General features: G+C 33.6%; 6 protein-coding genes and 4 pseudogenes across 9 annotated transcripts; 7 read left to right on the forward strand and 3 right to left on the reverse strand.

Moving 5' to 3' along the window:
* The first annotated feature begins 7,827 nt into the window (after positions 1 to 7,827).
* LOC120191798 lies at positions 7,828 to 9,575 on the forward strand (annotated as a pseudogene).
* Positions 9,576 to 11,971: 2,396 nt separating this feature from the next.
* LOC120191935 lies at positions 11,972 to 14,327 on the forward strand. 2 transcript variants are annotated; one of them, XM_039194797.1, is made up of 5 exons: positions 11,972 to 12,118; positions 12,321 to 12,611; positions 12,678 to 12,751; positions 12,962 to 13,106; positions 13,669 to 14,327. In XM_039194797.1, the coding sequence occupies exons 2-5, from the start codon at positions 12,501 to 12,503 to the stop codon at positions 14,188 to 14,190; spliced, it is 852 nt and encodes a 283-aa protein (XP_039050728.1). In that variant the 5' UTR covers positions 11,972 to 12,118; positions 12,321 to 12,500; the 3' UTR covers positions 14,191 to 14,327. The 2 variants fall into 2 exon arrangements, with proteins under 2 accessions (XP_039050728.1, XP_039050727.1); XM_039194796.1 differs by having other exon boundaries at positions 12,324 to 12,611.
* A 487-nt stretch (positions 14,328 to 14,814) lies between these two features.
* LOC120191889 lies at positions 14,815 to 15,489 on the reverse strand (annotated as a pseudogene).
* Positions 15,490 to 34,791: 19,302 nt separating this feature from the next.
* On the forward strand, positions 34,792 to 65,829 carry LOC120191694 (protein SCAR2-like). Of its 2 annotated transcripts, XM_039194608.1 has the most exons (11): positions 34,792 to 34,797; positions 51,425 to 51,435; positions 58,845 to 59,065; positions 59,618 to 59,781; positions 60,313 to 60,436; positions 60,524 to 60,653; positions 61,294 to 61,355; positions 61,470 to 65,055; positions 65,145 to 65,231; positions 65,366 to 65,470; positions 65,567 to 65,829. In XM_039194608.1, exons 3-11 carry the CDS (start codon positions 58,911 to 58,913, stop codon positions 65,618 to 65,620), a joined length of 4,467 nt encoding a protein of 1,488 aa, XP_039050539.1. In that variant the 5' UTR covers positions 34,792 to 34,797; positions 51,425 to 51,435; positions 58,845 to 58,910; the 3' UTR covers positions 65,621 to 65,829. The 2 variants fall into 2 exon arrangements, with proteins under 2 accessions (XP_039050539.1, XP_039050540.1); XM_039194609.1 differs by lacking the exons at positions 34,792 to 34,797; positions 51,425 to 51,435 and having other exon boundaries at positions 58,829 to 59,065.
* Positions 38,854 to 39,813, forward strand: LOC120191890 (plasma membrane ATPase 1-like). Its single transcript, XM_039194764.1, has 5 exons — positions 38,854 to 38,943; positions 39,111 to 39,245; positions 39,334 to 39,346; positions 39,414 to 39,514; positions 39,604 to 39,813. The coding sequence occupies exons 1-5, from the start codon at positions 38,854 to 38,856 to the stop codon at positions 39,811 to 39,813; spliced, it is 549 nt and encodes a 182-aa protein (XP_039050695.1).
* A 24,479-nt stretch (positions 65,830 to 90,308) lies between the features above and the next one.
* On the reverse strand, positions 90,309 to 95,574 carry LOC120191891 (annotated as a pseudogene).
* A 1,566-nt stretch (positions 95,575 to 97,140) lies between these two features.
* LOC120191892 (probable protein phosphatase 2C 65) lies at positions 97,141 to 99,447 on the forward strand. Its single transcript, XM_039194766.1, has 5 exons — positions 97,141 to 97,353; positions 98,074 to 98,400; positions 98,505 to 98,622; positions 98,722 to 98,945; positions 99,229 to 99,447. Exons 1-5 carry the CDS (start codon positions 97,141 to 97,143, stop codon positions 99,397 to 99,399), a joined length of 1,053 nt encoding a protein of 350 aa, XP_039050697.1. The 3' UTR covers positions 99,400 to 99,447.
* A 4,712-nt stretch (positions 99,448 to 104,159) lies between these two features.
* On the reverse strand, positions 104,160 to 105,936 carry LOC120192080 (patellin-6-like). The gene is made up of 4 exons (XM_039194935.1): positions 105,183 to 105,936; positions 104,975 to 105,099; positions 104,761 to 104,902; positions 104,160 to 104,666 (listed from the first exon to the last, which is right to left on the reverse strand). The coding sequence occupies exons 1-4, from the start codon at positions 105,897 to 105,899 to the stop codon at positions 104,406 to 104,408; spliced, it is 1,245 nt and encodes a 414-aa protein (XP_039050866.1). The 5' UTR covers positions 105,900 to 105,936; the 3' UTR covers positions 104,160 to 104,405.
* Positions 105,937 to 118,866: 12,930 nt separating this feature from the next.
* On the forward strand, positions 118,867 to 123,958 carry LOC120191644 (kelch-like protein 1). Of its 2 annotated transcripts, XM_039194550.1 has the most exons (12): positions 118,867 to 119,100; positions 119,976 to 120,151; positions 120,357 to 120,538; positions 120,647 to 121,196; positions 121,233 to 121,297; positions 121,431 to 121,508; positions 121,876 to 122,200; positions 122,283 to 122,482; positions 122,947 to 123,023; positions 123,184 to 123,285; positions 123,518 to 123,704; positions 123,789 to 123,958. In XM_039194550.1, coding segments are annotated over exons 1-12 (2,040 nt in total). In that variant the 5' UTR covers positions 118,867 to 119,098; the 3' UTR covers positions 123,885 to 123,958. The 2 variants fall into 2 exon arrangements, with proteins under 2 accessions (XP_039050481.1, XP_039050480.1); XM_039194549.1 differs by having other exon boundaries at positions 120,647 to 121,297; positions 123,789 to 123,956.
* Positions 123,959 to 139,203: 15,245 nt separating this feature from the next.
* On the forward strand, positions 139,204 to 139,869 carry LOC120191790 (annotated as a pseudogene).
* Positions 139,870 to 144,179: the final 4,310 nt, after the last annotated feature.

Consider the following 144,179-nt stretch of genomic DNA (forward strand, 5'->3'; position numbering starts at 1 on the left):
GCATCTTGTATTTATAGTACAAACATAAAGGTAAAATACAATGATACAAATTTTAGAAATAAAAAATAAATAAAAAGGGTAAAAGAATACTCAAATAAGGAGAAGATAAATAAAGGGTAAAATATATATTTGGTCACTTTCGTTTGAGTTTTATAAACTTATGATCACTAGATTCAAAAAACATAAGTTTTGATCACTTATATTATCATTTTATTAAGATTTGGTCACTGAGACGTTAGTTGCCGTGAGTTTGATGACATGATACTTTTGTAAAAAGGTTTAATTTTTATTTTAATCATTGAACTTTAGATAAATGGATAGTCATGGGTCTTTTTTTGTAAATCTAAAATAGTTTAGAGATAAAATATCAATTTACCCCTTTTTTCCATATGTTTTCTTTCCAAATCCTATCTTTCCTGTCGCTTCCCCCGTTGTTCAAATATTTGAGGTTTAGTTTCCGGATTTAGAAAAGAAAAAGAGGGGTCTAGGCCTTTAGATAATCCGACCACCATTGTGGTGGTCGGAAAAGAGTGAAAAAAACGCCGATCTATGGCGGGTGCATGGTGCTTTTGGGTTTGAGAAGTCTTGATCGAGACATAAATGAAATTAAGGGAGATGGGGAGTGTTTCATCTCCGATTGATAGTGGTTTGGACAACTTTGTTCGCTGATGGTGCCATCTGGAGTAGTGACCACTAATGAATGGTGGCCTACAACATGGATTTAGGTTTGCGAGGGTAACGGCTGTAGAGAAGATGGAGTTGTGGAGAGGTGTAAAAAGGGATAAATTGATATTTTACCCTTGAACTATTTTAGGTTTACAAGAGGCCCATTGTTAATAATTTATCTAAAGTTCAAGGGTTAAAATAAAAAATTAAACCTTTTTGCTAATATGCCACTTCATTCAAATCATAGCATCTAACAATTCGATGACCAAATATTAATAAAACGATAGCATAAGTGACCAAAACTTATGTTTTCTAAATTCAGTGACCATAGATTTATAAAACTCAAACAAAAGTGACCAAATCTGTAGTTTACCCATAAATAAATTATTACTATATTTTAAATTTTTGAAATAAGTTATCTCCTTATAACAACTTATATTTGAAATCAATTATCATCTTATTTTTGTTAAAAATAAAATATTTAAATTTTTTATATTTAAATTTTGTCCAAAACTATTTAAAATAATATAAAATAGTAATATTAAAAAACTTTATATTACGAAATAAAAAAATCGAATATCAAGATTTATTATTACCCAACAACATAATTATATTTCTATTTAATTTTTTGATATTTAATTTTTTAATTTATCAAATAACACCTAATACCAAAAATGGTTTAAACCATCGGATCCATTAGTTAACAAGTTAATGATCCAACACTTAATATGAAAGTGAAGTAGATATAATAAACACAAACATAATGCATGCGTCCGGTTCCATAAACACAAACATGGAATCCTTGAAAACAGCTAACCTGTCTGCCTTCTTGCATTAATTGCGATTGCATGCTCTCTTTTTTTATTAATTTATTTCTGGGTAGTCTGTTGAGCACATACTCATAAATTTCAGTTCTTGCATAGTTGATGTAATAAATGAACATGACAAATCCAAATGATATATTCATTTAAATCACTAAAGAAATCAATATTTACACAGTTGATCTTTCAAGAAATATGTTATAGCTCTGGAGATAGTTTACGGAGACTTCCATCCTTTATTAGATTGGACTCGTTGAAACTACTAGCATTACATCAACTAAGGTCTCCAAACATGTCCTTCCACCCGTCAGAGCTTCCAACGAGTACATCTTTCAGACACAAACTTCCTAATCAATTACAATATGTTCATATGACTTATCATAACATAATTCAGGGTATGACAATCATAGTTATCTAATTTGACAATCATATCCGTCTAGTCTATTAATCTATAAATAATCATGATAATTCTACGACTGACACACACGCTAAAGATCACTATAAATACCTCAACCAAGACTAGAAAAGGGTCTAGAACCTTCATAACCTTTATATCATCTTCTTCATTCTCTATGGTCTATTCTCTTCAATACAAAAACACCAACCAATGATAGTTCCCTCATTGATCATGACTCTCCACCAAAATCATAAGCGTTGAACTGTTAATGGATGACGAGATAAAATTATTGTTATCAATAATTTGTGCAATGAACATGAACAAGCTTCTCGATTGATGGGATTAGTCAAAATCTCACCCAAAATTCAAAACAACCATTCTTGCCCCCAAAACCTTACCCTAGGCATTACATGTTCCCGGCCAACAACCACAGATTCGACCTACATACACTCTACTTGCCTGAATTTCTCCTTTACGAGAGTCGAATGGCTGACGCAACGCCACTGATCACAAAGCCTTCTGAGCTTGGAAATCAAGAAGCGACGGAAACTGCCACCACTAACACCAAGGACACCTTAGACGAAGGCAACATCAATGGATCAACAAAGTGTGTAAAGGAGCATCCTTAGAGCAACAAGGAATCACACCTTGGACGGCGAATGGGTGTCAATATGCTAGTTCCTATATGTTTTTCAAAATAAAATTTTCTTGGTTTTTTGTTTTGGACGGCCTGGAAGGTGTGATTAATCGAAAAACTCTACTCATATATATATATATATATATATATGTATGAGTTGATTAGGGTTAAATTAAGTCCACCGTTTTAATTATACTTACTTTAAAACTCTTTTAAATTAAATGTAATTATTAATTATCTGAAAAGCCTTTTAAATATATAAAAATATAAAATAGATGCCTTATCTGGTAAAGAATTTAAATTCATCCAATCTCTAATAAAGTATTATTTAATTATATTATTTATTTAATATTATTTTTGAATCAAATAAAGAAATAATAATAAATAAAATATTCTATAAAAAATACAAATTTAATTTCTTTAAATTCAATTAAATAAATAATCATTTACAATATAATTTAAAATAATCTCATTATCTTAAATTATTATTGATAATAATAACCACAACTATTTTTATTCATTCTTAGTGTGCGACTCTATAGGTTCAATTAATGTTGGCAGTAGATAAAATCACATTTGATCCTACAAGTCATAAATGACCTCTAGCAAGACATTATGACTACCCAAGTTAAATGAAAAGCTCATGATATGGGAAAACATAAACTCAACTCATGTTATAATCTTTTTATCTCACAATATCTTGATAGAAAATAAGGCATGGAAAATGTCAACCTTATATCATTTTATCTTTAGTTTTTCGATGCTAGATTAAACTTACGAAACAAATGACATTGATCTCTATCAACTCATTTGAGTATGATCATGCATTTCTCAGTCTCAATCATTGAGGGGTCTTGAGATATCTCTCTTATGATAAGAATGATAAATTTCATCTTAATCACTCATATTTCACTACATGAATTTTTTCATGTTCAAGCATAACCTTTATAATCGTCTTATTAAAGACAAATTTTGATTATATCAAAACATAATAATCATCATGAGAACTATAGTAATTTAAGGTATAAGGATTTAGTGACATAACTATTTGAAAATAATATTTAACTTTTAGTCCATGTATTAATCTCAAAGTGAATCGATCCAATATTTATTTTCAATAAATACATATGAATTTGATTTGACTCTCATTCGCATATTCATCTCATAGACATCTAACAAATTTCATACTAATATTATTTTATTATTGTTCCCACAATAATAATTGATTAGGAATATTTAGAATAATTATTATTCAAAGATATTAATATATAAAGAGGCATGAAAATAATGATAATAAAATCCAATAATCAAAATAACATGTCCATACAATAGGCCTATAGCACTAATGCTAACACTTACGAACACAAAACAACACGAGGGTTCGAGATGCCTCTGCTACATCGTTGAGATGCAATTGCCCCGTTTTGGAAAAGATGCCTCTACACCCACCGCATTGTGTTACCGTAGATTGAGAAGCCTCCTCTACCTGGCTAAATAACATTAAGATGCCCTATGCTCTTCTCAGACATATGAGATCACTTTCTAAAATCGATCGAAAGAGATGAGAGCCTCTACTATAGCGTCCAGATGTCTTTGCTCTGTTTCGGTAAAGTTGTCTCAATTTTATTTGTAGTATAAGGAACATGTAGAGATGCCTCTACACTTACGGTAATGTGTTACTACAAATTGAGAAACCTCTTCTACCTGGCTGAATTGAGACGCCTCACGCTCTCCTCAAACTAAAAGCATCACGTCCTCAAATCGATTGAAAGAGTTGAAAGCCTCCACTCTTACGGAGTGTTGAGATACCCTACCTAGAACCGATAAGATGCCTCCAAAAGTCATACTGAAGAAGGGATACTCTCAATCTTACTAATATATCTCGAAGCCACCTTTAAAGAGTGTCGAGATAACTCTACTATGATGTCGACATGCAAAAATCCTGGCAAGATGAAAGTTGGCCTTTTTTTTATGATAAAGTTTTCTTCACCCAACTACTGGATATTTCCTAGGGTGTTAAGTTGCCCCTTCTTTAGTTAAGGGATTAGAAAAATCTACGCACGTGATGCTGTCATCGACATTGATAAACCGAAAAATGAAAACAAAAAGCCTTTGCTATTTTTGTAACGTTGAGATATCAAACTGAGTATCAAAGCAATGAGCCATGACAGAGAATGACCCTCTCCCATTATGGGACTGATACCTCCTAATAAAGCATTGAGAATCCTGAACACATACCTCTACATAAACCATTGAGAATTTGATGTGAAGACAATACTTTCTCATAAACGTTGAGAAAAAGAGTTCGAACTAACACCTCTACATGAGTGAGGAGAAAATTCTATGTAAAGAAGCCTTTTTCCTATAAGCCATAACTTCGCCCAAAATGTTCAGAACTTTGCGAGGAGAAATCTTTGATTTAACACATATCTCCACCCCAAGTGTCGAGAGTCTTCACCTTGAGGCTTCTTATTCTCAAACAAAGGCACTATAAATCCAAGTCTTAAAATCAATAAGACACGAAGAAGCCCCTGCATAATTTATATGATTCTCTTTCAGACCATAAACGACTATCATTATCTTAAGGATATAAATTGTTGCTTTGTACATCTTGAACACCAAGAACAACTCTTAAACAAGCGCAAGGGATCTCTGTTAATATTTGCTACATAGTACACTCCAAAATTCACTCTCATTATGCAAAGATATCTTCTCTTAGCCATAGTATTAAGGTTTCCCGCTAAATAACACAACATAGAGAAACCTTTGCTCGCGATTATACCAGAAAGAATGCTTTTTCTCATCAACCGAATCCCTTAAAGAATGATAAGTCATCCCCATCAAAAGGACTCCGTCACTCCTCCACAACATAGGTAACGTCTTCGCCTAAACATTAAGAATTTGACATAGGGAGACCTCCGCCCACAACTACACCAGAGAATCTAAACCTTCCTTATCGCCTCTCTGCTATTAAGCATTAAGAGCACCTACCTTAAAAAAGTTCCCAAGGTATTATTACTTGGAGTTACCTCCAAAGGATGAAATATCTCCGCCAAATGTCCACCACGTAGAAAATTGTCTCCACTTAGCTAGAGCGGTAAGGTCCCCTCGCTAAGTAACATAGCAAAAAGATATCTCTTCTTATAATCAAACTCGACCGTCCAAATACCTACTATATCCCCCCTTAAATGACGATATTCTCCACTCCATAGGAAAAATTACCCAAATAACTTAGTCAATACCTCTGCACCTAGCGTTGAAAGCCTCTGTGCAAGGAAAGTTTTGCCTCCAAACATGACAAAAATATCTTCACTCCACTATAAGCGTTCAGATCTAACGCTAAGTACTATAGTGTTTAAGTAATCTTCGATTATATTTTTACCAGAATACCACAACACCCCCGTGTGACATATTCTGAAGTACCGAATAATACCTTTGCAACCATTGTCAAGCGTCTAAAAGACACCAACCTCTCTACTAAACCAATGTAAACATTAAAAATTTTCCGGTGGGTAAACCTAAAAGCGCAAAGATTGCTTATCCCAGATTTAGAAGTATTATACGAACAAAAAAAGACACATAAATCCTCTACAATGCAAGCATCAACGCTTGATAGACTGAATGCCCTAAGTAGCACACCCCTAATAACTCTACCCTAACAGAGTCCCAAGACACAAATATATGTTCCTTAATCCTCCGAGTGAACCAATGCCTCCAGAAATATCTGCTCCTACCTCTTTTCACTAGCGTTAGGACACCTCCTACTTCACCAAAATTATCTGCTACCATAACATAAAGAAACGAATGTAGTCTTTGTCGACTTTCCTAAGGTCACCATTCTCTGCTCAAGCATGAGTGTTAAAAATGCCTTCATCGAACACGTAGAGGACCCACCAGTTAATGGTCGTCTGTGCGCTCTAGCTGTGCCCATCCGCCTAAACCAGAAAATTTATGGCATTCCCTTAGATCAAGGGGCACAACATGTTATACTTCCAGAGATGGCCTCCAGAAAATTTCAAGCCTCCGTCAGACTGGACTCGCTGAAACTGTCAGCACTACGTCAACCAAGGTCTCGAAACATGCCCATCCTCCAGCTAACGCCTCCAACGAGCCTAGATCTTCTGGACATAAGATTTCTAGTCAACTATAATATATAGACAAGCCCTCTGACATGTCCACATGATTTACCAGAACATAATCCAAGGTTTGAAAACCATATTTGTCTAGCCTAATAGTCTACAAATAGCTATGACTCTACAACTGACACATACACTAGGTTACTATAAATATCGCAACCATGATTGAAAGAGGGATTGGAACATTCACAACCTTTATACCGTCTTCTTCATCCTCCATGACAAATTCTTATTAATACAAAAACACCACTCAACAGTTGTTCCCTCTTCGGCCACGATTCTCCATTCAAACTAGAAGGGTGAATCGTTAAAGGTAAATGAGATAAAATTGTTGTCATCAACAAGATATAGGTAGAATTCATATGCAAATTTATCCATTATCAGTACAATGAAACAAGGAATTCTTGTTGTTGTTCAATTTTTAAGCTTAAAGCTCAACGCAAAGCGTTGAACACAAGTCACAACATGACAGAACAGCCGAAAACATGAAATACGGTGTGTGGGCGAGAGTGCCCGCCAAGCCAATGCTAATTCAATGCGTATGGTGACACCTCCATTGCAAACTCGCACATGCTTTTTGCCAGCTACTCACGTTAACTCTATGTAAACACTATTCCTTATTTTCTTATATATATATATATAACCCACCCTGGAAATCTGGAAATCTACCATCTTAAGCAACATCACCTTAAAGCATATGCTAATGCAGTTAAAATGATACATATCCGAGATCATGCTTTTTATACTTGGATGATAATGAATTATCAGTACATCATAAAGAATCTCCTTTCTGTTATTTATTGGTTTGGAAAAATCTAACGCTTGTAGAACTTGCCAAGTGTGTCAATCATTTTCCTGCTATTAAACTAATTGTGTAAGCATGGATCAAGAGATTACTTACACATTATCACCTTCCTTTTCCAAAAAGAATTTCCAACTTTTTTCTGCCAAAATATATATTCATATATAATATAATAATCAAGAAATGGCGGCTGCATGCACGTATGATTATATCACAAGACCATACCCCAAGTAATCGGGAAAAAAGATCAAAAATTTCGGCGTCGTTAAGTTTCTTGTCCTACAATTAATGATAACTTGCCATTGCATGCATCTATAAGTACCCCTTTCAGCACCTGTATCTTCTCATCCCTCAACTCTCTCCTCTCTTATAGCTAATTGAAAACGAAATGGAACAGACAACCAGTTGTGTTCATTTTCTTGCATTTGTTCTCCTTGTCTTCGCTTCATCAGCTTATCCATTTACTTACAATGTTCTTAGCTATGGAGCCAAACCCGATGGCAATTTCGAGTCAACCCGAGCTTTTGTTGCTGCTTGGACTTTGGCCTGTGGCTCCATCAAATCCGCTACCATTTACATCCCGACCGGAAGGTTTCTGTTGCGCAACGTTGTTTTCCGTGGACAGTGCAAGAATAATGCTATTGTATTTCGTATGGACGGCACGCTTGTTGCTCCGTCGGATTATAAGGTTCTTGGAAGTACCGAAAACTGGCTTCTCTTTGAGCATGTAAACGGTGTTTCGATTTATGGCGGAGTACTTGATGGTCAAGGCACTGGCTTGTGGACTTGCAAGAGGGTCAGGCAAGGGCTGTCCCAGCGGAGCAACGGTGAGTTTTGCGTATGGTTATTAGTATTAGTTAATGAATCAAGGTTATATAATACACTTTGCAAATTATTATCTGGCTTTGCAGTCTTTAGGGTTCAGCAATTAAAAGAACATTGTAATAAGAGGATTAACATCGCTGAACAGCCAATTGTACCATATTGTCATCCAGTGGCGGATCCAGAAATTTATAAATGAGGGTCTAAAATTTAAAATTTTTTCACTTAAAAACAATAGGGGTGCAAATTTTTTTATTTTTTCTATTTTTCTTTAACATATTATACTAAATTTTACTTTTTTTCCTAAATAATGGGATGCACTTGGCTTAGTGCATCCGCCCCTGTTGTCATCGATGGTTGCAACAACGTAAAAGGGGACAGTGTAAGTGTGTCTGCCTCCGGCAATAGCCCGAACACCGATGGCATTCATGTGCAATCCTCGAGCAGCGTCACCATTCTCAACTCCAGAATCGGAACAGGCGACGATTGTGTCTCCGTTGGCCCTGGCACCAACAATCTCTGCATTGAGAACATGGCATGTGGACCTGGCCACGGGATCAGGTAATTAACGATCGATAATCACTTGCATATAGAGATATATACATGATGGATGAGTCTACAATGAATGTGATGCACTAATATACACCACTAATGACATTCATTCTAGAATTTTCCTATATATATATGATATATATCTTTAAATTTTGAATTAATATGGTTTTACATTGGAGCAGCATCGGGAGTCTTGGGAAGGAAGCAGAAGAACCCGGTGTGCAGAATGTGACGGTTAAAACCATCACATTAACCGGTACTCAAAACGGGGTGAGAATAAAGTCATGGGGGAGACCGAGCTCCGGTTTTGCCAGGAACATACTTTTTTCAGCACGCGATCATGACCGACGTTGAAAATCCCATCGTCATTGATCAACACTACTGCCCCGACGAGAAAAACTGCCCCGGTCTGGTACGTGCATTAGTTAACCAATCGGAATAACTATGGTAATCGATCTAAACAGGTTTGGAAGAATAATGAATTAAACGATTTGATACAGGTTTCGGGTGTTAAAATTAGCGATGTTACGTACCAAGACATCCACGGAACATCAGCAACGGAAGTAGCAGTGAAGTTTGATTGTAGCCCAAGCTATCCTTGCACTGATATAAGGCTGGAGGACGTGAAACTGACTTATAGAAACAAACCGGCGGAAGCATCTTGTAGTAATGCTGATGGAACTGTTTCTGGTTTTATTCAACCCTCATGCTGCTTGTAGAATATGCGGATTAGTTATATTCGAAATTATCTATAAAAACCAAACCATAAATTATATGTAACAATATATTCTTCGTGACAAGGTTCTTTACGAAACAGTTCTTCATCCTTAAAAACTTAGCGGAACTGACACTTTTTTACGAGTAAATTATATCTTTTGTCACTAACCTATCTTCTCACTCATATTTTGGTTATTGAAGTTTAATTTTTTTTACTTTAATTACTTAACTTTCAAATTACTCCTAATGTAATAATTAAAAATAATATGTTGATCAATATGAATAATTTAATCCTAAAATATATTTTTAAAATTAAATATTTTTTTTATTAATCCCTGGTGCTCAAACTTAGAACTTTTAAGGATAATAATCATCTATTTAACAACTGAAGTAGATTGGTTCATGAAAAAAATTAAATATACTTAAAAGTGAGACAAAACTGATGTCTTATACTTCAAAAGCAACTTTAATAAAATGTTTGAGCATTGGAATAAAGATAAGCCAAACGAAAATCAGGTATTAAACATATATCACCCAAAGCTCTTCGATTAAAACCGTGCAATTACCAAGATTTCTCGAAAAGCCAAAGAGCCACTCTCCTTGAGCATTACGAAACACATCCCTTGCAGCTGTCGCACGATCACTATCACGGACAGCTCCATTAACATGAACCTTTATCCAACCCTTTGGTAGTCTACCCCAAATACGTCTAATAAATCCATTATTAAACATGTCTTAATTGTATTTAAAATGCATCAACTTTGATTTGTTGATATTATAAATTGAAAAAGATTGAAATAATATATTTTTGCCATTGTTCTTATTAAAGTTTATTTTTTTCTTCTGTAGTAACTGAAATTCTGAGAATTCAACGAGCACTTTACTAATAAATACTTGAGTGTTCATGAGTTTGAGATTTCTAGTGAATGAATCATTAGATTAAAGGTGAGAAATTTTGGTTGAATAATTTCCTTAAAAGAGGGGAAAAGACTTTTTTTAAAGAAAAAGAAATAAATTAAAAATGAAATAATGAATAAATAAAAATAATAATGATGACAAAAATGACGATAATCGATGATGACTGATAGTGATTGATAACGACGATGGTGGGTGACGACCGATAATAGGAGATTTTGGTTAAATTCAGGGTGAAATTAAAATTTTAACTAAAGTTTAATGTTTAAAAAATATATCCTAAGTTTAGGATCAAAAAATTATTATGTCTAAAGTTTAAAGGTCAAATTAAAAATTAACCCTTTTTTACTAATGTGCTACATCATCAAACTAACAAACATTAACGATTCAATAATTAAAATGTAATAATCGATAATGAAATTGACGAAAATTTAATAAATCGGCAACATAAGATACTAAAACTTAACTACTTTGAATTAATTAAACAAAAGCATACAAATATAAAGGGAGAGTGATTAATTTAGTAGTTTATCATAAAAAATACTCAAAAATTAGTAATTATTTTCGTTGTTTAACCTAAAGTGATTTTTAAAGCGATTTTTAAAAAATTACTCTTTTTACGGTCTAAATTATACCTCAAAATACGATTTGATGTTTAAAGAATTTTTTTCTAAAAAAAATGTGTCTAATTTTTTCTTTGTTACACTTGAGTGTCTACCGTTACAATTTTTTATTTTTTAATACTCTTTTACGGTCTAAATTATACCTCAAAATACGATTTGATGTTTAAAGAATTTTTTTCTAAAAAAAATGTGTCTAATTTTTTCTTTGTTACACTTGAGTGTCTACCGTTACAATTTTTTATTTTTTAATAATAAAAATATTATTTTTAAAAAAAATAAAAAAATCAAATTATTCATTGTCGTCTCTCTCCCTCTTTTCCCTTATCTCTTATGACGAAGGGTCACCACAAGTTAGACTTTGTTCGAAGCAGGACAAGAAACTTAACCATGACGGCCATGTAACGTACGAACAACTATAGCTATTGAAATCGTCTGAAAACAACAATAAAAAAATCTAGAACTTTGATGACTCTTTGCGATGTTTTTTACGACGATCGATGTAGTTTCACGGTGGATGAGAGACTAGGTTTTAATTGCGATGGTGAGACGATTCTGATAGTGTCAACAGTGAAGATTATAGACCAATTATGACCAATCGACATCGAAAAATATAAAATTTATGGCTCTTTATTTAAAAAAAATATAACAATAAGTTTTTCTTTTAATAAAATAATTTTTTAAAATTATATATGTATAATATGTGTGAAATAACAATCAAATTTAACAGTCATTATAATTTAAATTTCTAAAAATATAACGTTAGAAACGTTAAATATATATTTTTAACGAAAAACTCTTTAAACAACCGTATTTTGAGGTATATTTTAGTACTAAAAAGTGTATTAAGTTATTTATTTATTTATTTTGAAATTCGTGACCCACTCTCAATACTCTTCACAGATCCCCGGAACCGAAAAAGCCTGTCGCCGGCCTCGCCGTTAACTTCCTCCTATTTTATCCCTCGCCTCCCGTCCCTGACCCAGTCCTTCTCTTTCCTTCAAGTTTCCGACAGTCCAGAAAGTAAAATAAGGTAATTTTTCAAACTCGAAACTTAACTTGAACTTTGATTTCTACTTGAGTCATCGGATTTTCAGCTATCTGCTCTCTGCAACTGCATCTTTCTGTTTTAATTTTTTTTCTTTTATTTTTCTCCTTCCTACTACTTGTTACTCTGTCCCCGATTACTTCGTTGAAAATGATAATTTTTTTTTAAAAAAAAACTATCGGTTTAGCAGATATAACGCCCCGTCATCGCCGCTCTCTTCATTACACTGCTATTCGCGGCCGCAATTGAGGTCCTTTGCGGCGGAGGAATGCACCTTTATCCAGAAATAGCTGCGGCAATATTTCTATCCACCGCTGTTTGAAACGCTAGTAGGCAGAGGAGTTGCTGCCCGAAGCAAACCACCGAAATGGGGAATAGAAAGGAAAAGAGAAGATATTCTGAGAGGCAATATACATCGGACCAACTCGTCCCCATCGCCTCCCCCACTGCTCTTGCTAATTTATCGCTGAACTCTAAGGTTTTCTCAATTCTTTCTTTAGTTGCACTATTTTTTAATTCTAAATAAAGAATGAATATCGGGTAGGTGTTGCTGTATGATTGGTGGTTGTGCACGGCGAAGACCGGAGGGTTAGCTGTCGGAGGGTTTGAATGCAGAGGGTACCCTCACTAACTCGCCCTTCAATTTTTTGTTCTTTTCATTTCTATAAATATGCATATACAAATATCAATAGGAAAGACAAGGAGGGATTTACTTTTTGTCTCAAGCATACCAGTCTTAGACACAGCACATTTGTAAATTTTTATGAGCAGTTGTTTTTGTGTAGTGGTTTTAATAGTAGTAGTAATGAGGTAATGGATGGAAAACAGGAGACAAGGACAAAGAGTGTTGCACACCGCAGCCATCGCCAAAAGACGTGAGGCCACCACTCTTGAAACTGCCGATGGTATCACGGTTTCTATTAGCGGCTTCATCAATACCTCTCGTACGCTTGAAAATGGCTTTTCATCAAAGGTTGAATTTCTCATTGCAATGCTATTCATGCTTATCCTGTTAACGTTTGCCGATAATATCATCTTATCATATCCCTATGCTTGAAACTGCCGATGGCATCACAATTGCTATCAGCGGCTTCATAAATACCTCTTGTATGCGTGAAATGGCTTTTCATCTAAGGTTGAGTTTCTCATTGCACCGCTATTCATGCTTATCCTGTTACTATTTGCCAACAATTTCATCTTATCGTATCCCTATGCTTGAAACTGCCAATGGCATCACAGTTGCTATCAGCGGCTTCATCAATACCTCTTGTACACTTGAAAATGGCTTTTCATCTAAGGTTGAGTTTCTCTTTGCACTGCTATTCATGCTTATCCTGTTAATATTTGCCAACAGTTCCATCTTGTCGTATCTCTAATAGTTGTACTATACTATGTTATCTTCTTTTAACTCTGCCTTTGCTTAAACTTAAAATGCATCTTAGGGACAGCTAAACCAATTTATTAATTTTGTTTCTCCCTTTTGGCAAGAATTGGAGCTCAAATTTCTCGATCTTAATTCATTGCATCCATTTCAGGTTTGCAGTCATTTCCTTTTTGGGTTTCCATATGATTGGGAGGAATATGCTTCACATTTGGAAGGTTGTTCTTCTAATGAAGAATCTGTTTGTCGTGGCAGCAGTGCAATTTCTTCCCTGCCACCTTCTTTAGACAGGCTCCCTGTCCCTGCTGCTAAGATACGTGATCTTCTGATGTTTTCTGCTGGAGATTCTCAAAAGTTGGTTCTTGATCACATGCTGCAGAAGTTGACCTCCCATGATTCTCAAAATGCAATTATTGCTGACGATTCAAACACAGGAAATAAACATCCAGAAGTACGTCCTTATTCTGCTGCTGATGGTGAAAATTCGAATTGCCAAAATAAGGTTAAGGTTATGGAGAATGATAATAATATGTCGCATTCAAGGAGTAAAACCACAGTGGAATCCAAGAAGGATCAGTCAAGGTTAGGTGTAGGTGTTAAAACCAGAAGCATGACATGGTTGAAGCAGAAGAGAGCTTGCCTTCGTTCATCGGCATCCTCAAAAAATGCATTGTAGGGAAAATCGACTGCAAAATAAAATGGATTAGCAATGTATCTATAATGTAAAGAAGTAAGCCACTGATACCACACAAAACCAGGTATCTGATGTTAACTTACTGCATGAAATCATTGTGTTGTACTGGAATTTTAAAAGTAACGAAATAATCGATTTATAACAAACTAGTCACTCGGCCATTAATAGTTATTTTCAATAACATAAAGTTAATGTGACACGTTAGACTAACTTACTTAACACCGTTTGATCATGCAAAACAAGAGTTGACCGACCAACTCATTTAATAAAAAAATCCTAGAAAAAAAAAGAGAGAAAATGCTATAGCTAATAACTATTAACTGTCTAAAATGAAAAAGGCCAATACCAGAAGACAGAAGGTAACAATGGCATTGAGCCATTGAATAACTAATAACTTACTGGAGTATAGATCTGGCACCCTGATTTCTCATGTTTATCTCTAACATGCTTAATGCAACTATTCTACGTTTCATGTCAATTATCAGGCCCCTTTTTGTACTTCCTTTTCCATCCGACCTGACATTCAATTAACATTAACAAGCCCTGTCGTCCTAAGTGAGATAGAATTCGAATTAGAATAAAATAAGAGTTTAGGGTTTGGGGTACAAAATTTCATGCCACAACCAAAGCTACATGCACAAGGCTTGAGTTCTCCATGCACGGCGTAGGCGGAGATTTGATTTCTGTAAAAGAATATTTCAACACATCGGTTAAAAAAAATGCTTATGATCAGAAAAACAATTTTAGCAAAGAACTCTTGCTTAGTCCATAACAATCACATTCAACTTGTTATGTATTTAAAGGTTCACAACATCTTACAGTTGAAAATGTGTGAAGACAACCCTCAAAATCACACTTAATTCTCTCTGATGCAACCCCTCCTGATTCATGTGTTCGGAGGTGCCTCTTGATGATCTTCTTCAGCTGCTTTTCTCCACAAATCTGCAGTTAATGTATGCATGCCATGATTGCACATAAGCCCTAAGGCATTGCTCAATTAGTGAAATACTTCATTCAACCTGGTTCGGAATAGAAGTCTTCCATTGAGTCCAGCTTAACTGATACAATTAACATATTATCTTATGAATCCCACTCAGTGTTAGACACATCAAATCGGATGCTTTGATATGATTTTGAAAACTGGAAAAGGAAAGCAACTTGCCATGAGAATCCTCATGCTTTTTTCAGTTTTGATACAAATTTGAACACCTTTCCACATCCTACTTCTTTGACGGACATATTGCTTCTGACTTCCAGCATCAGAGGAAGATGACTCTTCATGAAATTCTTTTAAATGCCTTGTCCTGAGAAATTGGCCCCCAAAGCTAATTTCCATCCAAAAACTTTTAGAGGTCGTAGTCTACAAGTAGTGCTTTCAAGATTACTAGAAGTGATTCTAAGGTCTCTTCAAGGGATTCAGGAGATGACTAGCATGAAGTTAAAAATTCCTTATTTCTATCTAAGGAAATGGACATTGATAAATTCCATAATTCAAAAGAGAAAATGCCTGCACGCAAAACATGGAATGAGGGGAAAAATCTGACTCCTTTTGTTGATCGCTAAAATATCAACAATTGTATAAGGTGGACGGAGGGTTTTTCCTGTTGGAATGAGTGTGGCCTTTTTAGAAGAAGTGAGTCCTTCCCTTTAATCTTCGTTGCATGACTTTTTATAGTGCTCTGGACAAGTGCCGACTGTGAGAGTTGTTACGTTTATCCAATTTAAAATCAGTTATAACTGTCAAAAAGAAGAAATGAACTCTAAATGAGCTCTTATATCTCATTATGTGCAAGAGGAAGAAAGGTCGAAGCAAGATAAATCTGAAAGTGGTCACTTGGCCTACGCCCCTAAAGATAAAAGAAAGAAAAGGAAACATCATAATGAAGTTGTTAAGGGTCCAACTAAAAAAACAATAACGAAATAAAAAAAGTTATTTTTTTTATAATAAGTTTGGATACATAAAGAAAGATTTATTAAATATCAAGCTTGACATACAAAGAAAAGTATGATTCTTACTTTGGTTTGTTTTAAGGTTAATTTAATTTCAATATCTAGAAACATATGATGGATAGACTCTGATGCTACTATTTACATAAGTGTTTCTATGCAGGTACTTGAGCTACTGAAAATCAATTGATGGTGAAAGACTCACCTTTATGGGCGATGAACAATCGGTAGAGGTAGAAGGAATAGGAAACTTTAAATTGCTATTAGGAAACTTTAAATTGTTATTAGGAATTAGTTTTTATTTGGATTTAATATATATATTTTTGTTGTACATATTTTATGTGGAATTTGGTTTCTATTTATTTAATTGGACAAATCTAGACATCATTGTTCATTTGAAAACACTCAGTTTACTAAATTCAAATGTTATTGGAAAAGATTATTTAAATGCATATGACAACTTTTATTTACTAGATACAATTGAATCATATAATGAAACCTTGCATGTGGAATCACGTGGTGCTAAACGTAAATTAAATAAAATAATTCGACATCGTTTAAGCTCTTAGATCACATCTAAAAAAGTAGAGTTGATCACTTAGTGTCTAATGGTATTTTGGAGTCCCTTGATTTTACATACTTTAATGTATGTGTTGACTGTATCAAAGAAAACATACCAAAACTAAGAGATTAGGTGTCAAAATAACTACAAATATCTTAAAATTAATTCATATTGATATTTGTGGGTCATTCCTTATGGCATCTTGGAATGGTCAAGATATTTCATAACATTCATAAGTAGTTACTCACGTTATGACTACCTATATCTCATTAGACATACTTAAACCTTATAAAGATGAAATTAAGGATCAAAACAACAAAAGAAATTAAAAAATCATATTTGATTATGGTGGTGAATACTACGATAGATATAATGGCTCAGGTGAACAAAGTCCATGACCATTTTCTGAATTCCTAGAGGAATATACTATTATCCCATAGTACGGCGTTATAAGATCACCTAGTATGAATGGTGTACTTAAGAGACGTAATAAGACTCTTAAGGATATGATAAGGAGTATGATTACTCATTCTATTTTACCCGAGTCTCTCTAGAGAGAAGCATTAGAGACAACGATTTACATTCTTAATAGAGTATCCACTAAAATAGTTGCAAGAACACCTTATGACTTTTGGATAAGTCAAAAGTCTAGTTTAAAATACTTTCACGTTTAGGGATGCCTAGTTAAGGCAATCCCTTATAGGTTACATAAAAATAAATTAGACTCCAAAACAGTGAGCATCTATTTTATTGGCTATTTGGAGCAATCTAGGTGTTATAAATTTTATGATCCCACAATTAGAAAAGAGACAAAAATGCAACATTTTTGAAGATGTTAAGTTTGGAGAGAAATTTAACACCCCTGACCCCTACCCGATCCGGGTACAAATCCGAGGTGTCACATTTGACTTTTCAAAACATATGCAATTCACAATTAGGAACAAAATTAAAATTTGTATCAACATAAAAAAAACTATAAACTTCTTTAATAAGATAATCATTTCACATACATTTTTACATAAAATCTTAATAATTTACATAAATATCATAATGTAGGAGTTTACAAAATAGGTCAGAGCATTTGCAAATTAAACGCTTAATACGTGCCAACAGTTACAATATTACAAAACACATACAGTTAATTTGTTCTGATATGATCTTCAAGGTGTACACTATCCACGCTAACTTCACTCTTCTGCTTTCTTCAAACCTACGCGTGAGAGAAATCACACGCTAAGTCGATGACTTAGTGAGGCAATACTAACAGTGCTAACTTAGTAAATAAAATCTTATTTGTTTTATTCAAAATGTTTTACGAAAAACTCTCCTTATTTTTCATATCAAAAGTATACTTATGAGTAGTTTCAATTTGTATGTCTTTGTTCCAAATGCCCAAGATATACTACTGAGAACGCTATGTATTTGAGTACATTGAGGTTGTGCACTAGTGATGTCACCACAGCTCGTAATTTGCACCGAAGTGCCACATAATTGTCCTGAATGACCACTTAGGTTTTGCACCGAAGTGCCACATAAATTGCACTAAAGTACCACATAATTATCTCGAAGGACCACATAAAACCCTCGACTCTTGGCAAGCCAACTATACCTCTAATCCTCATACATAAACTTTGGGCTATGATTCACATAATTATGTTCAATCATTATTCGAAGTGCTTCTTATTCACATATTTTCTCTTTGATAGAGTCTGTTCACAATTCACATTTCCATAATCATATAATCATAAAACATAGCTTGCATAATATAACTTGAATAAAAAATTGAAATATAACATAAAAGAAATTATAACATTTTCGATCGCAAACACTAAGGTTGGCTTATCTCAAGCCTTCCTCAATTCTGTTGCAAAACCAAGAAGTTGCACTCACCTTTGCCTCACGTAAGTTCAAATCCAAATCCTTAACACTTTTCGAATCAATACTTAATATGTTGAGCTATCGGAAGTTGATTAGGATCAATCACTACACAAAACAATTGAAAATTAATATCGTTCTTCGACTCATTATTATCCAATCAGAATAACTTATGATGCAAGAAACCTTACATTTCCGTTTCATGCTTAGAAGTATTGGTACTACCCCAACAGTAGCGATACTTTCCTTCAAGGGTATCAATATATCTTCATGGTACCGATACCGATATGGCATTTTGTAATTGCATCTTAAAAATGGTATCGATACCATCCTTCTGGTATCGATACCATCCTTCTGGTATTGATACTACCCTTACAGTATCGATACCTCTTCAACCGGTATTGATACTACCCTTAATAATTTCACCGATTTTTCCCTTGAAGTAACGGTATTTTTCTAACGATACCGATACTTGAAGCCCAAAATTGCCATTTTTGCTTCGAAAATCACCCAAAAATCATCTCAAATCTATTATAACATCCTTCCTTAAGCCTTTAAACTAAACTTCTTTCATTCAAACCAACTTGTCATCAATTACTACTCTTAAACATATCAAATTCTCACTAAAATACTTACATTTAAGAATCATGCCATGTTTTCAACAAAGCTCTTAATCATTTCTAATACTCCTAACCCTTTAATTAACTTATTGACAAGTCAAAAATCTCACCAAAACTCTAAAAACCAAACCATATCAAAATTCGTATTAAAACCCATTTTACAAATCCATGTATAATTCACTCCTCTTGATGTTTTAATCCTATTCAAGCTTTCCTTAAACTTATTTAACACCCAAGCTTCCAAAACCAACCAAAAAATTAAAGAAATCATCAGATTTTCAAAAGTTTACCTTTTCTAATGAAGTCTACGGTAAGAAGAAGAAGAGGAAAAAATAGTTCCAAACATTTCTCTTTTTTTACCACATACTTGTCCAATAAGAAAGCAAATAAAATATCCTTCCCTACAAATTACCATTTTTCCCTTGGTAACCATCCATATTTACTATAATACCCAACACAAAAATTCCTCCATAAATCTTTGAATTTATCAAATTATTCTAATTGAACCACTGAGTTTAAAAGTTCTTACATTTTGGTCACTGACCCGATGATTGGGATATTACAAATCTCCCCCTTAAGAAAATTCGTACTCTAATTTTCATTGTACAAAAAGGTGGGGATATTGCTTTCTCATATCCTCTTCACGCTCCTACGTAGCTTCTTCTACTTTATGGTTCCTCCAAAGAACCTTAACTAGTAGAATCGTCTTATTCCGCAATTACTTATTTTCAAAAACTAGAATCTGAATCGATTCTTCCTCATATGTCAAGTTAGATTGAACTTCTATTTCATATGGAGTTATGATGTTTGTAGGATCTGGTCGATAACGCCTAAGCATAGACACATGGAATACATTATGGATTTTTTCATTTCTGGTGGCAACGCTAACTGATATGCCATTGGTCTAACTTTCTTCAAAACTTCATAAGGTCCAATGAACCTATGACTCAGTTTTCCTTTATGCCCAAATCGAAGCACTTTATTTCAAGGTGATACTTTCAAAAACACCTTATCACCTACTTGAAATTCAATTTCTTTTCTTTTCAAATCAGCGTATGACTTTTGTCTGTCTGAGACCACTCTCAAATTGTGCTAAATCACCTGGATCTTTTCTTCCACTTCTTTAATCAAATCTAGACCATGAACTTCACAATCCCTTAATTCATACCAATTGAGTGGTGCTCTGCACTTCTTTCCATACAATGCTTCATACGGTGACATCTTGATACTGGATTGGTAACTGTTATTATAAGCAAATTCAACAAGCGATAAATACCTTTCCCATGATCCAGCAAAATCAATGGCACAAGCTCTCAACATATCTTCCAGAACCTCAATTGTTCTCTCTGATTGACCATCAGTCTGAGGATGAAAAGCAGTGCTAAAATTCAATCGGGTACTCAAAGCTCCTTGCAAAGACTTCCAAAATCTCGAAGTGAATCTGGGATCTCTATTAGAAACTATTGAGATTGGAACACCATGCAGTCGCACTATCTCCTTGATATATAATTCAACATATTTCTCCATAGAAAAATATTTTCGCATAGGGATAAAGTGTGCAGTCTTTGTAAGGTGATCCATAATTACCCAAATCGAATCATTTTTACCCGATGATAAAGGCAAACCCGTTACAAAATCCATCGTAATATTTTCCCATTTCCACTGAGGAATTGAGATGGGTTGCAATAATTCTGAAAGCACTTGATGTTCAACTTTCACTTGTTGACAATTAAAACAATTTGCTACGAATTCCGTAATGTCTCTCTTCATGCCTGGCCACCAAAAACACTTTTTCAAATCTTGATACATCTTGTTTCCTCCTGGGTGCATCGTTAAAGGACTACAATGAGCTTCATACAATATATCTCTTATCAACTCATAACTTTTGGGAACAAAAACTAGATTTTTGAAATATAAACACCCATTTAACTTAACCTCGAAGTCATGGAGTCCACATTTCTCTACTTGCTCGAACCAAGTTAAACATTTATCATCTTTCTTTTGCAACTTCTTAATCATCTCTAAATATAATGGCTTCAACATTAACTCAGCCATTAATGCACCATTTTCTTTTAGCACAATTCGAGCGTCCAAACTATGCAAAGCGGTAAAAGTCTACCGACTAAGAGCGTCCGCTACCACGTTGGCTTTCCCGAGATAGTAATCAATGATTGCATCATAATCTTTTAGCAACTTCATCCACCTTCTTTGCCTCAAATTTAACTCCTTTTACGTCAACAAATACTTCAAACTCTTATGATCAGTGAAGATATAGCAATGTTCACCATATAAATAATGTCGCCAAATTTTTAACGCAAAGACCACAGCTGCTAACTCCAAGTCATACGTCGGATAATTCTTTTCATGAGGCTTAAGTTGTCTTGAAGCATAAGCAACTAACTTCCCCTCTTGCATTAAAACACAACCCAACCCATTATGGGAAGCATCACTAAAAATAGTGAAATCTTTGTTTGATTCCGGTTGCACCAATATAGGAGATTCTGTCAAAACTTTATTCAATGCTTCAAAGATTTTATGGCAATCAGGAGTTCATTCAAAATGCACATCCTTTCTTAAAAATTTGGTTAAGGGTAGAGAGATCATCGAAAAGTTTTTAACAAACCTTCGATAATATCCTGCAAGACCCAAGAAACTTCGAACTTCCGACACATACTTCGAAACCTCTCATTCTAACACAACTTTATCTTTCTGATGATCTACCCGAATTCTCTCAGTAGAAACCACATATCCTAGAAATGCCACTTCAGACAACCAAAACTCAGATTCTTGTCTCACAACGTTTGGAGAACCACACGAGGATGGACATCATGCTCCTCCCTTGACTTTGAATACACTAAGATATCATCAATAAAGACGACCACAAATTGATCAAGGTAAGGTTGAAAAAAATTATTCATCAAGTCCATGAAAGTTGCAGGCGTGTTAGTTAGCCCGAATGACGTTACTCCAAATTCGTAATGACCATATCGAGTCCTAAATATCGTTTTTGGAACATTTTTTTCTTGAATCTTTAGCTGATGATACCTTGAACGTAAATCGATATTTGAAAGCACTGCCTCTCCTTTGAGTTGATCAAATAAATCATCAATCCTTGGAAGAGGATACTTGTTCTTTATGGTTACCTTGTTAAGCTGACAATAATCGATACAAAAACGCATCAAACCATCTTTCTTCTTTACGAATAACACTAGAGTACCCCAAGGTGACACACTATGTCTAATAAACCCTTTATCTAGAAGTTCCTACAACTGAGCCTTTAATTCTTCCAATTCCTTCGAGGCCATCCTATAAGGAGCCATCAAAATCGGTGTTGATTCATACGTCACTTCAATCTAAAACTCAACCTCCCTATCTAGAAGTACCTATGCAACTCATCCATATATACTTCTAGAAATTCTCTGATTGTCGAAATATCTTCAAGCTTCTTTTCTTTGACTCTTGTATCGATTACATTAGCAATGTATGCTTGGCATCCTTGCAGTATTAACTTCTGAGCCGATATCAATGATATCATTTTAGTTAAAGGATTGATTCTTTCGCTGACCACACTAACTTCCAATCCCTCAAGACTTGATAACTGAACTTGCTTAAGTCGGCAATCCACGTTGGCATGGTAATGATAAAGCCAATCCACACCAAGGATAACCTTGAATTCATCAAAAGGTAATTCCATTAGATTAGCAGGGAATTCAATTCCTTGAATCCATATGGGACACCCTCGACAGATTTGTCTCACCCGAGCACTATGTCCTAACGGATTCGTCACAATTACTTCACTATGAACAAGGTTCTAACGGAATGTTCAAATCTTTAACAAGTTTACTACTGACATATGAATAATTCGATCCCAGATCAATCAAAACTAAAACATATTTACCAGCTATCTGAAAAGTACCTGCAATGATTTCAGGATCATCGCAATCTTCACTGGTCTTCAGGTTGTACACCTGAGCGGTAAAGCGTACTTCAGGTTGAGTAATTGACACAGATTGATTTTTTCCTCTACCTCTACCTCTACCTATCATCGGTGCAGTCGTGGATCTCTATGTTTGGGCAAGCTCTCCCGTCATCATTGGGCAGTCTCAATAAGATGTCCTGCCTCTCCACACTTAAAGCAAGCTCCAGAGACCCTTCTGCAAACTCCACTATGGTTCTTCCCACAATGCTGACATTGTTTCAGCTTGTCCACTCCGGATTCTACCAAAAAATTGTCTTGCTCTTCCCGAATTTGATCTTCTACTTGATGATGCTACGGATTCTGCTCTAGTCTGAGGTCGAGAACTCAAACCTCTACTCTTCTTTGATTGAGAAGAACCAGACGATGCACCAGATCTCTTATTCCATTGCGTCCTTTGTTCCGTAAATCTTTCATTTTAAGCTCACTCCAAAGCTTGAGCTCGGTTCACTACCTCTTGGAAGGAAGAGATGTTAAGTGTCAATAATAACTCTTTCAATTGGGGTTATAAACCCTCCACAAACCAATCATATGTGTCATTCTCTGTAAAAACTAACTCGGTAACAAATCGACTCAACTTATTGAATTCACACTCAAACTCATATACCGTACGAATCCCTTGCTTTAAATTCAGAAATTCTTGTTTCATCTGCCTGATAAACTGATCTCCTATGTATTTGTTCTTAAACTCCTCTAGAAAGAAGGGCCAAGTCACCTGATCTCTTGAAGCTCTCATCGTCACATTCGACCACCAAATTCTGGCTTGACCTCTTAATAACGAAATTGTACTATCCAATTTCTCCATTTCGGAATAATGAAGATTCTCTAGCATAACCTTCAAGTCATTGAGCCACATATCTGCGGCAATCGAACCTTTTTCAGCTTCTCCCCTAAATTCAAATGCTCCTAAACTTCTCAATTCTTTAGGGATATTCATCTTAGGGGCTGAGGAGGCAAACGGTTGGAAACGCGTCAGAATCGCGTCCAATTTCTGAAAGAAAGTCCCTTGATCTTGCACAGGCACTCCCTGTTGTGTCCAATTGCTCAGGGCAGGTAAGTTACTACTCTCTTCCATCCTATTTCCCGCATCACTTCAGGAGCCTTCAAAATTTGACAACTATTAAGATCAATTTACTAAAGGTATTAGCAAGGATAACATATTAATCACCTTATCAAATCAAAAAGACTTTATTAAAAGTTGGCATGTATACTTTTTAAAACCAAAAATGACTTTATTTTAAACTTAAAACCACTTAAACCATAGCTCTGATACCATTAAATATAATACCCCTGACTTGTACCCGACCCGAGTATGAATCCAATGTGTCACATTTGACTTTTCAAAACATATGCAATTCACAATTATGAACAACATTAAAATTTGTATCAACATAAAAAAAACTATTAACTTCTTTAATAAGATAATCATTTCACATACATTTTTACATAAAATCTTAATAATTTACATAAATATCAAAATATAGGAGTTTACAAATTAGATCAGAGCATTTGCAAATTAAACGCTTAATACATGCCAACAGTTACAATATTAGAAAATACATACATTTAATTTGTTCTGATCTGATCTTCAAGGTGTACGAAATCCACGTTAACTTCACTCTTCTGCTTTCTTTAAACCTACAAGTGAGAGAAATCACACGCTAAGTCGATAACTTAGTGAGGTAATACTAATAGTGCTAACTTAGTAAACAAAATCCTATTTGTTTTATCCAAAATGTTTTACGAAAAACTCTCCTTATTTTTCATATCAAAAGTATACTTATGAATAGTTTCAATTTGTATGTCTTTGTTCCAAATGCCCAAGGTATACTACTGAGAACGCTAGGTATATGAGTACATTGAGGTTGTGCACTAATATTGTCACCACAACTCGTAATTTGCACTAAAGTTCCACATAATTGTCCCGAATGAACACATAGGTTTTGCACTGAAGTGCCACATAGATTACAGCGAAGTGCCACATAATTGTCCCGAATGACCATATAAAACCCTCGACTCTAGGTATGCCAACTATACCTCTAATTCTTATACATATACTTTGGACTATTATTCACATAATTATGTTCAATCATTATTCGAAGTGTTTCTTATTCACATATTTTCTCTTTCAAAGAGTCTGTTCACATTCACTTGTTCACGATTCACATTTCCATAATTATATAATCATAAAACATAGCTTGTTTAATATAACTTGAATAAAACATTGAAATATAACATAAAAGAAATTATAATGTTTTCGATCGAAAACACTGAGGTTGGCTTATCGCAAGCCTTCCTCAATTCTGTTGCAAAACCAAGAAGTTGCACTCACCTTTGCCTCACGTAAGTTCTAATCCAAATCCTTAAAACTTTTCGGATCGATACTTAATATGTCAAGCTATCAGAAGTTGATTACGATCAATCACTACACAAAACATTTGAAAATCAATATTGTTCTTCAACTCATTAATATCCAATTAGAATAACTTATGATGCAAGAAACCCTACATTCTGTTTCATGCTTAGAAGTATTAGTACTACCCCAACAGTATTGATACTTCCCTTCAAAGGTATCGATACCTCTTCATGGTACCGATACCGATATGGCATTCTGTAATTGTATCTTAAAAATGGTATCGATAACATCCTTCTGGTATCGATACTACCCTTATAGTATCGATACCTCTTCAACCGATATCGATACTACCCTTAATAATTTCATTGATTTTTCCCTTGAAGAATCGTTATTATTCTAACGGTACCGATACTCAAAGCCCAGAATTACCATTTTTGCTTCAAAATACCCAAAAATCCTCTCAAATATATTATAACATCCTTTCTTAAGCCTTTAAACTAAATTTCTTGCATTCAAACCAACTTGTCATCAATTACTACTCTTAAACATATCAAATTCTCACTAAAACACTTACATTTAAGAATCATGCCATGTTTTCAACCTAGCTCTTAATCATTTCTAATACTCATAACCCTTTAATTAACTCATTGACAAGTCAAAAATCTCACCAAAACTCTAAAAACCAAACCATGTCAAAATTCATATTAAAACCCATTTTACAAATCCATGTATAATTCACTCTTCTTGATGTTTTAATCCTATTCAAGCTTTCCTTAAACTTATTTAACACGAAAGCTTCCAAAACCAACCCAAAATTTAAAGAAATCATCGATTTACAAAAGCTTACCTTTGCTAATGAAGTCCACGACAAGAAGAAGAAGAAGAGAAAGAAATAGTTCCAAACACTTCTCTCTTTTTACCACATACTTATCCAATAAGAAAGCAAATAAAATATCCTTTCCTACAAATTACCATTTTGCCCTTGTCAACCATCCATATTTGCTATAATACCCAGCATAAAAATTCCTCCATAAATCTTTGAATTTATCAAATTATTCTAATTCAACCACTGAGTTTAAAAGTTCTTACATTTTGGTCATTGACCTGAATGATTGAGATGTTACAAGAAAAATAAAGTTAAAGACATTGTTTTTATGGAAGAATTTAATTTAAATTCAGTTCCTACTATCACTTTGATAGTGCTTTTATATATATGTGTGTGTGTGTATGTATGTATGTATATATAATCAATAAATGAAACTAGAACATCAAAATAATGTTAAACAACTCTCTGTTTGAGATAATGTGATTGATCTAGAAGAAAAAACTCAATAACCTCAAGAATAAATGTCATTAAGGAGATCTACGAGAAAAAATAGAAATGTTATTCCGGATTACTACATTTATTTCTTTAAGAAAATGAGGATGACAATGGAATGATGGAAAATTATCCAATCAAATTTCATTAGGCCATGAAGAGTACTAAATCTTGAAAGTCGATAAATGTCATACAAGAAGAGTATTAATCTAAGTAAGATAATAAAGTTTGGGAAACCGTACCATTACCTAAAGGTGAAAAACCAATCAATTGCATATAGATATTTAAAATCAAGAGGGATACAAATGATAATGTAAAGAGGTATAAAGTGTGTCATGTAACTAAAATGATATACTCAAAAGGAATGTATTGACTTACATAGACTTTCTCTCATATTTCATCAAAAGATTCTTTTAGGATAATCATGACATTTGTTGCTCATTTAGATCTTGAGTTACACTAAATGGATGTTACGACTACATTTCTAAATGACAACATATATGAACTAACTAATTCCAAAGAATATATATTGCAGATTAACTAAATACATATATGGACTCAAGCCACCTTCTCGTCAATGGTACCATAAATTCTACCAAGTAATTATCTAGTTGTTTTGAGATCAATATTGTTGATGATTGCGTGTACCACAAGTTTAGTGGGAATAAGTACATATTTGTGGTTTTATATGTTGATGATAATTTATTAGACAGAAATGTAGGTTTATTGCATGAAACTAATAGACTTTTATTTAATCATTTTGAAATGAAATATCTTAGAGATGTCTATTTTGACTTTAGGATTAAGATACATCGAGATAGATCTTGGGATATTCTTGGATTGTCACAAAAGAACTACATTGATAAAAATATTATAAAGGATTGACGTGCAAAATAATAAATCAATTGATACTCTTTGTTTTTAAAGGAGATAAATTTAGTCTTGCTCAATGTCTTAAAGTCAACCTTAAAATTCAAGAAATATAAAAGATTTCTCACACGTCAACTGTTGGGAGTCTGAATTTAAGTTTTTGGTTTAGAATTTTCAATAATATAAATATTTAGTATTTTATAAATTATCAAATCTAAATTTACGTTAAAAGAGTATTAGACATCATATATATATCAATTGTGTAGCTATTTTTTTCACTAACAGTATATTAAATAGTAATCCTTGTTGTATTTAAAAATTAAAAATAAATAACAATTTTTCGACACACAAATATAAAACCACCAATTTTCGTTAATACATAATTAAAAAATAAACATAAATTTAAAATTTTTATCTAAATGAATTGGGTAAGATATACAAAATTGACTTGCAATTGAAGATCACCTATAGTACTTAGAATTAAAATAAACAAATAAATAATTTTTTATTTCTTTTCCCAATTGATTCGTAGTGATTTTATATCAATATGGGTTAGCCGGTGAAGTATCTGATATCATTTAAAAAGTAAAATAAAGTAATAAATAAGAATTATCTACATTGATCACTATAGTAATTATTTAAAATAAAATTTTATATTTAGTAACTTAAGTAAATAGACTAGGCATTGAAATTGAACCGCTATAATAATTTATATAGAAATAAAATAGATTAAGATTCACACAAAAACATCAGGAGAAAATAATTAAAATACGAATCATCGTGAAAAATAACAAAAATAAGGTATTATTATACATCATTCATTAATTTTTAAGAATCTATATAAATTTATGATAACAATATAAAAAATCATACTTCTTTTCAATTACAATAGGGTGTTCATTTTTCGGTTTTAATCGAATTAATCAATTGAATCAAATTAGTTCGGTTAAAACGATTGGCCGTCGAATTAGCTTAATCAGGGAACAATTACTTTTTTCAATATTTATTTAGCGGTTAATTTAGTTTGAAATTAGTTAATTAATTGAATTAACCGAAAAATATTAAATATTATATATATTAAATACACATTTTAAACTCAAACTCATTAAAAATTAAGAATCAACTATTTATTAACCACACTAGACTCATTAATTATCAAGTCTTAATTAAATTTTAACTTAAATAACATCTATTAAACTCAAATTAATCTAACTAAAAAATTCGTTTGATTTGATCACGGAACGAATTAATCGAACTTTATTCCGTTCGGTTAATATTTTCAAAAAAAAATTAGTTACAATCGATGATCAATTATTTGTTTGAATACCCAAAATTGAATCACTGTGTCAACTTGTATAAAATGAGTTACTAATGGAGTAATGAAACAAGCATAGTACAAAAATATATATTCTTAAATTAAAGCATTATAATCTTTGTACTAATGTGATAACTGATAACCAATATACATAATATTAAAATAACATTAAACAATTCTTGCTTAAATAACATGGAAGAAATTATAGAGAACATAAAAAGCTAAATGTGAAAAAAAATACAATTTTCTCTTTAAAAAAATCAAAATATTATAGTTGACATTTTTATCATTATATTTAAAACTTAAAATTAATAAAAAAAAGGTTTTAAAAAAATTAAATATAAAGTAGAGGAGTAAAAATAAATATGAAATATCCATCCGTACATAGTTGAAATTTTCATTAGAAAGAAACTCACAGTATAGATTTCCATGCAGATGCACATAACAAGTTTATTAAGAAACAAAGGAAGCAGCAGTACTTTGTGAGTGGCTAGTCGAAATGAGGTAGCGATAATTGTAACTGAAAATACGATCGCAACCGTAATTTAAACCCATAGTAGGAACTGCCATGCTTATGAGGTAGCGATTAACTCACCAGAAATGGGGTGGATGTTGTTGTGAAGCAAAGAAGGTGCAGTGATCATGATGGGGAAGAGGGGCACATGAAGAACTAACTCAGTATTGGAGCTTAACAAAAGCCACAGATGGCAGTGGAGTTAGTAATGCACGTGCCCTGCTTCTCCATCTTGCTCGACACACACCTTTGTCTTCTCATGTTGCAGAAGAGAGAGAGAGAGAGGCTAAATTACTTTCATGGAGAATTTGAGTAATTTGAGTATGCAAATTCCATGCCCCCACTTTTATAATCATCCCAAACAAAGTGGAGATGAATATTGAAAAAGGGTGCTTAGTTGTGCGGGGACCCCTTGCACTTTGTATTAGGAATGTAAAAATCTGACCCGATTGGAAAACCGAATAATATTGATTTAAGTCTGAATTGTTTGTGACCTGAAGTGATGATGATTCAAAATAGATTTGAGTATGAACTGATATTGACCTTAATCCAGTTGAGCTTGAATATTTTGGATTTAAATCATATATACATCTGACCTAAGAATAATTTGAATCTAAATTAAACCTGATAATATGCACTTTACATTTTTGCACTTCAACAATAAAAATATAAAATAGAAAGAAAAAAGGCAAATTTGTCACAGCTAGATTTTTCAGATAGCAATTAAGATATTCTATTTTTTGTTCATGGATTGCACCTCTCCTTACCTCAGACATCAACAGTTAAGCTATATAATTGGGCAATGCCAGCTAAGGACTATGAAGATAATGCCAACTAAATGCCATGTAAGAATATTATTTATACAAATTTGTGGGTTTAATTTGCAAACTTTGGAGAAGATAATGTGTAAAACGTAATAATGGAGAGGGAAGGAAATGAAGGTGAAGCAGTAATCAACGCATGTGCTGTGCAATTAACTCACAAATGTAACTAATAATTGCTGGTTAGGTTAGGTTTAAGTTGGGTCATAATTAAAAGTTTTGAAGCAACGTTGGTGTTGTTGATGTTATTGTATTTGTGGGGGCATATCCTCCTTATTCATATTTATTTTCTAGGTAAAATATACAAATGGTTCCTTAATTATAAGATATTGTTTTGTTGAGTTTTTCGACTATTAAAAGTTATAAAATAGTCCCCTAACTATAGAGAGTTGTTTTGTTGAGTCCCTCGACTATTTAAAGTTACAAAATGGTCACTCAACTATTCATTATGTTTCAAACTCGTCCATTTTTTTAAAATAAACGACAGTCTGAGCTGGACGTTAATTTACTAATTGAGATATAATAAAAATTTGATACCATAATCTCAAACGAACAATCATATCTCAGGCAACATGTTAACGTTTAACTCAGACGACCGTTAACTTTTCTAACGGAAAAGGATGAGTATGGAACATAATGAATAATCGAGTGATCATTTTGTAACTTTTAATATTTGAGGGACTTAACAAAGCAACTCCCTATTATCGGGGATCATTTTTTAACTTTAACAGCCGGTAGACTCAACAAAATAATATCCTATAGTTGAAAAATTATTTGTATAATTATCAATTATTTTAAAAAACAATAATAATATTTAAAAAAACTTATTCAATTAATTTTTTAATAAATATATAATAGAATTAAAAATTGGCTTATATGTAGCCCATAGAGAGTTGAGCTGAGGAGTGCGAGGACTAACGTTTTGAAAATTCATGATTGCAGCAGTCCCACCTTAATTTAATTTTTGTGGTGGAGCACTAGAAAATTATTACGGGGGACAATCTTAATATACTTATTAACATGGTTTTCAGAATCGGATCGGTTAGTGAACCGGACGACATCATAATTATTTAAAAAATTAAATAAAATATCAAAAAAATATTTAATAAAAAATAATTTTTATATCACAAGTCATATTCAAAGCAAGTCATAACATATATAAGTTAAAAACCATAAAATCAAGTGAAACAAAATGATTCAAAATAACTACAACATAATATTTAAGGTAAAAGATATTAAATAATAAATATAATTATATAACTATAATTAAAAAATAAATTTGGGGTTAAAAAAATCATAACAAAATGATATTGTTTGGTTTAATTTTTTTTTTATAAAAACAATCTCACATGGCTAAGAAACATAGAAGAGCATCACAAAAGTCTAAAGAGTAAAAATATGAGAACAAAACAATCTCACATTGCTAAGAAACATAGAAGCGCATCACAACTAACTTCTATAAATAATAGAGGTAATTCGGCATTCAAAATCATGGAGCCTTTTGGTGAGCATTGAGTGAACTATTCTTTCACTTCAATTAAGCTCGAATTTTAGGCTTCAATCGAGCTTCTAATTTTTTTTTGAGTTCAAGCCTTTTTGAGTTCAAGTTTCAATATTATATTTCGAGTTTAAGTTGAACTTGATAATTTTTAGCTTGTGAGTTTGAGTTGAGTTGAGCTTACTTTTAAAGTTTTCAAGTTCGAGTCGAGCTCAACAATACTCGAGTTCGACTTGGCTCGTTTAACAAACGACGTTGTTTGGTTTAATTTTTTTATAAAAAAAACAAAAATCCCGGTTTTTCCCATTTTTTTCCGATTTTCAGCCGGTCCGGTTCGAACGGTTTAGCGGTTCTGGCCAGTTCACTAATAGCGGTTCAATCGGTTTAGATTGAACCGGACTAAACAACGATTTTCGGTTGAACCGACCGATCCGGTCCGGTTTTCAAAACAGAGCTTATTAAAGAAATAAGTTATTGGTTTTATTATTATTATTTAAAAAAATCAGTAAAAAATTATCGAAAATATTATTATTTTTATCGATTTTATTATTATTAGGTGTTTTACCAGTTTTGTTATTTTTCTTACAGATTTTATTATTATTGGACACTTTACCAGAAATGTTAAAAAATATTAATATATTAGATAGAAATAATAATATTTTAGTTAATTATTTACCTATTTTATTAAAAAATAATAACAAAACTGATAACGTCTTTTATTAACCATATATTAAGATTACCACGGTAGAAGTTGTGACTAACACTTTCTTTTTCTTTTTCCTGCTAATAGGTGTCATGTCATGTGTAAGTCCCTGATTTACATAATTGATCGGTTATTCAACATTACTTCAATTGAAAATTAATTCACTTAACCAATAAATTTCTTTAAAATTGGTAATTAGTTTGATATCAATTAAGTAGGTCTCGAGTTTTATATCTTTTATATATATATATATATATATATATATATATATATATATATATATATAAATTATTGTTGAAAGACACACCTATCAAAATTAGATATATCACAAAGGTAACCCAGATTAATCAAGACAAATTCCTAGAAAATTAAGATGACAAAAAAAATTAATTCACTTGATGAATATGATGTAATTTAATATATTTTGACTTAATTAAATGTTAACTCGATTAAAATTTTATAAATATAAATATAAAATTAAATAATTATAAAACCATTAATATTTTAAAATTTTAAAATTTTAAATTTAAATTAAAATAACTCTTTTTCTATTAAAAAATGTTTTAACTCCCCATTTTTTAAATTTTCACCCATTTCTGTGTGCCATACTGAGTATATTATATTATGATCACAGTGTCCAGTAACAATAATAATGAATTCAGAATCAACTGTAATTAACGACAGAATTAAGTATTGGCCTAATGTCAAAATTAGCCTCCAATATTTATCAAAATTATCATTTTGGTCCTTATTATTTTTTATGAAACATTTTAGTCCTAACGTTTCATTTTAGGATAAAGATGTCTCTAACGTTTGACTAAATAGTTTCATTTTCTGGAGCATTTTAGTTTCTAACGTTTCATTTTAGACTAAAAAATTCATATTTTAAAATGTTAATCGTTTGTTAGTTGATGATTTTATTCATAAAGTAATATTTCCGCTCTAAAATGAGACGTCATGTCTATAATGTTTTAAATATATATATATAAATATTAAAATAACCATTTTAATTAACGTTGGTTGAAAATTTTAGTGTTATGCCTTAATTACATGGAACTGAAGAAGATAGCTTTAAACAATAACGGGTTTTCCATGCCCATAAATTTAATTTAAGAGATTGACCTGGAAATGGAATTTCCCTGATAGAGATATGAATAGGAAGCACAAGTATAAATTAAGTAACCATCTCTCTATCAGTGACCGTGTATAGAGAGAGATAAAGATAGATCTATTTATATAATGTATTTTTTTCATAATTTTAAATGTTTTTTTCGTTCGATAAATGAAAATAGATGTATAAAAGTAATATTAGCAAATAAAAAAATTATGAAAAAATGAATTATTCTTGAATTTAAAATTTCAATCTCAATCATTAAATTCAATTAATCTACCAGTAACTAGTTGATTTAGTGGGATGAGACATTAGACTCTTTAAACAAAGTCAAAGATTCGAATCCTGACGTTTGTGAATAGAGTAAACCGAATTAAGAGAATAATACCAAAATAGATCCCTATAAAATTCGATCTGAATTAGTAGATCAGTCGATAAAAAATCAGTGAGTAATAAAAAAACTCAATTGATCTAACAATATATGTATACTTGACATCACTTTACAAAAGAAATATATAATTATTATACCAAGAAGTACAGGAAAAGGGAGTATCATACTAGATTTATTAATTAAATTATATATATATATATATATATATATAATATATATATATATATATATATATATATATATCATATGGTGGAGTTAGTGAGTGTCGTTCCTCGAATCAAGATGAGGATTGATTATTTTTTATTTTAGGGTAAATTGATTAGTAGTCACTTCATTTTTAGAGTATGTTTACTTTGATCACTAAAATAAAAAAGAAATAACATTTCTTTGATGTCACTGTCAATAAGAAAGACTTCTATTTCGCTAAAATCAAACAACGAGTGACGTGGCACATTAAAGAAACCTTGAAAAATTGTTATAGCTCTTTCTTTTATCGTCATTTCTATCATCGTTCAACAGTTTCTTTGGTCAAAAAATTACCAAATTATTTAGTTTTTTCCTTTTCTTTTATTGGATTCAAACTTACGGAAAATCTTCCAACCACCTCAAATTTCAATTGAAACTAAAAACCAAAACTTTTTTATATGTCATTATCAATGGTCGAATCAACTTGGAACAAAATTATATTATTCTTCTTGTTAAACACTACCTTCTTAGTATTGAGATCAACCATTCGATGACTAAAGTGAGTGCCCTAAAAATTTAATGACTAGTAGTGTAGTTTACTTTTTATTTAAGAAAAGTTGAGACAAACATGAAAGTGGGTAAAAGATTAAAGCTAATACGGAAATGGATAATGGACATATGGCGTGCAAGCACAAAATGTAGCAGTGGAGTGAAGTGGAGGCAAATCATAATGGTGATTAGCTAGCGTAATTATTCATCAATGTGGAATTAAAATAGGGGGAAATAACTTAATTAGACCTACGCCCAAAATTAACACCTACTTTTACAGCTACACAAAGGTAGCAATAGTGGCGAAGACGCCCTTAATTCATGATAGACAAGTGTCCACTTTAATTTTTTTTTTTAGTTTGTTACTCATTTTATTAATGATATTTATTCTAAAATTTTATTTATTCTTACTTTATACGAAAATTTTGTGTTATTAAATATTAATACATGTATACACATCTTAAAAAATATTTATGGATCCACCACTTATCGAAATAACTTAATTTTTGCAGGCTTGCACTTGCAGCAACATAATTAAATTCAATGTGAAATAATATACTAGATATTTTAATTAAAGTTAAAACTTCGAATCTTAATATTATGAATAAAAAAATTAGATAAGAAGAGTCATTCCAATAATAAATTTATGCGGTATTCGATCAGATTAATCAACCAGTAATCAAATATTAATGATTATTAAAAAAAATTCTTTGCAACTCTCATATAGAGAATGGATGGAGTTATTGCCGCTCCCCAAATTTTTTATCTAATAACATTCTAGGTCCTTATCAATTTAAACTTAAGTATAATTAGACTTTTATCCCTTCTAATTTTTTAGATTAAATATGTAATAAGTCCCTATTAGTTTGAACTTAGATACCTTATGTATCCTAATATTTTATTCTAACTTCGTCTCTCACTTTTATATATATGTTTAAACTTTTTTTTCTTACTTTGTTTATATATTAACATTACAAAAGATATATTAGGTGAATAAAATCTAAGGAACGACAATTTAATTTAAGATTAAAGAACGGTATGAAATGTGCGCAACCAAAAATGTTATAAAAAACATAATATTTTTGATTGGGCGCAACCTAAAATGTTAACTTTTTCTTAATATTTTCAGTTGAACCGAAAATGTTATATTTTCATAACATTTTAGGTTACGCTCAACCGAAAATATTATGATTTTTATAATATTTTTAGTCGCACTCATTTCTTGCCATTCTTTAATCTTAAATTAAGCTGTCGTACAAGAAAACTATCCGTTGAGGTGTACGTAATGTGAGAGTTGTTCAAGTACGTAGCAAGTGTTGGGAACTTGGACGCCACTAGCCTCTTGTCTGGACTCACTGAAGTCATTTTCTAAAGCCGATCGTCATTAGTTAATTAATTAATTAAGTAGTGCAAATACGTAGGGTTTTGAATATAATAATGGTAATTAGTTAAAATGGAGAATCGATTATAGATTATCTGCTGTTCCTATCTGTCGTTTATGTGCATGCGCGCTTATAATTTAATTTATTCATGGAACTCTTACTAATCACCATTAATGCAAATTATTAGTATTCATTTACTTTTACGTGAATTTAGTATTAATCCTGTTATATAAGGCGTTCAGTTGTCATCCTCTCATCACCATATCGCAATGTGTAGGTCAGGTCTTGATTGTATTTTGTACATGGACCCAGTTAAATTCAATTTTTTAATAAACATAAGGGTAAAGTATACAAATGGTCCCTCAATTATAAGACATTGTTTTGTTAAGTCTCTCAACTATTAAAAATTATAAAATGATCTCCCGACTATTCAAATATTCTAAACTCGTCCTTTTCCATTAAAATTTTAACGTCTGTATGAGCTGGAAGTTAATCTGCTGACTGGAATATGATAAAATCATATTTTAATGATATCTATTGGCATTGTCATTGCTTTCAAGCAATATCTTGATGACATAATGTAAACGGAGAATCGATCCACATAACAACTCAAACGGTTATGAGATCAGATTTTATCATATCACAATCAACATGTTTACGTATAGATCGGACGACTGTCAATTTTTTAACCAAAAAGGACGAGTTTAGAATATATGAATAATTGGGTGACCATTTTGTAACTTTTAATAGTCGGGGGACTCAACAAAAATAATGTCTTATAATCAGGGGATTATTTTGTAACTTTTAATAGTTGAGGGACTCGACAAAGTAGTATCCTATAGTCAAGGAACCATTACGTATTTTACCCTTAAACTTAATATAAGAATGACTTAAAAAATAATTTATACTAAAAATAGAGAGTTAAAATCTAATTTATTCAATTTTAAAATTAAAAAAGTCTATAAAATAATTGCACCTAAAAATAGAGAGTTAGGATCTAATCAACCTAGTCTTAAATTTTTTAAAAAAACCTAAAAAATAATTGAATTCAAAATTTTAAGAGATCAAAACTTAATTTATTTAACGTAAAATTAAAAATAATTAAATATAAAATTTAAAGGTCATAATTCTTCCAACATTACACTTAACTTTTATGGATTTAGTTTCTTGTATTGGCTTATCTTTGCCTTCACTTGTAATATAATTTTACCTGTAATCTATCCAATCCCCAAGCGTATTGCAAGTATTAGGGTCAAAACCATTGGCTCATTGCCATTTTGATATAATTTTATTTATATTTTACTCTTTTAAGAAATCCAACTCCCAGTAGTTTGGGTTTGGAAGAATAATAATAAATTGTAGACGTAGGCCTTGAGGGAGCCCAATTCCTGTCGTTTTATTTGGAAAAATTAACCTTCAATGATATGGAAAACTTACGATAAAAAAGTCATAAAGACTCGATCAAATCAAGCACATAACAATGTATATCGAAGAAACTGAAATTACCACTTGACTGGAAGTTAGGTCATACCGAATAAATATTTGGTTAAACTGTATTTGTGATTCTTTTTGTTTTTAATTTGTCTTATTTTGATCATTGATTTTGAAAAAAGTAATGTTTTTACCACATGTTTTTTTATCTATCTTATTTTGGTCATTGGGCTATGTTAGTTTGTTGATATCGCACGTTAGAAGAAAAAGGATAAAACAACTATCCTCGTCTCTCCCGAAAGCTAAAACAACTATTCTCACCCTCTCCTAGAACCAAATTTGTCATCCTCACCTCTGGCCAATCTATTACAGCAGGCTAGAGATGCATAGGGCGAAGAGAAGGGAGGCAAAAATGAGGGACAATATGAGTGACACCACCTGCCCTCTGGCCAAGATCGTCTCCCTCACGAGTGTTGGGGGTATGTAAGTGACATTGCTCTAGGCTTACCTTTTCCTAAACGCATCCCCAATTTAGGAACAATGCAGCCACAAAAAAGCAGCGGCCTGGACATATAGGCAGAAAAGCTAGTCGGTCCCTCCATCAAGCATTAATGTGATAAGTAGGGGTGTAAACGAGCCGAGTCGAGCTCGAGTATTACTGAGCTCGACTCGAACTCGAAAAAGCTCGAACTAAAAAAAATTCAAGAGCTCGACTAAAGCTCGAAACTCGAACTCGATTGAAGCTCGATTTTGAGCTCGATTCAAGCTCGATTCAAGCTCAATTTTAAGCTCGATTTGAGCTCAATTTTGAGCTCGATTCTGAGCTTAGCGGGTTTTATTTTCCTTTATTGAAACCCATCAACTTTTATACACTCACTTTACCTCTTATTCCCCAACAACCAACGATGTGGGATATCAAACCAACTCAAGTTCAACGCTAAGTCTGACAATCTCAACAATTTACCTTATCTGATCTAACATTGGTCTATAAAAACAGAAAAAGATCCTATTAGCTTCTGCAATAGCCTTCAATGGCTTCTATCATTATACCAATATTCATCTTCTTTTTCTTCTCTTCAACTTTCTCTCTCAACGTTTCTTCAACAAATTCTCTGAACCCAAATCTCACTTCCATACGAAGCTTCTGCAAACCAACTCCATACCCAGGTTCTTGTTTCGATTCACTGAAGCTTTCCATTTTAGTAAACATCAGTCCCAACATGCTTTTCTACCTCCTTCAAACCCTCAACACTGCATTATCCGAGGCTGCGAAGCTAACAAGTTTATTCTCCAATGGCGGAAATGGAAACGTGATCGTCGAGAAACAAAGAGGAGCATTGCAAGATTGCATGGAACTCCATGAATCAACACTATCTTTGTTGAAAAAAATAGAGTCGAGAATTGAAGATGAACACAAGCAAACCTAGAGTATGTTGCTCTAGTGTCTGAAAATTGACTAATAAATGAATCGTTTCAGGTGTTTCGAGATGGGAAGTGGATTGAAGAAGATGCATCTGTTCTTGTTCCCGGTGATATCATCAGTGTTAAACTCGGTGACATTATTCCGGCTGATGCTAGACTCCTCGACGGTGATCCGCTGAAAATCGATCAAGTTCTTTTGAAACCTGAACTGATTCGTTTTCTTTTTTGTGTGTTGAACTTTGTTTTCTTGATGTTAATTCTCTTTTTCCATGTTCCAGTCAGCGTTAACTGGTGAGTCTCTTCCAATAACAAAAAGGCCCCGGTGACATTATTTACTCGGGTTCTACATGCAAACAAGGAGAGATTGAAGCTGTCGTGATCGCCACCGGTGTTCATACGTTCTTTGGAAAAGCTGCTCACCTTGTTGATTCTACAAATCAACAGGGACATTTTCAAAAGGTCCTAAGATCAGCTTATTTTTTATTATTTTGCATGTTCTTCATTTGTTTCATTCATGAAATGCTTTGGTTCCCGATTTTGTTAAACAGGTGTTGACTGCCATTGGTAATTTCTGTATATGTTCCATTGCGGTCGGAATGATAACTGAAATCATCGTCATGTACCCAATTCAACACCGTGAATATCATCCCGGAATCGACAATTTGCTGGTACTACTCATTGGAGGAATTCCTATTGCCATGCCCACAGTTCTGTCTGTTACAATGGCAATCGGGTCTCATCATGTTCTCAACCCATGATGCCCAAGCACTTAATGCTATTTTATAGGCAGCAAGAATTGACATTCCAAGCTTTACTGAGTTCCCAACCTGGAAGTAGCAACCACTGCCAAAGAAGACATTTAGGAAATTTTCTTGCTTGTGTATGTAAAAGTATCTGGGAAATGTTTTTTCAGCTAGTCATGGTAAGTTCATTGGATACTAAATGGTAAAAATAAATAACACATTTCAAGTATATTTTTCAAAATATCAATAATTTTGTAATAGAAGGAAATGTTGTTCTCCATAAAGGTTTTGAGTTTAAATAAATGTATCTATAGGATGTGTGAGCATTGTTAATTGATTAAGAAAATTTTAAACATATATTACTTTATAACTATCCCAAATTCTACTTCCATTCTAAAACACTTTAATTGTTTATAATTTATATATATCATAATCCTATCATGTATTACCTCGACTATTTATATGATTCAAACTCGTCATTTTCCATTAAAAAATTGGTGATTGTATGATATTGATGTTAACCTGTTGACTAGGGTATGATAAAATATGATCTCATCGTTTTAGTTGTATTTGTACATCAAATCTCCGTTTACATTATATAGTCGAGTCAGTTCTTGAAATATTATGTTGGTGAGTCAGTGCTTGAAAGCAATGACGGTGTCGATAGTCATCATTAAGATATGATAAAGTCATGTCTCAATCACCAAGTTGTGTATATTTATTTTGCATGTTGATATGTTTATGTATAAGTATGCAAATGATTTATTTAGGAGTCACATAACATCATTTTGCATAATTTATATGTTACCTTCATGTGCATAACTTAACTCATATCACATAATCGGGTTAAGGGTTTAGAGATAAGGGTTTAAGGTTTAGAGTTCATTGCAAAGACATTAATTAACTAATTTATGAGGTAAGTACAATATAATATCTTGATATTAAATCTCAAACCCTTGATATTTATGAAATTTAAACTCGAAACCTCAAATTATAACAATAATTTTAAAAATTAGTTATTAAAAATTTGAGGTAGTTGTATTATAGAATTTTTTAATATATTTTTAAAATTTTATAATTATCAATAGTGTATTTTTAATAATATAATTTTAAAAAATCTAAAATTATAATATAACATTTTTTCGAGCTGCTCACGAGCTTTTCGAGTCGAGTATCGAGTAGCTCGTTTCGGCTCGTTAAGAACTCGAGTCGAGCTCGAGCTCGAGTTGAGTCCATTCGATCCGAGTATTTATCGAGCCTTGATTGAGTCGATCTCGAGTAGCTCGCTATCTGTCTCGTCTCATTTACAGCCCTAGTGATAAGGCCCAATAGCGTGTTGGACAAAGCACCTTGGGACAATCACGTCTACAAGGGCAAGATGCAAGCACATAAAAACTTCCACAATGGCCCTCATCCTCGCCGGATTAACTTATTCCTGACAAGAACACTCCTCGTGAGAAATTGCAAAACTACTCCTAGTTCAAGTACTCAAAAAAAAAATCTTCTCTCTTGGAGTAGCATGTAAAGTTTTGAACAATTAATGCATGCAAGCATTTTAGTATCTCCACTTGAGCGTCGAATCTCCTTGAACGTTCCTATTATCCACTGTCATGCTAACATGGTGTTGAGTTGCCTCCACTGTGTTGTCATAGTAGGGATGCCCTTAATCTTCGGTAAAAAGAGCATCGAGTCGCTTCTGCTCTGAGTGTAGAGACGCCTCCACTCACCAAAAGAAAGGGGATGTCTTCAAACATGAGGGAACTCTCCACCCATTAGCTATAGAAACGTTGAGTTACCTTCATACATGTTGCCCGTGAGTTGCCTCGGTAGGGTGTTGAGTTGCCTTTACCCCGGCTTATGGCCACAGAATCGTACGAGGGGTCGAGATGCATCCACTTCGACTTTGAGATGTCTTTGATCTGGTAATGCCACAGTGAAGATGTCTTTATTCTACCAGTGAAGTATGGTAAGGGTAGATATGCCTCTGCACCTACCGTTATGTGCTAACAAATAATGAGTAGGCCTCCTCTATTTGGCCGAATGGAGTTGAGATGCCTCACATTGTCTCAAACAAAATGAATTATGTCCTAAAACTGACCGAAAGATTTGAGAGCCTGTGCTTTAGCGTTGAGATGCTTTTGCCCTAATTTTTTTTCATGGCAAAGATGCCTCAGTTTCACCTGCAATGTATGGAACATGTTGAGATGCCTCCACACCCATCGTAAGACGGTACCGCAAATTAAGAAGCCTCTTATACATGGTTGAATAGTGTTAAGATATATTTCATTAAGTTATTATGTAAAATTGACCGAAGGGATTGAGAGCGTCCACTTTTGAATGCCCGAATGGAGTATGAATGCCTCTCACTCTTGTTGAAATAGCTCAGAGCTATCTAAAAAGAGTGTACCGCAAATTAAGAAGCCTCTTATACATGGTTGAATAGTGTTAAGATATATTTCATTAAGTTATTATGTAAAATTGACCGAAGGGATTGAGAGCGTCCACTTTTGAATGCCCGAATGGAGTATGAATGCCTCTCACTCTTGTTGAAATAGCTCAGAGCTATCTAAAAAGAGTGTCGAGATGCCTCTACCCTAGTAAAAGGAAAGTTGATGATGTGACCATGACCGAGTAAGACTTGGAATAATTATCTAACTATTTTTGTGTAATTTTAAGCTGATTCATATTAGTTTAGGTTTTTTGTGATTTTGTTTTAGTCATTTAACTATTTTTTTAAATCATACCTAATGCTATGTTTTGGTCACCTACTGACATAATTGCTAACATGGTCAATTTTTTTTTCTTAAATGATGATATGATATTACCTTATGGTAACATGTCAATATTACCGTTAAATTTTTTAACGATGGGTGATCAAAAAGAACTAAAATATAACGTTAAGTATAAATTTAAAGAAAAAAATAATTGATGATCAAAGCAGAATCATAAAAATAAATGCTTAACTAAATACGGAGTTTACCCTCTATATTTTGTGAGATACACAGTGATTTCGAAAACTGAAAATGGGCTCTATAAGTCTGCTATCGCAGAATCCTCAACCCATCTAAGATAATTGATCAAGCCCGATCACAACAAATATATACAACATCATTCTTGATACATGTATCCAAACAGTTTTAATTCATTGTTATATATTTTTAATTAATATTTAAATAAGTAATTAAAAATATTTAATGGTGGGTTAAAACTATTTATAAAATAAAATTTCATTCCACATATTGAATAATTATTTTATATATTTGTTTATGTAAGCATTAATTAATGACAGAGGGTGGTAGACTGAAACTATTTATAGAGAAAAAATTGATCGTCATTATATCAAACAATTATATTATATAAATAAGTATTTAATGTACTCACAGTAGAATAAAAAATTCCGCAAAATTGTTTTAAATGTTATATTTGAGAGAGAGAAAATAAGAAAAATATAATAAATCAAACAAGAAAAATAGAAAGAAAAATAATACAAGAGTAACGTGGAGGCAAAGGACGCATGAAAAAATCATAAAAAAATATAGGGTAGTGCACAAATGGTCTCTGGTTATAGGGTATTATTTTGTTGAATTTTTTAATTATTAACAAAATAAAATGGTCATTCGACTATAGAATATTACTTTGATGAGCTCATCGACTATTAAAAGTTATAAAATGAGCATCTAACTATTCATATGTTTCAAACTCATCCCTTTTTGCTAAAATTGATGATCGTCTGAGCTGTACATTAACATAATAGCTGAGATGTGATAGTCGTTTGAGATTTTGGGATCATATTTTATCATATCCCAATCAGCAGGTTAATATCCAGGTCAGACAATCGTCAATCTTTGTATTTTTATGTCGGGTACTTAACAAAGCAACACCCTATAGTTTGAGGATCATTTTATAATTTTTAATAGTCAGGGACTCAACAAAGTAATACCCTATACTTGGGGAGCATTTTTGTATTCTACCCAAAAATATGACAATGTTTGTATTTTTTTTTTATTTCACAATCAATGTCTCAAATAATAAACCAACAACCAGTTGATCTAGTGAGATAAGACACTAAATTCCTTAAGCAATGTCAGAGTTTAGAATTCTGATGTTTGCGAATGGAGCAGATTAAGTTGGGAGGGTTGTCCTTGCCGTTGCAGTATCTAATATGGATTAATCAATCAATATACCGAATAACAGTAATTAATTCAAAAAAAATATCTCAAATAATAAATATATATATCCAAAAATTGTTTATAATTTGCATAAAATAATTACCTACATATAGATATGGATGGGATCGGTTGATTAATTAAAATTTTTATATATTTTTTAAATTGTTAAAAGAACGAAAATAAATAAGTAACCATATTAATAATAATAAAATGATGAAATATTTAAAAGTAAATTATTATTAATTTAAAAAAATTATTAAATTAATTCAATAATCTAAAAATTATCTATAACTTTCTAAATTGTATAATGTATAAATGATATTTTATTTGTGGATGTTGTTGTTAATGGGATTAGGTTAATGGATGAGATGATTGGTAATAAATAATGTCTTTACGGCTAAGAAAATATGATCCATCCATCCTATCACTAACCATTAGGCTCAAAACTTCCGCCCCATCAACCAAAGCTTTGAAGCAAAGATTACATTATTCTTATCTTATTCTTATTCTTAGGGTGCGTTTGGTTAGGGAATGTGAGATTCTTATGTGAATGAAATACACATTCCCCCGTTTGGTTGGTCGGGAATGTCATTTCCGGTAATCTTACATTACCAATAGTAGATTTTTTGGAGTATATTACCACGAATGTCATTACCTCCCTTTCCTTAGATATTGTTGGATTACCGGCATTTTGGACTAAAATGCCCTTAATTTTTTTTTCTTTCAAAAATATCATTATTCTATTATTGAATAATAAAAAATCTACGAAGTTTAAATTACAAATTTATCCTTAAACTATTTTAGATTTACAAAAAAAAATCTATAATTAAAATTTTATATGAAGTACAGGGGTTAAAATAAAATTTCACCCTTTCATTAAACCTTTTTATATTTTTAATTTTGTAAAAAAAATATATAAATTTTATGAATTTAAATTTTTTAAAGAAAATATATAAATATTTTCCAACTTGTTAAAAAATAAATATATAATAAGGATAATTTGGTCAAATATACATTCCAATAATCTTTTATTCATTTAACTAAACACAATAATCTTACATTCCTGCTAAACCAACCAAACACAAAATACAACATTCTCAGTAATCCTATTCCCTAGTAATCTTATATTCCCACCGGTAATCTTATATTCTGTGAATCAAACGCACCCTTATTCTTATTATACTTAAAGGTTCATTTTTCCTTTAATTATATATTTTATATTGAATTAATTTTATTTTATTTTATTTTATTTGAATGTTTTATCTTCTAACAAATAATTTTAAATTGTTTAAAATAAATCTTTAGTCAATAACATCGTGTCACATGGTACATTTGAAGGCTCACTTTAATGAAAAAGAGGTTTACAATAATATATTATGAAAATCCGTATATGACCCGGATCTGAATCCGAGATGTTACATTAACTTCTCGAAAACATTTGCTTTTATAAGATCATTGAAAATACAATTTTATATTAAACCAAACAGAATAATTTACATTATTACATTAAAAAGGTTTACAAAACTGATCAGAGCATACACAATTCAAATTTTTAATTACATGCCAACAATATTAATATAACAAAAAGAATTTATGGTTTAAATTGCTTCTGATCTTTGCGGATGATATGATGTCCCAATTGACTATACTATCCTTGCTCTTCTGACTTCTAGAATCTTACGTGTGAAACATTCACACACTAAGTCATTGACTTAATGATGCATAATATACATAAATGAAACATTAAAACATACAATCATGCAATTGACATTTAGGATTACTATGTAGTACAAGTAAACTCATGCATTACAAGTAAACTCATGCATTACACTAATCAAAACATATAACATCTACCATGACTTATTCATGTTATTTCTTTAATAGCCCATGGTACGTTTTTAAGAACTAAAGATATGTGAGTGCATTGAGGTTGTGCACAAATGTTGTCACCACAGCTCATATAAATTGCACCGAAGTGCTGCGTAGAAAATGCATCGAAGTGCCACATAGAATGTTCCGAAGGACCACATAGATGTCCCGAATGACCACGTAAAAATTGTTGAGTTAATCGATCGACGGAATTAGCCAAGAGGGGGGGTGAATTGGCAATTAAAAATTCGGTGGAAGCTTTTGCAGAAAATTGAAAAGATTTGCACAACGATTTAGAGTGGTTCGACTTTCTCAATCAAAGTCTACGTCCACTACCTTAGCTATCCACACTAAGGATTTTCCAACAAATTCACTAATTTGTTCTTTCTTTTGAGGCCAAAGAGATAACCTTACAACACCCTCAAGAATATACCCCAATTCTTGAGAACACTCTTTTCCCAAAGAGAAGATTACAAATTTGCAAACTTACAAGGAAAACCTCACAAGGTAAGATGTTTGCACAATTCTAGAACAAGAAAAGAACACTCAAAGATAATTACAAATGAACACAAATGGTGTTCTTGAAAGCAAAATGAATATTGAAAGGAAAATTGGCTTGATTTGCACAAACTTGATGTTTGATGCTTTCTCTCTTGTTTCTCTATGATTTCTTGTTGATCAAGGGCTTCAGAACTTGTTTAAATACACCTTGAATCACTTCTGAACGTTGGGGATAATTAATGAAGCCGTTTTAGTGTGAAAACAATTAATAAAATAGCTTGGAGCGTGGGGGGAATCAGTTCCTCCTCATAGGGAATCGATTCCCTAAGTGTAAAATTCAAATATTTCGACCGTTGAACAGGGGGAATCGGTACCCCCTATGGGGGAATCGGTTCCCTCTGAGCATTCTGGAAATCTCGGAGTCGAACCATTCAGGGGGGAATCGGTACCCCCTTGGGGGGGAATCGGTTCCCTTTGAGCAATCTGGAATTTTTGGCTTTGAAATGGTTCGAAATACTTTGAAAGATTATTTTGAAATTGTTTTAAGATTAAAACTTAATTTTACACTTAAGTAAGGATTAAAAATGATTTTTGAAATATTTTGAGTAATGTTTTGATATTCGAATAATTATATCAAATATACTTAGAAAATCATTTTGGAAAATCTTAAAATTCATTTAACTTAATTTGTTATATCGAAATATCAAAATGTTTTCAACAATCTCCCCCTTTTTGATATAACAAAACATTTTAGTAATTTTAAGATTTTGAAATCAAGTTTTGAAATTACTCCCCCTTACTTTAACACTTCTCCCATTTATCATTTTAAAAACACACTTAACACTTAAAACACACTTCTCCCCCTTTTTGTTAAATCAAAAAGATTCAAATAAACGTGAAAAAAATATTTAGCCAATTGATTAGGTATATGTATGCATAAGCTGCTAAGATCACAATCAAGAGAACCGTTAGCCATTAGTTCCATAATCAATATTCATAAACAATGTGATATGGTAAAATTGGTCATATTGCTAATAATGATGTAAATGATGCAATAATGAATAAATCACACCAAACATATAAGTTCACACCATCCATAAATTCAAACAAATTCACAATCCACAAATTCAAACATTCCAAAATATTCAAAATGTTAAAACAATAAGTTTGGAAAGTAAAACATTTAATCATATATCCGGATCAGGAGGAGGAAAACGAGCTCGCATAGCGGCCATTTCGTTAGTGAGGTCATTAATACGTGCGTTGGTTGCTTCATTATTTGCACGCATTTCCCGAAGAATTTCTAATTGTTGAGCTCCCATTGTGGATAAATGAGACTCTATAGAATTAAAGCGCGAATCCATGGTCGCATATCGGTAATCAAATGTCTCCATAAAAGATTGAAAATATGGAGGCATTTGAGTCGATTGTTGTGCTTACTCTTCGGGCTGCTCCTCGAGCTGCTCAGGTTCATCTCCAGCTTCATCGATGTCTCGCATTAATTGCTCGAGATCTTCGTCAGCTTCGGGTGGAGCTTGTGAAGAACTAGCTCCTGGAGTAGTTGCAGAAGATCGAACCCATTCACTGGTTTCTTTATTTTTGACCCATCCCGCTCTTGTTAAAGAAAGAAGATTGATTTGTTTCTTAAGAGGAAAAGCGGCATCTAGACCAACTCGAAGCTCGGCTTTAGAAAAGAGATTACTAAGGATACAACCGTAAACTAGTGAAGAACAGAGTTTCTTATTTGGCACTAGGTTAACAGTTTCAACGATCTCAGCAAAGATAATCTCGGAAAGGTTTATTTTCATGTTGTGTTCAAAACAATGCAACCACCAAAGGTCTAAAGCTCTAAGAGTAGAATAACGACCCCTGGATGGTCGAAACCACCAAGTGATCATGAGATGAAGAAAACGCTCATGAAGATCTAGAACACTTACACTATCATTCCGTTTATATCGTGAGCCTAAAACTTGTTTTTCATTTGATAAACCTTCATTATCCAAGCCTAAGGCATTGGCTATGTAATCCGGATCAAGATGAAAATATTGACCTAGGAGGTAGGAACGTACTCCTATGGTTTTGGTCTTGTCACAATTTTTGATACAAACGGCATTACAGTAGAAGATACGAACAAGTTGATGATAGACAACGGGTTCAAGTTCGAAAAGTTTATCAAATTTCCATTCATGCAAGATAGGGAGATATTTAAAGTTAATAGCAACCATAGTTTGAAGAGATGGGATACGTTCTTCCCTAATCTTATACGAGTCAAAATATTGGTAAAACCAATAACGATAATATTTAGGACCCGGTTGATTGAAACAAGAATTTTGGATAGTCAAGTTAGGATCCAGATTTGGAATAGGATTTGGAGGAATAGGAGGAGGATTTGGAGGTGGATTTGTTTGACGGTGTGAACGACTAGATGAAGACCTAGCACGTTTAGGATTAGACATGGTGAAGGAAATCGGAATTGATTGGATAACCTGCAATTTTAAAAACAAATGTATGCAATTTAATTAATCCCAAAACTCAATTGAGTCCTCAATATTTCAAGGTTCTCTAAATCAATCCTAATGGGCAAAGTTTTTGAAAAACTTTTGAAAAATATGGTTTTGAGAAACAATATATGTATAGTTTTCATAACAACAACATAATTTAATCAAAACACAATAATTTGAAAATTAACAATTTTTTTATTATTTCGAAAATTTAAAAAATTTTGGAAAATTCTTGTGTTTTTGATGAAATTAGTTGTAACATATAGTTTCTAATCACTAAACAATCAATGCCCCATCACTATTTCAACCTAGAACTAATTAAAACTAATCATATGTTCAAAAACAATGAAATAGAGAGTTTAGAAAAATTTACCTTGAAAGATGAAGATTGAGGGGATTTAGATGTTGTTTGCACGATTTTAATGACTCCAACAGGTTTAGAAGATGATATTTGAAGCGAATTCCGATCAATATCGTTGATTTGAGGTAAGAAAGGAGATAGGGAGAGAGTTTGGTCGGCAAGGAAGAAAATGGAGGGTTTTTACGTGTTTTGAAGGGTTCTGTCCGATTTTAACAGAACCCCAGGGGGGTATCGATTCCCCTGTGGGGGGGATCGGTTCCGCTTCAAAGGGGAATCAGTTCCCTTATGGGGGGATCGATTCCCTCTGCACCAAAATGCTAAAATCCAATTTTAAACACCCAAAATGCTAAATTAATTTTCTCTAGTGGTATTGGCAACTCATATATTGAAAAATAATTATGTTCAAACAACTAAATTAATCTTTAATTGATATTTGAACATAAAATTGATTTTTCATCAAGAATCATAAACTCCCCCTAACTAATAGCAATGAATGCAATCAAAAAATTACTATTATGAGCATTTTTCAGTATTTATTAAAAGTGTTAAAAAATATATTTCTAAACACTAAGTGAAGATAGGTTGGTCAAACCTAATTCTCTCCTAAGTGTCCAAAATCTTTCCTTGTCTAAGGGTTTTGTAAAGATATCCGCTAATTGATGCAGAGTATCAACATATTCTAGAACTACATCTTCCTTAGTGACATGGTCTCTAATGAAGTGATGTCTTATTTCAATGTGCTTAGTTCTAGAGTGTTGGATGGGATTTTTAGTGAGACAAATAGCACTAGTATTGTCACTCTTGATAGGAATGGTACCTACTTCAATTCCATAATCAAAAAGTTGTTGTTTCATCCATAAAACTTGTGCACAACAACTACCGGCTGAAATGTATTCCGCTTCAGTGGTAGATAATGCAACACAATTTTGCTTCTTTGAAAACCAAGAAATCAGCATATTTCCAAGGAATTGACAAGTACCGGAGGTGCTTTTCCTATCTAATTTGCATCCTCCATAATCCGCATCAGAAAAGGCATGCAAACTAAAGCTAGAGTCTCTAGGATACCAAAGTCCCAAACTAGGAGTGTCCTTAAGGTATCTAAAGATTCTCTTAACAGCTAGTAAATGTGATTCCTTAGGACATGATTGAAATCTAGCACATAAGCAAACACTAAACATAATGTCCGGTCTACTTGCAGTTAGATAAAGCAAAGAGCCAATTATTGACCTATATAATTTAACATCTACACATTTACCTCCTTCATCTAAGTCAAGGTTTGTTGAAGAGCTCATTGGAGTGTCATGAGGTTTCCTATTTTCCAGTCCAAACTTCTTGAGCATATCTTTGACGTACTTAGCTTGATTAATGAAGATGCCATCTTTTCTTTGCTTGATTTGGAGTCCCAAGAAAAATGAGAGCTCCCCCATCATGCTCATCTCAAACTCACTTTGCATTAGCTTAGAAAATTCTTGGCAAAGAACATCATTAGTAGAACCAAATATTATATCATCAACATAAATTTGAACTACTAATAAATCTTTACCTTTATGCTTTAAAAACAATGTAGTGTCAACCTTTCCTTTTGAAAAACCTTTTTCAATTAAAAAATTTGACAATCTTTCATACCAAGCTCTAGGAGCTTGTTTTAAACCATAAAGAGCTTTTGTCAATTTAAGAACATGATCTGGAAATTTTGAATCTTCAAAACCTGGAGGTTATTCCACATACACTTCTTCTTTTATAAAACCATTTAAAAATGCACTTTTAACATCCATTTGATATAATTTAAATTCATGAAAACATGCAAATGCTAATAACATTCTAATTGCTTCCATCCTAGCTACGGGAGCATATGTTTCATCATAGTCTATGCCCTCTTCTTGAGTATACCCTTGAGCAACAAGTCTAGCCTTGTTTCTCACTATATTACCACTCTCATCAAGCTTATTCCTAAATACCCATCTAGTACCTACAGTAGATTTATTACTAGGCCTTTCAACTAATGTCCATACTTTACTTCTCTCAAATTGATTTAACTCTTCTTGCATAGCCATAATCCAATGTTCATCATTTAATGCTTCTTTAATATTCTTAGGCTCTATGCATGAGATAAATGCAACATAATTACAAATATTTCTAAGAGAAGATCGAGTTGTTACCCCTTTTGATGGATCACCTATAATTTCACCATCCTTGACATAGTTGTACTCTCTTGGATAAGATACTTCCCTTTCTTCAATGGTTGGATTCTCAAGAGGATCATGAGTTTCCTCATTTTTCGTTTCTTCCTTTGATGATGGTTCTCCAACTTCATGTCTAACATTATTTGTATTTATAACATCTACATCATCATTCACACAAGAATCCTTCCTTGGAAGGGGATTATCATCGAAAACAACATGTATAGACTCTTCTACAACTAAAGTTCTTTTATTAAATACTCGATAAGCTTTAGAATTCAAGGAGTAACCCAGAAAAATTCCTTCATCACTTTTAGCATCAAATTTGCCAAGGTTTTCTTTACCGTTGTTTAAAACAAAACATTTACATCCAAAAGGATGAGAATAGCTAATGTTAGGCTTTTTATTTTTGAAAATTTCATATGGAGTTTTCTTTAAAATTGGCCTAATCATTACTCGATTAACAACATAACAAGCAGTATTTGTGGCTTCCGCCCAAAAATATTTTGGCAAATTATTTTCACAAAGCATGGTTCTAGCCATTTCTTCTAAAGTTCGATTTTTCCTCTCAACAACTCCATTTTGTTGAGGGGTTCTAGGTGCTGAAAAATTATGACTAATACCATTAGAATTACAAAATTCAATAAATCCAAGATTTTCAAATTCAGTGCCATGATCACTCCTAACACTAGTTATAGAGTAACCCTTTTCATTTTGGATTATTTTTGAAAATGTGATGAATTGTTCTAATGCTTCATCTTTAGTACTTAAAATAGACCCAAGTATATCTAGAATAGTCATCTACCAAGACAAATGCATATTGTTTTCCACCCAAGCTAGTAGTCCTAGTTGGCCCAAAAAGATCTACATGGATCAATTGTAATACTCTACTAGTTGATATGTCATTAATGGATTTAAAAGAAACACGCTTTTGTTTTCTTTTAGCACAAGCATCACAGATTTTATCATTATCAAATTTAAGCTTAGGCAACCCTCGAACTAAATCACCTTGAATTAGCCGTTGCAAAACACTCATACTAGCATGTCCTAGTCTCCTATGCCATAACCAACTATCATGTTCATCTTTAGCAACTAGGCATAAATTAGTCATATCAAAAGAATCTAAATGCACCATGTAAATGTTCCCTATTCTATGATCAACAAGCATAATCCGATTAGATACAATGTCAATGACTTTACAACCATTAATTTCAAATAAGACATTGAATCCTTTATCGCATAATTGACTAATACTCAATAGATTATGCTTTAATCCATTCACATATAAAACATTCTTAATTTGTATGGAAGAGGTATTACCTATTGTACCAATACATTCAATGTGACATTTTGAATTGTCTCCAAAAGTCACTTCTCCTCTATTTTTGGCGTTAAGCTCAATGAACCGGCTTTTGTCTCCGGTCATATGTCTTGAGCATCCACTATCAAGGTACCATGAATTTGAATTTGTTTCCCGTGCCTTGTAGCAATGCTCCTTTCCCTACAAACATAGATTAATTTTTTATTTTTGGTACCCAAATTCTTTTGGGTCCATATTCATTAGTTTCCAAAATCCTAGTCCCCCTAGGTATCCATTTGTGTAGGATATTTTTTATCTTTAGTAGTAATGAGTTCTTTAGGAACCCACATACTTCTAATAATTTTTCCATTAGAGGTTCTTTGGGGACCTCTATGATTGTAGTTTCTAAAACTTTTTCTAACAAAGTTGGATTTTGAATTTCCACCTTTTTCAAAATGTTTTGTTCCAGCTTTATCAAAAGAAGTTTTAAGATCATCAATTTTCTTTTGATGATCATCATTGATCTTTGAAAGTAAATTTTGCAAATCTAAATTTTTCTTTTCAAACTCTTCTAGTTTGATTTGCAAATCTTTGATTTTACTTTCAAGATCGTTGTTGGTTTTGGATATGAGTTTGTTTTCATTTTTCAATTTTGAAACATCATTTTTATATTTTAAAAAATAATTTCTCATAATCCGAAGCCAACCCATTTTATTCCTCTAATAACTCATCATAGGATAAATCATCAAAATCAGATGAGTTAGAGGTTACCTTAGAATCTTCCCTAAATGCCATCAAGCACAAGTTAGCTACTTCTTGTTCCTCTTCATTGGAACTTTCTTCATCGCTCCATGTAGCAACATGAGCCTTGTGCTTATTCTTTGATTGACCCTTTTTCTTCAATTGTGGGCAATCATATTTAACATGCCCTGGCTTTTTGCATTCATAGCAAATGATTGGGTCCTTCTCTTTCGGTTCATTTTTGAGGCCTTCATTTCGTTTGAATTTTCTTCCTCGATAAGGTCTCATCATTTTTCTGAACCGTTTGGCAAACAATGCCATTTCCTCGTCATCGTCATCGTTATTCGAATCACTCTCATCTTTTATGGATTTGAGAGCAACTCCAATGTTTTTCTTCTTCTCCTTCTCCTTTGGTGTCTCGTCAATTTTGTCGAGGTCCACCTTATCTTCGAGCATCATTTCATGAGTGAGGAGTGACCCAATTAGCTCTTTAAGAGTTAAGGACGTTAAGTCCTTAGACTCGATGATTGTCGTCTTCTTTGATTGCCACGATTTTGGGAGGGAGTAGACTAACTTCCTCACAAGCTTTTCATTTGAAATGATCTCTGCATATGATTTGAGACCATTGAAAATCTATCCGTCATAGCTTTGATATCTTTATTTGGTTTCATCCTGAAATTTTCATAGCTATGCGTTAGAATACTAATTTTAGATTTCTTTACCTCATCGGTACCTTCATGAGTGACTTGAAGTTTGTCCCATATTTCTTTGGCGGTTGTACACGATGAAACTCTTCCGTATTCATCTAGTCCAAGAGCACAAAAAATGATATGGATGGCTTTGGAGTTGAGCTGGAACATTCTTGTCTCTCCTTCACTCCACAACCTTGGATGAGTGAGAGGTTTGATGTATCCTTCTTCTACAACATTCCATGCTCCCATGTCACTTGCTTGAATGAAGTACATCATTCTATTCTTCCAATAGGCATAGTTAGCTCCATTGAAGAAAGGAGGCTTGTTGACGGGCATCGAATCGAGACCGGAGTCGAAGTTTGAAGCGGAGGCCATTGATGACTTTGATAATCGATATAACTCTTCCCGAATCGACTCAAGAGGCGATTAAACCTTCAAATGAGTTAGACTCTGATGCCAATTGTTGAGTTAATCGATCGACGGAATTAGCCAAGAGGGGGGTGAATTGGCAATTAAAAATTCGGTGGAAGCTTTTGCAGAAAATTGAAAAGATTTGCACAGCGATTTAGAGTGGTTCGACTTTCTCAATCAAAGTCTACGTCCACTACCTTAGCTATCCACACTAAGGATTTTCCAACAAATTCACTAATTTGTTCTTTCTTTTGAGGCCAAAGAGATAACCTTACAACACCCTCAAGAATATACCCCAATTCTTGAGAACACTCTTTTCCCAAAGAGAAGATTACAAATTTGCAAACTTACAAGGAAAACCTCACAAGGTAAGATGTTTGCACAATTCTAAAACAAGAAAAGAACACTCAAAGTTAATTACAAATGAGCACAAATGGTGTTCTTGAAAGCAAAATGAATATTGAAAGGAAAATTGGCTTGATTTGCACAAACTTGATGTTTGATGCTTTCTCTCTTGTTTCTCTATGATTTCTTGTTGATCAAGGGCTTCAGAACTTGTTTAAATACACCTTGAATCACTTCTGAACGTTGGGGATAATTAATGAAGATAATATAGCCGTTTTAGTGTGAAAACAATTAATAAAACAGCTTGGAGCGTGGGGGGAATCAGTTCCTCCTCATAGGGAATCGGTTCCCTAAGTGTAAAATTCAAATATTTCGACCGTTGAACAGGGGGAATCGGTACCCCCTATGGGGGAATCGGTTCCCTCCGAGCATTCTGGAAATCTCGGAGCTAAACCATTCAGGGGGAATCGGTACCCCCTTGGGGGGGGAATCGGTTCCCTTTGAGCAATCTGGAATTTTTGGCTTTGAAATGGTTCGAAATACTTTGAAAGATTATTTTGAAATTGTTTTAAGATTAAAACTTAATTTTACACTTAAGTAAGGATTAAAAATGATTTTTGAAATATTTTGAGTAATGTTTTGATATTCGAATAATTATATCGAATATACTTAGAAAATCATTTTGGAAAATCTTAAAATTCATTTAACTTAATTTGTTATATCGAAATATCAAAATGTTTTCAACAGAAATGTCCCGAAGGACCGCGTAGAACCCTCGACTCTTGGCATGCCAATTACACCCTTATCTCTCATATCACATAACATGGGCTTTACCATTTATCACAATTCACATAACTTATATCACATAGGCATGTAATCTCATAGCTTATTATCACATAACTCATGTAACATTCTCATATGGTCACATAGATCATAATTACCATATAACATATATCACATAGGTTCATATCACATAACATGTAATGCAACAAGGCATGTTCACATAATATAAAAATCATAATCATGCTTCTACTCATGCAACCATATATCCAAAATATCAAAAAACGGATTTTCCGCAAGTATAATTTCCATATAGAAATACATATATTCTAATAGTATACACTCACCTGGCCTCATTAGTCCAATCAAGCACCTATGACTCTTGAACACTTTTATAGCTTTGGATCATCTTGGATTTTCCTTTGATCGATATCTACACAAACATGTGACTTATATAAATACCAGATTTTGAATTACTAATAATCAATCATTCAAACTAAATCTTAAAGAGACACTTGATTCACAAATTCCATATGAATAGTATCGATACCCATGGTACAGTACCGATACTTCTCAACTGTGGTATCGATACCATATCTCAGTATTGATACCCTTATTACATATTGGAATCCATCCTTGAAAATGGTATTGATACCATTAATATAGTATTGATTCCCTTGCTATCGATGCTACTCCTCTAGTATCGATACTACATTACTGATTCATTTAATTTCACCATATGGTATCGATATTGTTCTTCCAGTATCGATACCCTAACCCAAATATCATCTATTTTTTGCTTTGGAGTATCAGTATTGTTCATCCAGTACCGATACCCCTTGCCCAGAATTCACTCCTTAACCCAAAATTTTACCAAAACTTATACAAAATCCATACTTTGAACTCCTTTCAACACTTCAAACTCAATTACACTCACCCAAACCATCTTATATCATTATAACGCATCCTAGTACTCAATAACTTACCATAACACTTGAAAATAAGAATCTTACTAAACTTTCAAGTTTGATATAAATCCTTTCTAACTTCATAAATCTCTTATTTCTACTGATGACAAGTCAAATATGGCTTCAAACTTCACTTACTAACTCTTTCTCAAAATTTCATTCAAAAACCCCTTTTCTTTAATCACTCATAATTTGTAATTCTTGTAGTTTTATAACCCTTTAAGCTTTCCTTAAGCTTATGCATCACCCCAGAGACCAAAACTAAACTTAGAATTCAAGAAACACTTAATTTAAAACATACTTACCTTAGGTATAAGTTCACGGTGGAGAGGACGAAGGAAGGATGAAGAAAGAGAGAATTCTAGATTTTCAATTAACTCTCTTCTCTCACTCCACGTGTTTATAACACCATTAGATGATTTTTTTTAATTCATCTTCTTTCTAAATGACCAAATATGACCTTCCAACTTCATTTCTTTGCTATTCACTCCTACACAAATAATTTTAATTAAATCCCTAAACTTTTCAATTTATCTAATTTGATCATAAAATTTTAAAATCTTGCAATAAGGCCACTAACTCGATGTTTGGGATGTTACAAAATGAACATGTTCATGAACATGTTCATGAACATGTTCATGAACATTAAATGAATATGTTCGTGAACAATAAATAAACAAACACGAACACTTTAAAAAAAATAGATGAACGCGATATTAAAAAATTAAACGAACATGAACTGAACATAAACACCTTCAAAAATAAACAAATGAACATAGACATAACCTTGTTCGTTCAAGCTTTGTTCATTTACACCCCTAGCGTTAGTCAATGGCCCACATTGGATTCTTTTTCTAAGTTTGAGAGTCATATTGAGAGAGAAATGAATTGAGGGTCACATTGATTTATTTTTGAAAAGTACAAGGGCCTCATATTCTATTTTTCCAAAATATTATAAACAATAAATTTATGAATTTGATTATGATTATGATATAGATATAGATTTTTAGTTTTCTTAATTTTAAATGAATACTAATAACAAATTTATTATTATGATTTAATTTTAAAGGAAGTTGAATGGTTTTAGGCTAGATTTACTGAGTCTGTGATATTTTACGATGAAACAAACACTAAATTCTCATTTAAGAGGTTAAAAAAGAATGAATCGCAAATTTTAAGGTCCAAAGATTGTAGACGACGAGGATTGATGACGACTAATGGCAACAGTGGTGAGTTGTGACCAATGGTGGGAGACTTTGATTGAATTTAAGGGTTAAATTAGTATGTTGTCTAAAGTTTAAGAGTAAAAAATGACATTTCATCTAAAGTTTAAATGGTTAAACTAGTATTCTTTCTAAAGTGTAATTGTAAAAAAAATCCTCTTTTACTAGCGTGCTACGCCATTAAACTATAAGGAGTTAACAATTTAGTGACTAAAATATAACAATAGATATCGTAAGTGATCAAAATTTAATGAATCAGTAATATAAATAACCAAAATATAACTTTCAAAATCTATTGAGCAAAAGTGTAAAAATATGAAAGAATTGATCATTCCGATAGTTTACCATTTTTTTAATAGTCCGAAAGTTTAGCCTTAAATATAATATATTGAAAAATAAACATTTTTATATAATTTTTGCAAGGGCAACTCTATTGGATACTATCAAACTTTAGGCATTTTATCGTTTATACCATTGAACTTTCAATTTTATCAATTATAACAATGAACTTTGATTTTTGTTTTACTTATACAACTGAACCGTTAAATCGTTAATGACACGATGATGTGGCTGACGACTGCCAACATGGATGACGACTGTAGAGGTAGACACCTCACCAAAACGACATCGTTTCAATCCTATGTTAACGATTTAACAATCCAGTGATATAATTGAAACAAAAATCAAAATTCAATACTATAATTGGTAAAATTAAAAGTTCAATTATATAAATGATACAACGTCTAAAGATTGGTATATATGGTGTAGTTTACCCTTTGATCAATTACTTGAAAATAATTTTATTATTAAAAAAATATAACTTCGGCAACATCGAGAGCGCATACACATTAGTTCCGATTATAACCACCCAAACAAACCACCGCGCCGTAACGCCACATGGACATAATATTATCAACAATATTTTAAGAGAAAAATCAATTTAAAAAATAAATAAGAACAGAAGCAAAATACCTCTCAACTTTTTCGTATTCTCTCTCTTAGTTGTTTTTATGTGGGAATAGTGGTTTAGGATTTGTCTGTTCTTCTTTGTGGCGAAGGATCCGCGAAGAAATGCCGTTGACAAGGTATCAAATTAGGAACGAGTTCAGCTTGGCCGACCCGGAGCTCTATAGATCTGCCGACAAGGATGATCCCGAGGCTTTACTTGAAGGCGTTGCCATGTCTGGCCTTGTTGGTGTTTTGCGCCAGCTCGGTGACCTCGCCGAGTCAGTCTCTCTCTCTCTCTCTCTCTCTCATGCTTATCAGATTGGTTGAATTTCATTGGTTTGTCAGTATGCTTATTTCTCTGCTTCCTTGCTTTAAGCTCGAGGTTATAGAAACAATTAAAATCTGTTAGATACTGTTTTCAAGTGTACAGAATCTTAGTTTTAGTTCATGCCATTTGAATCCGAGACACACTTGGAATTTTCTTACCTAGTGTGTTATCGATTTCGCTATCCAAACGGTAAGTTTTTAGGATTTAACGTTCTCTGGTTTAGGTTATTTGTGACGATCACCAATTTAGCACTTTGGATTCTGAACCTCAATTGAAACTAATCTGCGTCAATTTCGGTGTTTTTCCCCGTAATGCATTAAATTGAAACAATGCATGTCACAAATTTCTGCATAGACTTGGATTCATGGTTCAAGTATGATTGTACGTTTACTATAGATTGCTATTGGAGTTTTAGCACTCTGTGGCAATTTTCATGTGTTGCTTTTGCTTTCTACCTTCTGTCTGCTTTTTAAATTGTTTTTCCTTGGTGATTGACAAAAAGGTTTGCTGCTGAGATATTCCACGACTTGCATGAAGAGGTAATGGTAACTGCTGCGAGAGGCCATGCTCTAGTGGCCCGAGTTAAACAAGTCGAGGCAGAGTTCCCTTCCATTGAGAAATCATTTTTATCACAAACCGATCATTCGTTATTCTTTACCAGTGCAGGTTAGGTTCAAAATTTCACTAACACATTTATACATGTTGGATTTGGCTCTTACCCTTGGTCCTGGATCATTATTATCATAATGGGGCATTTTGGCATACGTGCTAGTTTCATATGTTGTATGTCTTTTGTACTTGATTGTAATATTGGGAAATAGATCTATTCCTTTTGAAACAACTATAGTAGATTCCAGGGGTTGAGTGTCTGGTGCCTGCAACATGGGTATTACATTTCCCCATGTTCTATCAACACTTAGAGGGGAAAACAAGTTTGTTTACCTAACCAAAAGATACATCTTTCAATGTCTTTGTCCTGGTGGAGATTGTCATGTAGTTAGTATGCACGGATTCATTTACATTGACATGCAATAATGGAATGGATAGGAAATGTGATCATGGCATACAATGAGTCATCTTTAAGTGATGAAGCTAAGCGGTTCTATTTACTTATGGTTTTGAAGCAGAATATTTGAGTTTACCAGAACAAATACATTATCTACTAAACTGGTCAGGAAATGTATTATCCTTTCTCAGGTGTTGACTGGCATCCTAATCTGCGCACTGAACATAATCTTATCACTCATGGAGACTTACCTCGCTGTGTGTTGGATTCTTATGAGGAATGTAGGGGCCCACCACGGTTGTTCCTCTTGGACAAGTAAGATGACTTTACTGATCTTAAGTTTAGTATTTTGTTGCAAGTTCTTTTCTTACCAATAGAGAATATTCTAATAACTTGTTCCAGATTTGATGTTGCGGGTGCTGGGGCATGTTTAAAGCGTTACAGCGATCCTTCATTTTTTAAAGCAGAATCAGATTTTCCTGAAATCGCGCCATTAGAGGTTCAGAGAGGAAAGAAAGCGCGGAAAGTGAAGGTACTAACATAAAATAAATAAAAGATCACAGAAAAGATCTGGTTAGATTTCTTTGTCGGGGCAAGTTATTTTACCAATTAGCAGTTTTGTCTCATCTATAGCAGAAATCGGGAGATAGGTCTGTAGAATGACCCTAACCTTTTACCTCTTAACAAATAAACCTGTACTTGGTCTTTAGAATGGCCCTAAGACCTTTCACTGGGAAAAGTGTTCCATTATTGTTGAGTTACTTTTTTCATCATCATTTCATGATGGGCAGCCATGAGTTTGAGTGAGCAGATCATAGAAAGGTTTGTGATTAGCTCCACTTCCAAACTTAAAATATCTGGTTTAAGTGTGCTTTCATGTTAGCAGCATGCTTTGTATCTTTGGTCCTGCTCTTTTGAGGTGCCATATTTGCATTTGTGGTAATATACACCAGTTATATTGAAGTAATAATTAAGTTGCTTCTCACCTGCATGGAGCATTCTATTTCCTTTTATATATCACAAAACAAAATTATTAGTTAAAGGCTGGCGCTGAATGGTAACTTTTTGGCGCAACATGGTTTTAGTAATCAGCACAGAAGTTCTTTTTAGCTTGTTGTGGTAAATGGTATTTTTTCCTGTGTCCTTATTGTCTAGTTTTTTATTTCTGGCAGAAGAAAGGATCACGCTGGAAGAATGGGGAGACTCCCGAATTTCCACAAACATCACATGCGAAGTGAGTCCTTCAATTCTTCATCTGTGCCTTTCATCTTTCTTCTAATTGTTTTAATGCACATATTAAAGTTTTAGTATGGTATCTTGGTAACTGAATTACTTTCTAATAGTGCAGATTACATCAACTGTTTTTGGAGGAACGTATTGAGAATGCTTACAATGACCCTGCCTGTCTTGCAAAACTTAAAAGACGACAATTAAATGAATCTCCACTTGACTCAAAATCTGGGAAAACTTACATGGAGAAATTCCTGGAGACTCCATCACAAAATAAAGCTGTTTACGAGATCTCTGGTACTCCGTCTCTGGGGTTGACAGTGGATAATTCTAGTGTGTCCGGACCTAAAACACTTGATATTAGTACAGTGGGTCCTGTAGAAGTCTCTTCACAAGGAAAGGAAACCTTGATTTCTTCACCTACTGTACATGAAATTGTACTGAAACCATCCATTGAAGAGTTGAATGAAGATGCCATTGATAGAGAGATTATGAAGGTGCCAGAACCAACTGTTGATTTCACAGATGGAATACCCCATCCCCTTTATAAAGTAAAAACTGAAGAGGAGATAATAGTAGATGGAGAAAGCATAGAAGAATGCAATATATATGGGGACCATTCCGATGGCATGACCAGTGAAGCTGACAATTTCATTGATGCAATTACTACCATGGAGTCCGAAATGGATATGGACAATGAGTATAGACCTAAGGATGGTATTGACCTCATGGATATTGGGAAGTATCAAACGGGTTCCCATGCAAACGAGGAAAAGCTTGGGGTCCAAGCCCATTCATCAAATTCTCAATTGGATGAGATCTCCTCTCTGTCTGATACTACAGACAATCTGGCTAAAGATATTCCGTCGGATGGTGAAGTAGCAGCAGAAATGTTCCCTTTGAGTAGAAACTGTGTTACTGAGATTGGTGAGGCACCTCCTATACAGCTTTGCTTGGAGATGCAATATCCCAATTCTGATCAGGTTTTGTTACCGAAAGATACTTCTTTTGGTGAACATTGTCTTCCTGATCTTGGAGAAGCTTCTCATATTTCATGTCTGGAAGGTTTGAACTCTACACATATTTTGTTGGATGAACCATGTTCAGTGACAATTCCTTTGCTGGAACAACATCATGAGGAAGTATCCTCTGATGGTAAAACTAATTCTAATTTTTCAGAAGCTGATGGTGGAGAATATTTGGATGATTCTTTGGAAGTTATTTTTGCTGATTCTTCTGAGGAACAGGTTACTTTGATCACTCTTTCTTCTGAAAGTCATCCAGTGGATGAGTTGGGCTGTGGGAACACATATGTCTCTTCTGATGCTTTGCCACATTTATTGAACGTTTTACCGGAAGCTCCTGAAAAGGGAAGTGACAATGATCTTTTAGATGGAGTTGTTAAAACAGATTTTGCTGGGAAAATTTGTGCTGAAAATTCAGTCAACCAACCAAACTGCGTTTTTTCACCAACAGAAAAGCAGCGACTTTGTTCAACCTTGGCTGAAGGAGAAAGATGTTCTGGTATTATACTGTCACCTGAACATTTGGATGTTGTGAATCCTATCACCTTAGTTTCTGAGGTCAGTGATGCTACTGTAGAAGTGGATGTCAACTTGGAGTGTATAACTCCTGTGGTGGATACTTCACAGATTTGTGACTTCAATGAACAGCAATTTTCAGACATATTACATCATGATCCAAAAGTTGAAGCTGACCTAACAGAGATAGATGCTTCATATTCTGAACAGAAACAAAATGTTGATGAACTTTGTGATGCTACAGAGGGAGAAGTAACTAGGGAATTTACTCGCAGTGGGAATGTGGTGGAAGAAGATGCTATCCCTTGTGATCTTGCATGTAATTGCACTGATGATTTGAACCCCAAGGATCATGGGGATTTAGATGATCTGGCAACTGAAAATGTTCATGCTGAAAATATTGCATTATCAACCGCTGCTTGTGATTCTACCGAATTTGATGATGATGTTGATAATACTAAATATCACTCTTCAAATGTGATTTTCTCTCCATCTGGAAAACTAATGAATTCGGAAGAGTCTCTTGCTGGTGATGGAGATATGTTTCATGAAGGATTGGAATCGAATGAGGTTGTTTCTCAGGAATGTCTCATAGAGTTAGAGACACGGGAAGAAACAAATCAAGTGGTAGGTACTCCAGCAGATTTAGATTCCACTTCATGCAAGTCAGACTCTTACAACAAATCCAATTTAGAAGATGAAGTCCACTATTTGTCTTTTGCTGAATCAACCAAAGATAGTTTGGATTTGGTTGATTTAACCGCTGTACCTGCTTCTTCAGAATTCAGTGATAACGAGTCAGAATTGAAATACTCAAGTCGTCTAATGGAAAGTGGGGAAGACACGGTGCCCTCACCTACCCATTTCCAATCAGAAAATGAAAATTCTCTAGTACAGTCATTAGACATCCATATTAATCAACATGTGGAAAAGCTGCACATAGTTGAAGGTGGTTCAAAACAAATACAATCTTTGGATCACATAGATCAGGAAAAGTGCCTGCAAACTTCTTTTGAACATTCCAAAGAAGGCTCTTTAAACCAATCTTCATTAGATTTTTCAGAACAATCAGGTAGGCAGGATAAACAAGAAAGTTATCCATCTGATCTTATTCATCCTGCCACTTGCCTGCACCCTGAGGCAACCAAAGCTATCATGGAGGAAATGCCACCATTGCCACCTCTTCCTCCAATGCAGTGGAGGATAGGGAGAGTTCAACATGTTTCTACAGGTCCTCAAAGAGAATTTGTAGAACATGGTCAGGGGTCATTGCCAATGATACCACAGTATGGAACTGGTGAGAGAGCTCAATTTGGTTTACCAGCGTTGGAGCAGGGGTTTGAACAACCCAGAAACCCATTTTTACCTCTTGTGGATGGTGAAGAGAGGTCTGGCAATGCGCCTGATCAACTGGCAGCTGATTTCATGCATCCCAGTCCTTTATCTATGAATTCAGCAACTATGGCTAGCAACAGTAATAGCCAGTACAATGGTTTCTATTTCAATAGAACACACTCAAACCCATTTTTAACAGTAGCCACAACATCTAATGAAAACCTTGAATATGGTTCCCTTGCTATGGATGGTCATAGGTTAGAATCGAGTTACTTGTTGACGATGCAACCTACTGATGCAGCTTGTACACATACTCCTCTATCTTTGCATGGGGAAACAGCAAATTGTCCAGATCAGTTTGTAGTGGATACAAGTTTAGAAGGTGGGGCATTTCAGGAACCTATACAACATTTTGATCCAGAACATGGGAATCCTCCTGATGTATCTGTGCCCCTACCAACTAAGACAGAGGAGCAGATTACAGCCAAGGTAGCGGAGGATCTTCCTACCAAAGTAGAGGAGCAGTTTCCAACCAAGGTAGACAAGCAGCCTCAGCATGGTTTGGCAGCTTCTGGGGGAGAAAAGGCAGAGACACCAAATGCCATTGTTCGGCATGGCTTGGAAGCTCCAGAGGGAGAAACTTCTCAGATAAATACAACTCTAGAGCATGATTTGTCAATTTCAGAGGGAGAGGCAGCATGGCCCTCAAATACGCTAGCTTTAGTACAAGCTGCTGAAGAAGGAAAGTCAAATGTGAATCCACCTGTTAAACTTCCCCGACCTCGCAATCCTCTCATTGATGCTGTTGCTGCTCATGATAAAAGCAAGGTGATTATAGCCTTGCGTTTCAATTTTTTTTAAAAAATCTCTTCCAGTTTGACTGTTTCTTGTGAAGTAACAGTTAAAATTTTCTTCAGTTGAGAAAGGTAACCGAGCAGAATCGACCTCCAATCCTTTCTAAGATAGATGAAAGAGATTCATTGCTGGAACAGATACGAACAAAGGTTAGATCCAGTAAACGCTGACATTCTTTTTGTTCCCTTTTTAAGAGAGATGGAGAGAAATGAGTTTAATAGTGGGAAATGCATTGGTTGTATAAACTTGAGGTGCGAGGGCTGATTTATTTTGTTTTATACAGTCCTTCAACTTGAAGCCTGCAGTGGTGACCAGAGCCCGTGTTCAGGGTCCTAAAACCAACATACGAGTTGCAGCAATCTTGGAGAAAGCAAATGCAATTCGCCAGGTTTGTATTTGTCCTGATCTTTCTTCCGTCTGTTATGTTACGGCCATGCTAGAAGTGTTCAATTTTATTTTTCTTTTAAATCATCTCTTAAAATAGGCATTGACCGGAAGTGATGAAGACGATGATGAAGATGGTTGGAGTGATTCTTGAAAGGACTTGCATGATGACACCTGTAGCTGTGATTTGATTAAAATGATCGATCAAATAGTAAATTATGCATCATCATGAATAGGAAATATGTATGGTATATTCTTTGACTCAGGATTGTCATTCTGTTGGTGTATGATATTTTGCTCATTTACGTGTATTTCACTTACACAATGCCTATATAAAATGCTTATACAAGGAATGGTTTGAAATCCATGGCTGAGCCTGTGGAACTCTTGGCTGCGTCCATTCTGTAATTTTGAATGCGATTTATAGATGGTTACATTATAATTTTTAGGGTAAACTATATCAATGATCACTTATTTATAAATCCTTTTTACTTTAACCATCGATCTTTTAATTTTGTCAATCAGACCATTTAATTATTTAAATTATGTCAATCAAGTCACTTGTTTTTAATATTGAATGGAGGCATAATTCTAAAATTAGTCCTAGTGTTTATTAAAATGATCATTTTGGTCTTTATTTTTCTTTAAAGCATTTGAATATGAGATTTCACTTTTGGGGGAGAATTCTCTTTATAGATGAAAATTATTAGTTGACACACAATAAACGTTCCAAATAAGTGTCTTTTTAATCTAAAATCAAACGTTAAGGGTTAAAATGCCCCCAAAAATAAAGAATAAGAGACAAAGTGATTATTCTGTCAAATGTTGTAGTTCTTTTTTTCTAAAATGAAGCATTAAGGGCCAAAATGCTAAAAAAATAGAATAGAGATAAAATGATCATTTTGATAAACATTGGGCCTTAACTTTAGCATTATACCTCTAACGGAAGTTCAGATGTGACAATTAACAAAATCAGTATAATTCTATAATATTTTCCTTCTAAACGTATGGTGTGTCACCATATGAAGCATTGAGCTAACTTCATCATCTGTGTTTTTTTTTATTAATCTGAGTAAGTATAATGTATCTGTTCAAAGATAACTCTAAACTATTTGACATTGTTCGTTCGTACCCCTGACATTTTCAGTGCTCGAATCCGGGACCTCAAAGAATAACAACAATTCCTTTACCGTCAATATCATAGGAGTACGTGCAACATTTGGGCGGAATAGGACAAATAATCCAGGCGGGTGGATTATTTAGCCCAATAGGGCAACAGGAAATTTATTTTGGGATCTATAGCAAATACTACAGTGTCCATTGAACTCGTCATCCCGGCGTGACGAGTTCCATGAGATATATTTTTTAATGGGTCGTGTCACGTGGGTCCCACAACCCAAATTTATTTAATATATCCTAAGGGACTCGTTATGCCCGCGTTACGTGTCCTAATAAAAAATATTTTTTAAAAAAAAAATTAAAAACATTGTAAAAAATATTATTTTATTGATGAAGGCGTGACGAGTTCCAACGGGTATAATTTGAATTTGTTGACGTTGGATTGATCGTTGTTGAACGGTCAAAATTTTTAAAAAAAATTCAACGGAACTCGTCACACCGGTGTGATGAGTTCCAATGACTATTTTCAATTTGACAAAAACTAACCGTTTATAGCCGTTGGATAGAGTATAAATAGAGGTTTAGGTTGGATTGGTTTTTCACTTGGAATCAAATGTTCTATTGAGAGTAAAAAAAATTTTGTTGAAGATTTTGTGTTGAAATGCCTCAAGAGAAGAAATGTTACGTCTTGATGATGTTCATATTTCATCAACCGAGTTAACTACGGTAAATTTAATTTGTTTTATTTCATTTTAGTTTTGACAAAATTATAGTATTAATAATAATTATATATGTAATTGTATTAAATAATTTATTTTCAAATTGTAGCGAGAAGAACGAGGCATTCGTCATCGATGAACGACAAATGAAGAGCCACATCAGCGGATGGTGATATATCTTTCACAATCCGGATTATATGGAGCGACGTTTCTTGGAACATCCCAAACTATGGGTTAGTGACTAAATGGTAAAGTTTCAGAAATTTGGTGATTAAAGTAGAAGAATGGATTAGTTCAATGATTTATCTGGAAATAAATCCTAAAAGTTGTTAGTAATTATCAAATGAAGTAGAGGGCAAAATGGTAATTTAACTAATAAATGAATTAAAAATATATATGATAAGGATATATATGTTAGAGGGGATAAGGATGAAGAGATATTCTCTTCATCTTCATCTTCTTCTTCTTCATGTACGAGAGAGAGAAGAGCCAAGCTTGCAAAGGTAAGATTCCTTGTGTTGAGTTAATCGAATGCCGAAATTGGCCAAGAGGGGGGTGAATTGGCAATAAAAATTTTGTGGAAGCTTTTGCAGAAAATTGAAAGTAATTGCACAGCGATTTACAGTGGTTCGACTTTCTCAAACAAAGTCTACGTCCACTACCTTAGCTATCCACACTAAGGATTTTCCAACAAATTCACTAATTTGTTCTTTCTTTTGAGGCCAAAGAGATAACCTTACAATTCCCTCAAGAGTATACCCCAACACTTGAGAACACTCTTTTCTCAAAGAGAAGATTACAAATTTGCAAACTTACAAGAAAACCTCACAAGGTAAGATGTTTGCACAATTCTAGAATAAAGAAAAGAACACTCAAAGATGAATACAATTGAGCACAAAAAGTGTTCTTGAAAGCAAAATGAATATTGAATGAAAATAGGCTTGAAATGCTCAAACTTGAGGTTTGATGCTTTCTCTTTGATTCTCTCTTGATTCTAGTTGCTTGATGTTTCTTGTTATTGATCAATGGCTTCTAAGCTTGCTTAAATACACCTTGGATCACTTCTGAACGTTGGGGATGATTAGAGAAGATATTATAGCCGTTTTAGTGTGAAAACATTTAATAAAATAGCTTGGTGTGTGGGGGGAATCGGTTCCCCCTTGAAGGGAATCGGTTCCTAAGTGTAAAATTCAAATATTTCGACCGTTGTACAAGGGGGGAATCGGTACCCCCTTGGGGGGGATCGGTTCCCTCCGAGCATTCTGGAAATCTCGGAGCCAAACCATTCAGGGGGGAATCGGTTCCTCCTATGGGGGGGAATCGGTTCCCTCTGAGCAATCTGGAATTTTTGGCTTTGAATTAGTTCGAAATACTTTGTAAAATTATTTTGAAATTGTTTTATGATTAAAACTTAATTTTACACTTAAGTAAGGATTAAAAATGATTTTTGAAATATTTGGAGTAATGTTTTGATATTCGAATAGTTATATCGAAAATCATTTGGAAAATCTTAAAATCCATTTAACTTAATTTGTTATATCGAAATATCAAAATGTTCAACAATCTCCCCCTTTTTGATATAACAAAACATTTTAGTAATTTTAAGATTTTTGAAATCAAGTTTTGAAATTACTCCCCCTTACTTTAACACTTCTTCAATTTATCAAGTAAAACATTTAACACTTATTCTTCTCCCCCTTTTTGTTAAATCAAAAAGACATTGTAAAACAAGGTTTTGAAATCATTTAGCCAATTGATTTATTAATTATAAGCTTAAGCTGCTAAGATCATAATCAAAAGAGAGGTTAGCCATTAGTTTCATAAATCAATATTCATAAATAATGTGATATGGCAAAATTGGTCATATTGCTAATGATGATGCAAAAATGAATAAAACATATAAGTTCACACTATTCATAAATCCAAAATCCAACAATCCACAAAATCAAACAATCCAAAATATCCAAAAAGTTGAAACAATATTCATTTTGTTCAAAGTTGTAAAGCTAAACACAAAATCAAGCATCCGGATCGGTAGGTGGAAAACAGGCTCGCATAGCAGCCATTTCATGAGTTAGTTCATTAATACGAGCATTGGTTGCTTCATTGTTTGCACGCATCTCCTGAAGAATCTCTAATTGTTGAGCTCTCATTGTGGATAAATGAGACTCTATAGAGGAAAAGCGCGAATCCATTGTAGCATAACGGAAATCAAATGTCTCCATAAAGGATTGAAAATATGGAGGCATTTGAGTCGATTGTTGTGCGTGCTCCTCGGGTTGTTCAGGTTCTTCTTCAGCTTCATCAATATCCCTCATTAATTGTTCAAACTCGGGATCTTCGTCAACTTCGGGTGGAGCTTGTGAAGAACTAGCTCCCGGAGTAGAAGATCGAACCCATGCACCGGTTTCCTTATTTTTTACCCATCCCGCTCTTGTTAAAGAAAGAAGATTGATTTGTTTCTTAAGAGGAAATGAGGCATCTAGACCAACTCGGAGTTCAGCTTTAGAAAAGAGATTACTAAGAATACAACCGTAAACTAGTGAAGAACAGAGTTTCTTATTTGGCACTAGGTTAACGGTTTCAACAATTTCAGCAAAGATAATCTCGGAGAGGTTTATTTTTATATTGTTTTCAAAACAGTGCAACCACCAAAGATCTAAAGCTCTAAGAGTTGAATATCGACCCCCGGATGGTCGAAACCACCAAGTGATCATGAGATGAAGGAAATGCTCATGGAGATCTAAAACACTTGCACTATCATTCCGTTTATATCGTGAGCCTAAAACTTGTTTTTCGTTTGATAAACCTTCATTATCCAAGCCTAAGGCATTGGCTATGTAATCCGGATCAAGATGGAAATATTGACCTAGGAGGTAGGAACGCACTCCTATGGTTTTGGTTTTGTCACGATTTTTGATACAAACGGCATTACAGTAGAAGATACGAACAAGTTGATGATAGACAATGGGTTCAAGTTCGAAAAGTTTATCAAATTTCCATTCGTGTAAGATAGGGAGATATTTAAAGTTAATGTCAACCATAGTTTGAAGAGATGGGATACGTTCTTCCCTGATCTTATACGAGTCAAAATATTGGTAAAACCAATAACGATAATCTTTAGGACCCGGTTGATTGAAACAAGAATTTTGGATAGTCAAGTTAGGATCAAGATTTGGAATAGGATTTTGAGGAATAGGAGGAGGATTTGGTTGACGACTAGAACGACTAGATGAAGACCTAGGACGTTTAGGATTTGACATGGTGAAGGAAATCGGAATAGATAGAATAACCTGCAATTTTAAAACAAATGTATGCAATTCAATTAATCCCAAAACTCAAATGAGTCCTCAATATTTCAAGATTCTCTAAATCAATCCTAATGGGCAAAGTTTTTGAAAAACTTTTGAAAAATATGGTTTTGAGAAACAATATATGTATAGTTTTTCATAACAACAACATAATTTAATCAAAACACAATAATTTGAAAAATAACATTTTTTTTATTTCGAAAATTTGAAAATTTCTTGTGTTTTTGATGAAATTAGTTGTAACATCTAGTTTCTAATCCCTAAATAAGCAATGCCCGATCACTATTTCAACCTAGAACTAATTGAAACTAATCCTATGTTCAAAAACAATGAAATAGAGAGTTTAGAAAAATTTACCTTGAAAGATGAAGATTGAGGGGATTTAGATGTTGTTTGCACGATTTTAATGATTCCAACAGGTTTAGAAGATAATATTTGAAGCGAATTCCGATTAATATCGATGATTTGAGGCAAGAAAGGAGATTTGAGTGTTTGAGGAAGGTGAGAAACGGTTTGAAGAAAATATAAGGGTTTTGGGAATTTTGGGGTGTTCTGCCCGATTTTAACAGAACCCCAGGGGGGTATCGATTCCCCTGTGGGGGGGAATCGGTTCCCCTTCAAAGGGGGAATCGGTTCCCTCAGGGGGGATCGATTCCCTCTGTACCAAAATGCTAAAATCCGATTTTTTTAAGCACAAAATGCTAAATTAATCTTTTCTAGTGGTATTGGCAACTCATATATCAAAAATTAATTATGTTCAAACAATTAAATTAATCTTTAATCGATTTTTGAGCATAAAATTAATTTTCACTAAGAATCACAAACTCCCCCTAACTAATAGCAAGAATGCAATCAAAAATTATTATTATAAGCATTTTTCAAGATTTATTAAAAGTGCTAAAATTATTTTAAACACTAAGTGAAGATAGGTTGGTCAAACCTAATTCTCTCCTAAGTGTCCAAAATCTTTCCTTGTCTAAGGGTTTTGTAAAGATATCCGCTAATTGGTGTAAAGTATCAACAAATTCTAGAACTACATCTTCCTTAGTGACATGGTCTCTAATGAAGTGATGTCTTATTTCAATGTGCTTAGTTCTAGAGTGTTGGATGGGATTTTTAGTGAGACAAATAGCACTAGTATTGTCACACTTGATAGAATGGTACCTACTTCAATTCCATAATCAAAAAGTTGTTGTTTCATCCATAAAACTTGTGCACAGCAACTACCGGCTGAAATGTATTCCGCTTCAGTGGTAGATAATGCAACACAATTTTGTTTCTTTGAAAACCAAGAAATCAACATATTTCCAAGGAATTGACAAGTACCGGAGGTGCTTTTCCTATCTAATTTGCATCCTCCATAATCCGCATCAGAAAAGGCATGCAAGCTAAAGCTAGAGTCTCTAGGATACCAAAGTCCTAAACTAGGAGTGTCCTTAAGGTATCTAAAGATTCTCTTAACAGCTAGTAAATGTGATTCCTTAGGACATGATTGAAATCTAGCACATAAGCAAACACTAAACATAATGTCCGGTCTACTTGCAGTTAGATAAAGCAAAGAGCCAATCATTGACCTATATAATTTAACATCTATACATTTACCTCCTTCATCTAAGTCAAGCTTTGTTGAAGAGCTCATTGGAGTGTCATGAGGTTTCCCATTTTCCAGTCCAAACTTCTTGAGCATATCTTTGACGTACTTAGCTTGATTAATGAAGATGCCATCTTTTCTTTGCTTGATTTGGAGTCCCAAGAAAAATGAGAGCTCCCCCATCATGCTCATCTCAAACTCACTTTGCATTAGCTTAGAAAATTCTTGGCAAAGAATATCATTAGTAGAACCAAATATTATATCATCAACATAAATTTGAACTACTAATAAATCTTTACCTTTATGCTTTAAAAACAATGTAGTGTCAACCTTTCCTTTTGAAAAACCTTTTTCAATTAAAAAATTTGACAATCTTTCATACCAAGCTCTAGGAGCTTGTTTTAAACCATAAAGAGCTTTTGTCAATTTAAGAACATGATCCAGAAATTTTGAATCTTCAAAACCTGGAGGTTGTTCCACATACACTTCTTCCTTTATAAAACCATTTAAAAATGCACTTTTAACATCCATTTGATATAATTTAAATTCATGAAAACATGCAAATGCTAATAACATTCTAATTGCATCCATCCTAGCTACGAGAGCGTATGTTTCATCGTAGTCTATGCCTTCTTCTTGAGTATACCCTTGAGCAACAAGTCTAGCCTTGTTTCTCACTATATTACCACTTTCATCAAGCTTATTCCTAAACACCCATCTAGTACCTACAGCAGATTTATTACAAGGCCTTTCAACTAATGTCCATACTTTACTTCTCTCAAATTGATTTAATTCTTCTTGCATAGCCATAATCCAATGTTCATCATTTAATGCTTCTTTAATATTCTTAGGCTCTATGCATGAAATAAATGCAACATAATCACAAATATTTCTAAGAGAAGATCGAGTTGTTACCCTTTTGGATGGATCACCTATAATCCTTAGCTATCCACACTAAGGATTTTCCAACAAATTCACTAATTTGTTCTTTCTTTTGAGGCCAAAGAGATAACCTTACAATTCCCTCAAGAGTATACCCCAACACTTGAGAACACTCTTTTCTCAAAGAGAAGATTACAAATTTGCAAACTTACAAGAAAACCTCACAAGGTAAGATGTTTGCACAATTCTAGAATAAAGAAAAGAACACTCAAAGATGAATACAATTGAGCACAAAAAGTGTTCTTGAAAGCAAAATGAATATTGAATGAAAATAGGCTTGAAATGCTCAAACTTGAGGTTTGATGCTTTCTCTTTGATTCTCTCTTGATTCTAGTTGCTTGATGTTTCTTGTTATTGATCAATGGCTTCTAAGCTTGCTTAAATACACCTTGGATCACTTCTGAACGTTGGGGATGATTAGAGAAGATATTATAGCCGTTTTAGTGTGAAAACATTTAATAAAACAGCTTGGTGTGTGGGGGGAATCGGTTCCCCCTTGAAGGGAATCGGTTCCTAAGTGTAAAATTCAAATATTTCGACCGTTGTACAAGGGGGGAATCGGTACCCCCTTGGGGGGGATCGGTTCCCTCCGAGCATTCTGGAAATCTCGGAGCCAAACCATTCAGGGGGGAATCGGTTCCTCCTATGGGGGGGAATCGGTTCCCTCTGAGCAATCTGGAATTTTTGGCTTTGAATTAGTTCGAAATACTTTGTAAAATTATTTTGAAATTGTTTTATGATTAAAACTTAATTTTACACTTAAGTAAGGATTAAAAATGATTTTTGAAATATTTGGAGTAATGTTTTGATATTCGAATAGTTATATCGAAAATCATTTGGAAAATCTTAAAATCCATTTAACTTAATTTGTTATATCGAAATATCAAAATGTTCAATAATCTCCCCCTTTTTGATATAACAAAACATTTTAGTAATTTTAAGATTTTTGAAATCAAGTTTTGAAATTACTCCCCCTTACTTTAACACTTCTTCAATTTATCAAGTAAAACATTTAACACTTATTCTTCTCCCCCTTTTTGTTAAATCAAAAAGACATTGTAAAACAAGGTTTTGAAATCATTTAGCCAATTGATTTATTAATTATAAGCTTAAGCTGCTAAGATCATAATCAAAAGAGAGGTTAGCCATTAGTTTCATAAATCAATATTCATAAATAATGTGATATGGCAAAATTGGTCATATTGCTAATGATGATGCAAAAATGAATAAAACATATAAGTTCACACTATTCATAAATCCAAAATCCAACAATCCACAAAATCAAACAATCCAAAATATCCAAAAAGTTGAAACAATATTCATTTTGTTCAAAGTTGTAAAGCTAAACACAAAATCAAGCATCCGGATCGGTAGGTGGAAAACAGGCTCGCATAGCAGCCATTTCATGAGTTAGTTCATTAATACGAGCATTGGTTGCTTCATTGTTTGCACGCATCTCCTGAAGAATCTCTAATTGTTGAGCTCTCATTGTGGATAAATGAAACTCTATAGAGGAAAAGCGCGAATCCATTGTAGCATAACGGAAATCAAATGTCTCCATAAAGGATTGAAAATATGGAGGCATTTGAGTCGATTGTTGTGCGTGCTCCTCGGGTTGTTCAGGTTCTTCTTCAGCTTCATCAATATCCCTCATTAATTGTTCAAACTCGGGATCTTCGTCAACTTCGGGTGGAGCTTGTGAAGAACTAGCTCCCGGAGTAGAAGATCGAACCCATGCACCGGTTTCCTTATTTTTTACCCATCCCGCTCTTGTTAAAGAAAGAAGATTGATTTGTTTCTTAAGAGGAAATGAGGCATCTAGACCAACTCGGAGTTCAGCTTTAGAAAAGAGATTACTAAGAATACAACCGTAAACTAGTGAAGAACAGAGTTTCTTATTTGGCACTAGGTTAACGGTTTCAACAATTTCAGCAAAGATAATCTCGGAGAGGTTTATTTTTATATTGTTTTCAAAACAGTGCAACCACCAAAGATCTAAAGCTCTAAGAGTTGAATATCGACCCCCGGATGGTCGAAACCACCAAGTGATCATGAGATGAAGGAAATGCTCATGGAGATCTAAAACACTTGCACTATCATTCCGTTTATATCGTGAGCCTAAAACTTGTTTTTCGTTTGATAAACCTTCATTATCCAAGCCTAAGGCATTGGCTATGTAATCCGGATCAAGATGGAAATATTGACCTAGGAGGTAGGAACGCACTCCTATGGTTTTGGTTTTGTCACGATTTTTGATACAAACGGCATTACAGTAGAAGATACGAACAAGTTGATGATAGACAATGGGTTCAAGTTCGAAAAGTTTATCAAATTTCCATTCGTGTAAGATAGGGAGATATTTAAAGTTAATGTCAACCATAGTTTGAAGAGATGGGATACGTTCTTCCCTGATCTTATACGAGTCAAAATATTGGTAAAACCAATAACGATAATCTTTAGGACCCGGTTGATTGAAACAAGAATTTTGGATAGTCAAGTTAGGATCAAGATTTGGAATAGGATTTTGAGGAATAGGAGGAGGATTTGGTTGACGACTAGAACGACTAGATGAAGACCTAGGACGTTTAGGATTTGACATGGTGAAGGAAATCGGAATAGATAGAATAACCTGCAATTTTAAAACAAATGTATGCAATTCAATTAATCCCAAAACTCAATTGAGTCCTCAATATTTCAAGATTCTCTAAATCAATCCTAATGGGCAAAGTTTTTGAAAAACTTTTGAAAAATATGGTTTTGAGAAACAATATATGTATAGTTTTTCATAACAACAACATAATTTAATCAAAACACAATAATTTGAAAAATAACATTTTTTTTATTTCGAAAATTTGAAAAATTCTTGTGTTTTTGATGAAATTAGTTGTAACATCTAGTTTCTAATCCCTAAATAAGCAATGCCCGATCACTATTTCAACCTAGAACTAATTGAAACTAATTCTATGTTCAAAAACAATGAAATAGAGAGTTTAGAAAAATTTACCTTGAAAGATGAAGATTGAGGGGATTTAGATGTTGTTTGCACGATTTTAATGATTCCAACAGGTTTAGAAGATAATATTTGAAGCGAATTCCGATTAATATCGATGATTTGAGGCAAGAAAGGAGATTTGAGTGTTTGAGGAAGGTGAGAAACAGTTTGAAGAAAATATAAGGGTTTTGGGAATTTTGGGGTGTTCTGCCCGATTTTAACAGAACCCCAGGGGGGTATCGATTCCCCTGTGGGGGGGAATCGGTTCCCCTTCAAAGGGGGAATCGGTTCCCTCAGGGGGGATCGATTCCCTCTGTACCAAAATGCTAAAATCCGATTTTTTTTAAGCACAAAATGCTAAATTAATCTTTTCTAGTGGTATTGGCAACTCATATATCAAAAATTAATTATGTTCAAACAATTAAATTAATCTTTAATCGATTTTTGAGCATAAAATTAATTTTCACTAAGAATCACAAACTCCCCCTAACTAATAGCAAGAATGCAATCAAAAATTATTATTATAAGCATTTTTCAAGATTTATTAAAAGTGCTAAAATTATTTTAAACACTAAGTGAAGATAGGTTGGTCAAACCTAATTCTCTCCTAAGTGTCCAAAATCTTTCCTTGTCTAAGGGTTTTGTAAAGATATCCGCTAATTGGTGTAAAGTATCAACAAATTCTAGAACTACATCTTCCTTAGTGACATGGTCTCTAATGAAGTGATGTCTTATTTCAATGTGCTTAGTTCTAGAGTGTTGGATGGGATTTTTAGTGAGACAAATAGCACTAGTATTGTCACACTTGATAGAATGGTACCTACTTCAATTCCATAATCAAAAAGTTGTTGTTTCATCCATAAAACTTGTGCACAGCAACTACCGGCTGAAATGTATTCCGCTTCAGTGGTAGATAATGCAACACAATTTTGTTTCTTTGAAAACCAAGAAATCAACATATTTCCAAGGAATTGACAAGTACCGGAGGTGCTTTTCCTATCTAATTTGCATCCTCCATAATCCGCATCAGAAAAGGCATGCAAGCTAAAGCTAGAGTCTCTAGGATACCAAAGTCCTAAACTAGGAGTGTCCTTAAGGTATCTAAAGATTCTCTTAACAGCTAGTAAATGTGATTCCTTAGGACATGATTGAAATCTAGCACATAAGCAAACACTAAACATAATGTCCGGTCTACTTGCAGTTAGATAAAGCAAAGAGCCAATCATTGACCTATATAATTTAACATCTATACATTTACCTCCTTCATCTAAGTCAAGCTTTGTTGAAGAGCTCATTGGAGTGTCATGAGGTTTCCCATTTTCCAGTCCAAACTTCTTGAGCATATCTTTGACGTACTTAGCTTGATTAATGAAGATGCCATCTTTTCTTTGCTTGATTTGGAGTCCCAAGAAAAATGAGAGCTCCCCCATCATGCTCATCTCAAACTCACTTTGCATTAGCTTAGAAAATTCTTGGCAAAGAATATCATTAGTAGAACCAAATATTATATCATCAACATAAATTTGAACTACTAATAAATCTTTACCTTTATGCTTTAAAAACAATGTAGTGTCAACCTTTCCTTTTGAAAAACCTTTTTCAATTAAAAAATTTGACAATCTTTCATACCAAGCTCTAGGAGCTTGTTTTAAACCATAAAGAGCTTTTGTCAATTTAAGAACATGATCCAGAAATTTTGAATCTTCAAAACCTGGAGGTTGTTCCACATACACTTCTTCCTTTATAAAACCATTTAAAAATGCACTTTTAACATCCATTTGATATAATTTAAATTCATGAAAACATGCAAATGCTAATAACATTCTAATTGCATCCATCCTAGCTACGAGAGCGTATGTTTCATCGTAGTCTATGCCTTCTTCTTGAGTATACCCTTGAGCAACAAGTCTAGCCTTGTTTCTCACTATATTACCACTTTCATCAAGCTTATTCCTAAACACCCATCTAGTACCTACAGTAGATTTATTACAAGGCCTTTCAACTAATGTCCATACTTTACTTCTCTCAAATTGATTTAATTCTTCTTGCATAGCCATAATCCAATGTTCATCATTTAATGCTTCTTTAATATTCTTAGGCTCTATGCATGAAATAAATGCAACATAATCACAAATATTTCTAAGAGAAGATCGAGTTGTTACCCTTTTGGATGGATCACCTATAATCTCACCACTCTTGACATAGTTGTACTCTCTTGGATAAGATATTTCCCTTTCTTCAATGGTTGGATTCTCAAGAGGATCATGAGTTTCCTCATTTTTCGTTTCTTCCTTTGATGATGGTTCTCCAACTTCATGTCTAGCGTCATTTGAATTTATAACACCTACATCATCATTCACACAAGAATCCTTCCTCGAAAGGGGATTATCATCGAAAACAACATGTATAGACTCTTCTACAACTAAAGTTCTTTTATTAAATACTCGATAAGCTTTAGAATTTAAGGAATAACCCAGAAAAATTCCTTCATCACTTTTAGCATCAAATTTGCCAAGGTTTTCTTTACCGTTGTTTAAAACAAAACATTTACATCCAAAAGGATGAAAATAGCTAATGTTAGGCTTTTTATTTTTGAGAATTTCATATGGAGTTTTCTTTAAAATTGACCTAATCATTACTCGATTTACAACATAACAAGCAGTATTTGTGGCTTCCGCCCAAAAATATTTTGGCAAATTATTTTCACAAAGCATGGTTCTAGCCATTTCTTCTAAAGTTCGATTTTTCCTTTCAACAACTCCATTTTGTTGAGGGGTTCTAGGTGCTGAAAAATTATGGCTAATATCATTAGAATTACAAAAATCAATAAATACAAGATTTTCAAATTCAGTGCCATGATCACTCCTAACACTAGTTATAGAGTAACCTTTTTCATTTTGGATTATTTTTGAAAATGTGATGAACTGTTCTAATGCTTCATCTTTAGTACTTAAAAATAAAACCCAAGTATATCTAGAATAGTCATCTACCAAGACAAATGCATATTGTTTTCCACCCAAGCTAGTAGTCCTAGTTGGCCCAAAAAGATCTACATGGATCAATTGTAATACTCTACTAGTTGATACGTCATTAATGGATTTAAAAGAAACGCGCTTTTGTTTTCCTTTAGCACAAGCATCACAGATTTTATCATTATCAAATTTAAGCTTAGGCAACCCTCGAACTAAATCACCTTGAATTAGCCGTTGCAAAACACTCATATTAGCATGTCCTAATCTCCTATGCCATAACCAACTATCATGCTCATCCTTAGCAACTAGGCATAAATTAGTCATATCAATAGAATCTAAATGCACCATGTAAATGTTTCCTATTCTATGACCAACAAGCATAATCCGATTAGATGCAATGTCAATGACTTTACAACCATTAATTTCAAATAAGACATTGAATCCTTTATCGCATAATTGACTAATACTCAATAGATTATGCTTTAATCCATTCACATATAAAACATTCTTAATTTGTATGGAAGGGGTATTACCTATTGTACCAATACCTTCAATGTAACCTTTTAAATTGTCTCCAAAAGTCACTTCTCCTCCATTTTTGGCGTTAAGCTCAATGAACCGGTTTTTGTCTCCGGTCATATGTCTTGAGCATCCACTATCAAGGTACCATGAGTTTGAATTTGTTTCCCGTGCCTTGTAGCAATGCTCATTTCCCTACAAACATAGATTAATTTTTGATTTTTGGTACCCAAATTCTTTTGGGTCCATATTCATTAGTTTCCAAAATCCTAGTCCCCTTAGGTATCCATTTGTGTAGGATATTTTTATCTTTAGTAGTAATGAGTTCTTTAGGAACCCACATACTTCTAATGATTTTTCCATTAGAGGTTCTTTGGGGACCTCTATGATTGTAGTTTCTAAAACTTTTTCTAACAAAGTTGGATTTTGAATTTCCACCTCTTTCAAAATGTTTTGTTCCAACTTTATCAAAAGAAGTTTTAAGATCATCAATTTTCTTTTGATGATCATCATTGATCTTTGAAAGTAAATTTTGCAAATCTAAATTTTTCTTTTCAAACTCTTCTAGTTTGATTTGCAAATCTTTGATTTTACTTTCAAGATCGTTGTTGGTTTTGGATATGAGTTTGTTTTCATTTTTCAATTTTGAAACATCATTTTTATATTTTAAAAACAATTTCTCATAATCCGAAGCCAACCCATTGTACTCCTCAAATAACTCATCATAAGATAAATCATCAAAATCGGATGAGTTAGAGGTTACCTTAGAATCTTCCCCGAATGCCATCAAGCACAAGTTTGCTACTTCTTGTTCCTCTTCATCGGAAATTTCTTCATCGCTCCATATAGCCACATGAGCCTTGTGCTTATTCTTTGATTGACCATTTTTCTTCAATTGTGGGCAATCATATTTGACATGCCCCGGCTTTTTGCATTCATAGCAAATGATTGGGTCTTTCTCTTTTGGTTCATTTTTGAGGCCTTCGTTTCGTTTGAATTTTCTTCCTTGGTAAGGTCTCATCATTTTTCTGAACCGTTTGGCAAACAATGCCATTTCCTCATCATCATCATCATTATTAGAATCACTCTCATCTTTTGTGGATTTGAGAGCAACTCCAATATTTTTCTTCTTCTCCTTCTCCTTTGGTGTCTCTTCAACTTTATCAAGGTCCACCTCATCTTCAAGCATCATCTCATGAGTGAGGAGTGAACCAATAAGTTCTTCAAGAGTTAAGGACGATAGGTCCTTAGACTCGATGATTGCCGTCTTCTTTGATTGCCATGATTTTGGGAGGGAGTAGACTAACTTCCTTACAAGCTTTTCATTTGAGATGATCTCTCCATATGATTTGAGACCATTGACAATCGTTGAAAATCTATCCTTCATAGCTTTGATGTCTTCATTTGGTTTCATCCTGAAATTTTCATAGCTATGCGTTAGAATACTAATTTTTGATTTCTTTACCTCATCGGTACCTTCATGTGTGACTTGAAGCTTGTCCCATATTTCTTTGGCGGTTGTACACGATGAAACTCTTCCGTATTCATCTGGTCCAAGAGCACAAAAGATAATATGGATGGCTTTGTAGTTGAGCTGGAACATTTTTGTATCTCCTTCACTTCACAACCTTGGATGAGTGATAGGCTTAATGTATCCTTCTTCTACGGCATTCCATGCTCCCATGTCACTTGCTTGAATGAAGTACATCATTCTATTCTTCCAATAGGCGTAGTTAGCTCCATTGAAGAAAGGAGGCTTGTTGACGGGCATCGAATCGAGACTGGAGTCGAAGTTTGAAACGGAGGCCATTGATGACTTTAATAATCGATATAACTCTTCCCGAATCGACTCAAGAGGCGATAAAACCTTCAAATGAGTTAGGCTCTGATACCAATTGTTGAGTTAATCGAATGCCGAAATTGGCCAAGAGGGGGGTGAATTGGCAATAAAAATTTTGTGGAAGCTTTTGTAGAAAATTGAAAGTAATTGCACAGCGATTTACAATGGTTCGACTTTCTCAAACAAAGTCTACGTCCACTACCTTAGCTATCCACACTAAGGATTTTCCAACAAATTCACTAATTTGTTCTTTCTTTTGAGGCCAAAGAGATAACCTTACAATTCCCTCAAGAGTATACCCCAACTCTTGAGAACACTCTTTTCTCAAAGAGAAGATTACAAATTTGCAAACTTACAAGAAAACCTCACAAGGTAAGATGTTTGCACAATTATAGAATAAAGAAAAGAACACTCAAAGATGAATACAATTGAGCACAAAAAGTGTTCTTGAAAGCAAAATGAATATTGAATGAAAATAGGCTTGAAATGCTCAAACTTGAGGTTTGATGTTTTCTCTTTGATTCTCTCTTGATTCTAGTTGCTTGATGTTTCTTGTTATTGATCAATGGCTTCTAAGCTTGCTTAAATACACCTTGGATCACTTCTGAACGTTGGGGATGATTAGATAAGATATTATAGCCGTTTTAGTGTGAAAACATTTAATAAAACAGCTTGGTGTGTGGGGGGAATCGGTTCCCCCTTGAAGGGAATTGGTTCCTAAGTGTAAAATTCAAATATTTCGACCGTTGTACAAGGGGGGAATCGGTACCCCCTTGGGGGGGATCGGTTCCCTCCGAGCATTCTGGAAATCTCGGAGCCAAACCATTCAGGGGGAATCGGTTCCTCCTATGGGGGGGAATCGGTTCCCTCTGAGCAATCTGGAATTTTTGGCTTTGAATTGGTTCGAAATACTTTGTAAAATTATTTTGAAATTGTTTTATGATTAAAACTTAATTTTACACTTAAGTAAGGATTAAAAATGATTTTTGAAATATTTGGAGTAATGTTTTGATATTCGAATAGTTATATCGAAAATCATTTGGAAAATCTTAAAATCCATTTAACTTAATTTGTTATATCGAAATATCAAAATGTTTCAACACCTTGTTAGCTGATTATTTGTTAATTTTAAGAGTGGGTTTTGATCATTAGGTAATACTTAAGCTTATGGAAAGCTTAAGTTGTCCTAAAATCAAAAGATAAAGAAGTTATGAAATATTAAAGAAAATGAGTTTCTTAAGGAAATTCTGGAAAAGAGTTAGTAAGTGAATTTTGAGAAGGAATTTGACTTGTCATCAATCTAATTAAGGAATATGGAGTGTTAGAATTAGATTTAAAACATGTTAAAAATCTGGTATGATTCTTGAAGTTAATAAAGATGAGAGAATATTAAGGTTTAAGATGAAATAAATGAGTATATATATTGGTTTAAGTATGTGTACTAGAGTTAAGAAGGAAAAAGAGGGGATGAAACATGAATGATTTAATCCAAAATGAATGAATTTTCGGGTTCAAAAAGAGGTTCTGGGCAGAGTGCATCGATGCATCAAGGTTAAAACCCAGAAATCGTTTGAAGGTGTATCGATGCACAGGAAGTGCATCGATGCACTCTTTTAAAATAAATACATCGAATGCAATTCGTGCATCGATGCATAAGTAGTGCATCGATGCATCCCATTAATAATGAAACATCGAATGCAATTCGTGCATAGATGCATAAGTAGTGCATCGATGCATCCCAGTAATAATACAACATCGAATGCATTTTATGCACCGATGCATCAGTAGTGCATCGATGCATACCTTCATTAAAAGATGAAATTGCCTTTTCTCTTAGTCTAAAGAGTGAACCATTAGAGTATATTAGTTATAATACTAATATAGATCTATGTATGATGATGTAGATATAGAACGTGATCCCGTTCCGGATCAATTGAAGGATTATAATCGAATCAAAGCAAAGCTAAGGTGAGTGCAATTTAATTTGTACTTATATTATTGAATAAACATTTGGCTTGCGATGAGCCAGTGATGGAGTTACTATGGTAAGAAGTAACTCCTAAAATGTTATTTGATTGGTGATCAATGTTATGATTTGTGTGATTATGAGCTTACATGAATATGTGATATGAATAAAGCTATAAGAAATGATTTATGTGAATACATGCATTTGTGATACGTGTTATATGATATTAGATATATGTTTACACATACATATGGTATGTGACCGAAGAGAATGAACATGTGATTATAAGATCAATGATTACACGTACATTTGGTACGTGACTGAAAAGAAATGATACATGTTCATAAGAGAAAGGATATGAATAAGTAAATTGAACTGTTATGAATGTTAATGCCCATGTTATGTGATAAGAGAGCTAGTGGTATAGTTGGCATGCCAAGGGTCGAGGGTTTACCTATGTTCTTCGGGACATATGGACTGTTTACCTATGTTCTTCTGGATATATGGACTGTTTACCTAGGTTCTTCGGGATCTATGGACTGGTCCTTCGGGACGAATACTGAACTAAGGCTCGGTGCCCCATGAGGGAATTGATACGAGCTGTGGTGACAGCATTAGTGCACAACCTCAATGTACTCATATACCTTAAGTTTTCAAATGTATACATGGGCTAATGCGAGGGTTTTAAAGATAATAAATAACTTGTTATGATACTATATATATGCTTTGTTGTGAAATTACATGGATACTCGATGGTGAGTATAGAAAGGTTCAATATATGCTTACATGATAGAAAAAAATTAGTAATAATGATATGAGTACTGATAAGTATATTAATGATATATGTATAAGTATGCATTATGTTATATGAAATGGTTTGTGGTTTTATTATATGTTTTATATGCCTCACTAAGTCAACGACTTAGCGTGTAATTGATTTATAGGTAGGTATGGAGAGGAGTAAAGAGTGATGTGGAGTAAGACAGGTCAGTTCTCCTTACTCAATGTCAGATCAGAAAAGAGGTGATTAATATGTACTTTAATATATAAAGTTCTAGTTGGCATGTATTCAAAAGAATATATTGTATAAACTCTGAATAGTTTTGTAAACGTTTTGAATAAGTTGAATGTTATAAAAGTTTTTAAATTACTCAATATTTTATACGAATAAATGTTTGAAAAGTCAATGTGACACTTCGGACTCGTATCCGGGTCGGATACGGGTTGGGGTGTTACATTTCTTCACGGATTTAAGGTGATGTCGGCACTGATATCGATATTGATTAAGCGTTAGAGGCCCGAAATGCATACGTTTCATTTTCCTTGTTGTGAAGTAATGATAACATTGGAAGATGTTGTGTATCAACTTGGCGTTCCGATTAATGGTATGCCATTGTTGTTTCACAATACTTATTCACGAGATGTTGTTATTTCAAATTTATTGGGAAATGAGACTCCAACCAATGTCATTGATGTGTTGCAGATACAAATGACATGGTTGGAAAGAGAATTTAGAGTAGATGAACAATCAACGGAGCAAGAGATGATATATGCAGCTCGAGTATATCTTATGACGTTGATTGGAGGGATTTTGCTACCGGATAAATCGGGCAATTTGGTGCACACCCAATATCTTCCTGTATTGGACGATTTCTTTGTATGTCGCCAATATAGTTGGGGTTATGAAATTTTTGGTTTTTTTGTATCGTGAACTTTGCAAAGTGACCATAGTGGATAAAGGAAAAAAAACGAATGTAGCAGGTTGTTTAGTTTTGCTTCAATCATGGGCATGGTATCGTCTCCCTTTTTTATGTCCACAAGGAAAATTCCTATATTTAAAGTTTTGATATTTTATAATATTTATTTAAATACTTTGAAAATGACAATAAATAATGTAATTTTTTAGATGGCGACACCGAATAACCGATACAAAGTTGTCGGGTGCAACCAAAGTAGATATTCGGATGAGGATTGATATCGCCGGTAGACATGCGGTAAATTTTAATACTTTTTGCATTAACTTTGAAATTGTAATATTAATTATTTAATTATACTAACATAATACTTTTGGTAGTTTAATTGGATGGCTTATTATGAGTTGGATATCCAACGGTGTCTACCGCTAATGTTCTTTGAAGGAGCGGAGACATGGTGCGCCGTAACACCATTGCTCCATTTCACAATTGTTGAGATCCATGTCGTCGATAGAGTTTTGTGACAATTTGGGTTTCACCAATCGATAGAAATGTCCATATTTAACATGGATGGTTTGCATAAAATAGATGTGTGTAGGAAACATAGCGAATATTGGTCGAGGAAACATGTTATATTCATACAACAATGACAAAATAAACATTTACATTTGCCTAATCGTTCCAAGGTACAACCCGAAGATTTTGATTTCGATGTTTCTCCCTACCTCCAAAATTATTAAGCAAATGGGAAACCATACTTGACAACACCGGAAGAGCGGTTCGAGTGGGAAATAATGAAGGCAAAATATGGGGGGGGAAATCATCATCTTCATCTTATGCTTCCACAAATTATTATTCATCGCAAGAAAGTTATGGTGGATATGGTGCATATCAACCATCGATGGAGAGTCGAGCGGCATGAGAAGGAAGTGGGTGGGATCAAGTGCCATTTTCACAATAATTTTCCTCAGAACTAGAAGAAAGAGGTCCATGGGATCATCTTCTTCAATACGGATAATCTCAATCTTATGGCGATTTCGGTGTGCAATTTGAAGCAACGACGTCAAATGCCTTGAATACTCCATTGTTTTCACCCGAAAATGTAAATCAAAGTGGTGGAGTAATGTTCAGTACATCAGAACCGGAAGAAGACGAAAATGACGAAGGTGGACGACCACGACGAAATCAACGAGCAGCACGTTATTATTATTCTACCACTCCTCGACATCGGCAAGAATTGCGCAAATATAAGTAATAAATTTGTTTATTTAAGTTTTTGTACTCAATATTTAATTGTATAAAAAATCATTGATAAGTAATAAATTTGTTTATTCATTTTCACCCTTGAAAATGTTTAAAATTTGTCAATAATTTTAGTTTTAATTAAAAGAACTTTGAAAAATATATAAACAAAAATGTATGTAAACAAAAATATTTATGCCTCCATCTAGTGCAACGACTATCATCAAGATGTTCTGTAGAGCCCATATAGAAAAGTGTCATCAACTTGAATAATTTGTTTGCAAAATCTAAACCCTTCAATAGCTGACTTAAACTCCCAGAACAAGCCACCAAAAATTCTCTTCCCGGGAATAACGTCTCCCTCAAATGTGACTGCAGGATGAGTATAATACCTAACAATGGCCAGGGATGAAAATTTCCATTACTTGCAGCAGACGTGGTAGCTCATTATATGACTGATCCTAATCACCATACAACAATGTCATTGCTTTCTGTTTAGCCATACATGCATTGTAATAAGTCAGAATATAACCAAATGTATTATGAATGGATGCCACTAACACAAAAACAAGCACTTTTGGATTTTTTTTTCCACCAACAGATTCACATAATAGCATAAGACATCCAAATCTAAATGTTTGTGGTCTTGTGTCAAGGAGGTCATTGCACATGCGTGTGGTGCATTGAACCTTGTGACTTCCCACAACATCTTCCGTTGTAGGTATGATACTCGTATCCTCTATTTACAACCAACATCATGGTGTATACACCGTACGAAATAAGTCTTTTGATCCGAATCCGCCACATAGAATTGAAGATGAGCTTTGATGCAGTACTCATTGATTGCTAGTTGTGCCTCTTTTTTGTTTCAAACTGAGACCAAATGGCCAACTCAGATGACCGCTCGTCTGAAGAACCCCAATGGGCAGCACATAACTCTGGCATATCATATATTTCAGGATTCCACATAGCGTTGTAGTTAATGTCATGCATTGCAACTGTATGATGATACCGAGGCAAATCTTGGCAAGGCATTTCAGGTTGAGGGTATGTTTTTGCCCAAACATTTGGAGCATTCTGCAATCCTTAAAATCTTGAAAGAGTTGCCTCCCATACATCAACCTCAACATCCACACCTTGTCCCTCTGAAGCAGCCTCAAAAACATTAGACTCATCAACTAATGGTGTGGCATTGTCATCTACCAACGAAACAATATCTTCATCATCTTCGCTAAATTCAGCAAGACTTTCACCGAACCATCCAACAAGATTATCATCACCATCACTTGTATGTAGTTCAGATGGGCATGCTTCTTCTGTTCTTCGAGCTGGTACTGATGAGGTTGGAATATCAGTTGTATTCGTGGTTTTGACGTACATCTCTACCATATTATTATTTGATGATTGATGAAGTCCAACCATAACAGCAACATTTGTCATCATCATCAAGCTAGACTTTTCCATGTCATTGGATTTGAAGAGATCATGTGTCGATACCTTAAACATGAAACATAAGCCCCAAGTTTTCTCTCAATTTTTTGCTTCATTTGGCTATCAGATACATCTACAGGGAACATCATATTGATGGGTCTGTGTGACTTAAACACAACACCAACATCAATTTATAGAATTTCGCCATTATAATGGACAACTGTGAATAATTTGTTGCTCATTGTTTGAAATGTATTTGGTTAGAAGAAAGGAGTTTGTTGTGTAAGAGGTTAAAGATGGAAGGAGTGTGTTGTGTGTGTAATAGATCAAAGGAGTGTGTTATGTATGTTAAATTTTTAGCCATTGGAACTCGTCACACCGACATGACGAGTTCCATTGAATTTTAAAAAAAATCCCGTTTAACAACGACCAACAAATTCAAAATTATAACAGTTAGAACTCGTCACACCGGCGTGACGAATTTCTTCAACAATAAAATAATATATATTTTTTACAATGCTTTTAAAATTTTCAAAAAAAATATTTTTTATTGGGACTCGTCACCCGGGCATGACGAGTCCCTTAGGATATATTAAATAAATTCGAGTTGTGAGACCCATGTGACACGGCCCATTAAAAAAATATATCACATAAAACTCGTCACGCCGGCATGACGAGTTTCATAAATACTATAGCATTTGTCGTATATCCCAAAATTAAATTTTTTGGACCCGCTTGGATTATTGGGCTAAAAAACCCAACATTTGTGTTATATATTACACTAATATACATTGTATATCGTATTTAATGCCAGAAAAAAGCAGAAGGAAAATGACAATGAAAAGATTTGAACCAGAGCCACACATAAAACTTGAGAACACCAAACCAGAAAAACACATCTTACATTTAGTAAATGATTTGATAGATTCTTTAAATATTTTAAATCTAATTTATACAAGATTTTTTTTTAAAAAACTGAATCTAAGATTTTTTAATTTTAAACTAAATTTAATATTTTTTTCATATTTATAATTAAATGATATATATATATATAATTTTAAAATGATTTTTTAATTTAATTAATATTTTTATTTTTATTTAAAAATAAACTGACCATTTATATTTTAATTAATTTTTTATTAGGTTATGTAGTTCAAAATATGTTAATGTTATAACTTAAATTAAACATTTTGAATATAATTATGAGTAATTTTATTTATTTGGTTGGTTAAATTATTTATCTTTATTATCTCATATTTCTTTAAATTACGAGTTCTAAACTCATTATGAGCACTTTCAATCATCCTCTCTCTTCCCTCTATGTAAGATTAGGATTAAATTTAAATTTTGTCAAAAAAAATAGACACAATAATAAAATGAGTATTTAATAGAAGAAAATTTGGATTTGTAGACACTTACCCACCTTAAAGACGAGATAAACACATGATTTTATGTTAGTGATAGTGAATTTTAAATTTTTTTAAAAAATAGACTCATAAAATTACCAATAAAAAAAATTAACATATATAATAATTTAAAAATTTTAAGGATGATGATTCCTCCGTTCGTTTTTCTCTCAGTCCATTCATACTTAAAGACCACGTACATCCGCTACTAGAGATGGATATTAAGGGATCCCCTACCAAATTTGTAGTATAATGATATTTCAAATGTTTTTAGTTTAAATATTAATCTAAAGTTTTTATTAATATTTTAATAAAATCTTATTCTTTTAATAATGTCAGTCCATAACTATTCTTCATCAATGGGATAGTGTAATCATTTCTTTTAGGCTTCATACCCCTAAATCACATTCACCTAACTAATATCTTCTTTTAATAAAATGTCCTTGTTTCCTTTTTCTTTACGGTTCTTTCCTCCCCCCCCCCCCCCTCCCCTCTACTTTGCCCTAATTTGTAATTGCAAATCCCAAATTTCTCAATTCTTTTTCCCTTTTTCAACCATGACACAAGTTTAATTTAATACTCATTCCCTTTTCGTCAAATTAGATATATGAATTTATCTTCTTGATTCAATTTGATAGTAATGATCCTTTTATGTAATTATATATCTGATTAATTATTATTTCAAATTGATTTATTTAAAATTTAGATTCCTTCAAGTTGACGAAGTTTAACAAAAGTTTTATATACTAATTTGAGCTAAGAAACAAGATTCAAATACCTAATTAGACAGAGAATATATGTATCAAATTTTACAGAGAAAACAAGTTCATATACCAGTTGATCTAAAAAGCAAAATAGACTAAAAAATCTTCAAGTAGTAAATTCAACCTTGAAATGAAGTCCAGATGTCAAAATATGCATTTACCCATACAAAATAAAACCACCACAAGAGAGGATTGAGGGCACCACAGGATCAGCCATGGATTTCAAACTCTTCCTTGTATAAGCATTTTATATAGGCATTGTATAAGTGAAATACACGTTGATGAGCAAAATATCATACTCCAACAGAATGAAAATCCTGAGGCAAAGAATATACCATACATATTTCCTATTCATGATGATGCAGACTTTACTATTTGATCAATCATTTTGACTGAGTAACCGCTACGAGTGTCATCATGCAAGTCCTTTCAAGAATCACTCCAACCATCTTCATCGTCGTCTTCATCACTTCCGGCCAATGCCTATTAAGAGAGATGATTTAAAAGAAAATAAAATTAAACACTTCTAGCGTGGCTGTGACATAACAGGCGGAAGAAAGATCAGGATAAATACAAACCTGGCGAATTGCATTTGCTTTCTCCAAGATTGCTGCAACTCTTATGTTGGTTTTACGACCATGAACACGGGGTCTGGTCACCGCTGCAGGCTTCAAGTCGAAGGACTGTATAAAGCAAAATAAATCAGCCCTCGCTCCTCAACTTTATACAAACAACGCATTTCCTACTATTAAACTCATTCATCTCCATCTCTCTTAAAAAGGAAACAAAAAGAATGCCAGTGTTTACTGGATCTAACCTTTGTTCGTATCTTTCCAGCAATGAATCTCTTTCATCTACCTTAGGAAGGATTGGAGGTCGATTCTGCTCGGTTACCTTTCTCAACTGCAGAAAATTTTAACTGTTACTTCACAACAAAAGGTCAAACTGGAAGAAAAAAAAAATTAAAAAAATGAAAAGCAAGGCAATAATCACCTTGCTTTTATCCTGAGCAGAAACAGCATCGATGAGAGGATTGCGAGGTCGAGGAAGTTTAACAGGTGGATTCACATTTGACTTTCCTTCTTCAGCAACTTGTACTAAAGCTAGCTTATTTGAGGGCCATGCTGCCTCTCCCTCGGAAATTGACAAATTGTGCTCTAGAGTTGTATTTATCGGTGAAGCTTCTCCCTCTGGAGCTTCCAAGCCAAGCTGAACAATGGCATTTGGTGTCTCTTCCTTTTCTCCCCCAGAAGCTGCCAAAACCATGCTGAGGCTGCTTGTCTACCTTGGTTGGAAACTGCTCCTCTACTTTGGTAGGAAGATCCTCCGCTACCTTGGCTGGAGTCTGCTCTGTCTTAGTTGGTAGGGGCACAGATACATCAGGAGGATTCCTATGTTCTGGATCAAAATGCTGTTTACGTTCCTGAAATGCCCCACCTTCTAAACTTGTATCCACTACAAACTGATCTGGACAGTTTGCTGTTTCCCCATGCAAAAATAGAGGAATATGTGTACAAGCTACATCACTAGGTTGCATCGGCAACGAGTAACTGGATTCTTACCTATGACCATCCATAGCAAGGGAACCATATTCAAGGTTTTCATAGATGTTGTGCTAATGTTGAAAATGGGTTTGAGTGTGTTCTATTGAAATAGAAACCATTGTACTGGCTATTACTGTTGCTAGCCATAGTCGCTGGATTCATAGATAAAGGACTGGGCTGCATGAAATCAGCTGCCAGTTGATCAGGCGCATTGCCAGACCTCTCTTGACTATCCACAAGAGGTAAAAATGGGTTTCTGGGTTGTTCAGATCCCTGCTCTGACGCTGGTAAACCAAATTGAGCTCTCTCACCAGTTCCATACTGTGGTATAATTGGCAATGACCCCTGACCGTGTTCTACCAATTCTCTTTGAGGACCTGTAAAAACATGTTGAACTCTCCCTATCCTCCACTGCATTGGTGGAAGAGGTGGCAATGGTGGCATTTCCTCCATGATATCTTTGGTTGCTTCAGGGTGCAGGCAAAGGGCAGGATGAATAACATCAGATGGATAACTTTCTTGTTTATCCTGCCTACCTGATTGTTCTGAAAAATCCAATGAAGGTTGGCTTGAAGTGCCTTCTTTGGAATGTTCAAAAGAAGTTTGCAGACATTTTTCCTGATCTATGGGATCCAAAGATTATGTTTGTTTTGAACCATCTTCAACTATGTGCAGCTTTTCCACAACATGTTGATTAGTATGGATGTATAATGACTGTACTAGAGAATTTTCTTTTTCAGATTGGTAATAGGTAGGTGAGGGCACCGTGTCTCCCCTACTTTCCATTAGATGACTTGAATATTTCGATTCTGACTCTTTATCACTGAATTCTGAAGAAGCTGGTACAGTGGTTAAACCAACGAAATTCAAACAATCTTTGATTGTTTCAGCCTGCAACGAATAGTGGACTTCATCTTCTAAATTCAAATTTCTATAAGAGACTGGCTTGTATTTAGTAGAATCTATATCTGCAGGAGTACCTACCACTTGATTTGTTTCTTCTTGCATCTCTAGCTGTGTAAGACATTCTTGAGGAACAACCTCCTTGGATTCTAATCCTTCATGAAAAATATCTCCATCACCAGCAAGAGGCTCTTCCAAATTCATTAGTTTTCCAGACAGTGAACAAATCAAATTTGAAGAGTGATATATGGTTTTATCAACATCATCACAAAAGTTGGCAGAATCACAAGTGGCAGTTGATACTGCAATGCTTCCAGCACAAACATTTTCAGTTGCCAGATCATCTAAATCCACATGATCCTTGGGGTTCAAATCATCAGTGCAATCATATGGAAGATTGCAAGGGATAGCATCTTCTTCCAACACATTCCCACTGCAAGTAAATTTCCTAGTTTCTTCTCCCTCTGCGGCATAAAAAATTTCATCGACGTTTTGTTTCTGTTCAGAATATGAAGCATCTATTCCTGTTACGTCAGCTTCAACTTTTGGATCATCATGTAGTATGTCTGAAAATTGCTGTTCATTGAAGTCACAAATCTGTGAAGTATCCACCACAGGAGTTATACACTCCAAGTTGACATCCACTTCTACAGTAGCATCACTGACCTCAGAAACTAAGTGGATAGGCTGCTCTGTTTGCAAAATAACGCAGTTGATTGGTTGACTGAATCTTCAGCACAAATTTCCCCAGCAAAATCTGTTTTAAGAACTTCATCTAAATGATCATTGTCACTTCCCTTTTCAGGAGCAACCTCTAAAACGTTCAATAAACGTGGCAAAGCATTAGAAGAGGCATTTGTGTCTCCACAGTTCAACTCATCTACTGGATAACTTTCAGCAGAGAGAGTGATCAAAGTGGCCTGTTTCTCAGAAGAATCATCCAAATATTTTTCCACCATCACTGTCTGAAAAATTAGAACTAGTTTTACCATCAGAGGCTACTTCCTCATGCTGTTGTTCCAGCAAAGGAATTGCCTCTGAACATGCTTCATCCGGCAAAATATGTTTAGAGTTCAAATCTTCTAAACATGAACTATAAGATGCTTCTCAAAGATCAGGAAGGCAATGCTCACCAAAAGAAATATCTTTTGGTAACAAAACCTGATCAGAACTGGGACATGGCATCTCCAAACATGTAGGAAGCTTGATGGGACGCGCCTCAACAATCTCAGTAACACAGTTTCTATTCAAAGGAAACACTTCTGTTGCTACTTCACCATCTGATGGCGTATCTAGCCAGATTGTCTATAGTATCAGAGTTGGAAAAACTGGATATTACTTTATCAATAGAGCAGCTTCTATCATCAGACAAAGAGGAGATCCTATCCGATTGAGAATCTGATGAATGGGCTTGAACCCGAAGCTTTTCCTCGTTTGCAATAGAACCTGTTTGAAACTTTCCAATAACATCGAAGTCAATACCATCCTTAGGTCTATACTCATTGTCCGTATCCATTTCAGACTCCATGGTAGAAATTGCATCAATGAAATTGTCAGCCTCACTGGTCATGCTATTGGAATGGTCCCCATATCTATTGCATTCTTCTATGCCTTCTCCATCTAATATGATCTCCTCTTCAGTTGTTACTTTATGAAGGGAATGGCGGATTCCATCTCTGAAAGCAACTGTTCGTTCAGGCACCTTCATAATCTCTCTATCAATGGCTTCATCGTTCAACTCGTCAAGGGATGGTTTCAGGACATTTTCATGTACAGTAGGTGAAGAACTTAAGGTTTCCTTTCCTTGTGAAGAGACTTTTACAGGACTCACTGTACTAATATCAAGTGTTTCAGGAACTGACTCGGGAGAATTATCCACTGTCAAACTTAGAGGCAGAGTACCAGAGATCTCGAAATCAGCTTTATTTTGTTCTGGAGAAGTCTCCCGGAATATCTCCATATAAGTTCTCCCAGATTTTGAGTCAAGTGCAGATTCATTCAATTGCCTTCTTTTCAGTTTTACAAGAAGGGCAGGGTCATTGTAAGCATTTTCAATATGCTTCTCTAAAAACAGTTGATGCAATCTACACTTTTAGAGAGCAATTCAATTACCAAGTTACCATATTAAAACTTTAATATGTGCAGTTAAACAACAAGAAGAAAGATGAAAGGCACAGATGAAGAATTGAAGGACTCACTTGGCATGCGATGTTAGTGGAAATTCTGGAGCCTCCCCATTCTTCCAGCGTGATCCTTTCTTCTGCCAGAAATAAAAAATTAGACAAAAGGACACAGGCAAAAATACCATATACCACAGCTAGCCATAAAAACTCTGCTGATTGCTAAAACCATGAAAGCACACCTCAACCAGAGATTTTAAGTTTGACAGTGGAGATAATCACCAACCTTGCTATGATCTACTCACTCAAACTCATGGATGTCCATCATGAAATGATGATGAAAAAGAGTAACTCAACGATAATGGATCACTTTTCCCCAGTGAAATTAAATAAATAGGTCCAATAAGACTATTGATATGTCTTAGGGCCATTCTAAAGACCAAGGACGGGTTTATTTGTTAAGAGGTAAAAAGTTAGGGTCATTCTATAGACCGATCTCACACACTCTGCTATAGATGAGACAAAACTGCAAATTGCTAAAATAACTTACCCCGAAAAAATATCTAAGCATATATTTTCTGTGGTCTTTTATTTATTTTATGTTATTGCCTTCACTTTCAGCGCTTTCTTTTCTCTCTGAACTTCTAATGGTGCAACTCCAGGAAAATCCGATTCTGCTTTAAAAAATGATGGATCAGTGTAACGCTTTAAACATGCCCCAGCACCTGCAACATCAAATCTGGAACAAGTTAAAAGTGATTAGAATATTTGATATCGGTAAGAGAAAAGACTTGCAACAAAATTACTAAAAATTATGACCAGTAAAGTCATCTTACTTGTCCAAAAGGAACAACCGTGGTGGGCCCCTACATTCCTCGTAAGAATCCAACACACAACGAGGTAAGTCTCCATGAGTGATCAGATTATGTTCATTGCGCAGATTAGGATGCCAGTCTACACCTGAAAGGATAATACATTTCTTGACCAGTTTAGCAGATAATGCCTTGGTGCAGGTAAACTCCAATATTCTGTTTCAAATCCATAAATAAATAGAACCGCTAGCTCCATCACTTATTGCATGCCAATGTAAATGAATCCGGGCATACTGATTCCATGACAATTTCCACCAGGACAAAGTCATTGAAAGATGCATCTTTTGGTTAGGTAAACAAACTTGTTTTCTCCTCTAGATGCTGATAGAACATGGGGAAAAGTAATACCCATATTGCAGGCACCAGGCACTCAATCCCTGGAATCTACTATAGTTGTTTCAAAAGGAATAGATCTATTTCCCAATATTGCAATCAAGTACAAAATACATACAACATATGAAACCAGCACATATGCCAAAGTGCCCCATCAATCATTATGAGAAGAAATGACCCAGAACCGAGGGTAAGGGTCAAATCCTAAACATAAAATGTGTTAGTGAAAGTATATCATTCGATCCTTTTATTGTAATGATAATTTTGTTTTAGTAATTTTTTAAATATCTTATAAAAATATGATAATTTATAATTTAAATTAAAAAAATTATAATTTTATGAAATTCTTAAAAAAAAAAAAAAGAAATATGAAAAACAATACTATATGACAACTTCAACATTTATGTTTGTATTACACAATACTATATATATATATATATATATTCTACACCGTATTTAATGTGAAAAAGAAAAAAGAAAAAAGAAAAATGACAATGAAGGAGTTAAACCTTAGCCTCATATAGCACTTGGGAACAACAAATCACTAAAGCAAATCTTAACAATTAATTAATAATTGGATAGAGATTATATATATATTAAATATAATTTATACTAGATTTAAAGAAAATGTGAATTTAAGTTTTTTTTTATATATTTTTAAGCTAAATTTAATATTTTTTATATTTATAATTCAATGATTATATATATAATTTTAGATTGAGTTTTTTAATTTAATTAATCATTTATTTTTTAATAAAAAATTATATTATTAATATATATTATCTACTCTTAAAAGAACTTACTAAATCCATCAATGATAATAAGTACGTTACGTATGATCATCTGGACAAGTGACGGACTAAAGAGTGCTGACACAAATGGTTGTGATTCAAGAATTTGAGCTTGTAAGGTCAATTTCGAATTTCACCACCTTTATTTTTAGTGGACAATCTGTAAAATTTTATGTAAATCCTAATTAAGTTTAAGTATGCTATGATCTTATATCGGGGAGCCACTTTTTTTGTACAAAAAAAAATCTTGACAAATGACCGAGATCATCCATGCCTCGTCTAACAAGTGTTGGACATGAGTAAAGTCGGAACAATTACACAAATTACAGATTATGACCAATAAATAAAAATAATAATTCTAAAAAAACACTACCAGTAAATAAGATTTTCTCCTTCTGCAAACTGCTGTAGTGCTATAAATCCAAGTTATCCAACAAAATGGATAGCCATGACATCCTCTCTCATGGGTCTCCGCGCATTTAAAATTTAAGCCTCGGGTCCCCTCCCGCACCATTCCACCATTTTGGGCCCTGGTTTGCCTGAAAAACAACCGGAAATTCCATCGACTTTTTGGGGAGTGGTGGTGTAGGGTGGGGTGCCAACATGGGTGCATGTTGTTCCATGCATATCAAGTACAAAGGTAAACGACGTTCCGAGTACGAAGACGATTTGCCGGAGAATCGAGAGAAGAGTCATGATACCAAGACGGGACATAATGGGGCAATTCTCAGATTGCGGGGTTCCTCTCCTTTCATATCGATGTACACCCGCAATGGCCACAATAGGATCAATCAGGACGCCATGACCGTTTGGGAGGTCACTTTTTCTACACACCCTTTCTTCATTTTATTCTTTCACGATTCATTTAGTTTGTCAGATTCTAAATCTTTTTTAATTTTTATATGCCTCTTTTCTTCTTTTTGGAATGTGCATTGGGTTGTTCCATGGTTGATTGATTTGAGAATTTCCCATGTAAATTATATTGTGTTGTGCATGCCTTGTTTTGCATTGCATCTTATTTCTGGAAATGCTTCATGATATGAGAAAATTTCCTTTATTGTCTTTATTTTGTTAGATTCTTTCTAGTTTCTCTCCTTACTGTGATTGCAGTCATTTTGTATAAAATGTTAATGAGGTCTGTATAAGAATTCAAGGGATTTAGATAGCGTTCGTGCTGTCCGATACCGTTATTGCATGATCACGATACCCGTAATCACCGCAATAGCGTCTGTTATGTCTGCAATCGTATTAAACACAATGCAACCAAAAACGCGACCGCCACCGCATCCGCTATTTAAATCCCTGAATTTATTTCTGGCACTAAATTGTCAATGGGATATTGAATGGAATAAAGACTTGGTGGGAACTTAATTCATCAACTCTAGTTCGCAAACAATTAGGTACATTGTATTTCTAGGCTATGGCTGGCAATAGCATTAGCATATTCCTTCTGATTCTGTGAATCACCTACTTGCACATATATCATTGCTTTGCCTATTTTGTTTATCACCAAATTCATTTTCAAAATTGATCCAGAATTTTACGGGTGAGAAGGGTGCATTCTTTTGCGGCGTATTCGATGGTCATGGTCCGTCAGGTCACAGAGTTGCACGCTATGCATGCCACACCTTGCCCTCCAAGCTTTCTTTGATCATCGAAGTGTCACAACTTAATGGTTGCAGAGAAAATGATGCACTAGTCAGTGCTGGACAAAATGATAGCTATGGTGTTAACAAGGATACATTTTCCTCTTGGAAGACAAGTTTAATTAAAGCTTTCAAAGAAGTGGATGAAGATCTTGACTCCGAGTTTTCCCTTCATAGTTACAGCAGCGGTACGACCGCTGTAACTATCGTTAAGCAGGTACATCATGAGCTGCAGCTCAAATGGAAGAGCTTGCTGGTAGATAGCACAGGTTGAAAGTAGTATCCCTGATTTCTTTATTTGTTTTCTTAAAACATTTTCAGGATGAACACTTGATCGTTTCAAACTTGGGAGACTCTCGGGCAGTTCTTGGCAGTAGAAACAACAAAAATCGACTCTTACCGATCCAACTCACAGTCGACTTAAAACCAAGTATACCAAGTGGGTATTTCCTTTTCAATTCGCACCCTATTTCTTTGTTTATGTGTTTCCTATGGTGTTACATTTTTTTTATATTAATTTTCTTGTGTTATTACTCAGATGAAGCTGAAAGAATTGAAGAGTGCGGAGGCAAGGTCTTTGCAATGGATGAAGAGCCTCATGTACTTAGAGTATGGGCGCCCGGTCAGGATTGCGCTGGTCTCGCCATGACAAGGGCTTTCGGTGATTTCTGCTTGAAGTATTATGGCCTTAGCTCAATCCCTGAAGTTTCTTATAGAAGGCTTACAAGCAGAGATGAATTTGTAGTGTTGGCATCCGATGGGGTAAGAATTTAACATGTTTTTGAATTCGTTGCTAGTGTTGTATTGTTTGATACATCTTTGTAGGTATAAACGACATAAGATTCGACGAGAATAAGTAACGGCTTAAAAACACAGATTTGTTGGAAGTAAAGGATCCTAGTTCTAGTAATACATGGAGAAAGTAGAATCAATCAAATTTCGTTTTTCCTTTCCTCAGAGGGGTCCACTGGTCATCTAACTCGAGACTGATGTCGACGGAAGACTTCATTTTGCTCGAAAATTAAGCATGGATGTTGCATTGCAGGTGTGGGATGTGCTAACAAACAAGGAGGTGATAACAATAGTTGAATCAGTAAAGCCACAATCCAGAGCAGCAGAAGTTTTGGTTGATTATGCTGTTCAAGCATGGAGAAGTAGATGTCCCGGTTCCGAAGTAGATGATTGTGCAGTCATATGCTTGTTCCTCAAGGAATAGCCATTTATGACCATGGAAATCATTAATTAACTTATTTATTATATTCATTGATTCGTCAACTCGGCCTTTGAGACACTTGACCATGAATTATGTTATTTTTGTCCATTGGCCTTTCTTTTATGGGTAAAGTACACAAATGGTCCTCCAATTATATGATATTATTTTGTTAAATCTCTCAACTATTAAAAGTTATAAAATTGTCATCTGACAATAGGGTGTTGTTTTGTTAAGTCTCTTAACTATTAAAAGTTATAAAATGGTCATCCCACTATTCATATATTCCAAACTTATCGTTTTCCTTTAAAAATCGAATTTCTCATTTTAATTGTATAATCATTTAAGATCTTGAGATTATTTGTTATGATATTTCGGTCAGTAGGTTAACATACAGTTTAAACGACTTTCAATTTTTTTAAAATTTTGATACATAAGTGACATTTTTTAATTTTTAATTGTTGAGGGAGTCAATAAAATAACACCCTATAGTTAGAGATTATTTTATAACTTTTAATTGTCAATAGACTCAATAAAATAGTATCATATAATCGAATGATGATGTATATAATTTACCCTGCTTTTATCTGCTTAATTCTTTCTTCTTCTTATATATATATATATATATTGAGGGGTAAGGAATAGTGCGTCAGCAAGATTGAGATGTTTGACAGTGAAATCAATAATGGAGGAATCTCTGCGGTACGGTTTCCTCTCATGTCAAGTTCCCTTGGCTATTTCTAAAAGATGATGATGTCCTAATATTACCCAACCACAAATGTCTGTTCCTGTTTCTCAAAATTTTACTTGTCCATGTATAGAGATGTGTAAAAACTTTTTATAATTTTGTTTTTATTTAATTTTATATTTATTAAATTTAAGTCTCCATGATTTTTTTTTAAATATTATTTTAGTTATTATTAAATTTTATCCGTCGATTCGTTTTTATCACTAGACTATCAATTTTATCAATTATAATTGTAACACCTTCAACTCGTATCTGATCCGGATACAAATACGATGTATCACATTGACTTTTCAAATCATTTAACTTTAAAAATGGTTGAAAATTTAAACATTTATTTATATTAAAATGGTGAAACCCTTAAATAAAAGTAAATATTAAAAAATTTAAACTCACAATGAAAATAAATACTTAATTATTTACATAAATACAATAAAATATGTTTACAAAAACTGATCAGAGCATGTGCGATTTAAACATTTAATTACATGTCAACAAAATTCAGTATAACAAAATAACATACTGTTTAAATCGTTTCTGAACTGATCTTCAGTAGAGATATGTTGTCCTGTCTTGACCTAGCTTTGATCTCTTGGCTTCTTTAAACCTACGTGTGAAAACACTCACACATTAAGTCTTTGACATAATGAGTCATAAAGTGCATACTAAAACATTTAAACATTTAAACTTATTCTTAACCTTTTATAAAAATCATAGTATAAAGAAACTATAATACATTTTATAAAACAAAAACATACATTATCATATACTGTTCATTCATGTTATTTCTTTTAATAGTCCATGGTATATCACTGAGAACTCAAGGTATGTGAGTACATTGTGTGGTTGTGCACTGGGTTGCAATTGAAACTGCCACATAGAATTGCACCGAAGTGCCGTGTAGAATATGCACCGAAGTGTCACATAGAAATGTCCCGAAGGACCGCATAGAATATGTCAGAAGGACCACATAGAATTTTCGAATACTGTTCATTCATGTTATTTCTTTTAATAGTCCATGGTATATCACTGAGAACTCAAGGTATGTGAGTACATTGTGGTTGTGCACTGGGTTGCAATTGAAACTGCCACATAGAATTGCACCGAAGTGCCGTGTAGAATATGCACCGAAGTGTCACATAGAAATGTCCCGAAGGACCGCATAGAATATGTCAGAAGGACCACATAGAATTTTCTCGAAGGACCGCGTGGAACCCTCAACTCTTGGGCATGCCAATTATGCCTCTAGCTGTCATATCACATACTTTTCATTTTATCATTTATATGTTTCCACATAGCTTATATCACATATTCACATAATCACATAGATCAATAACACATAGTAATAAAATTAAAACCATGCTTATATTCATGTAAACATGTATTCAACACATTTAATAAACTTTCAAAATATTGTTTATTCAAAACAATGGAAATAGACTCATCGCAAGTCTTGTTTCCATACAACCATATATTATAGTAGTATGCACTCACCTTTTTGCATCACTTAGTCAAAGCAAAAATCCTGGTCACTCTTGGTCGATATCTTATAACGTCGAATCGTTTGGAACTTGCCTTCGTTCAATATCTACACAATAATACGATCGAGATTAATATCGAAGTTCATATTACTATAAATCAATTATCAATAACTTAAGCTAAAAGAAACACCTAATTCATAATTTCAGCTTAATAATATCGGTACTCCATGCCCAATACCAATACTTCCTCATCATGGTATCAATATTATACTTCAGTATCGATGACAATCTACATTCTGGAATTCATCTCTAAAAATGGTACCGATACTTGTCCAATAGTATCAATACCCTCATTATCGATGTTACTTCTTCGGTATCGATATTGTTCTACTGATTCATACAATTTCACCTTATAGTATCGATATTGTTATTCTAGTATCGATACTCTAACTCATATTTCACCTATTTTGCTTTAAAGTATCAGTACTGTTCATCCAGTACCGATACCATTGCCCATAAATAACCCATTTCAACTAGAAAATTTACCAAAATTCACTTAACTCTCCCATTTTTATCTTCTTTCAAACCTTTAAAGTCAACTTCACTTATCAAAACCAAACTTATATCACTTTAACACTCCTAACATCCAAAATCCCACTAGAACAATTGAAACTGAAAATCATACCAATTCATCAACATATCCCAAATTCTTTTCAAACACCTTAAACTTCTTATTCTAACTTATGACAAGTCAAATATAACTTCAAAATCCATTTACTAATCATTTCTCATCTATTCTCTCAAAAACCCTCTTTACTCAATCACTAATAACTTTGTCAATCTTTTAGTTTCTACTTCTCTTTATGCTTTCTCAAGTTTCCCTAATACCCCAAGAATCAAAACTAATCAAAACTTACAAGAAACAACTAACTTAAAGATTCATTACTATAGCTCAGAGACTCACAGTGGAGAGGAGATAGAAAGGATGAAGAGAATTCTAGATTTTCTTTTTAATTCTTTATTTCTTTTTGCCACATGTTTATAATACCTTAAAATGAATTTTATATTCATTTCTTACCTAAAGACCATTATGCCCTTCCATCTTTCAATCTTTGCTAATCAATCCTATACAAAGAAATTCCAAATAAATCCATGAACTTTTCAATTTATCAAAATTGATCATGAAGTTTTAAAATTTTACACTTTAGTCACTAGTTTGGTGTTTGGGGTGTTACAATAATATTAGACTTTAGTTTTATGTTTAATTATACCACTTCATCGTTAAATTAATAACGAAACAATGACATAACTAACTGTTGTTGACACAATATACCACAATAATTTATTTATGATTGAGATAAAGTCAGGTGCAAAATGCATCTCTATGACTCTATCTATTATGGGATAATTACAAAATTATGTTTATATAGAGGGTAAAAGTACACAAATAATTCTGTTTATGGGGTATTATTTTATCAAATCATTCAACTATTAAAAGTTATAAAACAATCCTCTGATTATAAGGCATTCCTTTTTTGAGTCGTTCGACTATTAAAATTTATAGAAATGTCTATTCACATTTTCAAATTTATTCCTTTTCATTAAAAAAATGAAGGTAATCTAAGATGCACATTAACCTACTGACTGAGATATGCTAAAATATGATCCTAGAATCTCAAATGACTATCATATATTAGTCAATATGTTAACGCTCAGCTCTGAGAGGTCAAAATCTTCTAAAACACTACTATTCCCACAATTGCCAATTAACACAAACTTGTCATTATCATATCGAAAGAGAGGGTAAAGTACACAAATAGTCCTTCAGCTATAGGAAGTTATTTTATTGAATCATTTAATTATTAAAAATTACAAAATGATCATTCAACTATAGGGCTCTGTTTTGTTGAATCCTCCTACTATTAAAAGTTACAAAATTATTATCTAACTATTCATATATTCTAAACTGATCATTTTCTGTTAAAAACTAACGACCATATGAGGTGGACGTTAACATGTTGATTTGAATATGACAAAATCATATTAATCATGTCTATTAACACTATTGTTACTTTCAAACACTAGCTCGACAATATAATATTTCAAGCATTAACATGATGACATAATGTAAACAAACAGTTAATCCACAAAATACAGTTCAAATAATTCTGGAATCAATGGTAACGTCCATTCTCAGACGATCATCAAATTTTTAATGAAAAATGACAAGTTTGAAATATATGAATAGTCGAGTGACTATTTTGTAAATTTTAATAGTTGTAAGACTCAACAAAGCAATACACTATAGTTAAAGGGTCATTTTATAACTTTCAATAGTCGAAAGACTTAAAAATATAATACCCTATAATTGGGGATCATTTGTGTACTTTACCCAAAAACAAAAGGATTCTACTTGAGCAAAAAAGGATTGGGTGGGGATGCAAAGAGATGGAAATACAAAAACTAAAAATTCAGAGATGGACCAATTTGAGGTTAAATTATGAGTCGTGTACGGTACCCTTAATGAAACACACCACACTGTCACCGACCAACACACTGTCATTCACTCTCTCATTCCAAATTTTACATTAAAACATTAGAATTACAACACAAGACCTCATTGGTAATGGATTATTTTCAAGCATTCACTATTTTATATCAAGCCATATAACAAGAACAGCAATAATAATATGACCCTCCATATTTATACATGACATTACCAAATTAGTCCTCCTCAAGAAAAATAACGGGTTCACAGCCATTCAAAAAGATGAAAATTAAAAACCTTAATCCAGGCATGATTTGCGGACAATATAACGATATGCAGCAACCTTTTTTATCCTGGATGATGTATTATCCACCGACAGCACCATTTTCCCACCTTCCCTCGCCGTGAAGGAGTTGTGCACCGCCTCCTCCGTCGGACTCAGTTTCCTCGCCTTCTCCACCGCGATTGTGTAGCCGCCCTCGGCGTTCGGCACGAACTCCGCACTGTATTCCAAATCCCACCCTCCTACTACAAGATCCCATGTTATGGTTGCCCCACCCTGAAAAACCATTAACTCTTTCTCTAAAATCACAAATTTTGCATATCGATTCACTGTGGAAAAGAATACCAAAGAGAAAAAAACAATACTTTACCTCGATTCCTTCGATTTGAATGTTCACTTTCTCCCCTCCTTTGACGACGAACTCGGAGGCCGGTTTCCGAGGACCGGTCTGCGAATCGTTGGGTCGACTCAGTCCTCCATACTGTACAGGAACATCCTCTGGCCTTATGAACCTAACAAACGAACAAACAAATTATAGGAAAGTGAAGAGATAAAAAGAAGTGGATAAAGCCAAAGGGACTCACTTGTAGAGTGTTTCGGCTGCGGATCCTTCTCTGGAGATAACGAACTTGCTCTTGGTGCGCTGAGTTAGAAATGGACTGAACATCGAGTACAACATGCTGAAGTACCATGGGACATTGATGAAAATCTGAAACCACAAAGGCAAGATGTGATGATGAGAAGCTAAAAGAGACCAAACGTTTTACATATATAAAGAACTATTGAGGGTACCTTTCGAGCAACCATCTCAGGGTAATTGTCTTGAAAGAGAGAGAGGATCTGGTTAGAAGCAACCCTGAGTTCTCTTTTGGGCATGTCCTTGAGATCGGTGACTTGAATAATAGAGTTGATTCCACCAGGCTTGAAATGCAGCTGGTTGATTCCTTTTTCCATAACTTGAACTCTCCATCTTAGAAAGCTCTTCACTTTGTCTTCGTCCCCAAACATTCTCTCGCACATCTCCTTGTCCTTGAAAACTCCGTACGCATTGTAACAAACGGGATGGCCTTGTCTATCGTATCCGTGCATATAAGCGACCACTCCGTCCAGCTCCTTGAACCCCAAATCCTCGTCCGTGATGCCGTCGGCGTTGAACTCTTTTCTCCAGGCCAGGCATTTCTCCAGCATGTGAAACGAGTGCGACACCTTGAAATCCCTAGCTCGCAAGAACTTGAGAAGAATGACATCGGCTTTTTCGTCGCCGCAGAGAAGAGGGACACCCCACATCGTGCATTCTCCGTCGGGGCCGAACGAAGCATTGAGCTTGTCCTTGAGCTCTTGCAGGGCTTTTTTCTCGGAAGACTTGAGGTGGGAGACGAAGTAGGTGTCTTCCTTGAAGGAAGGAGAGCGGAGAGTGGCGGCCTCCATTAATGTGGTGACGAAGCTTTTCTTGAAAGGCTTTGGGGAGGACTGTGGAGGAATGGAGAAGGGTGAAGGAGGTTTCTCCATTGAAATGAGTTGTTGTGACTGTGGAGGGATTGGCTTGAAATGTCAGAAAATAGTATAAATAAGAAGAAGAAGAAGGAGAAGGAGTAATTTAAGGATTTGTCTGTGATTGTTTGCAGGGAAAACAAAAGTGGCTGCTGCACACACCAGAAGTAGGAGGTTTATAATATCTTAAAACAAGCAGACAAATCAGATTTTCATTACATTAGATTAGTGGAAACAAACCATTATTTATACTAATATGTTACATTAAGCCTTCCTTTTATAAGATAATATTTGTTTGTCTCTTAATAGAATCATTCAGCGTTGAATATTGAACCGCTTAGTAGTGATTGATTCAACAAAATAATACTGACTGATTCAGCATAAAAGTACATTATGAATCATTCAGAGTCAGTTATCAAACATTATGTCATATTCAGAGTCAAATCATTCAGAGCCTCTGAATCATTTAACATTTAAATCATTCAGCGTTTAATTATTCTGAAATAAACAAACAACCCCTAAATATATGTTACATTAAATTAGTGATCTATATATTGGAATGATCGACTTTGATTTGAGATTAAACATTCTGAATATTAGAAGCGTAAATATTAAACGTAAATAAGTTGAGATTTATTTTTAAATAAATATTATTTAATACTTATACTAAATTATATATATATATATATATATATATATATATATATCTTCAAAATCATAAGTCCGAAGCTTTTATAAATAATAAATAAATAAAAAGAAAGCTTAATTTAAAAATATTATTTATTTATGTTAGAGGTAAAGGGCAGAAATTTGTGACCACTGCAGAGAAGAAGACCAATAGCAGCTGGTTGCAAAATCAAAAACGGCAGATTTTGAATTCCTTTTATAACTTTGAATTTTTAAATTTTAAGAAAGTTTGCGTCACGCGCTGGATACATGATAATTATTTAGTTTGAATAAACACTCTTGGAAGATAAACATGTACAACCAACCACAAGTAAATTTTCAAATTTGAATTCGAGTAGTGAAACCGAATAGTTGAGTGAGAACTGGGAACCGGTTTAGTCTGCAACTAACCAATATTATTTTGGCATAATGCCATAATTAACCCCTGATTTTAACCAAAAATTTCATCTTCCTATTCTATTTTTTGGAGCATGTTGGCCCCTAAAATTTTATTTTAGGGTCAAAAGATCTCAAATATTTAACAGAATAATCATTTTATCCCTTATTCTTTTTTCTAAAGTATTTTAGCACCAAACATATCATTTTAGGTTAAAAACTCATATTTTGGAGCGTTAATCATGTGTTAACTAATAATTTTATTTTTTAAGAGAGCTTTTGTCCCTGAAGTGAAATGTTAGAGACTAAAATACTCTTAAAAAAGAATGAGTAAAAATGATTATTTTAACAAACAATACGTACTATCTTTGGTATTATGCCTATTATTTTCCATTTCTTTTTTGGTGGGATCTTTTGGGTTTCGGACACCAAACTGCAGTTGTTTTGTTCTCACTCAAACACAGCTCTTCTTCTTTCCAGGCAAAAGCAAAACATAGTCTTACTTTTTCAGAAATCTCAAAGGCAAAAAAAAAAAATTCTTCCCTTGAGGGATATAATTATGGAGTGGGAAAACGTAGACCCAAAGTTAATGAGTAATTAAGCCTACCAAGTGAAATCTAAATCAAATATGGTGCTCCTATTCTAACCAAAATATGTTAAATTCTCATGGATGGATCAAGAGAGATACTGAGTGGTATAGTTACACCTCTAGAAATATTAAATTCTATTGTATTTTACATTTTTTATCTTTTCCATTGATTATCTAATTTCGCACGTTTTTAAATTTTATACTTATACACCTTTAAAATTTTTAATATAACCTTTTAAACCTTATGACTCAATGAATTATTTCTATGCGTAATTAGGCAATATTAGATGAAACGTTAATTATTAAATGGCCGCGTAGTGATGAAGGTTTGGGACCTCGAACGAACAACATGTTTGTCTCTTTCAGCCAAAATTCAAGCAAAGGCTGCGAAAAAGCAAGTTTTTCGTCCGCCAATCCGTCACCTTATGTTTGGTTCCATCTCAAATCTAAACTAGACATTCTAAAACAATCCAGTAATTCTGTTTGATGTGCTGTCAAAACTTGTTTACACCGAGTTCCATGTAATCAACTCTATGATTACTACTGTTACTATTCATAAATACTTGATTTACCCCCCCCCCCAAATACTTTAATTTAATCATTTTTAATCTTATAATTTTTAGATTTTTAACGTAGACTTAGTTCTTGATCTTGTAAGGAATATTGGCACGAAAAAACCCTGGTGGTGTTTTTGTGCGAAACAAGGTTGCGTACTGGTAGTGTAGACATGATCAGGGGTCACCCTTAAAAATTTTAAATTATCTTATATTTTAGATATTTTTTATTTTATATAAATTATTTAATTTTATACCACTGAGATTTTATAATTTCTTATCCCCTAAATTTTTAATATAATTTCTTATGTTCGCACGTATGGAGCTTAATAGTTGAAACCGGTTCAGATTGCACAAATTTTTTAAAATATTTAGATTTTCTTATAAATTAATAAATTATGACATCCATCTACAAAAGAATATATATATATATAACTCTAAACTAATTATATTATCCTACAATTTTACATAAAGTAACAAAAACAAACTATAGGACATCAAAATTTATATACATAAATAACATGCGTTTATAAAACTAAATATTTCATAAAAAATTAAAATCACTTTTTAAAAAGTTAATTAATAATATTAAATATTAAATATAATTTAAAAATATAAAAATAAAACTCATTTTTTACTTTTTAATCTATATTAACTAAAGTTTAAAACATATAGGAAAGCTATCCAATTATAAACTAACTATCAAAGTTGCATTGGTGGTTTAAATTCTCCGTAATTCTCTAATTAAGGCGTGCCTATCTTTCCTTTCAATCCCAAATTCAAATTCTTCCTCCACCACCTTCTTATATCTTAGTTTTCCTTCGATCAAAGGATGATCTGGATCATAATTTGATCTAAAGAAAATTGTTAAATAAATTAAAATTATGAAAAAATTCCAAATATTGACATACTTCAGCATCTCATTAGAGGATTAAATTTATTGAATTAAATTAAAATTAAGACTAAATTGATTTAATATATAAGTATTAAGTATTAAATATGTAGTTATACTAATTTTATTAATTGTCACGTCAACTCTTCCGTCAAATATTAACGATATTTAACTCGATCGAATTAACCTTTATTTAGTAAAAGTTGCACATTTTGTTAGCAATGTTGAAAAAGGCATGGAATTGATTTGAAAATTGTGGCTTTGGTTGGTAAAGAGAAAGAATCATGTGTGTGCTCGGTCTTGTAAAAAGCTAAAATCTAAAAAGAAAATAAAATGCAGATGATTAAAGTAGGGTGAAGGAGGAGACAAAGTTTAAGCCCACACCATGCATTGGAAGCCGAGAAAAGCCTAGTGTTTAATTTTAGGGTAAACTACATGTTTACTTAAACTATTATTTTTTCCATTTTGATATCTAAGCTTTATTTCTTTTCAAAACTATACTTAACATTTAGGCTAGATTTCATTTTAGTACCTCATTGTTACAAATTTAACAGTGATGTTGATGTATCCTCATAAGATAAAGTCACGTTATCATTGAAAAATAGAAAAAAATATCATGTCATCAGTTCTATTAAATTTTTAACGGAGGAGTACCAAATTGAAACTTAATATAAACATTAAGTATGGTTTTGGAAAAAAAATAAAGTTTAGGTACTAAAACATAATAAAAGTAATAATTTAGATACTAAACGTGTAGTTTATCCTAAGTTTTAAAAAGGGTAAATTATATTTTGAACTTGTGATATCTCACAGGTTTTTTGTATTTTCGTTTTAATCAGCACATTATTTTTTTTATAAATTTTATATCTAAAATCAACTTCTACTTTTATTTTAATAACTGATTATTAAGTGATTATTAAAATTTAAATGACAATGTAATTTAATATAATAATAATAAATTAAAATTTATATACTTTATTATTATATTATAATTTAAAATAATTCATCTAAAATCTTAAATTTTAAAACGTAAATTGTTGAACAGGATGTGTGTACACATAAAAGAGTGAAGGGGCTACTAGAACTAGGAGCAGAAAGGCATTTTTTGCAAAACTCGATTTGGAGCAAATTAAGTTAGAAAGATCTTCCTTATAATGAATTTCTGTAAAATTCAATTTAGAGCAAACTGAATCGAGAAAATTACTATAATAATAAAAGTCTATAAAATCTGTTTTAAATTAATCGATAAATAAATAAGATATCAAAATTAATTAAAAAAATCCAAGTGATGGCTTTTCTCATGGTATTTGGACCATCCCACTTTTGACTTGTGCACCCAAAGTACCCCTTTCATCATAAGGGTCCCAAAAGGTGAGAAAGTAATGTATTTGTTGCAACTAATTAGGTGAGTAGCTAGTCAAGTTTAATAATGAAAAAAAGCTGAGCTTAATTAGTACTATGGAAATATGACAGCATGCCTGGACAGCCGCTGCCACATACATAGAAACACCGAATTATTATCCTAAAAGAAACAACATATTTCAGATTGCACATGGCCATGTAACACCATTTGCCAATACCAATAGTATTGTACTCTCAACAAAATAATCCACATTTAAATAATGGGTAAAATATAAAAATGGTATCCCAATATTGTTGAGTTTTATGACTGTTAAAAGTTATAAAACGATCATCCAATTATTTATATGTTCTAAACTCATAATTTTTCGTTTAAAAGTTAATGACTGTTTGTTACCTGAGGTATGATAAAATCTTATCCATTGTCGTTTTAGTTATAGTTTGTGGATCAAATCTCTATTTATATTATGACACCGAGTCGGTGCTTGAGACATTATGTTGGCGAGCTAATGCTTAAAAGCAATGATAGTGCCAATAGACATCATTAAAATATGATTTTATTATATCTCAATCAGCAAATTAACGTCCAACTCATACATGCATTAATTTTTAACGAAAATGATGATTTTGGAACATATGAATAATTGAGTATCCATTTTGTAATTTTTGATAATCAAGAGGCTCAACAAAACGTCTTATAATCGGATGATTATTTTGTAACTTTTTAATAATCACGAGAGTCAACAAATAAGCACTATATAATTTGAGAATCATTTGTGTACTTTACTCTCAAATAATAGATATAAAATTATTAAAAGATGTAATTATGAATATGAATTATATATATATAAAGATGGATGCATGATGATTGACTTGAGAAGAAGCGAAAATATAGAAAAAGCCAAAGGTGCTTGGATTGTACTCGATTTAGAATTCAGGCGTTAGTGCGACCTAACCTTACGAACAAGTAACTGCCTTTGGGTGTGCAAAAGTCAAAACCGAAATCATACGTAGAGGGATTAAGCCAAATGATAAATGATTACAAGGTTGAAGGCGTAGTGGTATAGTTATTGTATTTAAAATAGTCTCGGAGAATTTTGGGCTACGAGCGAAGCTGAAAAAATAGGTCTTTATAAAATATAATTATATTCTATTATTTTGAATCATTAAATTAGTGTTATATTAATAAATATTAGAAAATTGATGAAATTAGAGACCTAAATTATAAAAGTAAAAGATGAGATTGAAAAAATTAGTAACCTCAATTATAAAGATAAAAAATGTTATTGAAAAAAATTAAAAGTTCAATTATAAAGGTAAAAAGTGAAATTAAAAAAAAAAGCAAGAGTCTTAATTATATACATAAAAAGTGAAATTAAAAAAATTTAAAAACCTTAATTATAAATTAAAAAAAGAATTAAAAAAATTAGAAGTCTGTATTGTAAGCAGTCACTCATGATTCTCCCCATAATATCCGGCAGTGGATGTATTGGCATGATTCATGGGGTTGCCTTCCCTACTCTTTAGGGAAGCTTTAATACATTCATCAACTGGATTCTTGTTCGTTTTTGGTTCATCTGATCTCCACGTGTAGGTCCAAACAGCTATGGACTAGCCCGGCTGTCCACTTTTGTCCTATTTATTGTACATCCATTCATCATTGGAATAACCGCGATTAAAATTATGATTTGGTCTTGGTTTCTAATGCATCAAACACAAAAATTGGACAAAACAACCACTTCCAAAATTCAAACACATTACTTATAATTAACACTTAATTCAAAACCAGCTTGTGATCTCTGATTGCACATTGTCATTTTTCTATATTCTTATATCACGTCTATCTATGCTCTTGTAGCACGTATTTGGTTTTCTTTTCTTTTCTCTTACTATTCCCATAGCTGATGTATTACAAGATCTAGCAAGTCTCTCCATAGATAATGGAGAGGATGAAGGATTACAGATTGATGCAGTGGAAGAAGACGTGATCACCTCTTTTGCTCTTTGTTTTGTTGTCTGTTTTCTCAGTACGAGTGCCCTTAAATTTCAGTCTATGAGAGCAACGGTAGCAAACGTTTGAAATCCAACGAGTACGGATCGGGTTGGCCGATTTTTATTCAGATTATATCACATCATAGGTACGGATCAGACTATGAAACTTTTATTCTCATCTATTGATCCTACATAGATTAAAGGAGGAGAAAATATTTTAGTGACAAAAAATACCTTATAATATATAATTTTAACTAATATTTTTTTGATTTGTCAAAATGACCAACTAAATCGCAATGCGATCGATAATTCGCAACGCAATCTCCGGTATCACAAATCAGTTTCCAGATTCGCAACACGAACTTGGACTATCGCAACGCGAACTTGGACTATCGCAATGCGATTTACATATTCGCATTGCGATAGTCCAAGTTCGCGTAGCGATTTTTCAAATTCGTTGCGATAGTCGAAGTTCGCGTTGCGATTTATTCCAAATTCGTTGCGATAGTCGAAGTTCGCGTTGCGATTTTCTAAATTCGTTGCGATAGTCGAAGTTCGCGTTGTGATTTTCCAAATTCGTTGCGATAGTCGAAGTTCGCGTTGCGATTTATTCCAAATTCGTTGCGATAGTCGAAGTTCGCGTTGCGATTTTCCAAATTCGTTGCGATAGTCGAAGTTCGCGTTGCGATTTATTCCAAATTCGTTGCGATAGTCCAAAATCGCAACGACTGGTGGTATTGCAGTTGTTTCTTAAGAATTTTCTCTAAAAATATAGTATTCGCGCGGACGTGTCGAAGACACGTATTACCACGACCATGACCCGACCCGACCCGGGACGAGACGGACGGTGGCGGCGGCGCGCGCGAGAGTCCCCTTGGTCTCTATCACTCAACAAGGAAGTGGGAAAGCCAAGCCTTAAATACCATTCCCAATAGTGTTTCCAATACTATGCGGGATTGAGCATTACCAACACTTGTTCCAATACAATGTGATTATTCAGGAAACAATTAACAATCATGCACCTTAAAATAACTGAATCAGCAAACAATTGCATTAGTATTATACGATTAAATATGTCATAATTAAAAGTCAATCTACAATCAATCGCGATTATTGCAATTTTAAGCAAAACATTCAAAAAAAAATATCACTATTTAAGGCTCAATCCCACATAGTATTGGAAACAAGTGTTGGTAATGCTCAATCCCATATAGTATTGGAAACACTATTGGGAATGGTATTTAAGGCTTGGCTTTCCCACTTCCTTGTTGAGTGGTAGAGAACAAGGGGGACTCTCACGCGCCGCCGCCGCCGTCGTCTCGGGTCGGGTCGGGTCGGGTCGGGGTCGTGGTAATACGTGTCTTCGACACGTCCGCGCGAATACTATATTTTTAGAGAAAATTCTTAAGAAACAAATGCAATACCACCAGTCGTTGCGAATTATCGATCGCATTGCGATTTAGTTGGTCATTTTGGCAAATCCAAAAAAAATTGGTTAAAATCATATATTATAAGACATTTTTGGTCAATGAGATTATTTTCTCTTAAAGGAGGGAGAAGACCCTAAGCTTGTTCCGCTACTTTACGTGGATTATTGAGTTATCATACATGAGGTTCCCTTGGATTTGTTGGAAATATAGCTTACAGCAAAATGAAAGATTAGTATTGACCGGAAAAATAAATAAGATAAATAAATAAAGACCAAGTAATTTTAATGTGCTGCGTAGTCACTGCCTTATAAGAAATTTCGTCCGGACTAGTATAATCGATAAAATGGACGTTGCCCCTAAAGTTAACACAGTCTTCCGAATTTCGTACACTCGAAATAAGGAAGTGGAACTCTGAATTAGGGATGGCAAACGGGCGGGTCGGGTGCGGATACCCTCTCCCCATCCCCATACCCACCTAATATTTTTCAATCCACCACCCGCCCACCACCCATGATGGATACAAATTTTCAAATCCACACCCGCCCACACGGGTACATTCTCAAATCCATCCCCACACCCACTACCCATTAGTGACGTACCCGTCTAGACCCGCCTGAAAGCAAACTTAAGTTATATATAAGCAACAAACATAAAAAAACGTCCACTAAGAAACATAATAAAATAATCTAAGGATTATCTGAGTTAAGTGTTAATATAGATCTTAAAGTACAAAAAACACCATAATAAAAGACATAATTAAAGTTTAGAAACATAAATGACAAACACATAATGTTTTTGTTCTTTGGCACAACATTCTAAAATTTCAGGCAATATTTATGACATATGATACTTCAGTATTACAATCATCAATCTCTATTTCCTCCAATTAATAGTGCTCCAATTTAAATTCACTACTACCTACATATATAATAGAAAGTGGGCGGGCGGGCAGATATTTAGCTGGGCGGTAGGATGTGGGGCGGGCGGATGCGGGGCGGGTAATGTCTCAAACCAATTACCCGCCCACTACCCGCGACGGGTATCATTTTCTAAATCCACACCCGCCCACTACCCGCTAAAATTATACCCATCCCCGCCCCAATTGGAGTGGGTGCGGTGCGGAATCCACGAAACTATACTCGTTTGCCATCCCTACTCTGAATAGTGTTACTCTTTTTGGAGGAAAGAAAAATATTTTATCCGGAATAAAGACTACTAGCATAAAAAATATTAAAGGCCATCGAAAAGGAAAAAATTCACTATGCTTATGAAGAGAGAAATATTGAAGAAGAGAGGAGAATGAATAAATGAGTGATTTGAAAATGGAGACCTCATTTTATAGCTAAAAATCAAGTGTATTTAGGTAAGAACGTAAGGAGAAAAATCATAAAAAAATCTTTCAAAATCTCAACTCCATTATCTCAACCATTGATTTTAAAATTTAAAATTTAAAATTCAAATAAAATTAATCTCTTTGCATTATTATATATATATATAACCAACAGGACTTGTGTCGGAGAAAATGGAAAAGATACTGGGAGACTTCAATGCTACTTTTATCGAGTATGATTCGACTTCCATCTCCCTCAGCTACAAACACATAATGGAAGTTAGAGTTCGCGTAGGAATAAACTCTTTATTGTCTAATGGTAAGCACCATTATGTGAGGTTTGAATACGTAAAATTGACCCTCTTCTTTTTGCTATGTGGTAGACTTAGTCATGGACAGAACTTTTGTCGTGTTCGTCTGAACGATGACAACGAAGATCTTCCGATAGAATGAGATGCTTCCCTCCAGAAGAGCGGTACCATCGCAAAGCAGATGGCTACGGGAGAAAGGAACCATCGAATTTTTTCCATGATCATTCCCTCACTTTGATTTTCATGGGAGAAGCTCAAATATTCCACCAGAACTAGACAGAAAAGAACTATATTGGGACCAACGTGTTTCATTAATTGGCTAAAAACAGCGATAGAAATACGAGGTTGTTTCATAAGTATGTAAAGCAAAGACGCCAAAACTACTAGATCGATGGTATACTATCAGATGAGGACCACTTTCAGTGATTCTTCCATTTGAATTATTGTTAGAATCATTGTTATTAGCTTGATACTAAGAGGAAATTGATTGGATAATTATTGAGAATACATGTTAGCTTGGTATTAAGGAGAATTTAATCGGAGAAGAATCTACCAAAAGCGCAGTCAACACTTTTAGGGAGGAAAGGAATCCAATCCAATTATTGTTACTTCAAATCAAACCTCAACACTTTCAATTGCCCTTCATTTTGAATATCTTTTAGAATCATTGTATGCCTGATATTAAGGAGAATTTTATTAGATAATTATTGAGATTTATGAGGAATCTTTGTTAGTTTGGTATTAAGGAGAATCCGATCAAGGATGAATCATTGTTAGTTTGGTATTAAGGATGAATCTACCAAAAGTGAAAAATGGATCTTCACATGAGTATGTAAATATATATGCGACATAAAATTCATTATATAGTTTTTTTTTTTAAATATGATACCTAATTGTTCATACTTCAATCTTCAAATTGGAGAATATTAAATTCTTAAATATGTTGAAACCCGTGTCTTCCTAAAAAAACATAATATAATAAAAATAATTTTTATGTACTTAAAATTCAAGATAAAGTTTAATTTTATACTTTTTTAAATTAAACCGAAATCAGAATTCAGAAATACTCGCTCGGTCCTACCAATGATTTTCAACGTTTCTCAAAAGGCCAAGTATATTGTTAGTTTACCCAAAGGATAATGAGTTGGAGGAAGAGTTGCTGTTAGACCATTAATACATTACAGGCTCAGACATGATAGCCTGTTTTGTTGTCTTAACTGGAATCATGGGCCTGAACTCATTTACACTGCACTGCACTGGCATGCCTTTTTCAATGGTTTTAATTGAAAATCTTCTTTACTTCTTATCATTATTATAAGAAGAAAACAAAGTTACATAAACATAATTTTCAACTAATCATATCATATTTCATTTCTATTTACAAAAAAGTTAACTTAAATTAAGACAAATTAGGTAGAGTGGTATATCTAAAAATTAAAATGAGATCCAAAAAATTTATTATTATTTTCTTTTAATAAAATGGGTATATAAAATTTCTTACTTTTTTTAATTTCCTTACTATATTTAATAATTTATCTAAAATAATGGGTATGCAATTCACCCCATGGGACCAACTGCATCCCCTGGTTAGGATCTACTTACACAATGTAAAACTCTTTTAGTTGTGTACAAATTTATAACCGTTTGATAAGTGAAAATAGATAGCTGAGATTAATTTATTTTTTTCCAGTGAATATCTTCTCATTTCTTACTGTTAAATCCTAACCATTTATTTTCACTAATTTAGCAGTCCTAAATTTGTGTAAAACTAAAAGAGTTCTACATTGTGTAATAAAATCCTATTTGTATATATGCAGTTAGGATTCACTTATATAGTGTAAACTTTCCTTTGATTTTACATAGATTTAGGACCGTTTGATGAGTAAAAATAAAAGGCTGATATTAACTCTTTTTTAATGAATATCTTCTAATTTATTGTTGTAATCTTAACCGTTTATTTCCATCCATTTAACAATTTAAATATATGTAAAACTAAAACTTCTATACTATATAATTGGATTCTATTCCAATTATATATATATATATATATATATATATATATATATTATGAGCTTGTGACAGATCCGACTATTATATTATGGTTATTATTAGTCTTAATTTTCAAAATGTATATTTTTAATTTCAAAAATGATATTTTAATTTTATCAAATAGTTTGATGTGATATATATTTTTTAAACATGCTATTGGAATTTTTTTAACAATAATAACTAATTTTCATGAATAAAAATAACATAATCAAAATTACAATGCACCAAGCATAGAAAAAATGAGACAATACTCATCGCAAAACTCAAATAAAAATAAAAAATACCAAATCTAAAGATTCGAAGAAAAACAAAACATTTCATTGAAAATGATATCTAACATAAAAAAAAAACCTAATAACCTTCATAGAAACTCATTGTCTCTATCTAACGAGACACTTTATGAAGTGATAAAGTAGTAGTGAGCAAAACAAATTATCTAACAGGCTGCTTCGCTACACAATTTTGATTATATCAACAAATGACATTTTACTAAAGAAATTATCTAACTATACGTGACTACTGACAAATCAATCAAAAAATAAATATAAAGAGAGTATTTGTGCGAAAACCAAAAATAAAAAATGTATGCGAAAAACTTACCAAAAGCTATAATAAAAGTGTCATAAGAGCATTGAAAAAACGTGTTAGAACAAAGAAAAAATGTATCACAATGATAAAAAAATATTATTTAAAATTAAAAATATAAAAAAAAACAAATAACATAATATAAAAAATAATAACCACCAATGATCGACAATTAATATTAAAATTAGTACAACAATCGACTAAAAAAACTCAAAAGGAAAGATAAAGGCGACTGCATCCTTTGGAATTTTATTTTTCATTTTGACAAATATTATACTTTATTCTCCTTTCTTTTAATTTTCGTAAATGTGCAAAATAACTGTTCAATTATTTGACCTTAAACCCTAAAAGCACACTATAAAATTAAAGGATCAACAATCATCAAATTATAGTAGATGAGTAAATCTGTCAAACATGTATAATCTAGGGACTATATATACAATTTAACCTACTACTGCTAATAATAAAAAAATAAAGGGTTCATTATAGGTCACTTAACTATTCTTAAACTATAATTTTGGTTACGTTTATCAAATTATTACAAAGTAATCACTACAATGTTATAATAAATCATAAAAAATTTAAAAATGTGGTGGTCATTTTATAAAATTTTGATAAAACTTAATGATCATTTCATAATAAATCGACTAATTACAATGACCTTTTTGTAGCCATTCAAAAACTTTAATGATTATTTTGTAATTTATGAAAGTTTAAGGTAAAATATGATCATTCGAGTATAGTTTATTGACCTATTGTGTACTTTACCCAATAGAAAACTTTCTCCAATCTTCTATTCCTTTTCAATTAATTTCAAATCAAGGTTTGTTACAAAAAAAAGGCAAATGACAGCACAATGGAAGAACAGGTTTTTCATTGTTTTGCTTTCGCGCTTCGTGCGACTCTGAGTGAGTGAGTGAGCGATCGATCGATCGAGTGACTGAGTGAATGAGCGAGTGACAGACCTTGTCGAGGAAGTCTTTCTCTTTTCTCTGCAAAGTGCAACCAAACCAAACTCCGACCACCGATCATTTTCTCTTTGGTTTTCTTGAGCGTTTCTCCCAATGTAACAACTCTTTTGGATCTATCGGTTTGAATATCGCCATGGAATTGATCTTCTTTTTGCTTTTTCTCCATGGGTTCTTTCTTATCTATCATTTCACCGTTCTGCATTTACTGGATTACGTTTCTTTTCATTATATTTTGAATATTGTTATGTTTGTTACACTTTACTCTATTCCTCTGTATTCAATAACTCCCATGTGTCAAATACACCTTTAGGTTGTGATTAATCTCTCAGATTAAATAATGTATTACATGGATTGCTTTATTAACAGTTCCATTGCTTAATGAATTTGCAGATGTTTAAATTTCAGGAATTTTACTTCTTCTTTTCCATTGTATTGATTAAAATTTGATTCCATAACTCATAATGGTTGTTTTATTTGAGGCTTGTGTTTTCTTATGAAGTCAATAATTCATCGCATAATGACTTTGCTGATGTTTCTCAGTGTGAATTTCAAGAAACGTATTTGATGAATTTTCGTTATGGTGAATAAAAATTGTTTCTTGAATTCATTGTGGCTGTTTTCTTTAGGTTTTTGTGTTTCTTATACTGCCAATAATACATCACATAATGATTTTTGCTGCTGTCTCTTAGAGCGAAAATTGAGAGATTTTACATCCCCCCTTGGTATGGTGATTATAAAGTGTTTCTTAAATTCATTTAGCTGCTTGCTTGAGATTATTTGTTTCTGACATTGTCTTATCCTTGATATTGGCATTTATAAAATATGGCTATATCGTGAACTTTGCTTACTGTTTTGCATTAGTGACAGTTGGAGGATAGAATCAAGTTTATATTTTTCTTATGTTTGATAGAAACAATTGCTAATCCCTGATCAAAAAGTCTTTCTTTTCTTATTCATATGTGGATCACAGGATGGTGGCAGGAAGGAAACAACAGACTTTCATAGCTAATGGGAATGTGCCTTTTACTCCAAATGAGGCCAACACTTCTGTTGTTTCCAGAAATTTGAGGAAGAATCAGCTTGGTGGTGTCATATTCGGGTGCAAGAATGCCACCTACAAAGAGTGTCTATTCAAACAACTTTTTGGTATGTCATTTCAATTCAGCTGCATTTTTCCAACACTTGTTTTTCAGTTGCCATTTCCTTTTCCCTTCTCAATCCTATTGAATGAGTTCCTCTTTTGTTAGGAAAGTTCACTCGTATTATTATTTTATACAATGTTCTTTTTCTTTGTGTTTTCTCAAAGAAACTTTTTTGGGTGCCACGGTAATTCTTGATTTTTCTCTATCAGGATTACCTGCTCAACACTTTTCGTACGTGAAGAACATTGATCCAGGATTGCCATTATTTCTGTTCAACTATAGTGAGCGAAAATTACATGGAATCTTTGAGGCTGCTAGCCATGGTCAGATGAACATTAACCCCTATGGATGGACTACTGATGGTTCGGAGAAAACACAATATCCTGCACAAGTATATATATCTAGAAAGTGCCTTCATGTTTGATCTATTGGTTTACTTTATTTTATTTAATTTTATTTTCCATATATTGCTGATTTGCTTTTTGTTTTTTGAAATAAGGTTCAGATTCGTGTTCGACAGCAGTGCCAACCATTGCTTGAAGAACAGTTTAAACCTATTATTGCAGACAATTACTACTGTCGCAATCATTTCTGGTTTGAGCTAGACCATGTTCAAACAAGTAAATTGGTGTCCTTATTGGCATCTTTAGCTGTTTCTCCAAGCACTTATCTGCCTCACAATGCAGCAAAGTGGAGAAATATTTTCCAGCCTCTTCCTTCATCTGGTACAAAGATGGAAGATGAAGGGTTTAGGCCACTTGCTCCTGTGGTGGAGCATGCTAATCACACAAATGCAAAATGGGATAGAGATGTTTTCGTTGATGAAACAAAAGTAGCAGATGAGCATTTTAGTCAGTCAAGTGGAAAATCAGATGCCACTGACTTCACTCCTTTTGATCCACTAGAAACTAATGTAGATGCAAAGACAACAACACATGGCGAGAAAGAATTTATATTGATTAAACTGCAAGAACTGGCTCAAAAACGAACAGAACAAGATGTTTCTTTGATGGATAATGTTGAAGATTCCATGGTTATGAAAGAGGCACGCTTAGAAGATGGGACTTTCTCAAGGGGGCAAACGGATTTGGTGCAGAAGAAGGAAAATGGTGCCTGTTCATCATCTAGTTGTCAATCCAGTATAGCTAAGGTGATTTGGAAGCTCTATTATTCAAATATATTTATAGAGAAGTGGGAAGGGTTAGATTTGGTCTTTTACTTTCGTTGGAGAAAAAAATAAAGGAAAAGTTCTGATCTCATTTATTTATCTTTCTTTTTTCTAGTTTATTCAAGGGATGGAAGAACTGAGGACATTTAAAACAGAACAATGTGAGAAGATGATTCAAATGGAGCAAAAACTGGTGCAATTTTCTCCATATCCCCTTTTCTCTCTTTTCTTATTGCAAGACTAATGTTATAATATTAAGCAACTGAAAGAACAAACCATTGTCATTAAAAATCCTTCTTATTACTCTGGCTTTGAGCTTTCTATATTCTGGCACTAACTTTTCCTGCTATTATGGGTGGTTATTTATAGCATTTTGTGTAATACTGATTGAAACTATGACCTTTATGACAGTTTCTTTCACATGTACCCTTATTTTTTTTTCATCCTTATAAATTACGTTTACTTTGTATCTGTAACAGTAACAGAAAAATGTGCTTGTAGAGGCGGTTTGTTTAATTCTGATCTGTGCAATGGATGATACCTATAATCTGGATTTTCAGGTTGCAGCGGAAATGGAAATTCAACGACTAAAAGATCGTTGCCTGATCTTGGAATCTTTATCCAATCAGTCTGTGGAGCATATTAATGTAAAGGAAATTGATACCTCTGATGAGTTGCAACTGGATCCTACCAAGTCAATATTTTTAGTGGGAGGGTACAATGGTGCATTGTGGTCATCAGCACTGGATTCTTATTTCCCATCTCATGATGTGATAAAATCTGTTCAGCCAATGAGTTCTGTGCGTTCATATACTTCAGTTGTACAGCTGAATGGCGAGTTCTATGTCTTTGGTGGTGGTGATGGTTTTTCATGGTATGATACAGGTATTATCTAGTCCTCAAGTCCTGTTTGTGCTTTTAAGGAAATTTTATTTAAGTCTCATGTTTCTTTTATGTTTTTGTCAAGTCGAATCATACAACCCATCAAGTAATCAGTGGACCCCTGGCCCTTCCCTAAAGCAGCCAAAGGGAAGCTTAGCTGGAGCTGCATTGGATGACAAAATATTTGCCATTGGTGGCGGTAATGGGATTCAATGCTTTTCAGATGTTGAAATGCTTGACTTAAATGTTGGACGATGGATCAACACACGCTCAATGCTACAAAAGGTGGATGTAATGCTGACTTTTCCTTTTGCTTATTGTGAAAAATCTGGTTTTCACATTTTTCATGGCTTAGAGAAAACAGATAATCTGGTACTGTTATTGAGAGAGGTATCAGATATTTATTAGAAGGATTTCTTTCTAGTAGGCAATAATAACTGAAAACGTATAAAACAAACCACTAAATTTCAATTTCAATACACGGATGCCCTTTAATTTCTATTATTATCTTCCATTTAAGTTAGTAAATATGGTTAAGTAAATTAAAGAAGTGAGGAGTCATCTTTCTTCGAGTTTTTGCTTCTCTTTAGATTTTATGCTCCTTATGTCTCTCTCTTCTATTCATTGTATACCTTATAGCTTCATGCTTTGAGCATTGTTGAAATTTGAATGATGCGATTCTTTTGTAACATGGATAAAATATATTCAAGTTATTATTGTTAAGTTTTAACCTGAAATTGGTTTTACAGCGATTCGCACTTGCTGCCGTGGAACTTAATGGTGCAATTTATGCGACTGGTGGATATGATGGGAGTGATTACCTGAAGTAAGTTATGAGGTTATTTTCCCATTAGGTTTTCTGCATTTTTTGTTATATTTAGACGTGCACACATGATTCATTCTTGAAGTATGGTAATGGACTAGTTTGTTGTTTATTCACCCTGGCCACGGTAATTGGCATTTGACTGAAATTCCAACTTTGTCAGGTCTGCTGAAAGATTTGATCCCAGAGAGCATTCATGGACCAAAATTGCAGGCATGAGCACAAAGAGGGGCTGCCATTCACTGGTTGTTTTTAATGAAAATCTGTAAGCTGTCGTTTCAGTTATTTATTGTCATTATATTATTAGATTCATTTGTCCTGGAGATTATATGTCCAGGGCTATGCTTTATGCCTTGAAAGTAAGATTTTCCCTTTCCTGGAAGAGCACTTGTGGTGTTATCTCCGTATTCCTGTGGGCTTGGTTACCGACCTCAATTATCCTAAAAAACAGAAGTGAGAATCATGTTTTTTTTTTAACAAGTATGTCCCTTTGATAGATATGCTATTGGTGGCTATGATGGTACTGAAATGGTTCCAAGCGTTGAAATATTCGATATGCGTATGGGATCATGGATGATTGGGGAACCAATTAACCAGGCGAGGGGATATGCAGCAGCTGCTGTTGTTGATGGATCGATATACGTTATTGGAGGCCTGAGAGCTGGTGAAGACATTGTAGATTTGGTATGTACGTTTCGTCTCGGGATTCATTTAGATTCAGCAATTAGTATCTTAGATTGAATTTTGATTTGTTGAAAACATTTACAGGTAGAATGTATGGAAGCGGGTGGAGGCTGGCAAGTGAAAAGCAGCAAGGCTGTTGGGAAGAGGTGCTTTCTGTCAGCTGTTGTTTTGAAATCATAAACATATATATAATTGGGGAAGTACTTATTAGTTGCGATTGATGACACAATAACATTAATCTCACCTAAATTTTGAGGGATGAAAATATGCTAAATATCTCATCATAATCAATTCCATGCGTAGATTGGCAGGCCTCGTCTGGGAGTTTAGGGCAAATAAAAAAGGAAGCTGGTTTTTCACACTTATGGTATAATTTAATTATGAAAAAAATTAATTGGTTGAACTAATTATTGATAAATACCTTTGTAATAATTTAAAATTATACGGTTTTTAATTGAAACGGTGTTTGCTTTTGTTTATTTCACTAAATCACTTAGACACTTTATTTTAGTAAAAAAGAAATTTGTAGTACAACTTTTATAAATTAATACTCGATAAATTAGCAACTTCTCTAAAATAATAATTTTTCTCGGTCCCAATTTAGGCCCTAGGTCTAAATTAATAATTTTAATAAATTAATAAGATAATAAATTTTTGGAAGTCTTTTATATAAATTTATGGTCCCTTTAATATTATAAATTAATAATTCTGTAAAATTAAAAATATAGTTAGGACAACTTGGTAAAATATAAAATTCAAATGTAATTGTATTTCATCTATAACTTTCTTCACTGTAGTCAAAAGTTTCGGCATTACGTTCTCATATTACAATAAAAATTATAAAGAGTTGTTGCATCTATTAGTATTTTCTTTCGCGTAATTGGTTGGAAAAATATTGTATCATTTTCAGTTTCATCCTCAATAGAAATTTCAATAATACAAGTTGCAATTTCATCTACATTTTGGACCTGAACTTGTATCATTTTCACCCGGGTAATTCAATAGGTGATTGATATCCATTTTGTTGCGGTACCCAAAACTATTAATCGTCATATCAAGTTCATGAATGTGTTCTTCAGTAGTTCCTTCATTTAAATTTATTGATGCTACTTCATCATTCTTCATTAGATCTTTATCATACATGAATTTGTATTAAGTTTTAACTAGTACTATATATTACAATGAACTTTGTTTTTTAGGGGTATGTATTATATTTAATTAGTCACATTGTATGTAAACATCATTCAATTAGTCAATACAATATATATGTTTTATTCATGATCATGAAGAATAATGTAGGTTCGTTGAATCAGAAAAAATCTCTTTAAATTAATAAATTATTAATTTATAGATTAATTAATACCTCTTTAAATTAATAAAACTATGTGGTCCTAACATTATTAATTTATAGAAGTTTTGTTGAATATATAAATATTATTATTTGATATATATATATATATATGAGTTACGATCTACTTACACTGTGTAAAACTCTTTTAGTTTTACACAAATTTAGGACGGTTGGATAAGTGAAAATATATTATTGAAATTAGTTTCTTATTTTTTTCAGTATATAATGTATAAATTTTATTTATTTTAATTTTAAATTTTATATTCCATCTTTAATTCAAAACTCATCAAAATTTTGAATTTTAAATCCTATAATTTAAAACAAATGATATTTAAATAGACATGGTGTAAAATAAAATTTGTGCAAGTATATTTATATAAAGTTTAAAAGTTTAAATTTAATAGTTTAAAAGTTAGAGTTTAGGATTAAAATAGGCATATGTGTATTAAATAATAATTCAGGAAAAATTATGTGATACAGGCTGTGTAAAAAGTTTATATAAGCCTGTTTATTTTAATAGCGTGTGTTATGTAGGGTTTAAAGTTTAGGGCTTAGATTTTAGGTTTAGGTTTATGATTTAGAGCTAAAATATGCGAATTATAAAAAATAAATTGTATAGAGTTTACGTATCAAATAATAAATCTATCATAAAAATTATTTGTTATACAGACTGTAAAATTTAGTTTGCACAAACCTGTTTGTTCTAATGATATGTGTCTTATATAGAGTTTAGGGTTTTGAATTTTAGGATTTAAGATTAAAATATATACATTTAAAATAAATTTTGTACAATTTATATGTTAAGTAATAACCTATCAGGACTTTTTTTTGATATAAGTCATAGAAGCTTTAGAAGACATGCATTTCTTCATTTTTTAAATTAATCACTTGTATCCGATCAGATCTGATACTACACCGTGAGTTATATATATATATATATATATATATACGTTTCTTCATTACCATTCATTATCGACTGAAGCGTGAGTCATATAGCTATGAAGTAATTGGGGGTGTGAATGTGAAGTAATAAGCTCTACGCGCGTCTTTATTGTAGATTTAGTGATATATATATATATATATATATATTAACATTTCAACATTTCTTGTTTGCAATTCATCGGCATGCAATTACTTTAGAATACCATCATTCTCTTTCTTTTTTAATGGGTTTGGGGATAGCCATGAACCAAGATAATATTTTTATTTCTTGTTCGTAATGCTTTTGCATTCAGGAATGGATTGAGGGGCGGATGAGGTAGTCGTTCGCTGAAATTTTGAAATTCTTTTATATTTTAGATTTTTTGATGTATTTTTTATTGATAATTTGTTTCCATCCATTTGAAATTTTATTAGTTTGCTCCCTTCTAAAATTTTATACGTTCACCTCTTAGTATAAAATCTTACGTCCGTTCCTGTTTACATCAGTCTTTTCTTTATATTTTAGTATAAATTGATGGTGCAACCCTTAGATTTATTTGCTGTAGATGAACGGAGAAGACAACCACAGTAATGGACGGTGGAGTAGAAAAAGATATAAAAAATAATATTAATTTGTTTCTTATGTGGCAGTTATAAAATTAATAAAAAAAATAACACGTCACTATAAAGTTACAGAGAAAACAGTGGAGTGATAAAAAATAATGTCTAAAATTGAGTGATTAAATTAAAAAAAATAAACTTCAGTGATCAAAATAAAAGAAAGAAGATAATCGAGAGATGTATGATATAATTTATCCTAGAATATTAAGTTACTAATAATCATGAGAGTGATGCAGTTAACTGTCCACTACGTGTCGTCATTGCTATTACCATCTCAAAGATTGAAAGAATGCAAATGGGTTATTGATATTTGTTTTTGTGAGGTCTTTTTCGGTTTCCTTTTATAAAAGGGTCCAATCATTCAATTATAAGTCAAATTACAAACAAATAATATAATTTATAAATTTGTAACAAGTCGCTCAATTAAATTTTTATTACAATCAAGTCCGTTCTTCATTTTAAATGAAACAAGCGCCTGGCATGATATAATGACAAGCTTAGGGGCTGTTTGTTTATTTTAGAATGATTAAGCGCTGAATGATTTAGAAACTCTGTATGAATTAGCTCTGAATGTGATATGTTGTTTGATAGTGACTCTGAATCATTCAGAATATACTTCTGTACTGAATCATTCAATACTGTTTTGCTGAATCAGTCAACACTGAATCATTCAGAGGTGCGAAACAAATGCGCTAAATGCTGAACCGTTCAGCATTCAACGCTGAATGGTTCCATTAAGAGGCAAACAAACAGCCCCTTAGTCTCAAAATTCTATACGTTCTATCAATTTAGACTTAGTTAAAAACAATACAATAAATATAATATTTCATATTTAAAAATTCTATCAATAAATTTAATACAAATATCACCTTATATTCACCCTAAATTTATCAAACTAATAATAATTCACACCCAAATTATGGTTCATGTAATTTGTTTGTATCTATCAAACAAATCTTCTGATTGATTCTAAATCCAACTAATTTATCTAATCTGATTCCAACAGCCGTGGTTATAACTTTCCAATTCTAATTTAGTCAACAATAGTATTTTATCTTTGATAATGTGAATTTACCCCTGATTTATTAAATAATTTGAAATTTAATATAATTCTTTCAATACATATTTTCTTCTAAAAAAAATCTAAGTCCAAAGTGGAAGTCTCGTACCTATAGGGATAGACATGTGATTTTATGTTTAAGGAGGTAAATTTAAAATTTAAGAGGAGATCAAACTTATAAAATTCTTTTCATTCATAGCCTTTCTTTGAGAAATTATTCCTTACCCTTGTAATAATTATTTCTTTAAACTTCTTTCTTTTTTTTTCAGCTCAGTTTTGCATATGCATTTATGGACACCATGATTAAGATTAAAAGCAAGATTTTATATTTCAAAGTGTATATTAAAACTAATATTTATAGATTTTATTTTATAAATCAATGTTTTCATTAATATATATCAAAATTATAATTGAATTTAGAAAGTATTTTGAAGTCTTTCTAATCCGCTTTTCTTCTCCAACAAGACATAAAAGTTTTGAACGGCGCGCGCGGATTTAAAAACATTAAAAGATATAGAGATACCGATGCCGGAACTAAGACAGTTAGGGTGCGTTTGGTTCACGGAATATAAGATTACTGGTAGAAATAAAAGATTATCAATGAATAAGATTACTGTGAATGTTGTATTTTGTGTTTGGTTGGTTTAGCATGAATGTAAGATTACTGTGTTTGGTTAGAGGAATAAAAAATTATTGGAATGTATATTTGACCAAATTGTCATTATTATATATTTTTATAATATTACAAGTTGAAAAATATTTATATATTTTCTTTTAAAAAAATTAAATTCATAAAATTTATATATATATATATATTACAAAATTGAAAATATAAAAAGGTTTAATGAAAGGGTAAAATTTTATTTTAACCCCTGAACTTCATATGAAATTTTAATTATAGATTTTTTTTTTGTAAATCTAAAATAGTTTAAGGATAAATTTATAATTTAACCTTTGTAAAAATTTTATTATTGAATGACAGAATAAAAATATTTTCGAAAAAAAATTAAGGACATTTTAGTCCAAAACGCCGATAATCCAACAATACCTAAGGAAAGAGAGGTAATGACATTCCTGGTAATATACACAAAAAAATCCACTATTGGTAATGTAAGATTACCGGGAATGACATTCTAGACCAACCAAACAGGGGAAATTGATTCCATTCCCATGGGAATCTCGCATTCCCCAAATCAAACACACTCTTAGATTATAGAAACCGTCGTCCTTGTTTTAAGTACATAATTATCAATCGTTTTAGAATAAAACTTTAAATCTCTGTTTTAGTTATTATTTAAGTCTAATGTGATTCTTTGACTAACATTTTCCAATGTTGACCGTCACGATGCCAACGTGGTAATTCACGGTACTGACGTGGTCGTCCATAGTGGCCGATGACATGATAGATGATATGTAAATAAACTAAATTGGTTTTTTTATCTTGTTTGAGGACCAAATTAGATTTTTTTTAAAAAGTTTGAAAACTTATTAATTTTTTAAAAACATAAAAATTATATATTAATCTTAATTACATAAAATAATATTGTTTTAGATATTGATTTCTGACATTTCTATGTCAGCGATAACGCTTTACAGTTTATCAACACATAGAAAATATTATATTAATCTTAACTACATATAATTATATTATTTTATATACTTATATTTTAAATTGAAAAATAAAAAAATATTTTAGAGACATGTAAAATAATACATAGAAAATATAAATTGAAACAATGAAAATAAATTAAATTAAGAAAAAGATTTAACATCAACCAAACGTTAAAGAAAATGAGAGAACGCTATCATAAAGAGAAAATAACCTCAGTGACAAAAAATGCCTTATAATATACGATTTTAACTAATTTTTTTTGGATTTGCCAAAATGACCAACTAAATCGCAATGCGATCGATAATTCGCAACGCGATCTCCGGTGTCGCAAATCAGTTTCCAGATTCGCAACGCGATTCTGACTATCGCATTGCGATTTCCCAAATTCGCGTTGCAATTTTCCTAATTCGCAATGCGAATACGTAAATCGCAACGCGATTAAGTAAATCGCATTGCGAATTAGGAAAATCGCAATGCGAATACTTAAATCGCAATGCGAATCTGACTATCGCAATGCGATTTACATAGCGCCATTCGTATTAACGCGTATTTTTTTTTTCAAATTCCAAACATGAATTTTTTCTTAATATATCGGAAACTGAACCGTCCACAGTAATCGCAACTCATAACCTCAAACCTAAAATCACAACACTCAGTCCCATCTCCATCTCTCACTCTCTACGGCGAAATCTGTCCCCATCTCCAAAGATTTCCGTCCCCATCGCCGGCGAAATCCCTCACAACCATTCACGGTCAGAAATCCCTCACAATCATTCAGAAATGGAAAATCAACCTCCGAGGGTTAGTTTTTTTAATTATTTTTATTTTGAAATTTTTGCATTATTTTAGGTTTTTCATATTGAAATTGATGATAAGTTTACTGGTAATTTCAATAATAGATTAACCATTTCACTTAAATTTCTTATTAAATTCATTCGATTGCTGCCAATACTGCTAAACTGTTTAGTATTTAACCCTGTGAAGTTAGTATTTGTCTTTGTTTTGTCTTTTGGTTGAAGTAATGCAGAAGAAGAATAGTTTCGAGAATGAAAATCGCAACGCGGAAATGACTATCGCAACGCGAAATGAAAATCGCAACGAGATAATCGCAACGCGAAACCAAAATCGCATCGCGATTCTCTTATTGCGATTTTCATTTCGTGTTGCGATTCTCTCGTTGCGATAGTCATTTCTGCGTTGCGATTTTCATTCTCTCATTGCGATTTTCATTTCAACCAAAAGACAAAACAGTGTTGCAAATTTTAGTTTCAAGAATAAACTACTATTTATGTTTATTGTTTTTGGTATATCTTCACAGTGTAGTTTTTGGTATATCTAACTTGGTATGTTTATTGTTTTTGTAGAAATTGTTTTCGGCTTCATTGACATTAAGGAATAAAGTTAGCCTAGCCACTACAATTGCTTCGAAGCTTTCACCTGCACAAAGAAAATTGTTTGAGGAAACCTGCTTCGGGCCATGGCTGAGAGTACATCATCCGGGTGGAGATGCTAATTTGACCCATTTGTGGCTTCAGACCATGACTAGCGATCTACCCGACAATATACAACGTGGTGAGGAAGAGATATGGTTTCATTTTCCACCGGTGTATACTTGTTTTGGGCGGAAGGAGTTCTGCTTAATCACTGGTCTACGATTCGGACACGATGATGTAGGCCGGTACACTCGTCATATCACCCGCCCATCATGGTTATCCATGGTTTTTCCTGATGAGTCAATAGAGAAGCCGAACTTACACGTCGACGACCTGAAGAAATTGTTTAATAAGAAAGATGGTTTTACTCGGATGAATGACGTCGATGTTGTCCGAGTATGCCTTCTACTAATTTTGTATGCCGGTTTTTTAGGCAGAGAGGCCAGACAACCTATTCCTCAGGAGCTAATATTATTGGTAGAGGACCTAAATGCATGGAATCTGTTTCCGTGGGGTTCGTATATATGGAAAGTTACCTAGACTAAGTTGTCGTCTGCCTTTGATGACCGCAAAAGTTTGCGGGGCGATGGGTCGAAATACACTTTGTCAGGCTTTGTTTGGGCCTTTAAGGTAAGAATTTTTATATAATATTTTCAAAATTATAATTAATTATTTAACAATTACTAATGTTTGTTATTATATTGTTTGTAGATTTGGATATTCGAGGCTTTCCCCAACATGCGGACATATGCATTAAAAACCTCAAATGATATTCCTAGGGCTATTTCCTGGAAGAGGAAACGTTTGTTGGATTGGGAAGACTTAATACCATATGCGACAATAAATAATGTAAGTTAACACAAATACTATCATATATAAACAAGTTATTAATAGTAGACGTTTAACTTTGTTTAGTTTTTATATTTTTAGAAGGCCAACACTCCATTAATGAGACTGACACCCACAGAGGCTAAGCTTGCCACTGATTGGTGGCAAGCTAGTCAGCGTTTTCTTGATGGCACGAATGATGAGCAGCCTCCACTTCCTCCACTTCGAGAGCCATCACCTCACCCAGAGCCATCACCTGATCGACCCGACTATACACCTCTACAACGAGAGCCATCACCTATCCTGTCACATCATCGAGCCTCTTCTCCAACATCACCTCATGATAGGCAACTGACAAAGATGCCATGACTTATATCTCCCTGTTCTCCACCTCCACCTCTACGGGATGAGTCAAGGGAGTTACGTGATGAGGTCAATACCTTGCGTGAGGAGATCGGTACTCTACGCGATAACGATGGTGCATGGCGTGTGGAGGTGTCTACTTTACGTGGTGAGGTTGCCGCTCTACGTGAGATGGTAGTATCGTTGCAGAATGAGGTTCATACTCTACGCAACGAGGTAAGTTTAAGATTTTCCATATTTAACTTGATGATAAATTTACTCGTAATTTCACTTAGATTAACCATTTCACTTAGATTGCTTAGTAAATTTATTCGGTTGCTGCCAATACTGCTAAATTGTTTATTAACACTGTGAAGTTAGTATTTGTCTTTCGTTTTGTCTTTTGGTTGAAGTATATTCGGTTGCTGCCAATTCTGCTAAACTATGTATTCTTTAACACTGTGAAGTTAGTATTTGTCTTTGTTTTGTCTTTTGGTTGAAAGTAAATTTGTTCGTTTGCTGCCAATTCTACTAAACTGTGTATTCTTTAATACTCTGAAGTTAGTATTTGTCTTTGTTTTGTCTTTTGGTTGAAGTAATGCAATCCATTCAAGTTTCAATTTGCAGAAGAAGAAGAAATAGTTTATTCTTGAAACTAATTTAGTAACACTGTTTTGTCTTTTGGTTGAAATGAAAATCGCAACGAGAGAATGAAAATCGCAACGCGAAACGAAAATCGCAACGCGAAATGAAAATCGCAACGCGAAACCAAAAATCGCAACGCGCAACTATAATCGCGTTGCGATTTTTGGTTTCGCGTTGCGATTTTGTCGTTGCGATTCTCTCGTTGCGATTTTCATTTCGCGTTGCGATAGTCATTTTTCACGTTGCGATTTTAAGTTCAGAAACTATTCTTCTTCTGCAAATTAAAACTTAAATGAATTGCATTACTTCAACCAATAGACAAAGACAAATACTAAGTTGACAGTGTTGCAAGTTTGAAACATATTTGCCTTTGTTATCTGATGCATTTTGTGAACTATGATAGAATAATGACTTGGGTGAATTCAATGCAAGTTTGAAACATATTTGTCTTTGTTTTCACTGTTTAAATATCATGTCTGTTTATTTACTGATATTTGTATTTAATTATTTAGCGGCCCGATAAGGTGGATGCTTTACGTCGGGTTTTTCTTGCACAACAGAGTTCACGCATCAGACGGCGTGCACGTGCTATTAAGTCTCCGTACACCCCAATAGTGCGAAGACACCGCAAGAAGAAGCCCGACTCGCCTATCATCCCCCAAGAGTCCACTCCTATCGTTGAAGAGGCCCCTATCATTCCTCGAGAGTCCTCTCCCACCGTTCAAGAGGCCACTGTCATCATTGAAGAGGTCCCTCCCACCATTCAAGAGTCCGATTCACATGGCGTCATATGTAGGATTCTTGAGAAACCCTCTGATGTGCCGGACATGATGGATTCAAGTTGGCTCTCGTATGAGTTACCGGCCAGCACTATACCAGTATCTGAAGTGGAGAGGAGACAACTACCGGACACAATTCTGGATAACACCCTTTGGGCTAAGACTGCAGTTGATTTTTATCTACATGAGCGGAGCCAGGGGTGTTTCACTGATATATGCAAGCTCAACGATGATATCTATTTATTGCTTGATCGGTCTTGGTGGGGCGTATTATTAGGGGTCGAAGACAATGGCTATTTCGATGGAGGGGTAAGTCTTATATATTTCTTATATTTCAATTTGATTATTTTTTTTAAATTTATGTAAGTTACTAATATATGTCTTTTTTTGTAAAACAGCATATCGATGCGTGGGTGTCACGTCTTCTAATAATTAGGAAACTTAAGAAAAATAAAAGAAATACACGATATACAATTATGCCGACGTCTTTTAACGCCGTTCACTTGAAGAATCAACGAGATGAATCATTTGCGTTGGGCAATGGACAAGCTAAACTTTATCCTGCATGGTGGGAGGTCGATAAGGTTAGTATTTATTTTAGATTGAGTTTAAAGGTATTCATAAATAAGTGCGCAAATGAATGAATTATTACTTATGATTGCAGATGTTTATCCCTGTTTTAGAACGTAAACATTGGCTTCTCGTCGAGCTTCAGCTCCCATCCCTTAAGGCAATAGTATATGACAGCATGATAAATTACATATCATTGGCTGATTTAAGAGATATTATTAAGGGATGGAGCTCTCATTTGGCTAAATTCTTGGATGCGATAAATTATTGGACTCGTTCTGGAAACAAGAAGCCAAAGAAGCTCAATATTACAGTTAGCAGAGACGAGACCGCACCACAACAAACGAAAGGACCTAGAGGGGATTGTGGTCCTCTCGTATGCTTGGCGTTGGAGCGTTTGATCACAGGAAGTATAAAGTATCTACCTCCCACCGATAGAGATAGAGCTGCAGTAGGCTTGTGGTTTCGGCATTATATGGCTAGATCGATATATACGAGACGCTGCCTACCTGCATCCGCGTTATAAAAAAGTCCATAAACAATTGGTAAGTTTATAGGCTTGTGGTTTGAAAATGTTTGGTTAAGTACCTAGAATTCAATAATTTGCTGTTTGTAGGTTTTAGATGTGTAGAAAGTATTGTTTGAGCAAATGTTTGGTTTCTGCAGGTTAATCTCAGAAGTGAGCTGCGTGAAAATGATGTATGGCTGCAAAAGTTGATTCAATAGTAGATGAGGAAATAAGAATTATTGCTTATTTTTTGATTGTTTAATTGATTTGTAAAAGTTGATTTGTTTAATTGATGTGAACATAATTCTTATTTGTGCTTGTTTAATTGATTGAAATGTAATGGTTGATTTTGTTGATTTCAATCTGCATTATGTTGAAGGCAAAAATGACTATCGCAATGCGAAATGAGAATCGCAACGAGAGAATCGCAACGCGAAATGAAAATCGCAACGCGAAACTAAAATCGTAATGCGAAACTAAATTCGCGTTGCGATTTTCATTTCACTTTGCGATTCCCTCGTTGCGATTTTCATTTCGCATTGCGATTCTCTCGTTGCGATTTTCATTTCACATTGTGATTCTCTCGTTGTGATTTTCATTTCGCATTGCGATAGTCATTTCCGCGTTGCGATAGACATTAAGATGATTGCGAACGTCATTTCCGTGTTGCGATAGTCAAATGAATGCCTAATAAGTGATAACAACTGAACAAATCATAACAATTTTCAAACTCAAGTTACTATTACATGCCTAACTGAAAATGTTAAAAGTTCACACATAAAATCCACATAATACAACGTTTGCATTTAAAAATCACCTAAGTTAACAGTCCCAAAAGGTAAAGCTGGTTGTGAATGAGATTTTAAAGATGATTGCGATTTTGATTGCCTTTTGCTTGACACCATATGAGCTTTGGATTTTGATGAGGATCCATATTTTGGTAGAGGAAAAGATGATTGTGATGGCACTGGTGATCCACATGTCAACCTTGTATGACCACTTTCTTTGCACCGACTACATGTCGATCTCTTCTTCTCTTCACCCTTAGACGGTATACGATCGTGACTTTTTGGTCGGCCAGGTAGCCTTCTGTCCATGGCTGGTGGTAAAACTGTTTGTAAGTCATCTGGTATGTCCCACTCAGAAGGATGTAGAATAGGGTAGACAATCTCGCCATAAGTCTGTCGATATACTTTTGTAGTGTAGCAATCCATAGCGTATGCGCTTGAATCATCTTGGTTTAGATGAAGAGAAACTTTTATAACATGGCCACACGGATAACCAGATGTTTGCCATTTCATACAACTACACGTCTTTGCATTTAGATCGACAAGCCCATTTAAGTTATTATCCAGTACTTCAAACAAAGTGTTTGAACATGGTTTAACTCTCCATGACGTTGACTTCACAACACGTTTCGTTTTCTTTTTTTCTTTCCATGGTGTAACATGATGTTCCAATGTTCCTGTAAATTTAAATAAATAATACTTAGTAAAATATATGATAAGTTACGAATTTAAAGAAATAATACATGCATGGTTTCTTTTCTTGTAGTACCACTGTTGAATAGAGGCTCGAAAAAACTCCATTAACATAGTAATGGATAATTTCCGGGAATGACGACTTAGAGCGTTGATTGATTCTACACTATTAGACGTCATGAAACCATATCTTGCTCCAAGTTGATATACTTTTGACCATCTTTCAAACCCGACATCTTCTAGTGTTTGAGCACACTAAGGAAAAACACGTCTTAAACAGTTTATATGCTTATTAAAATCCACTTCCCGATAAGCTTTTACAGCCTTCCAGTATATCCATTTGTGATTTTTTATACCAACAGACCTTGATTTTAAATTTCTATACAAATGAACACCATAAAGTCCATGAAAAGCATATGAGAAACACCTTCTAACAACGTTCTCAATTGAGTTTGCCCTATCGGATATGATTGTCAGATTGCTAATAGGACCTATGTAATCCCTAAGATGCCCCATAAACCATATCCATGAATCAGAGGTTTCAGATTTTCCAACCCCGTAAGCTATTGGCAGTATCCCATTGTTAGCATCCATGGCTACTGCTAATAAGTTTACTCCAAGGTATCGACCTTTTAAATGTGCTCCGTCAACTATAATAACTGGGCGTATGCGATTAATAAACGAACGAATCTACAAAATCATATACACAAGAAATATAATCATTTAAATGTGAAATGCATGTAACTAACAAAAATGAGTCAACAAAATTATATTGATTTACTAACCGCAGCACCAATGGCGATAAACATCAACTCAAAGCGTCCATCTCTATCTGTTTTGATATGAGTTACCGACCCAGGATTTTTCAGCTTTAAATTGTGACAATAAGCCGACAGTTGGGCAAACGATGCTTCCGGCGACCCCCTCAACAATTCCAAGGCATAACATTTGGCTCTCCAAGCTTGAGAATATGAGATACTAATCTTGAACCGAGCATTCATGTCAGTCATAATTTCATGTCCCCGATATACCCTACCATTCAAAAACATTAACTCAGCCAGAAAACCACCCAACACCTTTTTGTTTGCCTGTCTATGGTGAGGAAAAACTTGGGTTCTTGAACATGTATGTTTATCAATAAAAGTCCTAACTTGAAACATTTCGCAATCTTTTATCCTCTTTGCAATCATACGCCACATACAGTTTTTGTCAATCATACACCTTGTTTCGAAACGATCTTTGCTTGATTTGTTAACTTTTAGTTGATAGCCATCTTCCACACATTTCGTATACAAAGCTATCTTCAAGTCTTCCTTTGTATCAAAACAATCATCTTTCTTGATACGAATAATTTTTGTGTGATAATCAACTGCTATCTTTACCAACTCTTCTTCCGGTATCTGAAGTAATTCTGGCATATTCCAATTATACTCCCGTGGTATTTTCTTCGGGGATTTCTTATTCTTCTTTTTCTTCTTCAATGTTATATGAATTACAGAATGGATGTTCAACATGTTCATTTACAGTCGTAACTTCCTCCTCATTATCATCAACAACATCTTCCTTCGCAACGGCTGTTTCATCATAAAAATTCGGGTATTGACCAATATCAAAATCATTACATGCAGGGTCTGTTTCTTCTTCTGAAAAATCATCAAAATCCGAGTATTGACCAAGATCAAAGTCCGGGTATTGACCAAGATCAAATTTCGAATACTGACTAGTACTCACAATTTTTTTTGTTGGCTCATCATCGTCTAACTGGTCAATACGAAAACCAGAATTTGGTGCTGAAAGTTGATTGGGATTTGGATTAGGGAAATGTTGTGGGTTTTGAGATTGTGTTTGGTATTGGAAATGTGGTGAAACAATATTTGCTTGGTGATGAAATTGTGGTGGAACCATTAAATTTTGAGCACCATAAACTGGGGTTGAAAAACTTAGTTGATTACTACCCGCTACTGACCCAACTTCACTACTTCTAGGTTCAACAACATACAATGTAACATCATCACTTGAAACACTAATGTAAGCAATGAATCGTTCAACATCTTCATTGTCGGTTAACAAATAAACTTTACCATTTTTCTGATAAGATAGCCTAAATCCACTTAGGGGCTCTAAATTCAATTTATTTGCAACACGTAACATTAGAGTTTCATAAGTTAACTTTTTTAATGACAGTTTTAGTTGAAGATTCATGGGTAAAGGCATATATTGTAAAACACCATGACCATTCTCCCATGACCTTCAAAAACATAAATCTATCCAAACATGATCAACATTAGATGATTTTATTATTGTAAATTAATTTACTAAACAAACGAGCTGCGAAACTAAAACCTGTTGCCGGATGGGGAAGGATGTCGTTGGATATAGGAACGGATGTCGCCGGAGAGAGTGATGGATGGAGATGGAATGAGTTGCGATTTAGGGATTTAGGTTATGAGTTGCTGCTGCTGCGTATTTATATACCCAAAACATTTGTGTTGCGAAATTAAAACCTGTTGCGAATTCAGAAATCGAGTTGTGAATTTGAAATTCAGTATTGCGATAGTCAGAATCTCGTTGCGATTTACTAAATCGCAATGCGATTACGTAAATCGAAGTGCGAATTAGGAAAATCGCAATGCGATTACGTAAATCGCAATGCGGATTAGGAAAATCGCAATGCGAATACGTAATCGCAATGCGATTTACGTAATCGCATTGCGATTTTCCTAATCCGCATTGCGATTTACGTAATCGCATTGCGATTTTCCTAATCCGAATTGCGATTTACGTAATCGCATTGCGATTTTCCTAATCCGCATTGCGATTTACGTAATCGCATTGCGATTTTCCTAATTCGCATTGCGATTTACGTAATCACATTGCGATTTACGTATTCGCATTGCGAATTAGGAAAATCGCAACGCGAATTAGGAAACTCGCAATGCGAATTTGGGAAATCGCAATGCGATAGTCAGAATCGCGTTGTGAATCTGGAAACTGATTTGCGATACCGGAGATAGCTTTGCGAATTATCGATCGCATTGCGATTTAGTTGGTCATTTTGACAAATCCAAAAAAAGTTGATTAAAATCGTATATTATAAGACATTTTTGATCACTGAGATTATTTTCTCTATCATAAATCGTTTGTTATGCTATAAACACACCTTTAATTTAAATTTAATAATTAAATATTTGTTTTTTTAAAAATAAAATAAAATAAAATAAATAAATAAATAGGGAAAGCAAGAAAGCACCATGGAAACGTACGTATCCTATTGTATGTTAAGTTTCCCCATCTATCTATCCAACCCAACCTCATAAATTTCACCAAAACATCATTTCCTCTTCCTCCAATCCTCCATCCAACTCCACCGTCATGTCCTCCTCCGCTCCGCCCCTCCTCCCCGTCTCCACCCTCCAATCCTCTGAATCCTAACCTCCCGTCATTGCCGTGTCCGCATTCCGCACCTTCTTCACCAACATCAATGATTACCTCCGTAATGGCCTCTCCCAGTGTCGTCCCTGGGCTGAGCTCGCCGATAGTTCCGCCTTCTCCAAGCCCGAGTCTCTCTCCGAAGCCACCCTCCGTATCCGTAAGAATTACTCCTACTTCCGAGTCAATTATCTCTTGGCTGTCGGTCTCATTCTTGCCTTGTCGCTTCTTTCCAATCCCTTTTCCCTTTTCCTCCTTCTCGTCTTCCTCTTCTCCTGGATCTTCCTCTACCTATTCCGTCCCGTAGACCAGCCTATCGTCATCTTTGGCCGCACGTACTCCTATCGCGAGACACTGGGAATCCTCATCATCTTTAGCGTCTTCGTTATCTTCCTCACCTCCGTAGGATCTCTTATCATTTCCGCCATTATGGTTGGTTTCGGTCTCGTCTGCGCTCACATTGCATTCAGGGCCCCTGAAGATCTCTTCTTGGATGAGCAAGAAGCAGCCGTTCCCGGTTTCTTGTCCTTCCTCGGTGGTGCTGCCTCCAATGCTGCTGTCCCTGGCGTTGCCACTCGCCTATGAACCCAATCGGTCTTTCTGAATCTCGTTCGCGAGGGTAATACAACTACGCTTCATATGTGATTGATTCACTTTTCATTTTTTTTGTCCTGACTAGCTTTTTGTATTAAAATTGATGATGTGTATATGGATCAACTATAGTGGTGGGTCCATTGAGATACGAAGCTGTAATCCCATTTTATTGGTGCAGCTTGTAGACATCATTTTTTCATTTAAATATATTATTATTATTAAAATTATTATTATTATTATTAGTATTATTATTATAATTATTATTATTATTATTATTTATTATTATTATTAATATTATATATTATTATTATTTAATAAATAATTACAAAACTGGACCGGCCCAGTTACAAACAAACCAGAACCGGCCCAGACCAACCAGAAACCCTAAACATTTGGGGTTTCAGCTAGGGTTTCTAAACCCTAGCCCCCCAGCCGCCTCTGATGCTTCCAGAAGCCCAGCCGCCGCCTCTGCCGACACTCCCACTGCCAGGTGACCCAACCATATGCTGCCGACGATCCCCTGCTACCACGACTCCCATGAAGAAGTCTCCAGAACGCCACGAAGCTACCCACATCGAGCCCTATGGTGAGTCACCTCCATAGCTATGTTGACTCACCAGAAGTCCCCACTGGAACCGGTCCGACGAGAGCCTCAGTGGTGGCTATAAAAGCCACCACACCTGCAAGAAAGAAGACGACGGCAGAGAACGACAAAAAAAAAACAGAATAGAAAACAAAAAAAAAACGAGATAAGAGATAGACAGAGAACGAGAGACGAACAGAACGGGAAATAAGCAACATAGATGAGCAACAGAGACGAGCCACGAACTCACAACCAGCAGTAAAAACAGAAACGAAGAAAAGAAGAGGAACTTACCCTTGAAGCCTCGCTCATTGCCAGAAATACCGAGGGTCACCGGAGTCTCATTTTTCGAAGGTAAAAAAATTTCGATCTACATCGATCTAAAGAGATTTAGGGAAAAAGGATACTAGAACTGACATTAGGGTGTTCAGATCTATCTTCTGGGGGGATTTTGTAAATTTCCGGCCACCATTAACGGTGGCCGGCGGCGGTGATCGCCACCAGAGAACGGTGGCCCATGGTCGCCGGGATTCTCTCCGTTGAGAGAGTTAGAGAGAATTTTTAATTCTCTCGTTTGTTGAGAGAAGAGAGAAAGAAGAGAGTGAGGAAGATGGCATGTATGGCCGGCCATTCGGGGTATTTAAACCCCTCCCCGAACGACGTCGTTTTGGGGGAGGGGTGTGCGTTTAATTTCCATCATGGGTAAACCCTTTCCGCAGTCACTCCGAGTTTGTAACATTACAGATTAGTCACTGAAAGCAAGTTTTGATTCTTTTAATTATGTCATTCAATTTTATTTTATTACATTTTAGTCATTATCAGTTTATATATATATTTAGGGTAAATAACTGATTTAGTACCTTATAATTTTATTAACATTTATTTTAATCCGATTAATTAAATAAGGCTAAATTACAATTTTAGCACTTAAAGTTTTTATTTATTCGAGATAGAGCCTTTAAACTTTGATAAATTTTATTTTAATCACTGATTAATTAATTAAGGATTAATTACACTATTAGTAATTTTATTTTATGATGATTCAAGTTATGTTCATTATTTTAAATAATTTTACATTTATTATTATTTTATTTATTTTTAGTCATTGTTTAGTTATATTTTAACTTAATTTTTATTATTTTAATATATTTTAAATCATTACTTTAATTATTGTTTTACTATATTATAAATATATATATTATTTATTTAATAATGTTTATTTATTTTCCATATTAAAGAAAAGGGCAGTCTTAATACAACTGGATGTCCTATTCTGGTATTTTAAAACTAATTATTATAAAAATTATAATTTAGTTTTATTACATTTTTATTTATTAATATAGAAGAAAAGAGCTGTCTTAAGGTACCTAGAAGCCCTTTTCTGATATTTCTAAATAAATAAATATCTTATTTATATATATTATTATATTTTCTTAAAATTATAAATTTGAAATAAAAGGATTATGAATTAAATATATTCGAAATTTTTTCTTCTAATAATATAGACAATTTATAGTTAATAAAGTACCAATTTTGGGCGTTGTAGGGGTGCTAATCCTTCCCTAAACGTAACCGACCACGAATCCCTTTTTATTAATAAAAAAATGAATTTTTGGTTAAACGCAGATCAGTTTATCTTTTAACTGATGTTTTATTAAAAACTCTTTTAAAAGATGATTTTTAGGTATTCGACCTACCTGACCCAAAAGGCCGATGGCGACTCCCAAATTATTTTAAAAACCATTTATTCACATTACTTTTCCCATGAAGTTAATATTTCGTGCTCGGACGAAAACCGGTTACGACAGCTTGGCGACTCCGCTGGGGACTGGTCAAACTTTTAAATTGTCTCTATTAATTATAAATTAAAAATTCATATATTTAATTTATAATTCTTTCTTTTCAAATTTTTTATATACTTATTATTTTTATAGTTTTTATATATTTTCTTATTAATATTTCATTTTATTTGCAAGTATTTTATTTTATTATTTATTTTTCTGTTAGAGGTTTGAACATTTCTCCTCACACACAACACTTGCATTGCATAACATAAAGCTCTATAATTGAGTTTGTCCCTTTTAAGTGGGAGTGAAAGCGACGTCTTCGTGAGAATTTATTCTCCGTGTCAGACCCAGCAAGTAACTTTCGGGGTTCATATGCTTTATGTCTTCGTGAGAATTTATTCTCCGTGTCAGGTATAGAGAAATGTATCCCCTCGAATTGAACTTGATCCACTTAAATCTGTAATGGACTGGGATTGAGGGTTGGCAGCCTAAGGGGGCACTAACAAGGACAATTCGAGTACCTTTACTCCTAGAATTGAAACTCTGCATATAATAAACCTTAGAACTTCTCCTAATCTAAGACAGTACTGAACCTCTGTTCATAGGTGTACACAAAGGAGAAATAAGCTATAGCTTTTAATTTATTATTTTTTTCTCCCTGAATAAATGCATGCGAACTAGAAATCATGCAGTTAGGTTAATTTTTCCAAACAAAGCATGGAATTAGAAAGCATGAGGTTAGGATTTATTATATACCATGATAAATAATTTTTTTTTTCAATTAGTTGGTTAACTATTTTATTTTTTCTTATTTTCATATGCATGTTATTTTTGTTCTAATTTGTTTATATTGTTTTCTTTTGTTTGCATTGCATGATCATGAACAAAAGGTGTTAACTGAAAAGACTGTTCATCAAATTAGAAAGAAATCATAAATGGACAAAAAGTTCTATGATCAAACAAAATATGATGCGGCCAAGAAAAGACATCCTCAGGGAACTCCAAGGATAGAGGAGAGCTATGCACCCAAAGATTGTATGCCCATTAAAGATCAAAAGGAGATACGTGAGATAAGAGAGCAGATGTCCAAGATGATGGAAAGAATATCTGTTTTGGCCAAAAGAGAAGAGATTCCTACACAGAAAGAGAGAAAGCTTAATAAAGATAATCCTGCAATTTCAGATATGCAAGGGAATTCTGATCCTAACCAACTTGAGAAATTACAGACAGTCATCATTCGTATTCACAAATTGTCTGGAAATACCAAAGAAATGGTGACCACTGTAAAAGCTCTCAGAGATGAGAAGAAATCATGTGATCAGAAATCATCAAAGTTTGGTCTGCTCCCAATGATTAAAACTCAGGTTCAATCCAAGACAAAAGGTGGTTCTCATGTTGATACTATACCTATATCATATAAAGAGTTGTATGAAAAGTTACTTGAAGCACGAGAAGTGGCTCCATATTACATAAAACCGTTCCAACCTCCATATCCAAATTGGTATGACATCAATGTTCATTATGAATATCATGCCGGAGCTCAAGGACATACCATCAAGAATTGTCTTGCCTTCAAACGTCAAGTCCAAAGTCTTTTGGATCATGGAACCTTACAATTTATGGTAAATGATCGACCTAGTTTGGTAACCAAGGGTCCTGATAGATTAATACCAAAAGTCTTCAAAGGTAAGAATATCAGTAGGGGCACCCAGAGAGAAGAAGATTTGCTGAGGTGTGAAGCTCAAATACGTCATTTGAAGATTGAAAACAATAAATTGTGCACCAAAATGGAAACCATACATGAAGACTTCCAGAAGGTCAGTCAAGCCTTTCAAAATGCTGGTATAGGAAACACCCCAGAAGAGTGGATAGCAGGGGTCACCAAACTGAAAAAGAGTTGCAACATACATGAAGATCTTGTCCAAAAACTT

The sequence above is a fragment of the Hibiscus syriacus genome, unplaced genomic scaffold (assembly GCF_006381635.1).
Source record: "Hibiscus syriacus cultivar Baekdansim isolate YM2019G1 unplaced genomic scaffold, ASM638163v2 tig00116971_pilon, whole genome shotgun sequence".
NCBI lineage: Eukaryota > Viridiplantae > Streptophyta > Magnoliopsida > Malvales > Malvaceae > Hibiscus > Hibiscus syriacus.

Bases quoted from the DNA above. Each gene is read 5' to 3' on its own strand.
- LOC120191892 (XM_039194766.1), top strand. From the start codon at position 97,141: ATGGGTGCATGTTGTTCCATGCATATCAAGTACAAAGGTAAACGACGT. The intron at 98,401-98,504 runs GTACATCATGAG...AAACATTTTCAG, and splicing joins CTGTAACTATCGTTAAGCAG to GATGAACACTTGATCGTTTC. The intron at 98,946-99,228 runs GTAAGAATTTAA...GTTGCATTGCAG, and splicing joins TAGTGTTGGCATCCGATGGG to GTGTGGGATGTGCTAACAAA.
- LOC120191890 (XM_039194764.1), top strand. From the start codon at position 38,854: ATGCTTTTCTACCTCCTTCAAACCCTCAACACTGCATTATCCGAGGCT. The intron at 38,944-39,110 runs GTGATCGTCGAG...GAATCGTTTCAG, and splicing joins CCAATGGCGGAAATGGAAAC to GTGTTTCGAGATGGGAAGTG. The intron at 39,515-39,603 runs GTCCTAAGATCA...TTTGTTAAACAG, and splicing joins AACAGGGACATTTTCAAAAG to GTGTTGACTGCCATTGGTAA.
- LOC120192080 (XM_039194935.1), bottom strand. From the start codon at position 105,899: ATGGAGAAACCTCCTTCACCCTTCTCCATTCCTCCACAGTCCTCCCCA. The intron at 104,903-104,974 runs GTGAGTCCCTTT...TTCGTTTGTTAG, and splicing joins GCAGCCGAAACACTCTACAA to GTTCATAAGGCCAGAGGATG. The intron at 104,667-104,760 runs GTAAAGTATTGT...ATGGTTTTTCAG, and splicing joins TTCAAATCGAAGGAATCGAG to GGTGGGGCAACCATAACATG.
- LOC120191694 (XM_039194608.1), top strand. From the start codon at position 58,911: ATGCCGTTGACAAGGTATCAAATTAGGAACGAGTTCAGCTTGGCCGAC. The intron at 60,654-61,293 runs GTACTAACATAA...TATTTCTGGCAG, and splicing joins AGAAAGCGCGGAAAGTGAAG to AAGAAAGGATCACGCTGGAA. The intron at 65,471-65,566 runs GTTTGTATTTGT...CTCTTAAAATAG, and splicing joins AAGCAAATGCAATTCGCCAG to GCATTGACCGGAAGTGATGA.
- LOC120191935 (XM_039194797.1), top strand. From the start codon at position 12,501: ATGGGGAATAGAAAGGAAAAGAGAAGATATTCTGAGAGGCAATATACA. The intron at 12,612-12,677 runs GTTTTCTCAATT...AATATCGGGTAG, and splicing joins ATTTATCGCTGAACTCTAAG to GTGTTGCTGTATGATTGGTG. The intron at 13,107-13,668 runs GTTGAATTTCTC...CATCCATTTCAG, and splicing joins AAAATGGCTTTTCATCAAAG to GTTTGCAGTCATTTCCTTTT.
- LOC120191644 (XM_039194549.1), top strand. The intron at 122,483-122,946 runs GTGGATGTAATG...TTGGTTTTACAG, and splicing joins CACGCTCAATGCTACAAAAG to CGATTCGCACTTGCTGCCGT. The intron at 123,286-123,517 runs GTAAGCTGTCGT...TCCCTTTGATAG, and splicing joins GTTGTTTTTAATGAAAATCT to ATATGCTATTGGTGGCTATG.